The sequence below is a fragment of the Chelonia mydas genome, chromosome 8 (genome assembly GCF_015237465.2).
Source record: "Chelonia mydas isolate rCheMyd1 chromosome 8, rCheMyd1.pri.v2, whole genome shotgun sequence".
Lineage (NCBI taxonomy): Eukaryota > Metazoa > Chordata > Testudines > Cheloniidae > Chelonia > Chelonia mydas.
In genome coordinates, this window is record NC_057854.1 from 24,407,269 (window position 1) to 24,551,447 (window position 144,179).

General features: G+C 40.4%; 1 protein-coding gene across 2 annotated transcripts; it reads left to right on the forward strand.

Annotated features, from left to right (window-relative positions):
- Positions 1–20,294: 20,294 nt before the first annotated feature.
- Positions 20,295–119,295, forward strand: GABRG2 (gamma-aminobutyric acid type A receptor subunit gamma2). Of its 2 annotated transcripts, XM_007071445.3 has the most exons (10): positions 20,295–20,966; positions 60,434–60,582; positions 62,245–62,312; positions 63,957–64,177; positions 66,901–66,983; positions 67,644–67,781; positions 108,390–108,542; positions 113,334–113,539; positions 115,558–115,581; positions 117,088–119,295. In XM_007071445.3, exons 1-10 carry the CDS (start codon positions 20,869–20,871, stop codon positions 117,361–117,363), a joined length of 1,416 nt encoding a protein of 471 aa, XP_007071507.1. In that variant the 5' UTR covers positions 20,295–20,868; the 3' UTR covers positions 117,364–119,295. The 2 variants fall into 2 exon arrangements, with proteins under 2 accessions (XP_007071507.1, XP_037763658.1); XM_037907730.2 differs by lacking the exon at positions 115,558–115,581 and having other exon boundaries at positions 20,302–20,966.
- Positions 119,296–144,179: the final 24,884 nt, after the last annotated feature.

The window sequence follows — 144,179 nt, forward strand, 5'->3', positions numbered from 1 at the left end:
AATGAAAAAAGCAATCAGGTTCTTAAAAGAATAATTTTAATAGAAGAAAAAGTAAAAGAATCACCTCTGTAAAATCAGGATGGTAAATACCTTACAGGGTAATTAGATTCACAACATAGAGAATCCCTCTAGGCAAAACCTTAAGTTACAAAAAGACACAAAAACAGGAAAATCCATTCCATTCAGCACAGCTTATTTTCTCAGCCATTTAAAGAAAACAGAATCTAACCCATATCTAGCTAGATTACTTACTAAGTTCTAAGACTCCATTCCTGTTCTTTTCCCAGCAAAAGCATCACACAGACAGACAGAGAGAGACTTTGTTTTTCCCCTTTTTCCTCCAGCTTTTGAAAGTATCTTGTCTCCTTATTGGTCATTTTGGTCAGGTGCCAGCGAGGTTATCCTAGTTTCTTAACCCTTTACAGGTGAAACGGTTTTTCCTCTGGCCAGGAAGGATTTTAAAGGTGTTTACCCTTCCCTTTATATTTATGACAGCTACAGACTTTGATGGATGAATGGAACTTTTCTAAATGATTTCCTCTTCCCTCTGTCTCACCTTTTACTCTTTTCTCTTTCTTCATCTTATTTCTTATAGCCCTGATCCAGCAAAACACTTAAGCTCATGCTTGACTTTCGTTCCATGAGTAGCCCCATTGATTTCAGTTGCCTTCAAAGGATCTACTCACATGTTTAAGTGCTTTGCTGGATAGGGGACCATTATAGTTAGTTTGTTGCATAAAAACATTATACTATGCTGTTGCATTAATACTTTATCTGGCTACTACAGTAGAACATATAGCATGGGCTATAGCAACTGGAGCCTTTGAGGGGCTTTGGTTCGCCCCCCCCCCCAAAATTAGGGGCTCCATTTAGGGATTGCATTAATAAATAATGTGATTTCATTTTAGCACCTTGAAAATATATGTCTTGATTTTATACTCCATTCAGTCACTACTCACATAGGCAAAAAGGCGTAGGATTGCAGATTTAAAAACCACAAAATACTCTCTGGCAAATTGAAATATATAGCTGACCTGTTGGTTTTATGCAGTCACTGTATTCTTTATAAAACACTCTAAGTGTGGTAGAAGGAGGAAAAGGAACATCCTACAGTTGAGCTGTTGATTACACTGGAAAACAATTTATATTTTTCTTACATAACCACCTGGGTTCCTCTCTCACTGAGAGACTCTGATGAAGAAAAGACTACAAATAAAGTGTCAGTTGGAAGCTTTTGATCCTGAGGCATGATGGGACTGGGGTCAGAAGCTGCAAATGGACAGCTAAAGTATCATGAACCCCATGATGTCTGACCGCTCCCCTCCTTTTGTGAAAAGAGCACTTGGAGTGTGGGAAAGGTGGAGGGAAGAAAAGAGGAGGAAAGTCAATCAGGAGGTTCTGGGAGCCAGCCCCAGAAGAGTTCTTTGTGAGAGAATGAGGGAAAGCCATCCTGGTTGCAGAAATAGTGGAAGAAGCACAGAGAGGTGGGCCTCATCCTTGCACACACAGTTCCCCTTCACAAGAAGAGAGACCCTGTTTGCTGAGCCATTTCTCAGCCAGAAAATAAAGGAGCTAGAACCTGATGTAGAAGAGACCTTCAACCCAGCCCTATAACTTAAGATTGGACTGATAGACTCAGCAGGTAAAGCCCATCTTACTAAATATTTGTTCAGTATTGGTATATATAGTTTCCTGTGTGAGGGAACATGTCAAAGGAGGAAGGTAAGCCAAAGAGACACAGGAAGGGGGTCTGGGACATTTTGGGGGACAGGAGTTACAAAAAACGGAGTCCAGAAAAATCTAGATACAACACTTATTTTAATCCCTTTACTGGCTCCCCCTTCTTTATTGCATCAAACACAAGCTGCTTGAATTATTTTTCAAGAGCCTTCATAGTCAATCCCCGTCCTTCTTATTATCTCTTGTTCGCTATTGAGCTGACTGTGCTCACCTCCAATGAGCCCATGATGCTGACACTTCCCCTTATGAAATTTTCAAATAAGCACCTTTATACTTTCTCCCAAGCTGCCCCATATGCTTTGGAAGCATTCCCAGTGGCCATCTATACATCTACCTCATTACCCATCTTCAAATCCCTCCTTAAAACTGACCTATGCTGTAATGCTACACAAAACTTGACAACAGCAAGGCTGCTCGTGTGCAGAGACCAGTGCCTATCATGCTGACCAATATTGTTTCATTGTCTGACTATCCATCTGTTCTCTCTTCTCTTACACATGAATTGCGAGCCACTTTGGGCAGGTACACCCTTTTTGTTCTGTATTTTACAGTGCCTAGCACTGGTCATGATTAGGGCTGGTAATAATAAATAGTACTAATAACCTATTGCAAGGCTTTAGCAATAATGTAAGTCATGCCCAAAGTCACTCTAGTTTGGGAAAATGGATTATACTGAAATTACTTGCACACATGTTCATTTTGAACCGGGTTGACTGTAATTGCAGACTAAACCAGCAAATATCATAGAAGAGGAAAGAAACACTGAAATAGTTAGTTCCAGCTGTAGTCCAATTACACACAATAGTTTGTGTGTGTCCACAGAGAATATTGATAATTACCTATCACTCTAAACTCACTCACAATTTATTGGTACAAATCTCCTTCCTCTAGAGTTTGAACACAAATTTTCACATATCTGGTGAGGAGTTCAGGTCTATAACTTTTAAAATGTTATACTTACAAATAGAAACACCAAGATCTCCAACAGACAATATAGATCAACAGTGCAAAGGACATTCTTCTAAATTCATCCATTTTACTTCAGATATCTTTGAAATCCTAAATCCCAAAACCAACATGTCAAAACCTGAGTTTGAAACAATGCTCAGAGCAGGATACTTTTTTGGCCTGAGCCTGTTTAATCTGGATATATTTTCTCATTAGAATTAGAGAGAACCATTATTTTTTTATTACTGTTCTTCTTATATCTCCTATTTTTCTTCTATATGGCTGGATACCTACAGTTCCCAATCAGTTCTACTAGAACTATGGGAGCTCAGCAATTCTGCACTGAAGTGACTTAGTGTTTAATTAGCCTACACATTTCCTACCCTATTACTGTTAACAGGAAATCACATGTACGGTACATATGTGTCTAATCCTGCAGCACTGAAGCCAAGTGGAGTTTTGCCATGGATATCAATAAGAGCAGGAACAGGCCGTAGGTGATGGAAGCTCTTCTCCTACTTCCTGCAATCTGCACATTGTACATTGTTGTTGCATCACGAGTAAAGCTGAAGTAAAGCTTCATGGAGTTCAATAGGAGTAGAGTTAGGCCAATGCTGATTGATTTTGACTGTCTCTCCCTGAATTAGGTTAATTAGGTTTTCAGGAAAGGGCCTGGTTATTTGATTTTTTTTAAAAAAAACTTTGTATTACCTCTCTTCTGCAGGCTTTGTTTTTTTAGTTTGTTTGTGTTTCTTTCCTGATGAAAATGTTCAATAACCATAATGTTCATAACATCATAATGTTCAATAATCATAATGTGTTACTCCAGTTTTACACTGCTTCAGCTCCACTGATTATTTTATATATATTATAAATATAAAAATAATCCAGGGTCAGGGCAAACAAGTTCAAATGGGTTAAGTTAAATCAAATACTACACTAGTCTGATTTCAGAGCACCCTGAATTACCTTTGTCACTCCTTACCTACCTCTAGGATAAACTAAATAGATTGAATTTCGTAAGTCTCTCACCATAAATCATGTTATTCTGACCTCAACGTTTTTCTGTAGCTCTTTTCTGAACCTTTTCCAAGTTTTCAACGTCCTTTTTGAAGTGTGGACACCAGAACTGCTTACAGTATTACAGTAATTGTGCCACTAATGTCATATACAAAGGTAATATCTCCTCCTTACTCCTACTTGATATTCCCCTGCTTATATGTCCAAGGATCACATTCATCCTCTTAGCTACAACATTGCACTAGAAGCTCATGTTCACTTGGGTTCCTAACATTACTCCTAAGTTTCTTTCAGGGTCATTGCATTCCAGGATACTCTCTCCCATCTTGTAAATGTGACCTACATTCTTAATTACTAAATGCATAAATTTGCATTTGGCTGTAGTAAAACACATGATGTCAATAGACATAAGACCATTTATTCCAGCTGAAGATCTGATCCATTTCCACAATACCTCTAATCATTATCATCACTTTTGTTTACATTTCATAGTTTGCAAAGTATAGAGTCTATTTTGTTTTCCTTTCCACTCAATATAGTAAGAACTGTTACCTGTATCCAACATATAGATCTGTGACAGTACTGCAGAAGTCAGTGTCATAACAGTGCTCCTAAATCAAAGCAAGAGGTATGATAGTGAGAGCTTACTGCCAAAAATCATGGTAGGTGCTCTTTTGTCTGGAAAGACCCCTCGGTGATGATGGATATTATTGTGACTGTATCAGACTCATAATTCATGAATTAAGAGCAATGTGCCCTATGTAAAATAATTAGGCAGTCAATAAATTCTCTCTCAAATTAATTCAAACAAAAGGAGAAATGGACTGAAGACCCACAATGAATAGAATTACTGCTGGTGTCCCTGTGAATTAGATCTTAAACTTAAATACCTGTTTAATATTGAAAACACTTTATTTAGTAGTAAGATTTTCAGTTTTCACACATGTATAAGGACAGAGAATAACTACTGCATATTAAGGCTTCAGAGCATACCTATTGGCTTCCACACTATAACTGAGCTTTGGTTATCAGAGCATCTGCTGAATATTTCTATTACTTAAGAGGTAAATAGCAACTTTGTTATAAAAAAAAAGCCTCCTACCACCTTATGTAATATAATCTCTAAAGAGCTAACTTGTACCATCTGCTCTTATTCCTATTTCCAGCCTGCCTATTTTTTTTCTAAGAATAATGTTACATTTCCTCAGTTTTCACTCAGTGGCTAAAGAAATCTAAAACCATATTTGTTATCATACATTTTAACAGACCAATCAAACAGTGAATGAGGAAGCTCTGGAAATGTTGAGACTTTTTTAAAAGCTCTCCTGAGCAGTGACACTCAGATCATATGCAGTAACCAATCTATCTCTCTCATAGAGCTAGAAGGGACCTCGAAAGGTCATCGAGTCCAGTCCCCTGCCTTCACAGCAGGACCAAGTACCATCCCTTATTTTTGCCCCCGATCCCTAAATGGCCCCCTCAAGGATTAAACTCACAACCCTGGGTTTAGCAGGCCAATGCTCAAACCACTGGGTGATCCCTCCCCCCATAATACTCAAACCACTGAGCTATCTCTCCCCCAAGACACTACATGCTATGGACAAATTTCTATGTAAGGCTATGTCCAGCTCAGAAAACAGAATGCTAATAACATGATTTAATATTACCAGAAAACAAAAGATTCCAGGATGCTCATGAGGAACTGCACTTGAGGTAGAAGGGAGACTATGCATAGGTGGTTTCCTGTCTCTTTTCTATTCCCCCAATCAGGGGTATTGACTGGGTCTGGTCAGACCCTGGAACAGAATAAAGCAGCCATAGCTCTTGTGTCAGCCTGTAACAGCCCCCCTAGCATTTAGTGGATGCCAGTCTAATATTCTTATTCTGGTGCTCTGTGTACAACCATCCCATCAGCAGAATATAGCAAATTACTATAAACCATGGCCAAGGTTTTCACACTTGGATGCCTGAACTTAAGCATCACACAAGTCTATGAGCGCTCAATCTCTCTGAAACCCTGGCTACTTTTTAATTTTGTTCTTAGTTAGCAGCTTGAATAGGGAAGTAGATAACTGACATTCACCTTTATTCCTAGATACATCCTGACATCATTGTTTACTACAGGTGGCTGGGAAATTGTATAGTTGGGGATTGGTCCTGCTTTGAGCAGGGGGTTGGACTAGATGACTTCCTGAGGTCCCTTCCAACCCTGATATTCTATGATTCTATGAAACCAAATTTTAGTTCTGCCCAAATTTGTAAGTTTTCAGAAATATTTTTCATCCTGAATCAGGATCAAAAGTCCTAACTTGAAAATGTATGGTAATATTTCATTTGGAAACACTGAAAAATGGTGTTTCTGAAAAGAAATATGCTGCCCTGGATCTCAAGCTGTAAACCTCGGAAACTGCTGTGGATCTGGGAACGCTGGACATCCTGGCAGCTGCTGACTGAAACTGACAGGATTCTTGTTGTTTCATTGATGCCCACTACAAAATAGTAGGGCTGTAACTGAGCAGGTGCTTGGTGTTAACAAGTCCTATTACGCTTATTATGCACTACTACTACTACTAATCACATGTCATAAAATAATGTAAAATAAACAACAAAGGAGAAATATAAAAATTAAAATGAAATTTCAATATTGTGAAACAAAATTTCTACATTTTCAAAAAATGAGAGGTTTCCAAAATGATTGTTTTATTTCAAAATATTTCTTTCTGCGGGGATGTTATTTGAAATCTAAGTGATTTCATGAAAACACTCTGTGTAATTGAAAAACTGTTTCAATGAAAATTCTGACCAGCTCCCATAATGACACTTCTGACAAAAATGAAAAGGCACAATACAGTAGTGTCTTGTCTTGTTTTCCTTAATAACCATAGAGAAAATAAACCAATATCTGACAAATGAAAAAGGTAAAAAATGTCAGCTCTTCTTCAGCTTGGGAAAGGTAATCTGAATGTCACAGCTAACTAAAAGGTGGAACAGATTGTTAGGCATAAAGAATTGACTACATGTTGTAAGAAACGATTCAAAATGAAGTGGGCAATAGACAGCTCTGCAGTCATGGGACAAAGGAAAATTAGTGGGTTACTGATTGTTGTAATGAGACATTAAACCAGTTTCTCCATCGACTCCAGGATTTTTGATGTCTATAGCAGTTATGAGTTTAACCTCCCAGGCTCGTCTTTTGAAGGTGTTGTACAGGTTTACTTTGAGAATGAGGATTGAAAGGTCAGAGATGGAATGGCTGTTTTGTGAAAAGTGTTTATAAATGGGCGATAGGATATTTTTGTCATTTATCATTTATTTGTGTCAAGAGTGTAGTGATTATCTAGTTTCACCCACATAGTTGCTAGTGGGGCATTTGATATTTGAATGAGGTACACCACAAATTGTGATAGGCATGCATCTTGAAAAGTGTGGGGTAGTGGTCACCATAGCAGTAGACATTTGGCTGCAGGTTTTGCATCTGTTGTTATGGTGCCTGGTGCCGCTTTGAGTTGATGTGTCCTGGTCTGTGGGGAGCTTTCTTCTGGTGATGAGCTTTGCAAGGTTGAGGGGTTCTTTCAGGATGTGGTACCCCATCAAGTATGGGTTTTGTTTGATGGGTTCCAGTGTAAGGTGGTAGGTGATAACTAGGAGTGTGCAGTCTTGGTTTTCCCCCCTGTATTGCAGTAGGTTGTCTTGGGAAATTAGGATGGTCCACTCCATCATGTGATCTACTTCTCTAGTGGAGTGGTTTTTTTTGTATGAATGCAGCATTAAGTATGTTAAGGTGTCTATCCTGGACTTATTATGGATGAGAAATACCTGGCATAATTTGAACAAATAATATTGTTGAGAAGATCTCCTTTGCATTTCATTATTTTATGGTCCACATGAACTTGTTTTACTCATTCAGAGGCATAAAGGTGGATTGGAATTGAGGAAGATGCTTCTGTTGTTTAAAATAGAAAAAAAAAAGAAAAGAAAATGGAATAGGAATAGAAACATAAATAGCATTACAGGACTGTGAATCCTGCAATGTTGTCTGTTTGAAGAGATTCCAAAAAACACCCACAGGTCTGAAGCATATTGTATGTGGTACAGGACCAAAAATAATGAAATATAACAAGATGCAGATTTATGTTTGGAACATTTTGCTAAAAATAGTTTGTTAACTATGGACTTTAAAGCTAGACAACTGAAAGAGACTTTCAGAGATACAGATGAAAAGAAGTCATAGACTTTTCGTAACGTCCTTGGTAATCACTTCTTTCTGTCCATTTTCTTTTGATCTGTTAAGCAATACTCCTAATTTCCCTTTGCCTCTAATATTTGCTGCTCACCCCATTATTTTTTCCCCTAAGATGGTCTATAAAAATTTAATCAGGCCTCTGAGTGTTTTTTAAGCAAACATCTAAATTTTCATCAATTATTTTCACTACCCTTTGATTTATTAAATGTGTGAGTATACATTTTTGTCAGTCCTTTGAGATAACTAATGGGGAATGGGAAGGTTTTTCTTAATGTTATTCCAAAAATTGTTTGATCACTATTTCATGTTATCCCAACATTGAAAGCAAGGTCTTAACTAATGCATACTAGAATATTTCAGAATGACCATGATTCAGGACACTTCATCATTGATCTCAGCTCTGTTTACATGCCTTACACAGAATATGATCCTGCAAAATGCTGGAGGTTCTTTTTTGAGGTGTTGAACATCAGAGCAGTCATTGAAGGGGAGGTGTGGTTCAGTAGCTAGGCACAGGACTGGGATTTTGGACTATATCTTTATCACTCATCCGCTTTTTGTTTAGAAATGTAAGCGAATTTTACTAAATACATTAAAAATGTAAAAACACAGTTTTCAAAATTATCAAACTGAAATATTTTCATTAACCTGAATCTATTAGAATTTTTGATCTTTTGTCCCAATATGGGACAGGAATTTTTTTGAAAATCCTGAACATTTTCCCGGAAGAAAACAATTCAGCTCTATGAATTACCAACAAAATAACCCAATTCTGCAATTTCTTGCACATCTCACTACTAGAGGGAGAGATGCCTGACAGACTCTGCTTGCAGCCTATACATCCCATTACACACTATTTTAATCAGAACAGGTTGATTTTTTTTTGCATTTCAGTGAAAATTTTTGTCAACATTTCAAATTTCACTGAAAATTGCAATATTTTTTTTTACAGAATTACCAAAAAATTCTATTCATCCCATTTAACTGTTCTAATTTGGAATTAGCTTGATATCTGAAGATTTGCAACAGATATTAAGCATTATAAATGATTGATTTCAATTAACAATAATGAACTTCAATTTATTTTTAATTTAATAGAATTACAAGTAATTGCTCATTTAATTTAATTGTATTTTATGCAGAAATTCATTATCTTTGTAAACTTCTATTTAAGTTAACTTTAAATGAACATATCTGAAGGCAACTGGTTCTCAGATAAATGTAAAACAATAAGTGTGAATCTCAGTGGTTATGCCTACAGTATTATACTCGTAGACACTAGAGGGCAGATTCTCAGTCAGTGTAAATTGTCATAGCTCCATTAATGGCCTCACGCCCCAATCCTGCAAACACACGTGCTTCATTTTACTACTGTTCATAGGCCTACTGATAGCAAAAGTAAAGTACATGTTTTCAGGATCAGGGCACAATTTGTTTAACTCTGGAATATAATATTATGTGAGAAAGAGATGGAAAAAGAGGAGTTAGCAATACATAAAATAATTATTGTATTAGAAAATGTCTAGCTAAATAGGAAAGATTTTTCACAGTGAATCACTTTTAATTCATTTCTGTTATAAACATTTTTCATTTATACAACAGAGACAGGAAGACAAGTAAAATATGCATATATCATGCAGAGGACAGAAGTGTACAAACATGTGCTGAATAGAAATTAATACAATTTAAATATCTTATTAAAGTTTTATATAAAGAAGAAAAATGAACACAAATAAACAAAGCCTACAGGTTCATCAGTGAACACGAGTTTAGCCAAAATGCTCTGGATGCTCATCCTTCAAATAACAGAACAAGTTGGATCTATCAAATTAATTCATAATGGTCTTGCTTTCAAAAGTATTGAATTTTGCTGACTGAGTCCTGGGAATACAGATGAAAGGGACCCTGGAATTTACCTCCTTGGGGTGGAAAATATATGCAGACCAGATAATTGTCATCCTTTTTGTTTGTTTCAAGGCAGTATTCAAATAAGGTGAATTAAGTATACTACTGCCTGTAAACCCATTGGCTTTTCAGAGCAACCTCCTAAAAAGCTAATGAGAAACAGGCAATGAACGTATACTGTATGAGTGTTCTATGTAGCAAGATGGACCAGTGTTACAGAGTGATTATCTGCACAAACTTCAGTTAGGATTAGCATTGGCAGACCCTACTTTGTTATATTTTGTACGTTGTTCCTGGGCGGGGTTGAAAGGTGGTAGATGCTCATAGCTGCAAATTCACTAGCCACACATTTGTCCCACCCTGGCTCTGTCCTGCCTTAATCCTGCAAGGCTACCCCAAATGGGGCACCCACAGAGAAGAGTTCCATGGTGCATAGCAGGCATAGACCCTTGGCATTATAATCCTTCCCTTTGACTCAAAAAGTGAAATCATATTTATTTTTCCTGGTGCAAGTGCTGGAGGAACCAACTAAGGGCCATACTCCTCTTGACCTGCTGCTCACAAACAAGGAAGAATTGGTAGGGGAAGTAGAAGTAGGTGGCAACCTGGGCAGCAGTGACCATGAGATGGTCGAGTTCAGGATCCTTACAAAAGGAAGAAAGGAGAGCAGCAGAATACAGACCCTGGACTTGAGAAAAGCGGAGTTTGACTCCCTCAGGGAACTGATGGGCAGGATCCCCTGGGAGGCTAATATGAAGGGGAAAGGAGTCCAGGAGAGCTGGGTTTATTTTAAAGAAGACTTATTGAGGGCGCAGGAACAAACCATCCTGATGTGCAGAAAGAATGGCAAATATAGCAGGCGACCAGGTTAGCTTAACAGAGAAATCTTCCATGATCTTAAACACAAAAAGGAAACTTACAAGAAGTGGAAACTTGGACAGATGACTGGGGAGGAGTATACAAATATTGCTTGAGCATGCAGGGGTGTAATGTGGAAGGCCAAAGCACAGTTGGAGTTGCAGCTAGCAAGGCATGTGAAGAGTAACAAGAAGGATTTCTACAGGTATGTTAGCAACAAGAAGAAAGTCAGGGAAAGTGTGGGACCCTTACTGAATGGGGGTCAAGCTCTTCATGGACAAGGTCAGCTATCAGACTCCTGCACTGGGCAGCACAGTGTGGGGAGGAGGTGAGTAGCCCTCAGTGGTGAAACAACAGGTTAAGGACTATTTAGAAAAGCTGGATATGCACAAGTCCCTGGGGCTGGGTGCAATGCATCCAAGGCTGCTGAGGGAGTTGGCTGATGTCACTGCAGAGCCATTGGCCATTATCTTTGAAAACTTGTGGTGATTGGGGGAGGTCCCGGACAGTTGGACAAAAGCAAATATAATGCCCATCTTTAAAAAATGGAAGAAGGAGAATCCGGGGAACTACAGGCTGGTCAGTCTCACCTCCGTCCCTGGAAAAATCTTGGAACAGGTCCTCAAGGAATCCATTTTGAAGCACTGGAAGGAGAGGAAGGTGATCAGGAACAGTCAACATAGATTCACCAAGGGCAAGTCATGCCTGACCAACCTGATTGCCTTCTATGATGAGATAACTGGCTCTGTGAATATGGACCAGGACCCCATTGTGCTAGGCATAGTACAAACAGAGCACAAAAATATGACCCTTGCCCCAGGATGCTTGGTGCGTTAACTGGGCCTATATATGGTGAAAGTTGATCCACACTCACCCTATAATTATGGAAATAATCTCTAAGGACTCAGTGCGCTTAGAAATATCAGGAGAAAAAGTATCAAAAACCTTGTCCCTTAGTCTGTAGTGGTGATAAAATTCTTTAGGATTAGATAACTACTTTTTAACCATAGGACAGAGCCTCAGCAGGTGTAATTGGTATAGCGCATTAGTTTTAATGGTGCTATGTCAGTGGTGTTCAGGATCTGATCCCACGTGTATTTCATTGACTGCTGAGGCATTCAACCCATACATCACAAATAAAAGTTCTATTACTGTTAGTTATAATTGTTTTAAATATTTGCATCTAATTATGCTGTTTTATCTGCTTCATGTAGCTTTACAGACATGTGTAACACTGATAAAGTTCAAACTTTTGAAAGAAAAAGAGATGTTGATTTGCATACTCATGATCTGTTTGCATGGTCGAGTGTACTCAAAACACTACATATCTAACTGGAACCCTTTACCAACATGTTATACCAGTTTTTCTTCTCCCTTAAAAGAAATCAATGTAACTCTTTTGTATTGCAGAATTTTACTCTTATTTATAATCTTTAATCAACTGCATAAAACACTATCATTGTCCTTTTATTATCATTATACAATCATTAACTAATAATAAACAAGTATTTATTTAAAGATATAATGGGCCATCTTCAATGTTTATACAGAACAAACATTAAATTGGATTAGAACTTAAGTTTACCAGAAAGACTTGCCAAACAACAAACTACATAGAACTCAGCAGGTCAAGATCCAGTCTTGATAGATGTGGTCTGGCTCTCAGGTAAGCAAAAACTCATTAAAATACATGCATTTTTGTGCCCATTTACAACTTACACTAACAGTTGAATTTTGTCCCATACATCTACCAGAGAAGAACAAAGTGCTGAGCTGACCTGACATCTTTTGAACATGTGTTGCAAGGAAGTGTAGCTACTTCAAAATAATATGCTTAGACCTCCTAAACCATCTCCTTTAGTCTAGCATAGATGAGCAGAGCTTTCCACTTGGAATTTTTCCTTACACTAGAGCAGGGATCGGCAAACTTTGGCACATGGCCCATCAGGGAAAGCCGCTGGTGGGCCAGGATGGTTTATTTACCTACAGCATCTGCGCGTTCGACCGATCGCAGCTCCCACTGGCTGTGGTTTGCCGTTCCAGGTCAGTGGGGGCTGCGGGAAGCGGCGAGGGTAGGCCACCTCTTCCCACAACTCCCATTGGCCTGGAATCCCAGTGGGAGCTGCGATCTGCCGAACCTGTGGATACTGCAGGTAAACAAACTGGCCCAGCCCACCAGTGCCTTTTCCCTGATGGGCCGAGTGCCAAAAATTGCTGATCCCTGCACTAGAGAGTCTCAAGCAACTACACTGTGTCCCAAAGGAAACTTCGAATTCTGGTGCGATGTATACTACAGAATGAATTGATGGGTAGCGTAGTGGGGTGGTCACCCTGCTCCTGCTCGGAAAGGGTTAAAGCCAGCCCTCGGAGACTGGGGCTGAGAGAAAAGGCTAGGCTGATTGGGAAGGCAGCCACACCTGGGGCCACGACCCAATCAGGCCACAGCAGGCACTCTTAAAGGGCTGTGAGCCAGGAGCTCAGGCAGAGAGAGTATCTCTCTAGCTGTAGAAAGAGAGGGACCTGGCTGCCTGGGAGCTGAGCAGGGTACCTAGAGTGGAGCAGGGCAGGAGGAAGGCCAGAGGAGCTGGGGAGCTTCAGCCTGGAAAACCCCTAGGCTACAGACCTTGCTAAAGGCCAGGAAAGGTACTGGGGGTACAGAGGGGTAGCCTGGAAATAGGCAGAGGCAGCTGGTCCAACCTCCTTGCCGATGATGAATGGTTTACAGACTGCAGTTTGTCCCATTGAGCAGGGGCTAGATGGTCACTGGCAGTAGCCACTGAGGCAAGGAGGGGATAGAAGGTTGGGGATTCCCCTAGGAGGGGAGACCCAGACTGTGGGTGCACTGCCAGGGGCAGCACCCCGAGGTAAAGGGGCACTGGGGTCCGGGAGGGACACGTGGGCCAGCAGCAGCCGAGACACTGGCCTGTAGAGGGTGCTCCAGGCTGGAAGAACTAATTCCTGAGACAACCAGCAGGAGACATCACACCAGTGAGTCCTCGCACTGCTGCAGGTAGTTTTTCCCAGATCATATTTTCATTAATAGCTGTTACTGGGCTGACTCTCTTACAACCTTATCCCAAGAGTAGAAGACTTAGCAACGAAATCCTTATGCTTTACAAAGGGCATTTTTTTCTGTAAAATGTTTATACTGTTGGACTTTGCTTTATGCTGAGAGTAAGCCACAGTCCCTGAAGGGTCTACACAAGGTGACTTCTCAGATCTTGCTCTGTGGTGACTTTCTCTGTGTGGAAGCTTGCGGGGGAATTAAGGAGTCTGCTAAGAGATAGGATGTAGTCACTGGGTGCATGATAAAATATATGGATGCAATAGCTATAATTGTCTATGAAGGGGATATATAGGAGCTGAAGCCTTGACAACAGTCTTTGGGCTGTAGTAACACCTGTGAGGCAGCCAGCAGGTCTGTTAGTAAGAGTCCATACATTCATTCCCTTTAAATAGAGAAATGTTGAACTAATCTTACAGTTCTAGGAAAGGAGCCCAAATAGTTTGAAGGTTTCTAAATTATCTCTGTTAACCAGATAGGGAAGTGCAAGACCAAGGATCAGTTCCTGATGGCAGGGAGCTACGACTGCTGCAGAGTCCTGCAACATTTCAGTCAATAGCAGTTTTGCAATTGAATTAATGGGAACATGACTGGATCCAATGTGCTCAATTCTTTGTGATGTTTCTTGAATCACACTTAAGTGACTCTTCTGGTCTACTTGATGCTCAACATAGGCTGATAGGGTTTGAAAGGAGTTGCACTGGGGTTTTTTCTGCACCAGAAAGATGATGACCACAAGAGTCCACAAATAGTTGGTTTTCAGATATAAGAGGGTGTGTCATAGGGATGTTCAATATGTTACAGAGGTGAGAAACAGGAATATTAGGGGACCCATGAAAGAACAAAAGTAGTTATTTCCTAGTGCTGCTAGATTTGAGTTTAGAGTGCTATGAGATAAATCCATATATGTGGCATCGAAGCAACTTAATAACATATGGCTTGTTCTCACTAGGAAAATAATGGTAGCTCAACGCTAAACACTGACATTTTGGGTTGAGTAATTTTACTATGAACACTAGCCTTTGTTTCACCATCTTAATCTACATGAGTCTGCATCCTTGTCTGCTAATTAAGGTCCTGATTTAGAAGAGCATCCCTACTCAAGACACCACTCATGCACATGCTTAAATCACATTAAAGTCCACTGAAGTTAAACGTGGTTTTAAATGTAAGTGTATACCTAAATGTTTTCCTGAATTGCAGTCTAAATTGGAAAATTATAAATTTTACTTTCTCTGGAAAGAAACAATGTTGTCTTTAAAGATGGTGAAAAGGATAATAAAATAATGCCTTCTTTCTGAATTAAATAACAGCTTTCCGGATATTTGAGGCCATAACATTTTTCTTGCATTTCTGCAGAAACTAAATATCGGGTGATGCTACCTTGCTTGCTGTCTGATAGAATAGAGAAGCAGGATAGAGAAGGTAATGACTAGAAAGTTTTCTTGGTTAATGTGAACTTGCATTTTTATTCTTCATTTGGGAACAAGACTAATATTACAGAAGTGTAGAATGGGCATTTTACCATCCTCAAAGGCCCCATTTTTGTTATAGTAAGCCATGAAAGTCCTTACATATTTAATTTTCCAAAAGCATAAAAAGATTAAACACCACAATTCCGCAAAGTAAATGAAAAAAATGAACTGAAAAAGTGAAAAAATAATGCATGAGTCTGTCCTCCACCTCCTAGCCAGCCTGACCTTTAATGTACACTACAGCAAAAGTGAGTGGACTTAATACAGTAACAAACTGACCATTAGCTGGGTTAAATAACTGACTGGAGAGATTGCACTGTTATATACACGGTGCTTTAAAACATTACTAAATAATTTGAAGTCCAAATTGACAGTGCTCACTTTGAGCATCTGGGAGGTGTAGAATGTGTTGGCAGACATATCACTCCATTAGGAAGTGCTGATTCCTAAATTACTTCACGAATGATTAAATAATCTATTGGGTTCATTGTAAACATCAAATACCATAAAATAATTATTTAAAACAGTATTTCAAAGACAAAAAATGTCCATGGAAGGCTCTAAGAATTCAAGTCTTATAATTCATTTTTAATTTCCTGAATTTGTTACTTGGTGTTACCTTTACACAATGTTTTATTTCCCTGTTATTAACAATGTGCAGCTTAGTTCATGATGAGCTAAACTGTGATAAAATCATGTGTGGGAGGTGGGGTGTCCAAGGGAGTGTGCACGGAGCCTCAACCAGGGGCTGGTGATACTTTCGGGGCAAGGACTGAACTAAGCTAGTTTAAGTAGAGACACTAGCTACTCCAGATAAGACAGGGAAGAGCTGGAACTACTCCATCAGCCAACAGAACCTTCCAGATATAGAGATGGATGTACAGTACCATCCCACCCTTTAACAGAGTGCAATGTAGTTGTTAGTAGTGTCTAATATGTAGACACCATGCCTTTTAGAGCTCCCCCTGAGGTGGGGCAAATCATATTGATACACTTGCAGTCCTTAGGAGTAGGTGAAATTGGTTTCAAAACCACCCCATTATTTATAGGCTGGAGCTGACTGTTGCTGGTAGGGCATTCTGTGTGATGACCCCACCACTTTAGAATGTGCTTCTTCCCTTAGTCCCATACAACCAGACCTTCCAGACATGTTGCAAAGCCTATCTTTTCTCCCAGTTATTAGGAAGGTCTCTCAAGAGTCTTTATCCAGAGAGTTTGGGGATGGGGAGATGTTAGATGTTAATGGTAAAATCAGCAATTTTGGATAAGAGTATGTTTTTGTTAGGAGATTGCAACATTAAATACTTGAGCACTCCAAGGATGGTAGGGGAATTTAGTCAACAATTAACATTTTTTTTAATTTACATCAAAATCAAAGTAAATAAATTAATGCAATATTTTGTGTGTTTGTTTCAGTGTTCACTTAATTTATATATAAAATGTAGTAATTTGCAACACATGACCCAGCAATTGGTATGAATATAAATGTATAAATCCTGACAGTTGCAGTGGTGTTCAGGAAGAATTGATCTAATGAGCTTTTTGCAAGACCTAGAAATCCTGTCCATTAAGAAGTGGATAATCATCTCAGAACTGAGATTTTAATCTCACTCTACTGGATATATTTTCTATTCAGTTCACATGTGTACTATAGCTCCTCTGAAAGCTAATCAGTGTTTTGAAGATGGACTGAAAGGAGACTAGACCCATAGATCTGATTGTGGGATCCTCTTTCCAGTCTCTTTTTCTGACAAGTCCAATTCAGAAGTTTCTTCATGGTCAAACTCATCAGAGCACATACATACACACAAACAACCAACTATCAATATTTTGAAACCCTCTTCTTTGCTTTGAATTTGTTTTTATAAAATATCATATGATTTTAAGATAAGTTAGAAGTTTAATTTCAATTATGCTGTTTCTGTATTTTGATATTAGTTTATCCCACTCAGGAGCAGTGAATAGTTATCTAGGGGGAAACAAAAGACATGGATTCTATTCCCAATTTGCACACTGCGATATGCTCTGTATCATTTGTAAAGTCATTTAACCCCTCACTAAGGCACTTTAAAAATTGTACTTCTGGTCTAACTCTGAATGAATTTTTTTATCATAATTACCCACCTGTGTAATTATTACATCTTCATTTTCAGAAGATATACATAAATACAGTCATAAAAATTGTGCAGTCATCATATGTTCAATTGAAAATTCAGTGCCATGTTCATATGGGGTGGGAGGGCGGCGTTAATTTCTCACACATACTGGAGCTTGGGGAAAAAAAACCACACACACACACACACACACAATTAGACTAAATCACAGCCTGGCTGTGAATTTGGTCCTTCATGTTAATTTAATAAGATCTTATTAAAACTTCACAGTTTAATTCCAGCACATCTGCCAGCAAAACTAGAAGGCCACATTTCCTTTGGCAATATGTATATAAATGGCAAATAGCCTCCTAGATTTAGCTAGCAGCAGATGCTACATTACTTGTTACCGGGAACAAATAAACAACCTGTTTGCAGAAAAAGTTGTCTATATAACCAGAAACTAGAACACTAAAACATCTGAAAGGCCAGGTACTCAATAGCTAGCGTCTCCTTAATTGCAGGAACAGTTTTTCATTCATAATTATGTGCCCCCACATTTCCTACTGCTTTGATACCCAAATATTGATTAATGGTTGTGGTCAAGTACTTTCATGTCTGAGTGATCTCACCTGGGGACTACAGGAATGGGGAAGAGGGGGGAATTTGCTGCTAATTAGTTGTGCCCTCATGGATGCCCAGGCACAAAACCGGGTGGAGCTGGGGTAAAAAATTGTCCCTAAAATCACTCAAAGTATATAGCCACCCCAAAGTTACAAATTTATTTTAAAAAATAGACTTGATACATTTGAATGCATGTTATGCTATTAGAGCCATCAAAAGTACTGTAATATTGTGCCACAATATGGATGAAATGTAAAACTAATGTACTAGCCATTGGGGTAATAGCCATTGAAGGGTAAGTTTCATTCATGCACTAGAGGTTTGCTTGGGCAGGATAGAAGGTGGGGGAGGTGTCAGGGACACAGTTATACTTCCCTGATTCTAAGGGCCAGTTCTGTCTCTGACAAGACAGCTGCTGCCAGGCTGCTCTAAATTGTGCCACTTACATAGGATCCTTAATGGACTGTAAGCCAGTGGAGGATTAGTGTAGCACCCATCCTCAATTGCCAAACATGCCCCCTCCTCTGGAAAGGTGAGGCAGAGTTGCAGCAGTTTATTTACACCAGCTGGGGTTTTCTCCTCCAATAGGGGAATTCTCCGCTGGCCTCACTGTTGTCCATTGAACAGTCTGTTAATTGACACTGGGGGAAAAAAAGGTGAAGGGTGCCTTATAAATGTGATGGGCCGCATTCATAGGTGTGGCTGAGCTCTATTCAGCGTAGCAGCCAATGGATAGGACAGTGATGGCTGAACAACACCTTTATATCCCCTGGTTTCCTAGGACAACCAGAGGCCAGTTTGGCTCTCAGCCTAAGGGCTGCTCTAAATTACTCTCAAAGGCAGAACTCCCAAAAGGCTGTACTGACAGCTGAGTAGATGGAATGCAGCTGTGCTCTGGCCCAGGGTCTAGTATACCAGAGGTCAATTGCAGCAGTTCAACAGCAGTCTGGGAACGCTTTAATGCTGGGGATATTCCCCATGGGCCAGATCTGGCCAGTTTACAATCCTTTATTCTACCAGAGAGGAACAAGGGCACTGTGAATTGGGTTTCAAATATAAATATGTATAATATATACGTATTGAGATACTGACAGATTTGGTAGCATAATTTGCAGCATTTATCTCAGAACTGGCTGCAGGACACTGGTGGGTGAAATGATTCTTATATGTGTAGGGCCTAAACGTGATCTCACTTATTTTAGTATAAATCAGGAGTATTTCCACTGAAGTCATCAAGTTACAGTGGTTTTAGGAATCATAACCATAATTTGTAAATCAATGATAAACATAGGATCTAGGTGTTAAATATAAGTTTTTGAGGCACCATAGCCTGAGGCTACATCGGAGTCAGGATAGTTTTATGCACTCAGAGTGGCTAAACTTGTTCTTTATTTATGCAGTCATATTTGGGGGAGTTAGAAGCAAAATTGGCTTCCAGGGGTTGGATCTGGGTTTTTGAGGCTTTGTTGCACCAAAATATGTCAATATCTGTAATTTTAGGTACACTTGGATTAGCTAGATTTATTCTCTATTTAGTAGTGGGAGTTGGGGGGGGGGGCGCTAGAAATTGGCATTTTCCAGAAGGATCCAGATGCCAGATCTAAGTATCTTGGCTGGTGGTAAGATCCAGAAGTTTTTGCTTCATGAGGAACATCTCAACTTGTTCTCCATTTAAGAAATGGAATTATCCTGATTTTTGTTCTTGTTCTGTATCCAATAAGGGCATCAAGACTTGTTCTCTATTTAGGCAGTGGAATCTGGGGCCAAAACTTGGTAGGATCTGGCAGAATCCAGGTGCTAGATTGGGATTTTTATGGCATTCTTGCACTGGGATATGTTGTGGTCTCAATTTGTGTGTGTGGCAAAAAAGTATCTAGACTTATTGTCTCTTTGGCCAGTGGAATTTGGGAGGTTGGGGACACAAATTGGCAGGATCTGGCAAGGTCCAGCTTTTACACACACTCATTGTTCTTCACCCTATCCATTTAGCCTTTTTTTAGGGCATTTCCTGCATCTGTCTAGTCTGATTTTATTAGGGGGAGGGGAGATCAGATCCTTGCGAATTCTCCCTAATCCTATCACACACTAAACCACCTCATTCATAGCAACTCTACCAATGCTGCCTTCCCCATTTCCTGAGTTACTTAGCAACAACCATCCCTCCCTTCTTTCACTCCCCCCACCGTCCATCCTTTCTATTTTTTACCCTTTCCAATAATGATTTCCAGGCTGTTAAAAGCAATGAGGATGCTCTGCATCATAGGGGAAGCTTTTTCTTTCAACCTTCCTTTCTGTACTTGCCAGATCTTTCTTGCCTCCAGAATGAAAACCCGGGCTGCCTGCATATGTGTAATCAAAGGTTAAAAAGCACCTCGGCTGACACCACGCATGTGTTAATCTGTGCTGCAGCAGCGTGCATCATTTCCACTTTGACCTCAGAGTTAATCTGCATTCAGGCAGAAGCTCCATTGCTTTATTCTTTCCCCCCCTCTTTTGCCCCCCCTCCTTTCCCTTTCTCCTGTGCTGATGGATTGTGTTGTCTGTGTACCGGTGTCTGTGTGAGTATGTGCTTGTGTGTGAGTGTGCTTCTCCTTACCTTGCCTGCTTGTGTTGTGTGTGTTCTCCCTCTCTCCCATCCTTTTCCTCCCAGTTATATTATTTCTCTAGATTTGGAAGCTGTCTAAACTGACTTTTTTATATTGTAGCTGCAAAAGGCTTGGGCAGGTCTAATTTCTGCCCCCTTTGAATATTAATTCCTGCAGCTGGGTGCAATGTATCATCCCACTGACGGGACCTCGTAGGGGGGGGTGGGGTGGAAACCACCAACAAAATAAAAATAAAGAAGGAAAGGGAAGGATCCATCTGCAACCAAGAGGAAAGGGGGGGAGAAAAAGAGAGATGTGTCCTCCAAATCCAACAAGCCGGGGGAGCTCGAATCCTGCATTTTCGCTCAAAATGATGGTGTGGGCACTTGTGCTTCTCTCCCTCATCCAGTGGTAAGATGTGCTTTTCTGCTTGTTTGCTGAGGATTGTGTGTGTGTTTGTGTGTGTGTGGGGGGGGGACGAAGATACTGTTTTCAAATGCACAGAGCTGTTGTGTGAATGCTGAAGGTTTAGAGAGTAGCATTGACTCCATCGATCTCCTTTGCTGCTAGGATCTTGCTGTGTTTTATTGGCTTTACAATTCTTGCATTGAGGGGAATGGGGAGGCTAAGTGAAGGGTGGTACATGCCTGATTTTTCTGTGGAATTTGATGCCACATTCAGGAAGCCTTTTCTCTTTGGTTTAAGGTTTGCTACAGTGCATGGAGTTATAATATAGCCGTGTTTTGTGGGCAGATTGTCACTGTATTCATCCTTGCTTCCTCCTAAGCTGTCACATCATGGCTGTGCTTGGGCTTGTATGTCTCCAAGACCCTGTATTTACATTTCTTCAGTACCAAGGTAACAAAACCAGTGCAAGGAATCAGGACCAAGGACAGAGATCCACTTTCGTATGCAAATCTCGCTGGCTTGAGGAAGCCAGGACAGATCTGCATTTCTGTTATTGATGGTGTTTGAAGCCGAGGCAGTCAGCAGTGGGATGTAGTATCAGGGTGTATGTTATCCATATAGTCACTCATGTTAGGCAAATGTTTACACTGGCATGATAACGGGTGTATTCCTCACACATAGATACTGACGTGTACAGTACAGAAGTCCCATGCTTGCTGTGTGTGTCTGTTGCATACATAAATGGAAATAGAAAACAAATATCTTAGTAATAGAGGGAAAAAGAGGGAGTGTGTGTATAGAGAGGATATAAGGGGGGGGGGGGTTCAGTATTGCTGCATTGCAAAGCATTATGCTGAACCAGGCATTCTTGTCAAAACTGTGGACTGTGCATTTAACAGGTTAGGTGACAAAGTATCATTGCATTGCAAAGTACATTGCCATTCATGGCCTGATAGAATATTCCCACAGTCACATAAGGGCTCCTTTCTTTCGTGTATTAATGCAGGTAGTATCCCTTCCCCTTTATATTTTTAATAATATTGAAAAACAGATGGGCTCCTGTTTCACATGTACTTTCTCTTTTTAACCCCCACCCCCCATGTACTGCCATATTGAAAGCAGGCTATCATGATTTTAAATAGAAATCAGACTGAGCAGTTCCAATGGTTGGGTTTTTCTTTCTAGGCAGAAAAGCCATTGGTTTTCTCTGTGTAGGAAAACAAACAAACAAAAAATCTTTGCTGTAAAACTGAGCTTCACACAATCCCAGATGGAAAGTAAAATAACTAGAAATAGAGCAAAAGTGTAATAGTGATGTGAAGCATCATGAGCCCATGAGGAAAAGCATTTTGTTTATTTGTAAGGATGTGTAATGTCTCTTTGATTTCTTAAGGAATGTTTTACTATTACCATGAATAAAGCAATGAAAATGAACCTTTACTGCATTTAAAATTAAGAAACACCCTGAATAAATGTTGAAGCCTTCTTTTGAGGTGACCATGTCTCTGTTTATATCCTTCCATGTGTGTCTTTCTTCTTCTTTACTGGAAAATGTGCACAGTTTACATACACACAGGGTTCCAGACTATGTTATCTTTCTTCAAGTAAAGTAAAACCAGAAAATTTGTTTTAACTCCCTTTTCCCCATTCCTTTGCTCTTGCTGGTGGATTTTCTGAATCCATATTCTCGGAGATGAATTTCCTAATGAACTTTTAAAAGACTAAATAAAACTCTTTGAGATGTGAATTCATGATTTAAAATTACATCTGAAGACCCATCAAAAAGTGCTGTGTTTTGCTAATAACCAGTTGGTATTCAATAGTCCCTTCCCCTCCCTGATCTCATATTCTAGAGAGTAAATAACAGAGTCATCTTAACTTTGATATTTTATTACATTAGTATTTGAAAAATAAAGGTACTAATCACTTCATTAAAATCTGTCAGTATAAAAGAGTAACTTTAATTCTAAATAAAATTTAAGAAAGTTCTTTACTTCTATTGTGGAGACAATGTTCATATTAAAACATTAGTCTTGAAAGTACGTGGAGACATAGTCCTGAGTACCAGTTATTCATAATAAGATGTGTCTAAGTATTTGTATGACACTCTAGTGACATTAATAACTCATGGGACTTTTTTTTGTCTGTCATTGCTTTATGTAGCTGTTGTTCTGAACCACTTGGAGATTATATCTCAGTTCAGCTAAGAATTTAAATAAGTTCTGAATGTAAAGCACATGACTTCAGTGGAAATGTAAAGTTAAATAAGTAAGTATTTGCAGGATCTGGCCCAAAATAATTAAGTACACAGAAAATATAGCTAAAAAATTTCTCATGAGGGTATTTCTTACTATGAATGCAAATAGCTGCATAAAACAACTTGTGTGAATTGAAATTTCACTTGTTGCACTTTGTGGGCATTTGAAAGGTTTAAGAGAGACTTTTAGAATAATAAAGTAAGTTAAAGTTATTGGATGAAATTCCAGTCCCATTGACTTCAGTGGGACTAGGAGTTCATTCATTGTCTCAAAACAATGGTTATGTTACAACACTGGACTACTTTACCACTACAGTTTCACAACATTTATTAGTTTAGATTTTTTTTTGCACTTCTACAAAGCACATTCTTATGACCCTACACACTAATGTGTTAAGATATGCTTGTATACAGTTTCATGACATTCATAATTGTATTTCATATTCAGTTTGTCCTCCCATGTACACCTGTTTCACAGGAGTGGAACGCCATTGACTTAAGTAGAGTTACTTTCACTGCTGGAAAGTGAGACAAGAATCAGGCTCAGTGTTCATATTTCATATCAAATTTGTGCATTAAAATATTTGTTTTTGTAAATTTTTAAAAATGCCGATGCTTGATGCCAAATAGAACTGCTATGGTCACCAAATTAACTGACTGTAGCTCTAAAAAGTTAAATGGATTAACAAATGATGACATATTTGATGTTCCTCCAATAATTACATATTTGTTCCAGAGAGACACCATAGTGATGAGCACAAACGTTTAATTAAACTCCTTGCACATGCAACTACAAGCCAATGTATATCGAATTACTGCAGCTATTGTCTGTGAATAAGTTTGCTCACTAATTTAGACCCTATTCTGTTTGCATATTGTTCATGAGCAGCTTTTGAATTTTCACTATTCTTAGTTGTTATAGAAATTGTTCATGTGAACAAATCTCAGAGTATTGGTCGTTTGTGAAATGCTGGACTTTGACTAGTCACTTTTTTTTTTATTTGTGGTGTCAGATTGCTCGCCTCATTACATGGTAATATTTCTGCTCTGTATCTGGATGGCTAAAGCAGGAAAATAACAAATGCTTAGTGGCAAATAATGAACAACAAATATTCATCATGCGTTGGTACAGAAATACTCTTGTTCACATGTGAATATGGATATTCATATGAACATGTTTCTCAAACATTAATATAAACAAAAACACATGAAATGTGAGTATATAGCAAGTAAAAATGGGTGTGACTATTGTGGAACTGAACAGTCGTTCAGAAACTGAGTAAATATTGCTGAACTTTGGTTTTGCAGTATTCACAGAGCTGTTCTGATTATGTGTTAGATTCTGATACTCTCACAAATACCAATGACCACTTTATTAATTAAAGGTCCTACTGAAGTCAATGGGACCATTCATGGAGTAAGGTGCTACTCAGCAGGAGCGGGATATCCAGCTATGGCCCCATGACAAGGCACAGGATGAATCTTACTAACATAGAAAACTGCAGTGTAAGAAATTTCATGTTGTAAATGGCTACAGGAAAATTGAATTGATTTTTTTTTGTTAAACAATGTAGCTTTTTTAGTATTATAATTGTTTAGATTATTGTGAACTTAGGGTTCTGACTGTCCAGAGTTGGTACAGCACAGGGAGAGTAAGTGTGAGCTTCCCCATCCAACAAGTATTCTAGAGTTCGGGGACAGTGAGAGAGCATGCCTGAGTTCAAGTGTTGTTTAGCTCTTCATGCCCATTCTTCCTTGGCCCTTCTGCTGAGGCTTCTGGCAAGGGTTGTAGTTTGTGTCAATTATGGTGATAGTTTGTGATGGGGTTACCAGACCCATAGGAACTGGAAATAGGAACAGCCTCTATTTATCAAACTTAGACCACCAAACAGCCTGACATGAGCTGGATTTGAAACATTAATAGGGAGGTGAAAGTCCCACCAGGATCCCATTATCAGTAACTTCATATCTTAAAAGATTATAGATGGCCCATGGAAAGACTGTAGTTTCCTGTTGGCAAGTGTATAAGGGATTTGAGAAACCAGATAAGCCCTTTTAGTAACTTCCACTTTAGCAACTACATTACTTGTCCATAACTTTCAAGCTAAATTGTTTTAGTGTACTCCAAATTACATTGGTTAAAATGTAAAATGATGCCAGAAAGTCTTTCAGAGAGCCTTAATCTCTCAAACTCTGAGAGGGAAGAAGTGTTAATAAAAAAAGAAAAGTGTGATCTTTGATTTTTACACAGCAACAAACAGAATTTCCAGGATAGTAGAATATAAACAAATCTACCCTTTTTATTGTTCTTATTAGGTGATGTTTCTTATATGGTTCATATTACATCTGTGAGCCACAGGCTCCACAACCTTCCAGCTTGTTTCTGGATTCATTTTTAGCTGTTGATTCTGGTGTAGAGGGATCTGTGTTACTTTGGTCCCTTTTTTGCTTATACTCCATCCCAGCAGTTAAGACATACAGAGATATTCTTCCACACAATTCTCAGACTTGCATTCAGTGGATAGAAGAGGGTTCTCAATGGAGTGGATAGAGGTAGGAATTCACTTACTTCTGGGCATAGAAAGCTTATCCCAAATGTGTGAGTCCCACAGCAATTAAATGTTAGACAACCCCCCGCTTATGCCTCCGTGTCCAGCAAACAAGGGCTGGTGGCCTCCAGAGCTGATACAGCTTAAGCTAAAGATAGGGCTGTAACAAACTCATATCTTCTGCAGATTGGTCACAGAGGAGGACATGTAGCACATCAACTAGAGTACTATATATGCACTCCTTGGGCTTTATTTCTTTGCTTTTGTTTCATATTGCTACCATTTCATATCTCTACCTATGTGCATAGGTATTATGGCGATAGACAGCGTATTGTGCTCTGTATTAAAGCAATAAGAGTTTGTATTTAACTGTCCAATTATTCCTTTAGTAAACATTATTTAACACATTAACTAGAGTCTACTGCAATCTGAATTTCTCTGCTCTGTCCCTGTAGTAAGAACCACTGTCTCACAAAATAGAGAGTGATCATAGGTCTCTGGAGATGCCCCCAGAATTCTTACGCAACAGCTGCTCCAGACAGACCAACAGTCCATGGTCAAAAGTGAGAGTGGCAGTAGCGAGTGCCTGAGTAGCCATTCCTAGCAGGATGGACAATGAAGGAGTGTGGAGTTGCGATTTGAAAATAAATATATAAAATTGTTCACCTGGGCATTATTTAAGATCATTCAATTTTCATGTCAGGTAGACTAGACAGTGCAGCATATTTTATGGACATTTATTACATTACCAGTTCCTTTGAACACAGATAGTGGGAACTGCTTGCTCAGTTCCCATTAATTTCTAACAAGAACTGGACATCCTTATCCACTGGGTGACTGAAAATCTGCAATGGATACCATGGACCCAGTTCTCTCCTCACACTGGTGCTATATCCATTGAAGTCAGTGGGATATCACAGGTATAACAGAAGAGAATTTGGACAATATAGCATAATTTCTTTTAGCTAGAGATGTTTTCATAAATGGGAACATGGAAATAACATTAAGATACACTATAGATGGATGAAAATATGTAATCATAATACATTACATTGGACAAAGCATTTTCCTCAAGCTTTTTTTTTAACTTATACTTAAATCTTCCTTTCTTTCTTTCACTCATTGTAGAAAGTTCTCAGTTTCTAGGTCAGGGAAATGATTTGACACATTCACTCTGGACAGAAGGCCAGCCTAGTGCCTATCATCTACTTAAATTCCACTTTTGCTAACAAAGTAGGTCTTAAATGGGACTTAAGCAATGCATATGTCTTGTTTTGCCTCTGGAGATGAGAGAATTTCTCCACTAAAGTGCAGAACTTGCATTCTCTGAGTGAAAGTTGCAAATATGCATCTGAAGTGAGCTGTAGCTCACGAAAGCTTATGCTCAAATTTGTTAGTCTCTAAGGTGCCACAAGTCCTCCTTTTTGCGAATACAGACTAACACGGCTGCTACTCTGAAACCTGTGAAATATGGACTGTGAACAATATGTGATGTTAATAAAGAAAGATATTCAAACAGGTCCAGTCTTATCCCCAAAGAAATTAATGGGAAACCTCCCAGTGACTTTCCAGGGAACAGGATTTGTGCTCATGGGCTCAAATTCAGAAGTGATTTGTAAAGTAGTATAAAATTGCTCTGTCATAAATATAAAGGGAAGGGTAAACCCCTGTAAAATCCCTCCTGGCCAGAGGAAATCTCCTCTCACCTGTAAAGGGTTAAGAAGCTAAAGGTAACCTCGCTGGCACCTGACCAAAATGACCAATGAGGAGACAAGATAATTTCAAAAGCTGGGAGGAGGGAGAGAAACAAAGGGTATGTGTGTCTGTCTATATTTTGTCTTTGCCGGGGACAGACCAGGAATGAAGCCTTAGAACTTTTAGTAAGTAATCTAGCTAGGTACGTGTTAGATTATGATTTCTTTAAATGGCTGAGAAAAGAATTGTGCTGAATAGAATAACTATTTCTGTCTGTGTATCTTTTTTGTAACTTAAGGTTTTGCCTAGAGGGGTTCTCTATGTTTTGAATCTAATTACCCTGTAAAGTATTTACCATCCTGATTTTACAGGGGGGATTTTTTTTTTATTTCTATTTACTTCTATTTCTATTAAAAGTCTTCTTGTAAGAAAACTGAATGCTTTTTCATTGTTCTCAGATCCAAGGGTTTGGGTCTGTGGTCACCTATGCAAATTGGTGAGGCTTTTTATCCAACATTTCCCTGGAAAGGGGGGGTGCAAGTGTTGGGAGGATTGTTCATTGTTCTTAAGATCCAAGGGTCTGGGTCTGTAGTCACCTAGGCAAATTGGTGAGGCTTTTTACCAAACCTTGTCCAGGAAGTGGGGTGCAAGGTTTTGGGAAGTATTTTGGGGGGAAAGACGTGTCCAAACAGCTCTTCCCCAGTAACCAGTATTTGTTTGGTGGTGGTAGCGGCCAATCCAAGGACAAAGGGTGGAATATTTTGTACCTTGGGGAAGTTTTGACCTAAGCTGGTAAAGATAAGCTTAGGAGGTTTTTTTTTCATGCAGGTCCCCACATCTGTACCCTAGAGTTCAGAGTGGGGGAGGAACCTTGACATGGTGGCAGAGTGGTGGGATTAACCTGAAATCATTTTGAGATCCAGTTGAGATTTTGTTGAACTAGAAATACAGATTTTTAAAAAGGAAGTCCAGAAGCAGCTGAAACTGAAAGCAGCTTGTTTTTTTTTCTCTGCTTTGTGGCCAAGCAGAGACAAAAGGGGATTATCTTTGTGAATTGCAGGTTTTCTTTGCCTGGAGGCAGGGTACTTAACTCCTGCAGGGAAATTCACAGTCTTCCAACCCAGAGTTTTTTTTTTCCCTAAAAGTAAGTAGAAGGGGGGGTGTTCTACCCATTTGCCTGGAGACAAAAGTGGCAAGGGTTTTTTTTTTGGATTTTGATTTTTTACAAGGAGCACAAGTTTAAAAAGGAAACTTGGTTTTTCTTTGGGCTGGGTAAACAGGTTTCAAAGTAGCTGGAAGTTTTTGCTTTGATTTGGGCCCAGAGCAGAGACAAGGGAATTGTTTTTTTTTTTTTCTGTAGGCTGACAATCACTATCAGAGAATAGGTATTCTATTCCAGCACAGCAAAATTTTACAGCCAAGTTTTTTTTTGTTTATTTCTAAACCTCGGGTGTAAAGTTAGTTAAAAACAGAGAGGTTAGAATGACAAAATCTGCGGCTCGACTACGGCTGGAATTAGCCAGATTTCAGGCTGAGGAAAGACAAAGGGAACATGAAAGACAGATAGAACTCATGCGGCTGAAGAAGGAGGAGAAGGAACAAGAAAGGGAGGCAGCGAAAGAGGCAGCGAAAGAGGCAGAACAACACCAAGCGGCTGCTCACAGGAGAGCTATGGAAGCAAGGGACAAAGAACTGGAGGAGAAGGAAAAAGAGAGGAAGTATGTGGAGGAGATAGAGAAGATAAAGGCTCAGGAGAATATCCCAACAAACCCTAGTTATCCTTCTCCAAGTACCACTTCCCATCCCAGAAAGTTCCCCACCTACAAAGCAGGCGATGATACTGAGGCCTTCCTAGAAAACTTCGAAAGGGCCTGCCTTGGGTACAACATCTCTACTGACCAATACATGGTAGAGCTGAGGCCGCAGCTCAGTGGACCCTTAGCTGAGGTGGCAGCTGAAATGCCTAAAGAACACATGAACAAGTATGAACTGTTTAAATCCAAGGCGAGAGTCAGAATGGGGATAACACCCGAGCAGTCTCGTCGGAGGTTCAGAGCCCTAAGGTGGAAACCAGATGTGTCATTTACCCGACATGCCTACCACATTGTGAAGCATTGGGAGGCCTGGATATCCGGAGCAAGTGTTGAATCTCCAGTAAATTTGCCCTTCCTAATGCAAATGGAACAATTCTTAGAGGGTGTTCCTGAAGAAATAGAAAGGTACATCCTAGATGGGAAGCCCAAAACTGTAATCGAGGCAGGAGAGATTGGAGCCAGATGGGTGGAGGTGGCAGAGAAGAAAAAAACTGGTCGCAGTTGGAGCGGAGACCAGAAGGGACAACCCCAGACCACACCCTATTACCGGGGGCCGCCCAAAGCCCCACCTACCTCCCAAAGAACCCTCCAGACCCCTTATCGTCCCACCACCCCGTTCTCCAGCAACCCTCCTCGCCCCAGTGACCAGTCAGCTGGACGATGTTTTAAATGTAACGAGCTGGGGCATGTAAAGGCCAACTGCCCCAAGAACCCCAACAGATTACAGTTCATTGCACCGGAATCGCACCAGAGGTCCACAGGCCCAGATACCTCCCAGATACCCTTGGAGCGGAGGGAAACTGTGAGTGTGGGCGGGAAGAAGGTCACCGCGTGGAGGGACACCGGAGCACAAGTGTCAGCTATCCATGCTTCCTTAGTGGACCCCAATTTAATCAACCCAGAGATCCAAGTGACGATTCAACCCTTCAAGTCCAACTCTTTCGATTTGCCTACAGCCAAGTTGCCTGTCCAGTACAAGGGCTGGTCCGGAACGTGGACTTTTGCAGTCTATGATGATTATCCCATCCCCATGCTGTTGGGGGAAGACTTGGCCAATCATGTGAAGCAGGCCAAGAGGGTGGGAACGGTCACCCGCAGCCAGGCTAACCAAGCCGTGAAGCCTAGCTCTGTTCCGGAAACTTCTATCAGGACCCGGTCAGAGGTGATGGATCCGGACCCCAGACCAATGTCTGCAACAGCAGTAGTGGATCCAGTCCCAGAGACCCAGACGGAACCAGTCCCAGAACCGGAACCAGCCGAACAACCAACACCAGACCCATTGCCAGCACTGAATCCAGTACTTGCAACCTCAACACCAGAGGGCCCCACCGACCCTGAACCGACAGCAGCCGATAACCCGACACAAGAGGCTCAGCCGGAGCCTGAATCCCAACATAGTTCACCAGCGGAGAGCGGTTCACAGTCAACAGAAACAGCCCCATCCCCTATATCGCTTCCAGAGGGACCAAGCCTAGGTCCACAATCCAATAAGGAACTGATGTCTCCAGCCTCAAGGGAACAGTTCCAGACCGAACAGGAAGCAGATGAAAGCCTCCAGAGAGCTTGGACGGCGGCACAGAGCCACCCACCGCCTCTCAGCTCTTCTAATCGATCCAGGTTTGTTGTAGAAAGAGGACTTTTATACAAGGAAACTCTTTCTGGTGGACACCAGGAAGACTGGCATCCGCAGAGACAGTTGGTAGTTCCAACTAAATACCGGGCCAAGCTCTTGAGCTTAGCCCATGATCACCCTAGTGGCCATGCTGGGGTGAACAGGACCAAAGACCGTTTGGGGGGGTCATTCCACTGGGAGGGAATGGGCAAGGATGTTTCTACCTATGTCCAGTCTTGTGAGGTGTGCCAAAGAGTGGGAAAGCCCCAAGACCAGGTCAAAGCCCCTCTCCAGCCACTCCCCATCATTGAAGTTCCATTTCAGCGAGTAGCTGTGGATATTCTGGGTCCTTTTCCGAAAAAGACACCCAGAGGAAAGCAGTACATACTGACTTTCATGGATTTTGCCACCCGATGGCCGGAAGCAGTAGCTCTAAGCAACACCAGGGCTAAAAGTGTGTGCCAGGCACTAGCAGACATTTTTGCCAGGGTAGGTTGGCCCTCCGACATCCTCACAGATGCAGGGACTAATTTCCTGGCAGGAACTATGAAAAACCTTTGGGAAGCTCATGGGGTAAATCACTTGGTTGCCACTCCTTACCACCATCAAACAAATGGCATGGTGGAGAAGTTTAATGGAACTTTGGGGGCCATGATACGTAAATTCGTAAATGAGCACTCCAATGATTGGGACCTAGTGTTGCAGCAGTTGCTCTTTGCCTACAGAGCTGTACCACACCCCAGTTTAGGGTTTTCCCCATTTGAACTTGTATATGGCCGTGAGGTTAAGGGGCCATTGCAGTTGGTGAAGCAGCAATGGGAGGGATTTACACCTTCTCCAGGAACTAACATTCTGGACTTTGTAACCAACCTACAAAACACCCTCCGAACCTCTTTAGCCCTTGCTAAAGAAAACTTACAGGATGCTCAAAAAGAGCAAAAAGCCTGGTATGATAAACATGCCAGAGAGCGTTCCTTCAAAGTAGGGGACCAGGTCATGGTCTTAAAGGCGCTCCAGGCCCATAAAATGGAAGCATCGTGGGAAGGGCCATTCACGGTCCAGGAGCGCCTGGGAGCTGTTAATTATCTCATAGCATTCCCCACCTCCAACCGAAAGCCTAAGGTGTACCATATTAATTCTCTAAAGCCCTTTTATTCCAGAGAATTAAAGGTTTGTCAGTTTACAGCCCAGGGAGGAGACGACGCTGAGTGGCCTGAAGGTGTCTACTACGAAGGGAAATGTGCTGGTGGTGTGGAAGAGGTGAACCTCTCCATGACCCTTGGGCGTATGCAGCGACAGCAGATCCAGGAGCTGTGCACTAGCTACGCGCCAACGTTCTCAGCCACCCCAGGACTGACTGAACGGGCATACCACTCCATTGACACAGGTAATGCTCGCCCAATTAGAGTCCAACCTTACCGGGTGTCTCCTCAAGCTAAAACTGCTATAGAACGGGAGATCCGGGATATGTTACAGATGGGTGTAATCCGCCCCTCTGAAAGTGCATGGGCATCTCCAGTGGTTCTAGTTCCCAAACCAGATGGGGAAATACGTTTTTGCGTGGACTACCGTAAGCTAAATGCTGTAACTCGCCCAGACAACTATCCAATGCCACGCACAGATGAACTATTAGAGAAACTGGGACGGGCCCAGTTCATCTCTACCTTGGACTTAACCAAGGGGTACTGGCAGGTACCGCTAGATGAATCTGCCAAGGAAAGGTCAGCCTTCACCACACATCTCGGGCTGTATGAATTTAATGTACTCCCTTTCGGGCTGCGAAATGCACCCGCCACCTTCCAAAGACTTGTAGATGGTCTCCTAGCAGGATTAGGAGAATATGCAGTCGCCTACCTTGACGATGTGGCCATATTTTCGGATTCCTGGGCAGACCACCTGGAACATCTACAAAAAGTCCTTGAGCGCATAAGGGAGGCAGGACTAACTGTTAAGGCTAAGAAGTGTCAAATAGGCCTAAACAGAGTGACTTACCTTGGACACCAGGTGGGTCAAGGAACTATCAGCCCCCTACAGGCCAAAGTGGATGCTATCCAAAAGTGGCCTGTCCCAAAGTCAAAGAAACAGGTTCAATCCTTCTTAGGCTTGGCCGGTTATTACAGACGATTTGTACCGCACTACAGCCAAATCGCCGCCCCACTGACAGACCTAACCAAAAAGAAACAGCCAAATGCGGTTCAGTGGACCGAAAAGTGTCAGAAGGCCTTTAACAAGCTTAAAGCGACACTCATGTCTGACCCTGTACTAAGGGCCCCAGACTTTGACAAACCGTTCCTAGTAACCACAGATGCGTCCGAGCGTGGTGTGGGAGCAGTTTTAATGCAAAAAGGACCTGATCAAGAATTCCACCCTGTAGTGTTTCTCAGCAAAAAACTGTCTGAGAGGGAAAGCCACTGGTCAGTCACTGAAAAAGAATGTTACGCCATTGTCTACGCTCTGGAAAAGCTACGCCCATATGTTTGGGGACGGCGTTTCCACCTGCAAACCGACCATGCTGCACTGAAGTGGCTTCACACGGTCAAAGAAAATAGCAAAAAAACTTCTTCGGTGGAGTTTAGCTCTCCAAGATTTTGATTTTGACATCCAACACATCTCAGGAGCTTCTAACAAAGTGGCTGATGCACTCTCCCGTGAAAGTTTCCCAGAATCAACTGGTTAAAATCGTCCTTGAGATGTAGAAAATATTGTTAGTCTTTATGTACTTGGTAGTATATTTAGAGATGCATGTGTCTTATTAACTCTGTTTTTCCTAGAGCTCCAGGAAGAAATCCCAGCCAGTGTTTCACCCTAGCTGAGATTTGGGGGGCGTGTCATAAATATAAAGGGAAGGGTAAACCCCTGTAAAATCCCTCCTGGCCAGAGGAAATCTCCTCTCACCTGTAAAGGGTTAAGAAGCTAAAGGTAACCTCGCTGGCACCTGACCAAAATGACCAATGAGGAGACAAGATAATTTCAAAAGCTGGGAGGAGGGAGAGAAACAAAGGGTATGTGTGTCTGTCTATATTTTGTCTTTGCCGGGGACAGACCAGGAATGAAGCCTTAGAACTTTTAGTAAGTAATCTAGCTAGGTACGTGTTAGATTATGATTTCTTTAAATGGCTGAGAAAAGAATTGTGCTGAATAGAATAACTATTTCTGTCTGTGTATCTTTTTTGTAACTTAAGGTTTTGCCTAGAGGGGTTCTCTATGTTTTGAATCTAATTACCCTGTAAAGTATTTACCATCCTGATTTTACAGGGGGGATTTTTTTTTTATTTCTATTTACTTCTATTTCTATTAAAAGTCTTCTTGTAAGAAAACTGAATGCTTTTTCATTGTTCTCAGATCCAAGGGTTTGGGTCTGTGGTCACCTATGCAAATTGGTGAGGCTTTTTATCCAACATTTCCCTGGAAAGGGGGGGTGCAAGTGTTGGGAGGATTGTTCATTGTTCTTAAGATCCAAGGGTCTGGGTCTGTAGTCACCTAGGCAAATTGGTGAGGCTTTTTACCAAACCTTGTCCAGGAAGTGGGGTGCAAGGTTTTGGGAAGTATTTTGGGGGGAAAGACGTGTCCAAACAGCTCTTCCCCAGTAACCAGTATTTGTTTGGTGGTGGTAGCGGCCAATCCAAGGACAAAGGGTGGAATATTTTGTACCTTGGGGAAGTTTTGACCTAAGCTGGTAAAGATAAGCTTAGGAGGTTTTTTTTTCATGCAGGTCCCCACATCTGTACCCTAGAGTTCAGAGTGGGGGAGGAACCTTGACATGCTCCCTTATACTTATTTATATTTCCTTAGATCTAATTACATCCACTTGCTGAGGGGAGGTGGGATATAAGAGTCTAAGTTCTTGTAATTTATATGCTGAAGACCCAGAAGAATGCACAAGAAGTTGTAACACTCTGTAACTTGTTTTTCTTACTGTGCTCCTTTGTTCTGGCCCCTTGGCACATGAGTTACAGCATGTCAGATTCACTGCGACAAATTCAGATGTGATATAAGGTGTGAACTGGAGCAATAAATTACAAGTTGTGCATGTGAATCTAAATGTAACTAAGAACCTGCTCCAGCAAAGCACTGGAACTCAGGAAACCTGGATTATATTCCTAGTTCTGCCACTGACCTGCTGGGTGCAATTGGGCCACTTTCCCCTCTCAGTAATTCAAGTTCCCCATATGTAAAATGGGGATAATGATACTGACTTCCTTTATAAAATTCTTTGAATATGACTATATAAGAGATAAATATTATGAATTGTTGTTTATTATTGTTGTTTATTATATTCTTAACTATAAGTCAATGAGACATAAAGTTAAGTGTATGCTTCCATGCTATAAGTGGATCAGTCCTTAGACACATTTAGAATCACACACACAATTTTAAAGTTAATGGGACAGATTTTGAAGTCAATGGGATTAATTACATGCTTAATGTTCAGCATGAGATTCCATTTTTTGCTGTATCATGACACAAGTAACAAACTAAATATAATGGAGTTTAAGTAAGTCCAGGGGGGGTCTAAATTGGGGGTAACATGTACATTGGTGGTGTCAGACAGTGTAAGTTACACCAATTTTAAAACCCTCTAAACTTAATTACTCATTTAGGTGAACTTCTGGCTCCACTGAAGTGAATAGGAACCTTGTCGGTAGGCCCAGGATTTCACCAATGATGTCCAAAAATAACTTGCCTCAGATTTATTGTTCAAATCAAAATACAATTAGCCAGAGGCTCTGTCTTCTTTGAAAATGAGAAAATAATATTGTTGACTTTTCAGAACACTATAGTAAGCAGTAAGATACTAAATCAGTAAGAAAAATATTTTCCTTTGAGGGGAGAGTGATTAGCTATATAAAGCCTACCATGCTTTTGACCAATTCTGAAAATATAGAAATATAAATAATACAGGAAAAAACATCATTTGGGGCCATTTTTAAAGATTTCTGCTCAAGGACACAAGCGTGTTCTAACTGGTGGAGAAAGTAAACAAAGAAAACGAGGTGGTGTTGGTAGGTTGTAAACCATTTGTCACTAGAGCCTATAACTTGGGAGTGTGGTAAAAATAGAAGATGGATCATCATGTATCAGTGATCATTTATTTATTCGTTTGTTTTTTTAGAAAGCATAAGAAGAGAGTATCTGGGCACCCTTGACTATCTTTTAAAAATGTACCAAATAAATAAACAGACTTGTCAATTTCTCAAGATCAAATCAAATAAGGCAGTGATGGGAGAAGCATAATAGAAATTAACCAACCTTACAAAAACATAGGTGATTATCACACTTACCTGAGGTTTTATAGGGGTCTCTGTTGGAATTGTTTCTGTTCTGTGATGTGTATTTTCAAAGAGATGGCAAAGGTGAATAGAACTTGAAATAGGAACCTTTTTATATCAAAATAAGTAAATTATATATATGAGTAAATAGCCAATGCTTTTATGCGCAAATTTGATATTTCCATATGTACATAGCCACTTAGGTGTTTTGAAGGCATATATACAGTGGCTATTGGGACATAAGTTAGGCATGTCCAAATGAAAGTACATGCCTAACTGTGAAAATCTGGCCTTTATCTAAGAAAAGTAAATATCACTTTTAAATAAGGCATTATAATTTGTTTTATATGTGGAAAATATGAAACTAAGGTCTTTATTCATACACATGGAAGGGAGAAGAAACCCCTTCAGAAAGACAAAGAGAACTGGGAACATTTGAAATGAATATTGGAGGGGGAAGATATATTTTTTTATGCTTACCTTAGGCCTGTTCGTATGAAATTGCTAATCTTGTACGAAGTTGTGATTTTTTTTTATTGGACCTCATCTTGGACTTCAGCACAAATCCTTGAGTTGAAAGGCTGGCAATTCACTGAGCCATTTATCATCTTAACCTTTATGAACTTTCGATGCTTTACAGAAGAAATATCTATGGTACTGTAAACCTATGTATAGAAACACATTTTAAAGGGTATCTCATGCTTACCCTAAATAACCTCTCTGAAATAGTGCAGTGTTTCTTAGGAATCAGTAGAAACTCAGAACATGAATTTTTTCCTCAATAATGATTCAATGTTATATTTTTGTAATATAAATAGCATGTTCTGGTCATATAAGGCTTTTGTTAATCTGCATCAGGATATCTTCAGAAATAAACGGATGTCTGTGCACCCTGGCAGATTGAGGATTAACTACTAAATTGCATTTCCAGTTGACTGATTCTTTAGCAAAATGTTCCTTATAAAATCTTGCAAACAATGAGAGAGAGCATAATTAATGGAGGGTTATATATATAAGAACACTTCATTAAGAAGTAAACAACATTTTATAATAAACACTGTTGTATTTTAGGGCCCTGATTCACTGTGCTGCACACATCTGACAAGAGATGTGTCAAAGTAAGTGTGTAAGTCAAAGTAAACATAAGTTGTTTCCATTTTTGTACTTCTGTGGGTTCCCATCATGAAAAGAGGGGTAATTCATTTTCAGGAGCTCTTTAGAAAAAAAGGTGCTATCTTCCAAAAAGAAAGAAATGATAAAGGTCCAAATCCATTCCTGTACATGGTAACTTGCAGAAGCAGTGCAACAAAAGGGAGGGGAAAAAAGGTATCTGGGTCTGGAGGAGATGTTGGTGCTGGTGGGATGCAATTGTTCATTCTCTTCTCACCTTCCTTTTCCTCTAATCTTCTCCTGCCTTTTCCCTTCCCTCCTTAGCTCTCACTCTCCCTTTGACACACTTATTACATCTCTCTGTTAAATGTACTCATAGTTCTATCTCTCCACCTTGTTCTCTTTTGTCCCTCTCCAACTCTGACACAACCTGGTGTTCCCCTGTTCTACAAAAATGGTGAGAAGTAGTATGGCCACCAGCTGGTAGTCAGTAGCCACCTGCATATGATGGTGATGGTGTTGGAGGTGTACCACTTATAGGCTCAGAACTTGCAGCAATGCCCAGTTGAATCTGATTCTGTGTGCAGGGAAAGGCTAGTTTGAGTGGTGAGAGGTATCCTGAAGGGCAGGGTGGCAGCACTATTGTAAGACTACACTGGGGTTGTGGGGAAAAGGGGGGCTTAGGTGCATGTCACACCACGTTGACTGTCAAGGTCAACAGCGCAGTTTACCAGTGGATCTTTCCAATGGCCACTGCTATTATTAATTATTATTATTTATTATTTATTTATAGAATGTGCTTTCCAAAGAGTTAAGAAGCTCCTGTTTTAAGGAGTCACAATCTAAAGACTAACAAGTAGGCAGAGGTCAGGGGAACAGGAAATACAACAGACAGTGTATATGCAAGTCAACTTGCAGACAGCAGTAGTGAGTTTTTAAGAGAGACTTAAATGTATACAAAGTAAGGGCTTTGTGGATAGGGTGACCAGATAGCAAGTGTGAAAAATTGGGATGCGGGTGAGGAGTAAGAGGAGCCCATATAAAAAAAGCTCCAAATATCGGGACTGTCCCTATATATATAAGTAGGGACATCTGGTCACCCTACTTGCGGATGAACCTGGGGAGACTGTGACGTGCATAGAAGGCTGCAAGGAAGAAGGAATGGAGGCTATTTGAGAAGGGAAGCATTACGCAGCGCTTTGTATTTGGTGACAAGAAGCCTACATTTTGATACTTTATTGAACAGGAACCCAATGAATGGATTCGGGGAGAATTACATGATCAGACCTATGGGCAAGGAACATGAGGTTAGCAACAGCATTTTGTATGGACTGAAGTGAGGAAATGTGTGTGTTTGTGAGGCCAGAGAGCAGGACATTGCAGCAGTCAAGGAGGATTATAACAATGCTTCAAATGAGAGATCTGCCTGTGGGGATGGAGGCAAAAGGATGTATCCTGGAGATGTTCAGAAGGAAGAAGTGGCAGGTTTGGAAATGACCTGGATCTCTGGGACTATGGAGAGGAAGGAATCAAAAATAAAACCCTAAGTTGTGGGTCTGAGTGATGGAGAGGATGGTGATGTTTTAAGAGTGACAGAAAAGGAGGGAAGAAGAGAATGTTTCGGACGAAAGATAACGTTTCTCCGCTGGGTTTATGAAAAACAGAACAAAACAATATTCTGTTTAAAAATCCAGACATGAACAGGTGAATACATGGCTACCATATTCATTTCTCTATGAACACCTGAACTGTGATTTTCATTCCCATTGACTGGGGCATTGTGGACCAGAATCAGGGTGGGTTTTTTGGGGGGGGGTTACTTTTTTGTGGGGGATGGAACAGAAATCACTATTTTTTGGAGGGGATGTGGTTGTAGGAAGGAGGAAGGTTGTCAGTAGTCAATGTTTTGCAGTTCTGGAGGAAAAAAAACATAATAAGGCTTCCATTGGGTAGTGCCAAAAGTGACTACACTCAACCTGCCCCATTGTGCTTTGTGCTGGACAAACACAGACATATGGTTCCTGCCTCAAAAAGTTTACAATGAACAGCACATTAACAAAGGTTTTTTTAATTTGCATTTCCCTTCTTTTTGAAGAAAAGGCTAAAATTCCTGATTAAGCTCTGTAAGGATTTTAGGCATTACTTGTGGCTAAAATGCTTTAAACCCCATCTTAATAAATAAACCTTCCTTTGTAAATCCTTACTGCAGCACATGAGATTAAATCACTTTAAATCCTTAGGGACAAATATTCCTGCTCCACACAAATCAAGACTAAATAGGCTCTATGCAGGATATCAAAAAAGGGTTGATGGGGCAGGGGGAAATCCTCCTCACAACCTGGTGGTTTGGCACGGAGAAGCTGTTCAGACACAATAGGACATTCCAATCATAGAACCACCAAAGTGCCTCATTTCTCACCCAGGGACCATCTTTAGAGGAGAAGACAGTGTTAAAGCCTGATCAATCAGTTGCTGAAGTCCTTGTAAAGACTTCCACTGACTTAATGCCCGTTCATTCCTTGGTCTCCCTGATGAGACTGTCAATGTGTTTGTCAGTTAACGAAGAATATGGTATTTTGTTATTTTTAATAGGAAAGCTTATGTTGAACTAATTCAAGATTGGCTAGTAGTGTCAGATGGTAACAACTCTTCATCACTACCTAGCCTAGATTTGAATCTCTGACCCTCCATGATTCAGGTGTGTGGTTGCCATTTGTGGTGCCCAAAATGGGGGCTCTCTGAGTTCTGTCATTAGCTGTATAACAGGGCCAGTCCCTCTGTGGCTGTCTTGGAAACCTGCCTTCTTCACGGTCACTGTGGATGATAGGTGAATATCTGTTCTGCATCTGAAGTGAATAAATAAAATTATGTCTGTCTGACCTAGTATTAGGTTTGCATTCACCTCTTCAATAATGGAGTGAGATCATTAGGAGAGTCTCCTTCAGGGCTGTAACTGTCATTAGGCCAAGAAGGGTAGTGTGAAGTCTTGGAAGCACTGCTTTCTACTCTACTTCTCGCTCCTTCCTTCCCTTGCCATGTTTCCCAGTAGGGAAAGACAGTTCAGCAGTGACTCAGATATCATATTAGGTACAACTACTGCAAGCTTTAAAGGGGAACATTCCAAATAGAACATTATTTGAAACAATATTTGAAAATGTAGAAAACATCCAGAAATATTTATAACAAATTTAACTTGGTATTATATTATTGTTTGACAGTGCAATTAAAACCATGATTAATTGTGACTTTTTAAAATCTAGTTAATTTGTTTTGTGTTAATCACTTGAGTTAATTGTGATTTATTGAGGGTCCTACAGGCTTGTAGAAAGGGTTTCTTACTATCAACCTTGATATCTCTATTACAAAGTGCTCTACGTGTAGGGAGGTCTACTAAATAGTATTTGTAAAGTTCAGTGAATAATTTTAAATGTGTCCGCTGTATAATTTATTTGAAAAATATAGTTCAACTGACCAAATACACAGGAAGTGGCACTGCAGATCTGCACCACCCCGAGGGGAACACTTGTCATTTGGAGGCAGAATGAGCATCCTGGAGCTCCCTCATTGCCCTGGTTTGTAGGAGGGAGCACAATCTGCTATACCGCTTTGAGCCATGCAGCTTTTTCTCAGCATGAGGATTCACTCTCAGAAAGGACGAAACCATTGCTCTGCCTAATCTCAGCCACTACCACTCTCCTTCGGGAAAGTTGCTCTCAGTGCAGAGCATCCAAGTAGCAGATCTAAGCTTGATAAGTTTATGGAGGGGATGGTATGATGGGATAGCCTAATTTTGGGAATTAATTGATCTTTGACTATGAGCAGTAAATATGCCCAATGGCCTGTAATGGGATGTTAGATGGGGTGAGATCTGAGTTACCACAGTGAATTCTTTTCTGGTTGTCTGGCTGGTGAGTCTTGCCCACATGCTCAAGGTTTAGCTGATCGCCATACTTGGGGTCAGGAAGGAATTTTCCTCCAGGGCACATTGGTAGAGGCCCTGGGGGTTTTCACCTTTCTCTGCAGTGTGGGGCACGGGTCACTTGCTGGAGGATTCTCTGCACCTTGAAGTCTTTAAACCATGATTTGAGGACTTCAGTAGTTCAGACATAGGTTAGGGGGTTGTAACAGGAGTGGGTGGGTGAGATTCTGTGGCCTGCATTGTGCAGGAAGTCTCACTAGGCGATCATAATGGTCCCTTCTGACCGCAAAGTCTATGATTCTATTATTCTGATGATCTTGAGCTCCCCACTTGCAGGCTGACCCTTATGCATGCCAGGCAAGGGAAAGGGGATGGAAAGATGGCTCCTTCCTTGTATAGCCTTTCAAACTATTTGCAGAATAAGGTGCTACTTTGTCGGAATACAGGTGGGGAGAACTGGGCCCTGAGTAATCATATCTGCATTTATGTAAAGTGCACTGATGGTCCTCATCGAGATGTCATAAAGGGCTTACTGCCCACACAGTCATTGTGAGATTAGTGACTGACATCCTTTTCTATTAGGTCATCATCGATACCAAGCAACCAAGTACATCAGAGATCCATGATAAGCACAACACAGGCAATGTTATTAGAGTAAACAAGAAACAAGTGTCTACACATGCATATATTTGTAAAGCGTATTTTCCCACTCATCAACACAAAGCCACTTAAATACCATTTGTCGTCTTAAAGTATCACACATCATCATTGTGATCAGGACTAAACTCCACATCCGCCTCTGCACATTCTGTTTCCTTAAACATGAGTGCAAACAAGGCCATGCCGTATATGATATAAATTGGTTTATAGGCACACATGAGTTACTACATACTGTGTATTCAAAATGTTGTGAAATCAAATGTATTTTAAAAAAGAATTCAAATAGCTCAGTCTTAGTTCATTTGGACTTTTGTGAATGAGTTATCATGATGACTTAATAAGCGCATCATGATGCACCAAACAGCCTTCTCTCTTCATTCAGATCCCTCCTCAAAACATCCTTCTTCAGAGAAGTATTTTAATCAAAATCCTCCCATGAGCTGAAAGGAACAAGAAATGAGACAAAAATAAACAAACAAGCCCCGTCTGCACTGCTTTTTAAATCATACCTCAGGATCCTTTCTCATCTGGAGCTTGCTTGAGCTTTTAGGCTCAGGCTTCAGTATGAGATGTCACGTAGGAGCAACACCCAAAGAGGAGCACTGGGATGGAATTGTGATTCATACTTACAGACAATTATTCCTGTGCTCTGAAGTAAGTTACTACTTCCCTTTTAAAGGTGCTTCCCTCCTTGTACATGGCCAGCTTCACTGTCCAGTGTATAAGGAGGCTGTAGTCTTGGTTCCATCCCGACCAGTTCACTTTCCCGTGGAGGGAGTGTTGGGTGTGCAGCCCCTGCTCTCTTCCCCTTGCACCCAAGCCACAATGGGAACACACAAATGCAACCATGTAAGGAGATGAGGAGACCTTGTCTCCTCTGACTGCTATGTGATCTTTGTGTAGGGCTAGCCCCTGGGTCCTATGTTTGCATTCTACTATCATTCCAGTTTGGACTGTGTTACCTGGTTCAGTCAACTATCATGATAGCACCCAAGAAATATAAATAATCCTCAGTTTATAAGAATTTTTTAAAGAACATTGCTTTACACAGAATATGCAGAAAGTCTTTTTTCCTCCTATGGAAAACTGTTTTTTGTTAACCTGCCAATAACTGAACCTCTTACCACATACCTCACAGGGTTCTTAGGCCTCAGGAGAGGGGGTGGAGTGGGAGTGGGGCCTCAGGGCAGACTGGGGATGGAGCACCCCAGGGGAAAAGAAAACCTCAGCACCTATGTATTTGGCTAATCAACCTGGGTAACTGATCCATTGTGAAATTAGCAGGACAAGGAAGATTTTTCCTTCTCAACTGTCCTTCCAATAATTTATAATAATTATCACAGTACTTGTCATCCACAGATCACAATGTGTTATAAAACAACAAATAAGTGGAAGAGCCAGGATAAGCACACAGGTCTCCTGAGTCCCATTTCAATAACCTATACTCTGGTCAATATTGCCAGCCCGTGAGGCATGGAAGATGAGAATGTATGAAATTCACACACAGAAGGCATTTACATTTTAATATTTAGATTACTTTTTTAATTTTACTCATTTTAAACATCACATTTATAGCCCCAAAATGAGATTCTAAACATGAAAGAATGTTTGATTAGAGTCTATGCAACAAGTAGTGATTATCCTAGGAAGGGTCATAGGCCAGGGCTTGGAATGAGGCATGTTTGAGTATGTCTACGCTGCAATAAAAAACCCATGCCACTGAGTGTTCCAGCCTGGGTTAATTGATAAGGGCTCATCGGACTTGGGCTATAGGGCTAAAAATTCCAATGTAGACATTTGGGCTTGGGCTGGAGCCTGGGCTTTGAGATCCCCATGGCCTGGTCAGATTTCCAAGCCTGGGCTCCAGCCCGAGCCCAAATGTGTGCACTGAAATTTTTAGCCTTGCTGGATCCCCCTATGGTTGGGGGTCCACTGGGAAATTGTTCAAAGGCGATAGGTAGTTTGTATTAGAAAAGGGATTTTATCTAATATGGAAATATAAAGCCTGAGGTTTCGTCATTATATTTATTTTCTGGGTAACTTGTATATGCTTGCTTTCCCTTACTAGTTCATATTTGAATCTGTGATTTTTCTATTAAATTTATTTTTACCCCAAGCAGGTCTCTTTTGTGCAAACTGTGTGGAGTTAGGGGACAGAGTAAGCTGGTATTTGGGTGACTGGTTTCACAACTTTGGCGATGATGAACCAGAGGAGAAAAGTCCAAGTGTCTGGTAGGGAAGAACTCAGGAAGGATGGATTTGGGGAGACTCAGGACCAGAAGGGCTGTTTGTGTCACCCTGCAAGGAATAACTAGGTTGGTGGAAGCCAGGATGATACCTTGTGCTTGTGGACAGGCAAGGGGTGTCAGGGATCTGAGCCACAGAAACACAGTATTAATGCACCCCAAGGTTACAGGGCAGGTGGTGACAGAACTGATCTGGATGATCCCCAAAATGTCACACCATGAAAGCTCAGCAATGGGAACTATGACAGTCAGGCTGAAGGTATCTTCAGTTTGGCACACAGAATTAGGGGCATTCAAAATTAAACACCACTTCTGAAAATGTTGAGCTCAAAAACTGGAAATACCCATTTGAGGATCATAATTTTCTTAGGGTCATGACTGTATGCTTAGGAATAGGCAAACAATTTGGAATAAAGTAAGAATTTAGGGTGAAAAGGTTACCAACGCTTATTTCTCCTCTTGTTCATTTCCTTACATACATACATTCCATACACTACCTCTATTTGGTTGTTGGGTTTAGTGTGCGGGTGAAGGGTGATAGTGGTGGCCAGTGATATCCAGGAGCTCAGACTAGATGATCTAGTGGCCCTGTCTGGCTTTAAACTCTATGACTCTATTCTTCCTTTTTCTGGCCAAATGGGAATCAAATCTGGTGACATATTGCAAAAGAGGCTGCTCTTGTGTTTTTGCCACTTAGATAAGCACATTAGAAAAACAAGACAAAAAAAAAAAACTGAGGAAGGTGGGTAGCTTATATAATTTCCAGGAAATAGAATATGAGAAAACTTTCTTATAAAATGTTCAGCTCAGTTTGAATACCTATGATAAGTTGAAATAATCATCTGATATTGTGGGTGCTTGTATGAATCACTTGTTCACTTTTACAAATCCATCAGATTCTGTAAAGGTACAACTGTTTTTGCAGCTCATTGAATATTTAAACCTCTCCTCGTAGTTACCCCATTCCCTACATGCTGTAAACATTTCTCACCTGCTAGCATAGCTTTTACTGAAGCAGCTCTGTCAGGGAGTCCTGCATTGCAAGATAATTCAACGTTGGCAACATCTATAAGTTCATCTTGACAGAACTGGAGATTAAAAGCCCTTTATTTATCACAGTCCTCAGCATCAACTCCCTCAACCAGTGCGCCTCAGCTTTCTGCTGCTGATACCTTTTTTGGGTGGGATGCTGCATTTCATGCTATGTTCCCATTTAACCTTTGACCTCTCTGCTGAGATTGCCAACAATGGTGTCCATTCCCAGTAATGTGGTGACAACTGAGGAACTGGCCAGAAGCCACCAGCACATTTCACTATCAGTCATTACTTTCAGTCACTACCAGTCTGGACTAGAGTTGAACCAATGGCATAGATATGAAAGGCACCAAAGCCCAGTGCAATCCTTTGAGCCATTCGTCTCTTTATGTCTCCTTTCCATCTCAATGAATACACAACAAACAACAGCTTACAATAAAATGCAATATGTATTGACACAGCACTTTTCACATGTATTCCCAAGGGGATTAATAAAAAGTAATCCCAGGAACTATTATAGAAAGCAAACAAAACTGAATTCTGCATTTTGAACCTCAGTTGAATCCACATATGTGGAGCATAGCTGGTTAAATCCCAGCTACTGAGGGACTTACATTTGTCATATGGTTAAGAAGAAGTTGCTTATCTGAGAGAATGTCTTGGGGGTGGACACAGAATGACTGAAAGATAAACCAGTCCTTTGTGAGTAACAGCTTTATAGTGACTAATAAAGTCTTGAATGTCATGCAATATTTTAGCAGGAGTCACTGAAGAGATTTAACAGTGGTGTTAGGCTAGAGATCGCTGATTAGTGCCAGTGAGGCTGAATGACTGTCAAGACATGTAGAACCCAAAGCATGATCTATCTTTATAGTTGTGAGTTGACAGACATTGCCATATTCAGGAGAAAACCATAGGGATACTCACTGTAACCAAGCAAAGCTGTCTTAATCATGACCCTTGTATATTTGAAATCCAGGACCCATCTCTGAAGAGGCTTCCAGGCTCCTTCCTTGATTTAAGTGTCTTCTGCTATGAATACCCCTCTGGATTCCTCTACCTCTCTTTAGTTTCAGGAAGATTATTCAGTGATTTTTGTGGGTTTGAGCCCCATTTAATTGTAAATAATGTTGCTGTTCTCAGACTGGAAATAAGGTATACATTTTTAACAGAGAGTAATTAACCACTGGAACAATTTACTATGGGTGGTGGTGGATTCTCCATCACTGATCATTTTTAAATCAAGATAGGGTTTAAAAGGAAAAAAAAATATTCTCAAGGAATTATTTAGGGGAAGTTCTATGGCCTGTGTTATATAAGACTTCAGGCTAGATGATCACAATGGCACCTTCTGGTCTTAGAATATATATATCTATTATTAAATTGTGAGTCTTGCAATATTTGTTGTTGTTTTCTATTTAAAGCTCCAGTGCCTCAAGCCATAGGATGACATAAATCATGAGTCATAAGTGAGTTTATAATCTTCATGGTAATGAAAAGCTATAATCTTCATGATAGAGAAAAGCTTGACAATGTGTGCCTCAAAAGCTTGAAAACTGGAAGGTAAATTAAAAAAACCCACCAAATATATTTTGGAAGTCTCATGCATTTTAAGTCAATCTTATGAGTTTTTGAGGGCACACTTTATAATTTTTGAACACCTCAGGTTATCAATACTGTCTTAATCCAGAAGAGTCACATTATTTACTAGTTCAGTGATTTGACAAAAAGCTCCTTCTGTCTTTTAACATTAGGAGATAAATCATATTTAGGAGCCAAATAAAATCCATATCTAACAGAACAACCCCAGTTATATGTGTAACTCTGAAGTTTAATTTCTTACTCTTGAACGTGATTTTCTTAAAAATCTGAATTTATTAATTCAGATGAGGACAAGCAATATCAAGGAAATACAGTGTGGCTGCTTAAAGATCCCTGCAGACTATGGTAAAATTGCAATGTTAAATGTAATAAATCTTGTAGTAGTCAACACAATTAAATCAAGGATTGCTTCATATGCTATAATCATATAAATGTTTAAATGAAGTGAAACAGTTTGAGGCTTGTTGTGAATATCCATATCTGAAGAAAGAGCAATGACAGGACCAGCTAACAGCTGGTGAGCACAATTAGACAGACAAGATATATAGACAGACAAATAAGACAGAAATTCCCCAATCGTTTGTTTCCCTTAGCATTTTCTTCTGACAATTGTTCATAGTTCTTTGCATTGAATTAAAATTGGGGGACCTCTAGTAATTTATCTTTTGTCTGTTTCAACAGCATTTACTACTGTTGGACATCTTGAGTTTCAATCTGATTATTTAATTATAAATCTGCAAAGTTCAATAATATTTTTGTTGGATATTGAAATGATTTGAATGGTTCAGACTATGACATGTTGCTCACTGGGTGTCATATCCCTGGAAAATATACCATCGAGAACAGTTGTACTTTGGCAGAGATGTTGAACTATATGCACCATCTTTTCCCTCTTAAATTTTTATGATTTTAGGATTCTATGAACCAATTTGCTCATCACCCTTTTATCTTGGTAGCAGTAAAGGAACAGACATTAACTTCTTTCCCAATAATCAGTTGTTAGATTTAAAAGATTTGTGAGAACATTTTTCTTCCGCCGAGACAGTAATGGCTTGTTTGTTTTTAAGTTCATATCCTGCTTTTCCGAGAAGAAACAATGCGGGTGTCATATGAATGTGTGTTACCTTGGGAATTAGCTAGTTGCTTCTGGAAAGATTAATCGATTTCTATGCTAGCATGACTGATTGGAGTATGTAACTGTGTTGGTTAAAAATTCATGGAATAAAGAAACGACAGTGTTTGCTGTGTGTAGTGTAATGTGTTGTAATTGCAGGATGTCACATGCTTATGTGGTAAATGTGATCACAGACCAAACAATAATAAAAAAGCCATTCACAGATTCATAGTTATTCTTCTAAAGGGGGCAGAATTAGAAAAAATACATATACTGTGTTTTGGGGGATCTGATTTTTATTTCAAGAGAATTATACCACGGTAAAACTGGAGTACTCGAGTTGTAAATCAGATCAGCCACTTCAATATACCCTTCCATGTTGCTGCCTAAATAGGTTTTATTTGCAGACAGACTATGATACCTTTACTGACAATCATTAGTACCTAAATCCTATAGAGTTTTACCAGCAAACTCTTCTTATATGGACACAGCTTGTACCAGGAGGAAAAAGTGCTTCTGCTAGTATAGCTCATACCAGTTCCCGGAATAAAACAAGCTATGCTGGTGAAAGCACTTTTTTTGCAGGTTTAACTGCTTCTACCTTGTGGCTTTTGCCAGAATAAAAATGCTGTAAAAAAAATCACACCCAAGACTAACATTACTACACCTTCAAAAGTTTTGACCATTGGCCTGTCTGTATTCTGCAAGTAGTTCCATTGATTTCGATGGAGCTACATACTGAGTTAGCCCTTTGGGACAGGGATCATCTTTTTGTTACATGACTGTATAGTTTCAAACGACAACTGGGTTGGAGCCTCAAGACAGGACTGTAGAAATAGTGTTGGCAATAATAATAAAGAATTAGGGTAGTGCAGGAAACATTGTCCCGTGGTTAAAGCACTAGCCTAAGACTTAAAGATTGCGGAGGACTCAATGGGGCAGTGGTGGCTATCTATGTACCTAAGATAGAAAGATAGAATTTTTTGACCCATGATTTTATGTAAACATATATTTCATTTTAATTGAGTTAGATTTACATAGAATATGATCTGCAATCAACCAGAAATGATACAAATGTGGCTATATCTCCAGAGATACTGTAAACTCTTGCAAATACTCCAGTCTCCACAGTGTCTCATGCCTTACTGTATCTGCAATGGGAACTTGGAAAATGTCCTTCCCTCTGAATGAGCACATTATCATTATGAATAATATATGACAGACAGATTGGGATAATTTTTTTTAACATATTAGAGAATGAGTTTAGCTTGATTGTGTTTACTTGCATTTATTAAGTTAAACAGTATTGTGAAGGAAGACAGCAATCCTTCAGTGTGAGAGAGAAAACAGCAGTGCTTTTAGTGGAAGATTTACTATATGTGTGAGTAGATTAACTGCCTGCTTCAGGTTCTATGGCTTTTATGGCCTCTTTGGTATAAAAGATTAGATTGTGAACAAACAACAGCCACCACCAACCAAACAAAATATATTCTAGTAGATTTGAACTAATTAGTTGGTGACTGTCCAGGACTGATTCTGTTTTTTTGTTCAGGCACAACATGACCACTCAGATTTCTGTTTGCAAAAAGTAATGCATGTAGCTGACAGTTTCCTCAAGGGGAGATCAACTCCTGTTTGAAGTTTATTTTAATGGAAAACTTTGACATGGCCAAAGAATCAAGGGACAGATCTACAGCTGGTCTAAATCATTATATCTCAGCTGAAGACAGGCAGGAGTGGAGTGCAGAGATCTCCTCCCCACCCTCACTCCCCTCCCAGGGGCCACAGGGACATGCTGGCAGATTTCAGGAGCGGTGCATGGCCGGGGCAGGCAGGGAGCCTGCCTTAGCCCCACTGTGCCACTGGATTTTTAGTGGCCAGAGATTACGATCGACTGTCAGAGGCTCCAGAATGGACCACTTGTTCTCTATATACTGGTTGGTGATTCCTGGTCTAGATAATACTTAGTCCTGCCATGAGTGCAGGGGACTGGACTAGATGACCTCTCGAGGTCTCTTCCAGTTCTATGATTGTGTGTGTGGAAGTTATGCAGATTTACACCAGCTGAGTATCTGGCCCCAGGTCTGAATGTTGAGGCTATGTGTGGGCCATTACAGCTGGAGAGAAGTGAGTGGCGTTCTATTCTACCTCCTGAAACACCAATCAACTTGTTTGCTAAATGCCAGATTGTGAACCTTTTACTCCCATCATTTAAGAGTTGCTTGCATAACTTCAGTGGGATTACCTGCGCGATTAATTGATTACCAGTAGAAGTATGTGGTTAACAATCTGTCCCTAGATTTAGATTCCAAAACTACTATTGTTGATCATGATAATATAGAAATCAGAGAGTGCAGCTTGATTTTCACATGCTAGGTGTAGCTGGCCAAAAAATTGTATGTCTGATTCATCTCTCAGTTACACTAATTTGTCTCTGATTTGGATAATTTTGACTTGATTAGAGTTACTCCAAATAAACTTCAAACAGGAGTTGATCTCCCCTTGAGGAAACTGCCAGCTACATACATTACTCTTTGCAAACAGAAACCTGAATGGTCATGGGTTAAGTGAGGGCTAGCAAAGAGGCAATCAAAAAGTGTAAAGTGTAAAGATGGGCACTATATAAGAAACTAAATAAATCATGATAGTATAGGAATAGATAATTAGGCCTGTTATGTTGAATTGTGAACCAAACAAACTCAACTCCAAAATCTCTAAGGGAGAATATATTTAAGACACTGAAATGTCATTTTTGAGGTCACTTCTTGTACCTTAACCTAATTTACGGTAGTGGGGAAATATCTAATGATTTCATTAGGAGCAGGAGCAGATACACAATGAAGATGAGCATTTCCATTCCTCATATTTAAAGAGTAGCATATGAGCACACTGGCCATGTCTTTTAGTAGTGGGTTGCACTATGAGTGTCTCCCTAGACAGCCCAGATAAGAGGAGGAGGAAAGTATCCTCTCCCAAGAGCTGTGGAGCTGCTCTGCACAGGCTGCATCAGCCCACTGACTAAATGAAGTAACTCCCCATAGCACCAACACAATTGCACCATGGGAGCAGGATACTTTGGAAGGGATGATCCTTTAACCCTGCTATTCTCTACTCTTATGCACTGAGGAAGAGAACATGTCAATGGAACTGGGCTTTGTTCTAGTTAAGGGCTGCAAACCTCATCTGCTTGCACAAGAGAACCATCTATACCATCAAAGGGCTTCCATAACTAGGAATATAGAGACTACATTTGCCCTCCCGAGAATAGTGATCACCAGATCACTGTGAACGGTTGGTATTGCAATAAATATAGAGGACTGGATCCTCAGCTGGTATTAAGCAGGACGCATAGGCGCAGGAACTAGGGGTGCCGGGAGCGCTGCAGCACCCCCAGGTTTTATGCAGGGTTGCTGGCCCCGTACCCAGGCCTCCACTCCCCAGACCGCAGCTTGGGTCCCAGCCACCGGCCCTGCTCCCCAGCTGCTGGTCTGTGCCTGGGGCCCTGCTCCTGGGACTCTGCTCCTGGCCCTGCACCTGGGCTTGGGTCCCAGCCGATGGACCTGCTTCCCAGCCACTGGCTGCACACCCAGGGCCCCAAGCCCATGGTCCTACTCCCAGGGCTCTGTTCCCAGGGTTCCGGCTGCTGGCCCCGCAGCTGCGGCTCTGCTGCTGGCTCTGTACATGGGCTTCTGGCTGCATGGCTCCACTTCTGACCCCGTGCCCATCCCCAGACTTTGCCCCAGTACCCCTGTCTGGCCCCAGCTGTGGGGGGGGGGCATGGACAGTGGTGAGGGAGCTGGCTTTCAGCACCCCCACTATTAAAAAGATTCCAGCGCCACTGGCAGGATGAACTGGATGTCATGGTATATGAAGAAATCTATGACTTAATTGACATTACAGAGACTTTGTGAGACAACTCCCCTGATTGGAATACCAACATGGAGGAATATAGCTTGTTCTGGAAGGATAGGTATGGGGAAAAAAGGAGGAGGTGTTGCGCTGTAAGTCAAGAATAATGCACTTGCTCTGAGGTCCAAGAGGAAGTGAGCAACAGACCTACTGAGAGTCTCTGGATGAGGATAAAAAGGGAAAAGAATAGTAGTGATTTTATGGTGGGAGTCTCTTGTAGACCACCAGAAGTGGATGAGTCTTTCTACAAGCAGATAACAAGATTAGCTAACATATGATGTAATATACCTACATAATATACCTGGACTTCAGCAAAGCTTTTGACACCGTCCCACATGACATTCCGATAAGTAAGCTGGAGAAATGCAGGCTCGGAGGAACTACCATTAAGTGGATACATAACTGGTTAAACCACCACAAAGAATAACTAATAATGGAATGACATCTCAAGTGGGGTTCCACAGAGATCTGTTCTCCATCCGGTGTTGTTTACCTTCTATAATGCGTTACCTGATGTAGACATAGAGAGCACACTGATCAAATTTGCAGATGAGACAAAGCTGAGGGGGGCCGGGGGGAGTTGCCAACACTTTGGAAGATAGAGCTAAAATTCAGAGGGACCCTGATAAATTGGAGAATTGGTCTATAGAAAACAAAATGAAATTAAACAAAGACAAATGTAAGATGCTACACTTATGGAAAAAAAAACAAATGCACAAATACAGAATGAGGGAAAACTGGCTTGGCAGCAGCACTGCTGAGAAGGATCTGGGAGTTGTGGTAGATCACAATGTCAACATGAGTCAGCAACGCAATGCTGTTGCAAAAGAAGGAAAAGCAATTTTAGGTTGCAGTAATAGAGGCATAGTAGGTGTCATAAATATAAAGGGAAGGGTAACAATCTTCCTGTATACAGTACTATAAAATCCCTCCTGGCCAGAGGCACAAAATCCTTTTACCTGTAAAGGGTTAAGAAGCTCAGGTAACCTGGCTGGCACCTGACCAAATAAGGGGACAAGATACTTTCAAATCTGGGGAGGGGGAGGTTTTGGTCTGTCTGTTCTGTGTGCTTGCCGGACACAGATCAAGCAAGCAAGCAATCCAACTCCATTAGAATTAGTAAGTACTATCAAGGGAATATGTGAGCTTATTTTTGTTTTGGTTTGTGATTTTTCTCTGTGCTGAGAGGAAGGTGTATTCCTGTTTTTCTTTTTGTAACTTTAAAGTTTGGCCCAGAGGGAAATCCTCTGTGTTTTTTAATCTGATTGCCCTGTAAGATTATCTGCCATTCTAATTTTACAGAGGTGCTTCTTTTACCTTTTTTCTTTATAATAAAGTTCTGTTTCTTTTAGAATCTGATTGGGGATTTTTTAGTGTCCTAAAAAAACCCGGAACTCCAAGTGGTCCTTTCCCTGAGTTTGTCTAAATCACTTGGTGGTCGCAGTGTTACCTAATCCAAGGTACAAGGGAGAATTTGTGCCTTGGGGAGTTTTTAACCTAAGCTGGTAGAAATAAGCTTAGGGGGTATTTCATGCAGGTCCCCACGTCTGTACCCTAGAGCTCAGAGTGGGGAGGGAACCCTGGCAGCATGCAAGTCATGGGACATGATAGTACCATGGTACTCAGCACTGGTTAGGGCTCAGCTGGAGTACTGTGACCAGTTTTGGTCAATGCATGTAGAGAAACTGGAAAGGATCCAGAGGCAAGCGACAAAGATGATCAAAGGGATAGAATACAAGCCACATGGGAAAAGTCTGAAGAAACTGGGTAAGTTTAAATTTGAAAAGAGGAGATTAAGGGGGGGAAATGATAGTGGTCTTCAAATACTTGAAGAGCTGCCATAAAAGAGATGGAGGAAAAGTTGTTCTCTTCCAACAGAGTGCAGGTCAAGAGGTAATGGATTCAAACTACATCATTTACAGCAGATTTAGATTAAATCTCAGGGAAAACTTCCTAACTGTCAGAACAGTAGGACAATGGACCAGACTTGGTAGGGAAGTTGTGGTAGCTCCTTCACTGGAGATTTTGAAAAGGAGGCTGGATAGCCACCCGTCTTGGATGGTTAGCCACAACAAATCCTGTATCTTGGCAGGGGGTTAGACTAGATGATCCTTGCAGTCTCGTCTATCCCTATGATTCTATGAAATCAGCATAGGGCCTAAGGATCTGGCCCATAATAGTTACAGCTTGAATAAGACTTGCACTTCTATAATGCCATCTGTCTGAAGAGCTTAATGAACATTACAAATTAAATACTAAGTCCACTCTGCGGGAGGGTTGGTATTACCATCCACATTTTAGAGTTGGGAAAGCTGAGACAAAAAAGGCTATGTTACCCAAAGTCCAAAATCTGCAACACTGGGAATTGATTCTTAATTTTGTATGTGTTTGTGGACTCATCCGTGTGTGCCTTGAGCTTTAGACAGACACATTTAAATACATCTAAATAAATACAATTAAAATCTCTTGATTCCCAGTCTTATGTTGTCACCCCCAGATGACGTGTCTTTGGATCTAAATTCATGCATTCTCTGATCTAATTCAATAAATAATTAGTGCTTAGCAATTTTCATCTTCAAAGTACTTTGCAAACATGCATGTCAGTAGCTTGAGTCAATGGAGGCGTTCCACTGAAATGCAAACAGGATCATGCAAACATGCACATAAGTAACTCTTCGAGCGTGGCAGGTTATATAGGAACATATGTGTTTTCAGGATCAGTTTCTAAGGGCCTGATTATAACTCCTTTAGTCACACTAAATAGTACTTTACTGCAGAAGTACTCCCATTGAAATTGAAGTTCTATTAAATATTAAGCTAGGAGATCAGAGTCTGACCTATGATGGATTTACTATTTGGATTTTTCAGATGGGAAAACCGAGGTAGAGAGATTAAGTGGCTTGTCCATTACTAGAGAAGGAGGTGTCTTACAGCAGGGATTAGAACTCAGGAAGTTCTACCTCAAAACAATAGAACAAATACCTCTAATAAAATGGCTTGAATTCATTTATTTTATTCTTCCAGGCTGTTAACAGGATAGGAGGGCATATCATTGTGTCAAAATGACTAAAATTAATTTCTTAAAGTATGCTTTAATGCACATTAGCAAGATAAGAATGTACATTTGCTTACTTGTTTGAATATTCCATCTGAAGTCCTCTAGTATTCATAAGGATAAAAAAGATAATTTCTTAAGTGTTTCCAAATAATCTCGATAGGAGAGTTTTACCAGTTTTGTTTCATGATGCTGAAAACACTTGGAAGATAGACCAATATGTTTCTGATAATATGGGCTCAGAGGGTTTTAAGAATATGAATGGGGCTTTAGGAACATAACTTTCATTAGGTATCAGACTGACTGTCCCTTCATTAATCACTTCTGAAGCCTTTGACTTCCTTTTAGGTTTGGGATTTCAAAATGGTCAGAAGTGGCAGCTGATGAAGGTTTAGTAGACACCATCTCCCTAGAGAGCAAACAGATCACAGTCCCACTCCTGCAATTCATCATCAAGGATGAGACGGAATCTTTAGTACTAGTGGGCTGCCAATCAAAGTTATCTGTAGACTTCTTAAAAAAAAATCTGAAAAGTCCTACACTCTCCCATCCTTTAATACTATTAGGCCTGATCCTGCCAGGTGCTGAATACTTGCAACTCCCCATGAAGTCAACGAGAGCTACGAGTGCTCATCACCACTCAGGAACTGTCAATTGGGAACAGAAAACATTGGTATTGTGGGGAGATGTTCTCTACTTAAATATTTTTTAAAAGAGCGTATCAGAATAGTTAACAATATAGTTGTATTACATTAGCACCTAGAGGCTCCAATCAAAATTGGGTCATTGTGCTAGGCTCTGTACAAACACAGACCAGAAGAGCTTCCAGCCTAATTAGATAAATAACTATGCATGATATTTCAAGAAGTCTTATTGCTCCTCTAGCTTTCTAACTCCTGTTGCATCCTCTACTGTGTTCCAGTTCTTCTCTTTGAAAGTTTTTATTTTCCTTATACATTTGGCTCTGCACTATATTTTCTTTTTCTATCAATGTAATAGACATGGTCTCATAAAATGCTATATATGTCCTTTATATCTAAATATAATTGAGAGATTAGCAGTATTGGGCATACTTTAATCTTAAACAGATTAAAGAATTCAAACCAATAGATTGTAAATATATAAAACACACGAGGAAAAAGAGTTTTAAACATTCTTTTTGCATGTACTGCCAAAGGGAATTTTTACAAATTTGTAATTTCTACTCAACATTGAATAAACAAGAGACAGCTGTTAAAATTGTTCTTTTTTCCCCTACAATGATCTTTAGAGATAGAAGTTGGAAGTCATACATTATTTAAATAAGACAGAAACACAATGAAGCAAACTCATTTTAGAGCTAGGAGAGAAATTCTCCTTGGCATGTACTTTAGATCTCTGAAATAAATACTCATATGATTGTGGAAATATTGCTATATGAGAATTTATTCAATTTAAAGCCAGGCTCTATTCTGAAAAGTCACTCTAAAAATAGCATCATGGGGTTCCCAGGTTTATTGTTCTTTGTAGGATTTTTATACCACATTTGCTTAATTTACAAGTAAAAAGACTGAACTCTTTTCTACATATTAGTCCTTAAAATGTATCTTGAGGTTTGAAACACTAACTTTTGGCTAGTGCATCATCACCAGTAATATCTGGTGGGCCAAACTGTATTATATCCATGAAATGGCATGGTTTTGATGAATGTTTCTCTGGTAGATGTATGAGCAGGATGCACTGTAGCTCACTATCTTATAACTGTGGACTCTGAAAAAATTAATGCTTCCTGTCTAAGGTAGCAAAAACTTGATTTTTGGCTCTCAGTGACACAGGATGCAGCTCTGTTGTATGAGGAGATGCCATTTTTACATAGCAAGTTTTCTGATCATAAAACTAATATCTACAGCGGGGGGCATTTTTGTCCCTGATTTGCATCCAGCATTGATCAGAGCATGACCAGCCCCATGCGTCAGGGTCATGATTTAATAGTTGCTCTCTTATATACCCAGAGCACACCCAATATTAAACTTTCATCACTGTTTGTCTAGTAAATGCATGTTTTAAAAAATCTGCTATTAAATCACAGACAACATTTACCAGGTTATATTTGCCTTTGTGTAAACCAGCTTTTATGTGGATATTTTAAAATATATCTATTGTGATGGGGCAAGGCCAGATGGCTATAGAAAAGTAGTGGGAGATAGATATGTTAGCTCCAGGCTAAACAAATCCCTGGTACCAGGATAAGTTAAATGGCAGCTGCTCCAGGTCAGTTAAGACACTTGGGGCCAATTAAAAACTTTCCAGCAGGCAGGGAGGACAGCTAGGTTGATTAGGACACTTGAAGCCAATCAAGGACTGGCTGAAACTAGTTAAAAGCCTCCAGTTAGTCAGGTGGGTGCGGATGTCAGGAGCTGTGGGAGGAAGTTGTGCTGTTGGAGAGACTGAGCAGTACACACCATATCAGGCACAAGGAAGGAGGCCCTGAGGTAAGGGTGAAGTGGAGCTTGAAGTGGGGGCCTCTGTGGGGAAGTAGCCCAGGGAATTGTACATGTCATGTTTCTAAAAGGTCAGCTACCATAGCTGATACTATTAGAGTCCCTGGGTTGGAGCCCGGAGTAGAGGGCGGGCCTGGGCTCCCCCCTTAGCACCTTCCACCCCCTGATTAATCACTGAGACTGGGAGACAACAGAGACTGTGCAAAGGAGGATAGCTTCTCCTTACCTCCCTCGCTGGCTTTATGATGAAAATGGCTCAGTAGACTGTGACCCTTGTCTCTAGAGAGAGAAGGGTTATGAGGAGGGTCACAGTGAGCCTCTAAGGCTAGCGAAATCTGCCAGGAAACGTGGGACCCATGGAGACAAGTACAGAGCTTTGTCACACTATATTCACTAAATCAAAAATATAAATTCTAAAAATGTAAAAGAAGGGCATCAAAGGGTAACATTAAAAATAAACAAGTTTAAACAAAAACTTTTACTTGTTCTAATCTTCTGCTTAGGTTTACCCATAAAAGAATGACTATTAGTTCAGACAAGAATACAGTTACTGAAGACTCATTGTCCACTGACAACCTGGAGCTAGATTCACCATCTCACTCTGACTGCCTTGCACTGATCTGATGATGCAACACAGCTGTAATAAACTTGGATTCACTGGTCAGTTAAATTGGGTTTATGGCAATTTTGTGTCACCAGAGCAATAAGAAGCAGACAATGTAAAACTGTGAATCCAGACTGTAAAGTCTTTCCCGGACTATGTCTTCAGTTTTATCCTTTTAGGTCAAACAAGAATGCTGATTCTCTCTGTCATTCTAACCATTGTAATCAACAGCTCAAGTTTTAAACCTTGTTCACCGCCTTTGTATTCAGGAATGTGTTTTGTGAGTGAAGAGATATTGTATTTAGAGTTTCTTTTTCATGTAGGAAATAGAAAATTCTGCTTCAGAAGGATCTCTGAAAAAACTTTTAATTGATAACATCAAAGACACATGGCTTTGATAAATTAATTTGGGTTTTCTATGCATTTCATACAGATTAAAAAACATATAATCCAATCCCGTGTTTGCAATATAGATTATATTGATTCTTGTGCCATACAAGAGGGTGTATATTGCCTGAGATTTGTTCCTTTAAATTGCAATTAAATGTTTGAAACTTCAGACAGTTGAATAAACCAGCTTCCCTCTCCAATTTAATTATCCATGCCGGTTTGTCTCTACATAGCAGAGTTATGCAGCAGAGTGCCAATTAAAAATTGTCCTTTTGATTGCCAATAAACATTAAAGGCTCAATTATGTGCATCTCCCTGAGGCTGGGTGGAGGAGGGTTATGCAGTATGTGACCGGTGGTGGCTGGTGGCACATGATGCCTAAGCATTACAGAGGGATACCTGGGGGAGTGCACACAGCAATGGTATTGCTAAACATGTTTAAAGGGTATAGCATGTACTACCTCCAGTATCAGCTTCCGAGTGCTAGGTTCTGTACAGGGAAGGCAGTGCTGACCTTGTCCCAGCCTTATCTCCTCTGGAATGTATGGTTCTGGTGGCATCACCAAATAGCCCTGTCTTCCACTCTGAGGTCCAGTCCTGCATTGCTTCCTGAGAGATGCCAAATGCCTTTAAATCCCATTTAAGGGCAGGGCATTCAGTTTCTCTCAGACATTAAGAACCTTGCATGACCTCGACCAGGAAAAGCAAGCAGCTTCATTAAGGCTTCTTCCCATGATATTGTACTGGGAAGGGAAGAGAAACTGAGCCAGATCTTCAGCCCTGTTTAAATCTCATTTGTGCTGCTGGAATCCCCCGGTGGCATAGAGTAAGCATAGTTGGCTTATTGCCACCCAGTCTTTCTTCCCTCTACAGAACGGTTTTCCAAAATGGGCCAGAGGCAGAGAGATGGTGACCTAAGGATGAAAGATTGGGCTCTTAGCTCACTGTAGTTCTGGACCAGTAGAGTAGTCACTGGGGATCCCGTGGCCACACTTATTTGCACCAGGGTTGCCTCTCCAAGAATGAGTTCAGCATAGCTGATGATCCAGCAGATAGAGTTCCTCTACCCCTCCCCCACTAGTGGCTCTTACAGGTGTGGCTATAATTTGCACATTATGGATATGAGACTGTGTTCTCAAGCAAAAAGTGTGATGACCTCCTTTTAGTTCCTATTTGTGAACACCCCAACCGCACCATATAATTTAGCACGTTTTCAGCACCAATAAAAGTCTCAAATCAAGAGCGATCTGAAGGATGGAATAGGAAGAATCTTGCAGCAGCTCAGGGTAGAGGAGCATTGGCAGAACTGTGTGAAAGAGTTCTGCATAGTATCTGCTAACATTGTGCCAGCGAAGTATAACTTTATTTGGTATTATAACCAGGCATTTTGAAGAAAGCATAAGCTGTGATTTACAGTTCTCAGCATCTGACTTGCCCTTTCTATAGTATGAGGGTTGGGTTACTGGATTTCCTTTGAGTCCTAGTTTGGTGATAGCCAATCTGCATTTTTTTTTCTATTTTATTTTTTGGTGGCCTCTGGTGAGCAAAAGTGAAAATGAAAACCAAGTCCCAAACTATTTGTGCTGAACTTTCCAGTTGTGCAACAAACTCAGGCTCATCATAGTGCAGTGAGGCTACATGACAGTTTGTCTGAATTCATGTAATTATTGGGTCCTGTCATTAATAGGATATGTCAAGTTTTCATCTCAAAGGGAAATAATCTAAGTACATGGTGTCCATACAAAGTGATATTCTACTGGAGTGTTGCATAAAGTAAGTGACGACAAGAGTTTTTTTTTATATGTTCTTGTGTTCTGTAATATGTCCCATCTGAGTCAAGAGGAGAAGAAACAGATGTCTCAAAGGACAGAAGCATTGATGTACCATAGAATCCGCAGGACATGATCTCTCTTATACCAAAGGAAAGTTCACTAAAGTGAGCTTTAACCTTAGGTAATACGCAACATCCTGACTACAATATCTCTGTCATAAAATGGGCAACATTTTGTAATATTTTGTGAAGTACTGCAGTGCTGTTAGAACAGGATTATTCATATAGCATGTTTTCAAAAGGGGCTGTATATGGATGTAATTCCAACATTCAGGTTTTTCAAGACTTTCTTGCTCTTCAATTTTCTTTCCCTCACAGTTCTAGCCAAAAGGGAGATGATGACTATGAAGATTATACATCCAACAAAACATGGGTTTTGACTCCCAAAGTCCACGAGAGTGATGTCACCCTGATTTTAAATGGATTGCTGGAGGGATATGACAACAAACTGAGACCTGACATAGGAGGTGTGTTTTCTAACCTATTTTTAATTGAAATGGGGGCTGGAGGAAGAGAATCCTCACATTGCAATATATGTATTGGAAACATAAGGTGTAAAAACAAAATATAATACAATATAACTTCATTTTTTATAATATTTATCATAAACACTTTGGCCAAGATGTGTAAGTGAGGCTTGTGTATAAGGATGGCCCGATAAATCCATATCAAGGCACCTAAATGGCCTGATTTGCAATAGTTCTGAGCACCCAAAAATTCCATCGAAATTGCTGAAGCCAGAAACTCAACTACTTTGAAAATCAGGCCACCTCTATTTTGTGCCTAAACATGGAGTTAGGAGTTTAGGTTTAAGCATTCAGTTTTGTAAATGTTGGTGAGTATCACTAAATGCTTTATATAGTTAAATTATACAGTCACAAAGTTACAAATAATACATAGCAGCAGATGGAGAGGGTAGAAAGGACTATAGAAAAAGGGAGATGATATGGATTAGAAGACCCTAAGATGAAGTAATGAGAATAGCATCATTGAAGGTTTATATCCATTTTCATCAACTGAGGCTCTCACTCATGAGTTTTCAGATGAACTTAGAACAGCAATGGAGTAGTTAAAGAAGTGAGGCAACATATGAAGCCTATCCCAGATCATAAAAACTACAGAAGTGAAGGGTCTTGTATAATAATAATGAGATTGTGGAAAGGAACAGAGAGAAGTCATGGACTAGAGAAACAAAAGGAAGTAGGGGGCAGGAAGCTCCATGAAATAGGCTAGCTCAAGCAAGTCTGAAGAAGTTTAAAACCAAGAACGACAATTTTTACCTATACTCCACAAAGAAAGTTAACATGAGTATTTATGTGGGTAACACCCACTGATAATACTTATGTACACATTGTAAAATTAGCAGAGGAATTCCCAATGAAACACACATAACCAGAGTACTTGTATGGCTTGTTCTCCCAATCCCAGACTTTAGGGAATAAAAGGAGTGGAACATCCATAAAAATAATCTGGGAAGATTGATTTTGTTTTTGTTAGGGGTGTCTGGAATTAATATGGTCAAAGTGGGAGAACAATATTTCAAACTAAACTAGTCTAACAATTGTTTTCCATTCCTGTTTTGCAAGCCCCAACTGTTGTTTTGGGCTCATGAAATGTTTGTTTATCTGCAGACATCACTTCAGGCTATGTCAGTCACGTTGCATTGAGTCCCATCATGTGAAATGAGTGCTGAAACACAGTGTAAGAGGACTCTGAAAAAAGTGTGTGTTTTCTCAAGGAGTTGCATTTGATAAAATTTGTTTTTGAGAAACAAAGTCCCCTACACAGACAACAATACATAGGCATAGCATCATTCTGATCTCACTCACATCAGTGTATTGCCTTTGAGTCCCATAATTATTCCTCATTTACACCAGTATATGTGTGATCAGAATCTGCTGCTGAAGTATCTTTGTCTATTGAGGAACCAGAAATATTGCTGTAAAATTTATTTTTTACTATATTTGCTGTTTGGAAATGTGTGTTTCTCTTTCTCACTCACACTCACACCTCCCACCCCCCAAACACACACAAAATAGACACTCCAAAATAATAACCTTATGTGTGATTTTTATGTAGTGGATTTTGACCTTGATTTGTATCAGCAATTCTTATTGTTTTCCTTGCAGTGAAACCAACGGTAATTCACACTGACATGTACGTAAATAGCATCGGTCCAGTGAATGCTATCAATATGGTAGGTAACTGTTTTTAACACTTTGCTACGCTTTTAATGATCAGTATATTCGGTTTGATGTGTGCAATAATTCCTTTATAGTTGCAGTGCAATTATGTTTCCATTATTTTTGACACTGCACTGTATGTATTTTATTTTAAAAGTCTTATTATATCAAACTCATGGAGAAGACTAGGGCATGGTTGTGGGTGGAAGTGAAGGTTTTCCGTACATCAGAAACCGGTATGAGCATGCTTAATAACATTATTACATGGTTACTAGCTCACACTTGTGCAACCATGTTGTGGTCCCTTATTTAATCATACAAGGGCTTGCAAGATCCAGTCCAGAACATGTTAATTTGGGTGAGGATGGACCAACACTTTAGTATTCTTGTCATCTCACAGCCAGAAACAGCCTGTGTAATATGTACGTCATAACACTTGTGTTAGAGGCATTGTTTCGTATAGAAATACAGACATTGATCATGACACACAGTAGAATGAAACAGAGGTGGAAGGATGGATCTGCAATTTAATTAACTTTTAATTTTTGGAGGGTGATAGGCCTTCCTCAAGAAATACCAGACATTTACTTTGATCCAGTATGGTTTTAAATGACCTGATGTCAAATATCCCATAGTTAGAGGTGGCACCCTTCAGCCTGATCCCTAGAATTCAGTACACCTCTGAATCCTCTTCCCCCTCTCCCCATGAGGTGGAATGAACGTGTACATGAAAAGTTAGATAGGGAAGACTTAAGGTCTGCACACTGATAGGGTCTGCCGGTTTTCTACTGGATCTCTTACGTTTACCTGTGATAGCTGGCCCCTTTGATCTTCACAGGGAGTGCAAATTGTAACAAAATTACAAATGTCACTATTAACATAAAGCTTTTAAATTTCTCTCCTAACTAACCTAGAATTGGACCTCCAGGATGCTTCAAGGAAGGAGCAAAACACCTTGCCAATCTTGCCATATGAAACAAATATTTTCCTCATGCCCCAAACTAGTGACTGGCCAGACCCACAGCCTCTTGGAAACACAGTTCAAACTATACCTCTAAGAGCTGCAGAATCGCTGCTGCACTCCCTAAGAGCTTCATATGGAGCAAGGGGACAAGCATAAGGGACAATCAAGTCTCCCTTCCTTCCACAGACTGGCCAACGGGAGGCATGAGGAGGCAGAGAAATCTCTCCCTTCCACTGACCCCACTCCCTGATCAGACATGATCTCCATGTGCATTCTGAGTGCCAGGGCAGGGAAAGAGAAAGAGGAGGTTCCAGCTTAGCTAAGCCTTCCCCTTCTTTCCATGCCTCCTCACAGGACCCTAGGGATTGTGTATCCCCTACCAAACTGATCAAACACACACCTCTCCCAACTAAGACTGGCTGGAGAGTGGGAGGGACACACTGACTTGAAAAAGATACAACCAGTAGCTATCAGTTAGCTTTGGGTGAATAATGGGAAAAAACAGCATCAAACCTTATTTTTGAAAATAAAAATCACAAAATTTATCAAAAAGTTTTTCAACCAGCTTTAGCATCAATCCCTCTCATAGTGACTGCAAATACTTTTTCAGGTTTTTCAGAGAAATGCTTTTAAAAGTGCAACTCTGACCCTACCATGCACAATGTTTTCACTACTATTTCTGGTTAATGAACAGGAATATACAATCGATATATTTTTTGCCCAAACCTGGTATGACAGACGTCTGAAATTCAACAGCACGATAAAAGTGCTCCGTTTGAACAGTAACATGGTTGGGAAGATCTGGATACCAGATACGTTTTTCCGAAACTCCAAGAAGGCTGATGCTCATTGGATAACAACGCCCAATAGGATGCTCAGGATCTGGAATGATGGCAGAGTGCTATATACACTAAGGTATTACACTTGAATTTAAATTTGGTTTCTCATGGAAAAGCAAAGAAGTACATTTTATGTAATTGTAATGTGAATAAAAAATACCTTATAAATTTCTAATCATAGGAGAGGTTTAAACATAACTGGAATGCATAACTTAACGTAACTTGCCTGATTGTAATTTTAAAATGTCCTGGAAAATGTGAAATGCATAGATCATTTGTACTTTGTCTATTTAGAAGGCTGGATATTGCCATAGTTTAAGTGTCTCATTTTCATCCAGATTTTAATATCCTATTCCACAAGGAATCTCACTAAAGTAAATAGAACTACATGAGGAGTAAGGAACTATTCAATATAAGGTAATACAATCTTCTCCCTGAAGAACATTGTGTTTACAATTTATTGCTTACCAGTTGTTTTGCCAGTCTTACAATTTTCTCTTCTAGCTATTAAATTAGAGGATTTTAAAATCACTGATTGAATTAATCAGTATTTATGACCAATTTGCATCAAAGTTTCCTGTTCTCATTCAAGTCCATTTCATGCTTCTTTTGACGTCAGTGGAGCTGGATAAAGCTCCCAGGTGAAAAATGTTTAATTTCTGGAAATCCTTGTGGAAATACAGACAAAATGGGTGAGGTAATATCAGTCATTTAGAGTCTGATCCAAAACCTATTGAGTTTATATTCATCAAAGTTTTATTAGGACAGTGTACATATCTATCCGTTCATATATCTCCCTTTTGGTTTCTTAGAGGTTACTAAAAATTTTCTTTCTTCTTTGCTTAAGAATCTTTTTTGATGTTGGAAGAAATGTCTGAATTACAAGAGTTATTTTGTAGTTATTTTACATTCATTATGCATCACACTTTGAAGAAGAGATAAGAAAATGATTGGAATTTAAATCCAGCGTGAATCAAAGTCAGTCTGATAAATCACATCCTACATCTGCTTTTGAAATGTTAAATAGGTCTTAATATCTCAAACCATGCTCTCTTCTCTCTTTCAGACCTCACTACTTTTCTCCTCAAAACACTCAGTTTCTCTCTTTAGTGATCTGACATTAACTTATAGTCAGTAGTTCTATTAAATATCATGATCAGTGCCAGTAACATTCAAATTCTAATAATAAACCTTGGCTTGAGCTAAATGTGATCATCTCATCCCAAATGTGCCTCAGAAATCGAGCATACAATTTGAGAGATCCCATATTACAAGAGTATTGGAAGTGACAAAAATATGGTATATTGGTAAAGGCTTGTGTGTTGAAGCTTGCCGGAATTATGCCGGGCTCTAGCCACTACTGGTGGTCACTCGCTTTCATGAGCACTATATTCCCTAACAAATCTTAAGTGATTTTCTAATGAAAATAGTGAGAATCTTGGCATTTGTATGACTATGTTCTAGCCAACCTTCCCCCTTGCGGCAAAATTACTAACACAGACTTAAGCTTTTCTGCAAGCCTGAAAGAGCCAACTGGACTCACGCTAGTGAATGATATTAAAACATCCCCACAACAGAAAACAAACCCAAACTGTCACTGAATTTATGGACCATGTGGTAAATTCAAACAGTTTTAAATAAGGACACCAGTGAAAAAATCATTTAGAGATAAGAATATCATTATCTGATGAGCAGATTGCTTTGCCTTCTTGGTATATATCCGGTGATCTTGAAGTCGGATTGTCGAGGGATGAAATGTGAGAGGAAGAAAAAGGCAGTAATCTCAGCAAATAATTACTAAATGCCCAACCCTGCTCCCATTTCAATCCCAGGCAAAACTCCCATTGATTTCAAGGGCATTGGTATAGGTTCCTCTATCATTGCTGTGGGGAGAGTGTGCATTTCTGATTCAGTTGCTCTGGAAGGCAGATGGCTCCTACATCTTCCATTCTGATCATCATCAAAGCATGAGATAGAGAAAGCATGACTGCAGGAGCCAGGGTGCAATATGGCTTTGGAGAGTGGTTCTTGGACATGCACCAGCCAACAGAGATGCCATCACCAGGGGTTTCATAAGGGTGGGATGGAAATTGCAGCTTTCACAGAAGAGTCTAGTGGTAGCACTATGTTCTGCTACTCTCTCCTTGCTCCCACCGCTTTTCAAAGACTTCTCTCCTTTCCTACTGAATAATTCCCTCCAATGCATGTACCTTGCAGCGCATGCCCTATAGTGGAGACATATGTACAACTGGCAATGCTGAAGAGGTTAAATGTGAAATAGAGATTTTTTTTTACTCTCTAGAGCATTTCTAAAATAGACTTTTTCTTATAAAATACATCTATATAAATATAATGACAAGCTATGATATAGAGGTTTTGCTGGCACCCATTTGAAATGACTTGCATAACTCACTCATGGCATTGCTACTCATAAATAATGTTGCCGTCTCAGACTCACTCCAATAAATCCTTTAAAACATGCCATATTTCACACTCTCTTTTTTGCAAGGGATGAATAGATGCATTGTGGGTAGGGAGTGTAATTAAAAAGAAAAACACAATATTCACTGCTCAGATACATGCAATAACCATTATATATTCCTACACTTTGAATAGGCAAATAAATACATCATCATGTTTTAATTATACCCCATTGTATACAGTGCTTATGTGTGTTGTATATTTTGTATGCTAGGGGCATGTTGATAAGAATCTTGGTTTGTGTGCTATAATAGTAGAAATTACTACGGCATGTGCTGTAAATTCTGATACTAAGTGTTTGTCATCTCTTCTCTTTAGGTTGACAATAGATGCTGAGTGTCAGTTGCAGTTGCACAACTTCCCAATGGATGAACATTCCTGTCCTCTGGAGTTTTCAAGCTGTAAGTAGTGTGCTAAATTACCTATTCCACCTTCATTTGCATTGACATACTCAGAGCCAGATTCTTAGCTAGGGTAAATCAGCATAATCTGTTGTCTTCAATTGGATTTGGATCAGGGAGGATCTGGAATTTATTTTGTAAAAGTGTACACATTGTATATGTTCACAGATATAGTATAATAATGATACTTGAGAACGTTATGTGCTCTGAGACACATAGCATAGAGGAGAATACACAGATATTCATAATGCTTAATTATGCTTGCCATGAGAGTTAGGTTTTATTAATAGATGTTGTGATCTGGATCTTTGTCACGCTTGTTGCATATGGGTGTCACTCCATTGACTATTGTTGGCATGTGGATTGACGTCTTTGAAATCAGGCTATAGATTTGACCATGACTTTAGAAGGGCCAGATTGTGTCCTAGATGTCTCAAGTTGGGGTGGGGGGGAGGAAGAAGAGGAGGCATTCAAAAATGCACTTTTGGAAAATAAATAAAATATTGAATTGAAAGGTAACTAACATACCCTCGCGCCCTTGACTATGTTGCTCCATATTTTTCTGGATAAATAGAAAATGAAGCTGTTTCTTACAAAGTAAATTTTTAAATTAAAATAAAAAAAAACAATTATGAAGCTGTATTTGGAATTGTCTTGAAGATGGCTACCCCAGGGAAGAAATTATTTACCAGTGGAAACGCAGTTCGGTGGAAGTAGGAGACACCAGATCTTGGAGGCTCTACCAGTTTTCTTTTATTGGACTGAGAAATTCTACTGAAGTGGTGAAGACAACCTCAGGTAAAATAAGCAATTTTTTTTATAATCTGTTTACATTCAAATTATTTTATGTTAAAAAAGGTAGATGATTGTATGGAGCTCAGCACTGGCAATTAGTAGAACAAATTGATTTTAACTCCTTAAGAGTCACCAGATCTTCATGTATCCTGCAAAATGAAATGCTGTCTCTTGCACAAGTTTGCCCTGCACCCTCAGCAGTACAGGAAGGAGAGAGCAGCTTTTGGGAGGCCACAGTCCCCCCTCCAATGCCAGTGGATGGGGAGCAGAGAATAAGTGGAGCCTTGACTGGACCCCCTAAGGACACTAGGCTGTGTAGCTGAGCTGCTGTGCAGAGGATAATAAACTACTATTGGGCCATACTTGATGATACCTGTCCCTCCTCCCCTCAAAACAAGGGGGTAGCCAGGGAGAGAATTGTCACACAAAGTTACAAGTCCCTGCTGCAGCAACATAGCTGCACACTGCCCCTTACTCAGGGCTAACTCTGAATTATTAAAAGCTACTATGAACTAGATACGGTGTGTCTCAGATAGTTCTGCTCCATATTTCTATCTGTGTTACCCTCCTTCAGTATGTGTAATAGACTTCAAAATGATAAAGTAAGAAGGTCACCGTTTTAAATATTATTCCATTAACTAGGCAGGAAAGTGCATGCCACTTAATAAGTCAGGTCAGAAACACACACACACTCTAGCATTGGTGGTGGAAAGAATTAGCCATTTGGAGACTGGTGGAAGTTATTAAGGGTCCAGAAGGGTATTGCATACTAATATTCTTGCACATACATTTCTTTTGTAATTTTTTCTTACTTTCAAAAGGAATGCTGAAATGAAAGAGGTTTCTTTTGATTATACCAAATTTTATTCCACAAGTTCAAAGAGATCTGTGGGCTTGTGACAATAATTAATGACAATTATTAATAAAAGGGTCGCATTGCCAGCATAATCAAAAGGAGGTATGCTAGTGCTGAAAGCTGCCTGCTTGTACATTATACACAGTTCAAACAATGCAGTTCAGGATTTGTCAGGTTCCTAGTTCCCAAGAAAGTGGATATTAACCACTGATGACATATTTAGTCTTCTGGGTAGGAAGAAAGGACTGATGCTTCTTAGCCTGTGGTCACATTTGTCTTAAAGCACTTTCTGCCATCCTTGCTGTAGAAAATATTTTGTCATCTTATTAAGGAAATGTTTGACCTTTCACCATTCCTGGCCGATGAAAGGTCAAAGAAGGGCAAGGGGAGAGTGGGGGAACATGGTTACTAATAACTTGCATTGTGTAAGGCATGGTTGAGTCACTCATGCCCAAAGCAAAAATATAATCAGCAAGCATCTCTCCTCAGTCATGCCCCTAAAACCGGCACATCCACAAAAGGCAACAATGAATAAGTGGATGGTTCTAGGGTCTGGTCTTGCTCCTATTAAAGTCTGCAGCAAATCTCACATTGACATCACTCAGACTTGACTTGCATTTCTTTTATTTGCTGTTTCCCTTTCCTTGTTTTTTCTATTCTCTAATGGAGAATATTTGGCTGGAAGGGAAAAGTAATACAATTTGAACATACTACAAGCTTCAGTTCCATTGTTCCACTGCTTTCTGCTTTGTGAATCAAGGCATTTGATGATGTATCTTGTAATGTTAAGAGAGTGCTCATTGAAAGAAATGATGCACTCTCACAAAACAAAAACCTCTTCCTGTGGGACCATTAATCCGGTTTGAGAAACCATGGTAGTGCTCTGAGAGAACCAATAAAATTTAAAGTTCATATTTTTTATTAATATGCTGATGCACATTGCCCTTTTTCATTTACTTAAACAAAGTAATCAATATTAATTGTGCATTTAAAGTCAGTAAAAACCTACTTTTGCCAGCACTAGATCAGTGACAAGAAATGCTTTCCAAAGCAACTTAGTCCTGCCGCGCTTCTCTTAAAGGCCTGCTGGGGCTGCAGAGACAACTTGAAAAAACATTGTGTTCATAGGCATCCCCTTCCTATAGTGTTTATCACATGTTCTCGCTATTTTCTTTTCTCCGTTTTTTTATTGCTAGAGCTATTTGCATGAAAACTAAGTCTAGCCTTGATTCAACCCAGTGCAGGTGTGCAGGGTTGCACGTATAAACAAAATTAGCATGGGAATCCTGCTCCTACATCAGTATGACTGCTACTGCATGAGCCAGAAGGCCAAAGATAATAGCATATAGCTAAGTGCCTTATTATCAGGCTGAGAATTGCCGTTACGACAAGGTGCATAAGATTCATTTCTACTCAGGGTATGTCTACGCTACCTGCCGGATCAGCGGGCAGCGATCGATCCAGTGGGGGTTGATTTATCACGTCTAGTCTAGACTCGATAAATCAACCCCCGAGCGCTCTCCCGTCGACTCCTGTACTCCACCTCCGCAAGAGGTGCAGGCAGAGTAGACGGGGGAGCGGCAGCAGTCAACTCACCACGGTGAAGACACCACGGTAAGTCGATCTAAGTACGTCGACTTCAGCTACGTTATTCACATTGCTGAAGTTGCATAACTTAGATCGATCTCCCTCTCCTTTCCCCCTCCAGTGTAGATAAGGCCTCAGTGTACTTACTCTTAAATGCATTCCATTTGTAGCCACGGTCCACACTTACACATCTGCAATGCAACCAAGCTATATTTCCTGCTGTTCTACCCAGGGTCCAAAATTCAATGCCGTTGTTCCCTATGTGTTTATTTCATGCTCCTTATTCCTCAACTGAGTTTAAAAGTCAGACTTGCAAGCATTCATGGATACATTTGCATATAGCTAACTTATATGAAGAAATCCCCAATGTGTGTGGACAAGTCAGGCATTTGGGCACACGCTTGGCCTGTTTGGTCCCTAGAACTCTATCCACCTCCACTAGTGGCAGTCCTAGTAGTGGATCCATAGCATAGATCAGTGGCACAATCATTGGGAATTTTTTTGCAAAAACTCCCTAAAGTAGTCAAGGCCTTACCATAGCTGCCAAATTTTGTGTAGCTCCATGTGTAACATTTCTCTGTACTGATAAACAGTCACTGATTACTATTTCATGGGCCCCTAGAGCAGTGGCAACTGGGAGCAACTTGGTGTGTTAGAGGAGCCAATAGGGTTCAGGTTATTGAGGAATAGCTATGGCCTGGAGGGAACGATACTCGGGGGGGCGGGGGGAGGAATCTGTTAATTGGATGTGGAGGGGAGAGAGCCTAGAGTGTTTTTGGGTGGCTGGAGGAACTGGCACAGCCTGAGAGTTGGATGTGGAAGACACCGAGGGAGTTGTTCTAGGGCAGTAGGAGTCTGGAGCAGCCTCCCCAAATCTGCTTTTCTTTCATTTTAGCACATTTCCTACTCTGTCCAACCCTGCCTCTTAGCCAAAACCACCACTGCCTCGTGCTTCCCAGCACTCCATGCTGGCCTGGCTCCATCAGTAGAAGTAGACTAAGCAGAAGCAGAAAGGTTCCCTAAAACTTGGTGCCAGGGCGGCCCCCTGTGACCCAGAGAAGATACCTCACTTCCTGCCAAGCCCAGCTGAATGTGCGAGCTCTTAGCTGGGCTGTGAGGAAGCACGGCACGGCAGATGAATCCATTACATAGATGAATGCAGATGATGCTCTAGGGTCCACCCAGGCCAGTAAGGGGTTCAGTCAACACCTGCTTTGCAGCTCTGGGTGCCTGAACAGCTACGCTATTGTGGCTCACAGCCCTGACACCAACAGCCAGAATACAAGCATGCAGGTTCATACACTGGCTTCCATTGCCCAGGTACTCTTTGCAGGGGAACCTTCTCTTCCAGCCCTGTTTTCTCTCCCAGAAACCTCTTTCTCTGCCATGCCAGACCCTCTTACTGTAGCACCTAGAAAACCTAGTCAAGTTTGCTGCTCCTTTGAAGAGACAGTACACAGCAGCTTATTAGCTGGAGTTGACAAATGCTCCACTTCAGTCAACCCCCCGTGTTAGTTTATGGTAAAAGTAAAACAAGTTTATTAACAAAAGGACATAGGTTTCAGTGATACCAAGCATAAACAATAAGGATAGAAATGGTTACAAACAAACACAAAGTAAAAATATGTTTCTAAGACGAAAATTCAACAAACAAGGGTATTTGTTCAAAGGAGTTTTTCTCACCATGGACTTTCTTCCAGCATGGCTGGTTAAACCTTTACCCAGGACACAACAGACAGAGCTCAAAGCACTTGGTTTCCTTGACTCCTTAGATCGGGGTGGTCAACCTGAGCCTGAGAAGGAGCCAGAATTTACTAATGTACATTGCCAAAGAGCCACAATAATACATCAGCAGCCCCACCCCCACATCAGCTCCCCCGCCCTGCTCCCACCACCTCTCGCCCACTGGCAGCCCCACTGATTAGTGCCTCCTCCCCCCCACCCTCACACTTCCCTATCAGCTGTTTTGTGGCGGCTCGGGGGGGGGGGGGGGGGGGGGGGGGGAGGGAGAGGAGCGAGGGCATGGCAGGCTCAGGGGAGGGAGTGGGAAGGGGTGGAGTAGAGTGGAGTGGGGTCAGGGCCTTTGGCTGAGCAGTGAGCACCCCCCCCCCCCCCCCCCCCGCACATTGGAAAGTTGGCGTCTGTAGCTCCAGCCCTGGAGTTGGTACCTATACAAGGAGCTGCATATTAACTTCTGAAGAGCCGCATGTGGCTCCAGAGCCACAGGTTGGCCACCCCTGCTTTAGGTGAAGGATAACTATAGGGTTCTCTCCCCTTCTTTTTATAGTTCAGCAAACATCTGAAATATATTGTTTGAAAAGTAAGCCCAGACAAAGTTTCTCTCTGCTGCTGTCTTCCCCACTGCTTGTTATCTTGATAGCTTTGTTACCTTATGCGTAAGTGTACTTCCATTATCTCTGCCTGATGAGATAAGCAAATTCACATTATTTTATCTATGACAGACTGGGCTTATGTATTGTTGCCCAACACATTTAAAGAACATAATTATAACTCTTTATACCCATGCCATACATACACCACACGATTTTCAGGACTAGTATGTTAAGGGTTTTGATATGATGTCTTACATGACAAGTTTTAAATACAGATTATGACAACAATGTGGTAGGTGTGGTGAGTGCGTCAGGCCTCACAGGAGCTGCTGACACAGAGTAGTGAACAACCCATGGGGCCTGGGTATCACAATAAGTGTCACATAAGATGTGTAAGACCTGACAGCCCTGCCTAAATGACTGCATGCATGTTAGGTAGCTGTGTGTGCATGCACACAACCAGCATGTTAGACACACCCCCACACCCCCACACACACACCCCCACGCACACACCTATCAGCACACAATTGGGAGAGCCCAAATTTGGAAATCTGGCCCTAGAATATTGCCCCTACAAAAAAAAAAAATTACTAGAATATCACAAGCCAATCTATCATCTCCTTTTAAATGCAACGAGTCATCCTGAGTTGTGAACCTGTTCCCATAAATAGTGAACTTTTCAAACCATCTCTAATTTACCTGGAAAGTCACATGGAACCAAAAAATCAAGTGATGACTGAGCAAATGGGTTCTAGCCTCCGATGACATCCAGGATTTGTTTCATGTAAAGAAGAAATATTAACTCTAAAGGTGCTAAGCTGCTGTTGCTGTTGTCTACGAATATGCCACTGACATGAATAGATCATTAGACTCTCAGTAGCACAGTAACAGTCAGAGACGCAGCCAGTGCATTCTGTGTGGATACACCTGGAACATTTGGAAGCTTTCAGGCAGTTAATTCATTTGCCAAATGATTTCACTGTGCAGCAGGAGACAGCTCTTCAGCATCAGATTCTTAACTGGAAATAATTGCATTCTGCCTGCAAATATTCCCCTGTAGTTTCAGTTGGATGCACTATTTTTTCCTCTACTGAAAAGCTATTGTGATGCTGGTACAGAGTGGCTGCCACCTATAGCACGACACCAGAGGTAACTATGTTTTAGCCATGGGTGAAGTGAGCTGTCTGTGCTGTGGAGTTGAGCAAAGGGGCAGAATGTCATTGAGAATCAAGTTTTTATTTCCTGAGATCTGTGTTGTTGGAACAGCAGTGATTTAGCTCACATTCTTTACAATAAAATACTTCACGTGTCCATAGGCCATTACCACGCAGCTGTATGAAATATTCATATTGAATTGAGCTTGGGCGTGAGATTTCATGCAGTCCATGAACCTCAGTCCATGAACCTCAGTCCATCTCACAAAATCTTGGTCAACCTGTATTGATGTTTTGTACTCAGGTAGGAAACTAACCTCTCTCCCCCACGCAGCCTTCTTTGCTTGCACGAGTAAATTTGGTCAGAGGTATTGTTCTGTTAAACAGAACATATTTACACACTCTTACATTTGATCTTGATGCACCATTGTAATGAAGTGAACAGCTGGCAGGCAGTCAATCCTCCTCGGTCCTGGAGAGCACCTAACAGCCATCAGTTTTCTCCCATGATTCTGCTTTAAGTTGAACTATGGTCTTGACACATATACTTTGTATGTCATATTTAGAGGTCTCTGTGGGAAATGGAGTTGTTCATGTAAACTCAGCAAACCATCACACAGTGCAGTGTTTCCCAAACTTGGAACGCCACTTGTCCAGGAAAAGCCCCTGGTGGGGTGGGCCGGTTTGTTTACCTGCTACGTCTGCAGGTACGGCCAATTGCGGCTGCGGGAAGCGGCGCGGGCCGAGGGATGTACCGGCCGCCGCTTCACAGAGATATTTCTTATCCACATGATAATCTTTTAAATCATATTTACCAGGGAGTAAACTGATGTCCTCCAGTTGCATCAGTGAATGAATGCTACGATTCCATAATTTTGTTGTCTGCAATTAACTGGACTATTGGAAAACAGCTCAATGCAAAGTGCTGGGAGGGAGCACAGAGCCAAGAAGGCTGAATTATAAAAGATACATTAGCCACATACGGCTGTTGTAACTGAATTGTAACTGAGTTTGAAGGGCTATCAGAGTTTCATTGTTAATGCATAAAATTATTCAGAGCAAAAAGACTTCCTAACTTTGTAACTATCTTTTTACAGTGGAAATTTAGACTTTGTGGACTAAAGGTCTGAACTGATGGGGAAAATCCTGTGTTCTTATGGAAATATATATTTTGAACTCCTATACTTTGAAAGATGTACTCTTCTATTCAAGATTGCATTGATAAAGATACTGACAACTTTACACTTCCATTTTCTGCCTCAAGTTTGCTTGCTGCTGACTGTGGCTATAAGGAGAGTTGAAAGGCTCTTTGATAAAGATTTTCTCTTTAGGGAAGGTTAAAGGTTTCAGTAATAACATGGGTGTTGAAATTTCAGTGACCAAAATTTAGCCATCTTATTCCTTGATCAGTCTTGCCTATTCATGGCTGTAATGCTGCCTGACTCACCCCAACAAAGTAAAAAGATGACTTCCCCTGGCGGGAAGTGTAGCTGAGTCATGAAAGCGCTCTTACCCTCAGATAGTATGAGTGCCCTATTGAGCAGTTGCTCTTTGGGCTCAAGTTTGCCTTTCTATGTATGTGCCCTGCAAGCATGGTTTACTACAGCTTTAGGAAGGACAGGTACGGATAAAAGAGATTAATATACAAGCAATCAGAGTGAAGGAGCTGCCAGATTTTATAAACATCTCAGTTGCTTCTCATGCAGAACTAATTAGAAAAGCACAGATGCTGAATGCAAGAATTGGTTTTGTAATAAATATAAATATAGGACTGTTTCTGATCTGAGAGAACAGTAACTTCAAGAAAAAGAATCACTCACCTATTTAAAATAGTAGGAAAAATAATTTGATCATATAAAGTATGATATTTAAACCTGTAAAAAAGAAAGAAAGAAAAAAGGTTTCTTGACTGTTTTCCTTTCTAAGGATAAAAACAGCAAATCCTGAGTCTGATCCCATCTTCAGAAGCATTTTCCACAAACTACTTATAGACATCACAAAAACAATCATGTTGTCCTTAGCACAGTTGTGAATATAGCTCTGTAAGTACTGATGAATCTTTGAGGCACATTATGCATATAAAATGAAAGTTCCCCTATACAGCCCAGTTCTTTTTTTCCCCTTCCTGTTTGCAGTAAAATCATAATATTCATATGAATGATTGATTGTCATGGAAACTGTTGTAGTATCACAAGAGAAAATCACTGTATTTTTATTGTTTGCAGTTGGAGATGGATCTAATTAAAATGAATTGTGATGGGAAATCAGTAGTTCAAAAAGATTATATGCAATGGCTTAGTGGCTAAAGAAAATGTAGATTCATAATTACTTTTGAGCTACTCTGAGTCTGTATATTAAGTTCTATTTTAGAAGATTTTTCTGTAGAATAGAAGGACACATTAAAAATTATATAGGAATAATTGCTATATTCTGGTGAGTTGCCTGAAATGCTATTTCGAATTTTCAGCACCTACCAACTTCCATGTCTAAACAACTTGATACATTAAACAATTCTGCAACAGAAGTAGGATGTAAATCTACTCTGATATCCTGAACTCTTGATATGAAGGCTATTATGCAGTTATGGAGTCATGAAGTAGGCGAGGTAAATGGCATGCTGATCCACATTGCACTGATTCTTGGATTTCTTCCCTACTCATGCTTTAGTTCTGGAAACTCCATGTGTCCAAACATAACAACCGACTCACTGTACAATTATTTCAGCCATGATTACTTCTCTCTTTTCCCCCCCTCCACTTCTTCCTTCCTCAACTACTTCCTGTTCCCCTTGCTGTGGGAGTAATATATTTGAATCAGGCTTTAACAAACCTAAATTGCTTGGTTAAAAATTAGCATTAGAAGGAATGTGTGAAGGCACTGATAGCTTGATGCGGATGGTGTGCATCATGGAGGATTGCTCATTTGAAATAAATTTGGATTTGCCTCTGGTGTATATGTGTCCTAAATAATAAACACATATGCCTCCAAGTTTGTTCTTGCCCAATTAAATCCGTTCACTCTGTAAGTGCAATTGCTAGCTTCTCAGCTTCATGTCATTACACAGCATTTTTGGTAACCTACTTAGCTAAGGTGCTGTGGGTTTTCCATCACTGAATTTGAGTGCATATAAGTGAAGAGACTGATTAAATGCATGACAGTGCAACAGACGTGTCAGAGTCACACAATGTCAATACGTGTTAACAACCAAATCAACTTAAATATTTCCATATGAAAAAACAGTCTGAAAAATAAATTTAAGACCATCAGGTTTTTAAGAGACCTGGTGATCAGCTGACATCAATTAGCATAGTTCCATTGGGTCTACAGGTTTACTTTTAATTCTGTTAGAAATAAAAAGAAAATAGAAATAGGAGGTTAAATGGAAATGGGCACACCATGTGCAGGCTTTTAGTAGAATTCCCTATAATATAGCTACCCGTAGGTAAATGCTGCACATGCTGTTATATTACATTTATTGGTAGATGTACTCTATAGTTCCACACATGAGATCATTTTGCTTTGGTAACATTTTTAGTATAACTTCTTAGGCTCAGTCGCCTAGGCAGGGAAATACAAGAGTGAAACAAATACAGTAATCTCTCCTTCTGAATGGGAAACAATATTTTATCCTTATGAAATCAAGCTTAATAAATGAATATGAACTGGCCTTCTTTCTGCTGGTAATATTAATTCTTTATTGCAAATACCATATGTCTTTATTTCCTTTTAAATAGGGCATAATTTCTTCATTTTGAGATATATGCCACTTATCTAAAAAGAAAATACAGTCCATTAAATTAGTTCCCTGCTGCCACTGAGCAGAGTGTACAATTATTAGAATAGTATAATAAATAAAATATAGCATTCTCTAAAGATCTGCAGGATAAAGTTATGCTATAATGCTTCCCACTTGTATCATGCCCTACATGAGGGAATCTCAAAACAGTTTACAAGCTAATGAATTATGCCACACAACACCCATTTTTAAGTGGACAGGTCTTACTGTGACATGAAGAACAAACTCCCTGGTTTGTGAGGGCTGAAAATGGTTGTGGTACTAGTCAGCAAATTTCTGTTCCTTAGAAGTCAATAATACGTATGGCTGGAAAAATGCTTATTTTCCAGATCACTTAGGTTGTAGCTCATCCAACAATTTTTCCTCACTCTGAGTTTCGAGCACCTGGAGAATGCTAGTTTGAACTATCGCTGATTTGTCATATAACCTGTGCCATAACTGGTCATATGCTATTTTTTTAATTTCCTGACTAAATAAGTTAAAAACCAATATAAATGAGAGCAGAAGCCTTTTTATTTTGAATAAATAATTATTATTTGTGGTCCTAGTATATATATATTAAATTATGCAAAAATTAAAGTTAGTAAAAACTGGGGGGAATTTTCTTGGAATATAATCTGCTGTTATCCACTCAAATTCTTAAAAACTGAATCCTTCCAAGCCTCCCTCACTGAAAGTCCATTTTCTCAGCTCACTGCACTAGACTACTAATCTGGAACAAAGCTATCAAGAATAACGAGGTAAAATCACAAAGAAGAAAGGTAATGTCTCGGACACTACGATGGCTCTTACTCGCACTGCAAGTGCAGGTTCAGTAGCAGTAACCAAAGGTAATTTATTAGAGCATCTTTCACTCCTGCTGCCTCTGCCGCTGTGCCAGAGCCAGGGGTCCTTTTTATCATGATTCCTTGAAAAACAACTTAGTAGCAGTGTTAAGTTGCCATCCAGAGAAAACCAAAGATATTACTGTCTCACACAAAAGGACCCAGTTACTTTCCCCCCACCATCTCTATCATTAAAAGACCCCAAAACTCTTATTAACAGGCATGTTATAGAAATAGAAAGAACTAATAAATGTTCAACTATGCATGGAAGCAGATGGTTTATTGGCACCTGTGGCTGCCCCTCAGTTCCCAGTGAAGACAAAATCTCATTGAATTGAGCAGAAGAGACAAGAACTTGGCAGTGAGAAAGTCACTGCTAATGAATGGTACAAACATTAAGGGTCCAACTATGGATTCTAAAAGCCTGAGCTGTGCTGGAGATGGGAAGGAGATGCACTGTCTGAGAACTGGTATGTAGAACTATTAACTCTTCGGAAGGCATAATGCTGTCTGGGCACTGAGGGAAGCCTGCTTGGGAAATGGTTCAAGTTACACCTTTGCAAAGTGTTCTGCGCGTCCCCCTTAGTGTATCTGTGTTGGCGCACAAAGGAGAGGGGTGATGCCCTTCTTTCTCATCCCACCCAACATAAGACTTCATTAGACAATTAGCTCATATTAAAACATGGTCTTGAGTGTCACTGTAATATTATTTTAAACACTCAGTGCAGACAAGGACTGTCACTCTTTAATGTCCTGTCCGCTGGCTAAGCTAAGGTAAACCCATCTGGTGTCACGTAAACCTGTTTATGCTGAGTGTTAAGTCATGATTAATATTGTGTTAGTTACCACAACTCCTCAAGATTGTAATGCTAAAACACCCTAGTGGTGACAAGCAGGCATTCCCCCTCTGGAGCTCTTAGCACACCTCACTAGTTTCAACCCATCCAACAGACACAAGCATGCTCCCAGGTGAGGTAGGTGAAAAGGGCTCCTTACCCTGTATTCCTCTCTGTAGTGCATTCACATTTGTCCATAAATGTTTGCAAGTTGATCAGAGGATTTGTGTCTCTCTGAGTTTAGATTTTTTTTTAAAGTAATACATGACTCAGAATTTCAACAAAAGCTCCAAAACAGAGCCATTTCTGAGTCTTGAGAAAGTTCAGTTCATTTTTGTTTTGAATCAATTTTCTCCAGACTCTGCAACTCCAACTTCCAGGCAGGATTCAAGCCAGAAAAACCAAAATACCTTACGTGTGTTCCCATGACATTTTTTGGATATACACTGAAAGCATGAAATATAGAACTCTTCTGCAATTTTCAGCCTAAATTTTCAATTCTAAGAGATGCATGTGATTTGGATATGGTTCAGATAAGCATCCAGGATTTTGGGTACCTAGTGAGCTCTGCATGCAAAATTAGGCAAAATATGTTGTTTGTCTAATAATCATTGATCCGTTCCAGTCCGGATGACGGTACATTAGAAGAGTTGAGACAAAAGCCTTCACAACAAATTCTCCCATATCTGTGCCTATCTCTTGCCTGTGCTGATTTCCCTCATTTTTAGAAATGCTAGAATTCATTTGCAGAGCCCAGTTGCAGAGTCCAGGCGACTGACTAGTTGAGCTAGGGCTCCCTGCAGTTGCTAAAGTCAACACTGGAACTCAAAAGGTAAATTTAGGGACTATCAGTATGAATATCTGAATGCAAAATTGGTGGTAATAATGTAGGCACCCAAGTTTGAAAACTGGGTGCACAGTATTTAAATAAATATAAAGGAACGACTCAGTAATGTTCCAGAATTAAGAAAAATCACAAGAAACAGAAATTTACTTTCTGAATTATAATATTACAAAGTTTCAGTGATAATTTACTTAGATTGTAAACTCTTTGGGACCAGGAACTGTCTTTTTGTTTTGTATCTATACAGCACCTAGCACAATGAGTCCTGCTCCAGGACTGGGGCTCCTCCGTTCTATGGCAATACAAATAAGTAATAGAGGTGAAAAAAAGAGCCCGATCTTGGAACCCTTGCTCAGAATTGTGAGAACCTGCTCATGCAAGCAGTCCCATTGGCTCCAATAGGATTACTCACATGAGTAAGTGCACATGAAGGGGTATAAGGGCTCCAAAATCTGGCCCACAAAGCTGAGCAGACACAAAGGCTTTCTCTTGAACAGAGATGAAATATTTAAGATTCATTGGCATCCCTTTGGGATGCAATTTAATAACACCATTACTGTGGTTTATCCAGTTAAAGCCTGTGGTCATTTTGAATTGTTTACTTGTCTTGTTTCGCTTTACTGTGGTGCTTTACATGAACTGCTGACTCTCTTGGCTCCTACTTCACTCTCCTGTATGCAGTGTGTGAATTAATGGTAAATGCTTCTTAGGGAATGGTGCCACTGGAGGCTAAAAAGAAACGTGCTGCTGGACAGACAGCTTGTTGAAGGAAGATTGCTTCCTTTGTCCTTATAGGAATGTCAACTTGTCTAAAGACACTGGCAGTCAGTAATAAAGAAGCATTTTCACATCCCTGCCAGGAAATTCCTGGGCTCCTGCTAAACAAATACCTCCATGTAGTGTACCATGAGCTATCAGTGGGGTTTTTATCGCTTCGTTTGTTTTTTATGTACTCTGCTCAGCTATAACAACTGACTCAACATCATGACTGATTTTGCCTCACTTAGAGGCTATGAGTAACGGACTCCCGCTGCAAGCGAATAGCCAGTGTATTATTCCTACATCCAACCAATCATCTCAACCTCAGGTCTATTATGATAGTGTCTTCCACAGAAAGATAAACATGAATGAGCTTGGGTGACTGTTTTATGCATCCTAATCTGTTTAGTCACATTGACAGCTTTATCTGTAGAAAATGAATAACATGAACACAGTGGCAGTTTAGCTCAATGCAACCTATGTGACTATACAGGACCCTGCACTTCCATAGATTCTGTATTACAATGCACATATCCAACTTGCCAGGACAAGCATCATCCCTGATTCCCTCTCTGTGTTTCTGCCTTACTCTACTGCTGCAAATTACAGCAAAAAGTGATTTTTGCAAGAATGCAGTTTGGCACCATCTCCATCTCCTAGCTTTCCAGTCCATTTAGGGGGTCACTAGGAGCGGCTGAACCACCATACTCGAAAGGTTTATAGCAGGAAGGAGGAGACAGGCTGAGTTTCATAGGTGTGTAGAATGAGAAGGGATGATGAGACCCATTTGCCTCATATAGGGTCCTGCAAAACATAGGTCCATCCCTTCTTGGAATTGGTAATGTATCTCCATATTCAGCATTGGGAAGTCAACATCTGGGGTACAAGTTTCCAAAATGTGAATTGTCCCTCATTCCCAACACCACTCCCATTTTGTTCATCAAACAAGGTAGAAATGTTAACGAAGACATGAAATAGCACCAGCTATTCTGTTTGCTATGCAAGACATCAACCACCACCAGTATGCATAGCAGGAACCAAAGGAGACAGGTGGCCTTACCCACAATTTTACAGAACCTCAAACAGGCTTCATAAGCACAGTTTTAAGAAATGGTTCCGAATTTTCAATTGAACATTTTAAACTGGTCCAGTTGGTGTAACTAACTTTTAATGGAAAACAACATGTCTATTATGGTACTGGTTCCAGGGACTTATGGTTTCTGAAGATACTGACACTCCAGTTGAAACCAAAAGAGGCCTCTTGGAGGTTATTGGAATTTCCCATAAGGCTCAGCTCATATTTTAGCTAAATCAGCTTTTTCTGCCCCCTTGCTGCTGATTCAGTAAGTTTAGAAGTAGCAGCCAATACTCCATTATGGTGTTCGCATACACCTGATGAATGAAACCATTTTCCAAGAGAATCTTCTCTATTATCCTTCATACCAATATTAGTCTCCATTTATGTGGTTATATGTCCCTCATCACTATAGTATCTGAGCTATGGGGATATGAAAAGTCTTTGTTGTCTGTCCTTAATGATGCCTAAGAAAGAAGGCAAGGCCTTGGAGACCTGTGGAAGACCTTATAAAATTATGTTTAGCAGCTCCTGTATTATTTGTGAGGAAAGGAAAAAACTCATCCTAAAATCCATAAGGACTTTACAGTGGAAAATACCATTAAATTTAATAAGTCAGAGACATATTTGGAAGTTAATTTTCATAGTTTGGAATTAGTGGATAAAATAAAAGGTGCTAGAGCTGACTGAATAATTTCAAATTTTTTTTGGAGGGGAAAAGGACAATTTTTTGTGAAAAATTTCATGAAAAATGGGTCCCCTTTTTTGACCAATCTCCAAAAGTTTCTACTATAGAATTCTTCAATGACAGGCAGACCTGACCTCTGCCCTCTTACTAAGGGCCAGATTGTCTCAGGCTGTACTTATCTGTGCCTAGGATAATAATGAGTAAGGCTCCTTCTTATTTCCCTGCACTGCTCTGCTCAGGTAGTCACTCTGGTTGAATTGAGAACATCGATGCTATTCACCTGATAGACCCTACTTGGAGGAAGTGGGTGCGGAGCAGTCAGAGAAGTCAAGAAGTGCATGGAGCTCTAGCTCTGTCCTGTCTTCTTGTTGGCTAAAATAACTGGCTGGGTGCACAGGGAGGAGTAGACTTTTCCAACAAAAGGGGTGGAGTAGTTTCCTCCTCATCCAGAAAAAAGTGAGCAGCTAGAGAGGCTGTCTCTCTCTCTGTGTGGTCTCTGGTGAAGCCCTGAACCAGATGAAATTCACCTCGGCCACAATCTGAATCTGTGTGGGTTAACCCCTGTGCCAATAATGAGCCCCACAGAAGACCCAAAGAGAAGAGCACTGCAAGTATCATTTTTGGCAAAGCTTGCCTAGGTTTGCATGGCTTTTGCAAAATTTTGTTTTAATAAGATAAAATTAAGTTAAAACTTACACTTTGAGCTTCAGATGAACCCAAAACTCACAGTGAAACTTGGGCACCAGAAATCATAGGCACTGAGCTCCCTAATAAGGTCTGCAAGGGCTCTAGTGAACTGAAACAATGAAAGGGGTTGCACTACCCTCACATTTATAAGCAGAGGGGATTCAGTGGATTTTCTGAATGTCATCTCTCAGTCCACAGCGTTGCCCTGAAGATATTCAGCAGGAGGAGAGAAAGAAGGAGAGAGTGAGCTGGCATTTCCACTCCAGTTCAGCAAACAGGAGACCGTAAGAGTTACTCTGTAGCAGGGTTTTCAGATCTTGCTGTCTTGGAGCAAGGCTGCTGGATTGACAAAAGTGCATTATGTTTATTCAGAGATGGCAGCTAGTCCCACCTTATTGGAAGGGACCCCCTCAGAAACAAAACACCTGAGAGTTCTATTTGAAAGTCAAAGTGTATTTGACTGAGAGTGGTTACAGAGCTGCTTCATTCGATAGGGAGTATTGAAACTGACATGCAGCTTCTCTCCACCATCCCAAATAAGAGCATCTGTACCTTATGGCTCCGCCCACCTCCTCTTGAAGGCACCATTAGTCCTTCCACTCATTCAAAGAGGAGTTGGGTCAGGCTCAGTGCAGATCTCTTCAACACACTATGCGATGCAGATAGCACCAGGCTGCTCATTATACTCTGTGATTGTAAAGTCCATGTGTCAAGATTCCTTCCCCACTCTGAACTCTAGGGCACAGATGTGGGGACCTGCATGAAAACCTCCTAAGCTTACTTTTACCAGCTTAGGTTAAAACTTCCCCAAGGTACAAACTATTTTACCCTTTACCCTTGGACTTCCACTGCCACCACCAAACGTTTATCTGGGTTTATTTTTATTAGGAAAGCATTGTTTGGAAACATCTTTCCCCCCAAAATCCTCCCAACCCTTGCACCCCACTTCCTGGGGAAGGTTTCGTAAAAATCCTCACCAATTTGCATAGGTGACCACAGACCCAAACCCTTGGATCTTAAGAACAATGAAAAAGAATTCAGTTTCTGAAAAGAAGGATTTTAATAGAAGTAAAAAGTAAAAAAGAATCACCTCTGTAAAATCAGGATGGTAACTACCTTACAAGGTAATTAGATTCAAAACGTAGAGAATCCCTCTAGGCAAAACCTTAAGTTACAAAAAGACACATAGACAGGAATATCCATTCTATTCAGCACAGCTTAATTTCTCAGCCATTTAAAGAAATCATAATCTAATGCATATCTAACTAGATTACTTACTAAGTTCTAAGACTCCATCCCTGTTCTGTCCCTGGCAAAAGCATCATACAGACAGACACAGACCCTTTGTTTTTCTCCCTCCTCTCAGCTTTTGAAAGTATCTTGTCTCCTCATTGGTCATTTTGGTCAGGTGCCAGCGAGGTTATCCTAGCTTCTTAACCCTTTACAGATGAAAGGATCTTTCCTCTGGCCAGGAGGGATTTTAAAGGTGTTTACACTTCCCTTTATATTTATGACACCATGTGATTGTATTTATGTTAGTAATGGAATGAAGAGAGAGAATTTACTTCTTAAAACAATTAATATTCTAGGAGGAAATATGTATTGATTTTAAACAGTCCTTCTCCCCATACTGTCAATACCTCCTCTTTTTATACTTTAAAAGGTACCGAAATACCCACTTCACTGTTGGAAGGGTTTTTAACTTGGGTTATGACAGCATAACAATACCCCTACTTTTTCTCTGCCACAAAAATACTGACATCTTGGTATAAAACATTGCAATGCAGATGTTCTAGTGACTTCATCTTTACATCGTACTATCTTTTCCACTGACTTTTAGGCCCTTAATTTTAGCTCCAGTGCTGACCTATGTTTGGTAGTTGAATAGTTAGTATCTGTATTGGAGCACAAATAACTGCATTCACAATTCTGTGCCCACATGTACCAGTGATTGCAAAATTGTGCCTCAAGTGTTACATTTTATGGGCTTTTTTGTTGGTTGGTTGGTTGATTTTTTTTAACTTTGTCTGAATGCATAACATCTTGGATAAGAAAGACATTGCACCTGATTCTCCACTGCATATACCTTTTGTTGCCATACAGAGCTGTGCAAAGTGTGTGTAAAACACTACTAAGTCAGGACTGAGCTCAATATGTAAATAAAAGTCTGATCCAAAGCTCAATGAAGTGAGTAAGAATCTTGCAACAGCTCTGTGAGCTCAGCTGCCACGAGCCCTAGGATCAATAGACCAAAATTGTGGTATGACCTACATGACATGGGGGGAGGCATAACCTTTGTGTTATCTGGCTAGACTTGGATTATATGACGCAGCATGATCCTGGCATTGACTATAATGCTTGTGCTGATAGTTGTACTTGTCTCTTTATCTTCTTCTTTTTGTCATGTTTGGGATTTATGTTGGATTTTCCTTCTGCCTCTCGCTTCATCTGTTCCAATTCAGTAAGGAAAATCTCAGCAATTTCTCAATGACTAAAGGGAGTTTTTCTCTGTTTAAGGCTTCCCAAAGTAAAACATTTTGAAGCTGTTTTTTTATTCCAGTCAGTATTCTCATTCACAATGGAATATTTCTTTTTAAGATATGCCTATGATTTTGGGTGCCCAAGTTTCACTTTGAGTTTTGGGTTCACATGAACCTCAAAATGTATGTTTCTTTTAGGACACAATCTGTGTCCTGAAAACAAATCTAATGCCATCATTTTCACATTGTAATGTAAGCCATAAGTTCCCGTATGACCACACTTTGCATGACTCTGAACATTCCCCTGGAATTTTTGAAGAGTCTTATTTTGAAGAGTGAATGCCTGTATTTGTTTGGAAGCTCTTAATTTTCTAATATAACTCTGAGTACTCAGAAACAGTAAGTCCAAGATGGTATCTGTAGTCTCATGGGGACTTTTCACATCCTAAACTGATCTATTCTGCCTTAAATGATAATACTGAATATAAAATCTTGATGTTTCTTCAGCTGGAAATTATCCCTGAGCAAAACACACTCTCTCTCCATTCTTTCCTTAGGATTTGCTGTGTCAAGGTCTCCGGTTTATCTCACTGTCTCTGGCTCAATCTGTCTCTACTACTTTGTACATTTTAGACCCTGTTCATACTTCCTTCCTTCCCCCAACCATCTCTTTCTGATTGTGTCCTTGCTATGTGCATCATCCCTTCTTGTTCTCCCATAGTAGGGCCCATTCTTCTTGCTCCAATTCTTTCCCCAAAAAACTTTATTATTTTATCTAAAATCTGTAGGGATTCTGGGTTTGACATGTCCTCTCTCTCTCTTTCCTTCAAAGCTTCACTCTCTATCTGGCATCTGTCGCTCTCTCTCTCTCTCTCTCTTCCAAATCTGCTCACTCTCCACCTGGCAACAATATCCTTCTAAAAATCTCAAGAAGGCTAAAAATATACTCAAGTACATTTATTGTCTCCTTTCCTGGCACATAAATAACTGTTCTGTTAAAGCTAAACTTGATAGTTTCCTCTATTCATTTTCCTCACCAAGCATACAGTGGACTGTTCTGCAGCACTTCCTTTTGACAGTTTTTGCTTGTGCTGTTAAATGTCGGTTGTGATTGTGAGCAAGATTAATTTGCACATTGCTAAAAGTTTGCACCTGGCTCCTGCAAGACAAAATGCTCAACAAACCATGATTACTTTGGAATCTACAGACGGAGGAGGCATCATCCTTAGGCAGATTGATGAGAGAATGAGAATGAGTAATGGCATTTATTTGTATCTCAGCTGGAGTCTGCAGTGGTATTTTCGAGGGAGAGTCCATCTTAGTGAGACATTTCACTTTAAAATACAAGTGTATTAGGTTTTTTTCTTTATTTGTAAACATGCGTAAATAATTGTAAAAGGTCAGAACTATGAGTTCAAGTGTTATTTCTTTAAAAGTGGTAGAAGTCTGAAAACACTAAATTCCAAGATCCCGGGGAGTCTGCTATAGTACCTTAATGTGCTTTGAGATCTACAGATGAAAAGGCATTATATAAACACCAGTTAATTACCATCCCCAGTTTACAAACACAATCTATAGTGTTTAAGTGACTATCCTGGAAACTATCGCAGTCTTATGGGTTATGTGTTGGCCTAAATTATTAGACTTGAGCTCTGATCTTAGTTTTGATGCTCATGAATGGTCTGACATAGGTTCACATAACTTTCCCTTACTAACCTTTTGTTTTCCCATCTATAAATGGGGAAGAAAGATATTTCCCTACATCATATATATTCTACAAGGCTCAGCTAACTAGAGAGCCCAATTTTTCTCTTGGACTTGCATAAGGTATTATGTAAGTGAAATGTATTACTGAGGCCATTCAGTGGAAGAGGTGAGAGTTCTAGGATTCAATCTCTATGCTCTTTCTTTTGTGTCTAATGTCCTCTAGGGAAACACATACTCCCTTTATTTTGCAGCGTATAATACACAAGGCTTCTTCAAATCTTAGTCAGGTTTTGAAGTTTGTGAAGTCTTTGCAGATTTAGTGTAAGCTATTTTTTTCACAGCATCCCCAACTTTTGAAGCTGCTTTTTAATGATCGGAAACAAAAAACAAAACCTCATCTTCAGTTGCACCCCAATGTTCTGAAGGTTATATTTAGCAAGTAAGCTAACAAAATCCTACTGCCCAGGGGTTTTACAAAAATCAGGGCTAGATTGTGCCTGGTAGGCACAGTCCTGCTTTCAGGCAAAATGTCTTCCAAATCAACTTGATGCATGGGACAGCATGCACGCTATTGTACCCTTTCAAGGGTGCAACCTGCTCTTCCTGCGTAGCTAACTAACTAACTAAATAGCATCATCTAATCTTGGCCCATCCATGCCCCATTTGGGCCCATGTGCCCCCAGGGGAGTCCCTCTGCTCCTCAGATGTGCAGAATGCAATACTTCCTAATCTGAACAACAGTGGTCTAACTGCTGTGGAGTTGGTTGTGCAAAATTAGTAATTAGAACTTATGTAACATATGTACATAAGCACACTATGAGAGGGTGGCCTGCCTTTTTAAGGGCTGGAGTCCTAGAGCTGGCCAGCACCCTTCAATTAGCCCTTCTTGCCACACCTGGGATGAGGTGTGGGGTTAATTAGTAGAACTAGCTGGGCATGGTGGAGCTTCTACGAAAAGCAGCAGGAGGCTGTAAAGAGTAAGCAAGGCTTCTTCAGGGGAGACCCTGAGGCCACTCAGGAGGTAGCCAACCCAATGACAAGTGACCCATAATGGCCAAAGTTTTTTCTGCAGGTGGTCTGCCTTGGTTTCTCACCTTTCAAGAGGTGTTTTAAATAAATTCCACAGAGACTTTCGTAATAACAGCCCTCCTTAGGAGCTGTTGTATTAATTTAAAGTTCAAAATTAACACAACAGTCTTCCTCCCAACCTTAAGCTGGACACAGCCAAACTCCTCTGAAGTCTCTAGGCCCTTCCTACCCTAGCAGGCTGCACCCAGCCCTGCCTTGTTGTAGTAACTTCCCTGGTCCCACTGTCATCCCTACAGATATCTCTCCCTCTCGCTGCAGCTTCCTAGCATTGGCATTTGCACACCCTTCTCTTCAGGGTCCTGCTGCTCTTTAAAAGAGACTCAGCTCCTCCATACCCAGCTGGTTCTGCTAATTAATCCAAGACCTCATCCCAGGTGTGGCAGGCAGAGCTAACTGGATGGGGCTGTCATCTGCAGGCCTCTGACCTTTAAAGGGGCTAGCCACATTGTCACTCACACACACACACACAATGCCTGAACACATTTCACATTTTTCAGAATAATTCACCTCTGAGCAGAGACTAAACAGGGGACATTTCAGCCCCAAATGGTTTTATTTGAAAGAAAGAGTTAAGAGTAACTGAAAAATGGAGTTATAATGGAAGCTGAATTTAAGCTTTAACTGTAGGCAGTCAGATACTGCAGTGATGGGAATGATGCAAGTACACATTTAAGCACTTTACATAGCTTAGATGGACAAAAGAGACAGAGCAAAAGCTACCTCTACTACTATTATTCTTAAGGCCTTTGGGAGGGCGACTGTCTTTTTGCTTTTTGTTTGAAGAGTGCCTAGAAGGCCTCCTTTATGTAAGTTGTACATTTTAGAATTGGTTTTTGAAAATATTGTTTAAAATCTACCTCAATCAAAATAGTTCCAATCAAATTTTGACATGCCTGTTCCTTGATTTTTGCTTGTTAGCTTTTTCACTGAATTTTCAAACTTTCATGAGATTATAGTACATTTTACTGTGTGAAACATGCAATATCCTTTGCCAATGCCTGCAATGGTTTTACACCAGAGGAGGATTTGGCCTGATAGCTATATTAGGGATGGGCAAATAGCTTAATATTTATATTCAGTTGATATTTATATACAGAGGTTCTATTATTCAGGAAATATTTAGAAATATTGCAATAATAAAAATGCATAAAACTTGTATATCACTTTTCACCCATAAATTCCAAAGCACTTTACACAATGTGGGTGGGAATCATTATCTCCATTTTAGAGATTAAATGACTTGATCAGGTTCACACTGTGACCTGGGAGCAGAGCCCTTGCCTCCAAAAAGGCCAAATCCCCCCGCTCAGCCACTGAGCCACATTAGCTCCTCACCAGTATGCAAGACTATGTCAGTGACACTTTGCTGTGGTGGATTTGGGGTTCCAGTACAAAATGTTGCATAATTTTGCAGTAGAATGGGCATCAGAGGCAGACAAGCAGAATATCAGCAATTTGTTTTCCTAGCTCACTTTGGAAGCATCCTTATAGGGTCCATGGACACCTTATATAGCCAGTGTCAGCTGGAAACAGAAACCATGCACTGTTTCCTGATCGTCATTCTCCAGCAGCATCCATCTCTTGAAAATATTAAAGATTCCTTCCACCCTGTGGAGTACAACAGTCGCTCTAGGCAAAAGAGAGATAATGACAGTGTCCAGAAATAAGCAGTACCAGCACTGAGAATCTTGGACAGAAGCTGCATTTGGCCAGTAGTGCAAGTAGGGGGGTACTCTCCAGTACGCAGTACCGACAAGAGATTTTTAGGGGGTACGGGATACCAGAAAGACTTGGGGCTGCGCTCTGCTCCTTAAAGGAGCAGAACATGGCTAGGGAGGGCATTCATTCTTTATATGGCTTTATATGGCTCCTTAAAGGAGCAGAACATGGCTAGGGAGGGCTTTCATTCTTTTTATGGCTTTAACAGCAAAAATCCTTTGTTTCAGTTTGTTAGCATATGTATTGTGCTGTTAAATTGGTCAGGAGTCCTCAAGAGGAGAGAGGTGGAGAGGGGGGGATGGAAGGTGTTTAAACAGTGGTTTTTATTCTGTTTCTTCCCATTGGTCTGAATTATCCAGAACATTCATACTGCAACACATCAGGTCCAAATCAGTAGAGGAATGCCTCTGCTTGCAGTGACCAGAGGATGTTTGGATTCTGATGTCAGCCCAGTTCTGCAGCCTGACAGGTATCAGGTGTTGTCCCCAGGTGTTGTCCCCAGTGTACATAGAATTCTTCTTTGCAGCCAAACTAGTCTAACAGACTCCTGGAACTCTTAGTATTTGCATGTCTATGGACCACTTTTGTGGTAAGAATTTCAGGAGTCTGTTCTGTTCCTGTAAAGGAAGTTCAATCTCCCATTGAAATGCAATGCTTGGGTACAATACCATAATGCAGTTTAGATACAGTTCTACTTAAAATTTGTATTTTAATAAGTCATACATATGCTGAAATGGCCCCTCACCCAACTCCCCATATTCCATATAAACAGACTGAAATACTACATGTTCTGGGGAAAAGTGAGCAGGTAAGCATGTTGATGTTTGTGTATACAAACACCCATTTCATCACTGTACTGGAAAATATAGCTGAACTTAATTTTCTATGGAATTTGAAGAAAGTTTAACAGCCCCAATTGTTTTCTGTGTTAATCAGTGTGAACCTGAAAAAATTACATGCCTTCTGAGAGAAAAGAATCAGTCTGCACTTATTGAAAAAAAAAATGCCTTCAAACTGGTGTTCAGAAGAATGCTACAAGACACGTACATAACCTCATGAGCAGAGGGCGGAGAGGATACCCTCCCACATCATGACCACCAAATAATAATAATAATAATAATAATAATAACAATAATAAAAATCTCAAAGAGGCAGAGGTTCACAGATTTGCAAACCTAAAAACCTGTGTTATGCTTTAAACCACCTCAGCACATACCAGATTTATGAACATTAAAAAGTTAACTGCAAAGGAACACCGAAGCCCATTAACCTGAATGTGTGCCAGCAAATATGCCCTCACGGACTAAAGGTGCAGTCACACCTGAACAGCTAAAAATTAACCTTTCTCTTTTAAGCTAAATAGAATCATGTCACTGGCTCCATCTCTGTTGTTACATAACAGATAACAAAACTCCAGTGGGGCCTGGTGCTGGCACATAGGGTCTGAGGTACGTGGTGTGATTTTTTTCAGAATCTGTTTTGGGAATAGTTATGTAGGTGAAATAGCTGGTACTTGTGATTATGTACATTCATCTTGGTATCTGAAGTTATGAATATTAGCTATGTTTACTACATGTTTGCTCCTGTGGTAACGCCCACAAGGTATTTAGCCAGCACATGAAGGGACAAGTCAAGTTGAATGGCCCATTAAGGAACACTTAGCTCACAATGGACCCTGGAAAATGCCTGTCTGCACTTAATGGACTTTTTGTGAACATTCTAACTAGAATATGGGTGAGGTGATGGACATGTAACTTGCCCATGTGACTCCAAACACCATCTTTCACAGTAAGAACGGATTTCCCTTTACTTGGCACTTGGCAGAAGCCAAAAGGCCCTGGCCTGGAAACATCTCCATTTTGCCTCTTTCCTGCTCTGGCATCTTTCCTGCTCCGCCTCTGGACTATGAACATATACATTCTAACCAAAGGACTGAGGACTTTAAGGTAATCTGGAGCCGTCATATTTCCTTGATCCTTTGCAGATGGACTTATGAGTTGGATATGGTACAGAAACTGCTCTAGCCCCATTGATTGCTGATTTCTCCCTTGCAATAGACGAAGGTCAGATGTCTGATGACTTTCTCACATGAGGCAGCAGCCTTTGATACCTCTGGTATAAGCAACATAGCCCTTACTTGAGTGGTTTTGTTCTTTCCTCTCCAAATGTTAACGCCTGTTCCCATTGGACTCAATAGCAAAACTCCTTTTGATCTCAATGGGAACAGGATTTGGCCCCAAAAGATCAGAGAATGTGATTTTGATCAATTGCTTATCTGTCCGGAGACAGTTCTCATGCATGTTCTGCCAGGCTGATTTTGCTTGCCCCTCCTGTATGTCATGCTGAGAAAAATAATAAAACAATTTGGGCTGTAGTTCTATCAAGATGTACAAGGTGCACACAGTTCTATGCCTGTTTTCCATCAAACCAAGATGGCGCAGCCTCTTTGCTGTCCTAGTGCCTGATAGAGAGCAATTCTTGGATACAGGCAAGCTGGAAGAAGCTTAATTTGGACGTAAGGGAGGCACTGATAGTGTGTTAAGGGAAAGTGGGGTGATTGTCCTTCCTATCCTTCTTTCATTTAAGACTTTTTCAATTTGGGGTGCTGCTGGATACTCAATGACACCTGGAAGTACAGGTGGCACCAGAGGCCTAAAGCATCATTTTACAACTGCATCTGTTTGGGGGCCCCGGGCTGGAGGCGGGGCGGGGAGGAGTCACATGGAGGGTGACGTGGAGAGGTCAAGTGCCCTTCCTTGTGTCCATCCCATGAGTGCAGTACCGGCAAGAAATGATTTCTATTTGCACCACTGCCTTTGGCTAGACTGTAGGAAGGACACAGTGTGGAATTCAGTGATACATATTCTGCAGACTGCACTTGGCTGCATATCGGGAGTGAGAGTAAGAGCAGAGAACACCAGCACTGATATTATTCCATGAACATTGACAAATGCTCATTGCTGTACAAACAGATAAAAAGAACATGGTCCCCTTCTTCTCCCAACTCCAGCACACACACACGCACACACACCTTGCAATCATATACCAAGATAATTGACTGAGTGGAGCTCATAGACTGACACAGTGAACTGCCCAGGTGTGATCAACTCATGCCAATAGTCACAAACCGCTACAGACTGCCTCAGCGGCACTGTACTGAGTCACAGTGCAGCAGTAACACAGAAGTGAGCAGAGAGACATGGAGTATAACTGAGATTCGTAGGGGATTGGAGGAGGACATATTCTGAAAAGTTGTTTAAGGTGGTGTAAATTAGGCACAGCCCTCAGCAAGGAGTCACGTATAAGCTGCATCCACCCAGAAGTAGCCTTGAGAGATATTGTGTCTCGGAGATCCCCGTGTGAAGCACAGTCCCTGCTTCCCCCTGGCTGGACAGAGGTCATTCATGTTTAGCTGTCTTTGACAGCTCACTGGAGTAACTGATCCCTCGCGGGGGCTCCTGCTAGCTCTCTTGTTGCTCTTTACCCACCACTAAGTTCTCTGCTCAGTGACACCACCGGAACCAAGGCACCGTCCTGATTAATTTTGTCTGTTTTTTTTAAACAATGGTTTTTTTTTTTAATGCCAAGTCTGAATTTTAAATTACATTGTTTGCAGTACTGGATTTTGTTTCACGTTGTTATCTGTAATAGGATATTTAACAAGATCTTGGACATAATGGATACCTTTGGATCATTCAGGTGGGCCTGGACCAAATCCTTTTTGGGGTCATCTTTGATAAAGGTCATATCAGCTCTGTCTAACAGACTCCCACCTGCAGAAGTGAAAGCAGTGGCATCAGAGTAGCTTGTGCTTTCTTTCCCTGACCTCAAGTCAATGTTCCCACTTGGAATTTTACAGCAGATGCCTGGTCAGATCATGTAAATTCCTGTGGCACTCTGTTTAGTGCACCTTCCTTGGCAAGTAGATCAGCTTTATCATTGCCTAGAGTCACAGCACCAGAAATGTTGTATCGATAGTGCTCTTAAATGCCCAAGAGGAGAAAGAGTTTATAAACACCTTTACAATTGTAACTTTCAATGTATGTGTTCCCAATTAGTAATTTAAAAAATGAAGAGTAAAACCAAATTGAATTCTTTAAGGGTCGAGCCTCCAGGGCAGTTACAGATAATTTAATTTATTGGAGGACTGTGAATGACTCAATGAATTATAAATTTTTTAAAAACCCTTTAATATAAAATAGTTAGTGCAGTCTATGGTTATATTGTAATGCCCATTTGTTTAACTTGTACTTGCATGATAAAATAAAATAATGTATTGGGGGTAATCAATAACTGTATCAACATAGATAGGTAAATTGTTAATGTTTACGAAAATGCAAAAACATTTGTAAAAACCACTTAGTACCAGAACGTGTTTACAACATGACCTGGGGTTATATCCTAACATATCTCTAACTTGCCTCTGAGCTGTCTCACTTTACTGCACTAATTTTACCAGGCCTCATTTAACTATTGTCAAGCCTATTTTTAGGAAATAGATTTTTTGCGCCTACTTACATTGCAACACATTTCTATATAAACATATGCAAGCCCTATCTGCATGGGCTTCGCTGTCCAACATTAACCAGTGATAGTTTTATGTTTTGTTTGTTTATTTATTTATTTTTACAGAGATCTTGGATTTACTTGGTTATTTGGCCAACACACACAAACATTCATTCAAGTTGACAGTTGATTGATTAAACACACAGGAAAAAAAAAACCCAGGAAATTAAAACCAGCATTTATATTGAAACTGTGGTTGTGTGATTATGCAACACATGCTTTATTTGGACCCAGTTAAAGTTTTTATCCTTTTGGAATTAAAATATTAAAGTTTCCTATTTTCATTAATAACCTTTCTTTGATGAAAATGAGCATGTTCATTTTAGTCTCAGTCCTGATGTGTGGAGGGCATTCATTTATCCTGTTTTTAAGAAACAGACAGACAAAAGGTGAGACAGGATAAAAAAGATGGGTGAGATACAGCTTTTGCTGATGTTTTTGGAACATTGGGCTGCTAGTTAGTAATTAGGCTGCTCTGGAAATTTACTATGACACCTGCTGATTGGACCTTGTTTCACATTCTGGTCAAGGACATCATTTGGTTTGATTTAGACATGGGAGGTTTGGATGAATGCAGTATAGTTGATTTCAGGATTTGATGAAAAGCCAAGGGAATCAGAGATAGGATTAGTAGAAAAGATGGAACAAGGCGGAAAACAATAAAATGTGGGAAGGGAGGACAATACAGGATCTTATGTGTCTCTGCGATGCGGGCAACTAAATATTCTTACTGATGTGTTGAGAACTAGATGTAATGATACTGTGATGATGTTCATCACTCACAGGTGAAAACAAAGTCCTTAAACAAGAGCAAGGCCAGCTGGCCTTCCTCTTTGAAAGAAAAGCCCTTAGCCTGATCCGCTCCTTCTGACCTGAAGTCAAGGAAGCTGAGAAGAGTCAACGTGAGTTGCAATGCTGTCAGGTTGGGGGATGACATGGGGAAAGAAGATGATATTTTTAAAAGTCTCTTTTTAAGGACTAAAAGTGGGTGGCATATTTTATCCTCATTATTTTGTCCACCAAGTAAATCCATTTCCATAAGGCCAAACTTGGTATAGGTAACTTCATCCCCACATTTTCTTGTTTACTAAGAGTGCTCTCACCATAGTCCTTGACTTATATCAGTAGGCCATTTTTGTTTGAACTAATTCAGTTTTTCTCTCTAGCTCTCTTTAACCTGTTCACAACATTTATTTATTGAAAATAACTTGACCTATTCTCCAAGGTTAATTCTCAGGCAGACAAAAAGTCATAGGTTATTGTGACATGTTATGAACTTTCATATACTTTCACAGTTGCTAAGGGTAAAATTTTTGGTCAAAAAATCACAATATGATCACGTCAAAAAGGTGCACATTCCCTAGTACATATTGGACAACCTTTTGTATGTGGCTAGAATATGGAAAGTTTAGGCTATCTTCCTTGTTTCTAACAATGGGTCCAATAGCTGAAGTCACTTAATGTGTCACAGCTGGGATGTGGGTGGTCATACCTAGTGGTCACAGCAGAAGTCAGACCAGTCAGGTACTGGGAGGTCACAGTCTGAGACAGGCAAGAGAGCAAACCAAGGATCAGGTTATCAATAGATTGGAGTCAGGTGCCAGGTTACAGGCAGCCGTCAAATAGTGAAGTTGAGGACAAACCAGGGTCAAAAGCCAAAGCCTAGGATCTATCACAAGCATGGTCTGGAGCAGAGACAGGCAGGCAGTCTGTGTTGTTGCTCAGACAGTTCTACTTCATGGCTTCCTGGTTTAGTACTGGTATTGGCCAATCAGTAGGCTGTGAGGGGCTGCCACTCAGGTCCTGTTGGGTGCTACTTCCTGCTGAGCCCAGCCTCACAGGGTACACCTGTGAGATCCTAGCCTAAGCCTAGGTGATGCAGAGGTGTCAGTGGCCCACAACCTCCCGGGTTCAAGCCCTGTAGTTCTTACATAATGGTTCTGAAGGCCACTATATGATTAATTGCTTTGCTCACTCCTTCAGTCTTGTTGTCTCTGATATTACCCAGAAAACCACTAAATCATTGAGAGGGAAGTAGAAGTATTATCATTCCTTTCTCCCTGACCCTTCCACCATGTCTTTCTGTTACAAAGACATGCAATGCCCAGGAGATGAGGATCCACAAAAATCACTGTGGCCAATTTCTTTTTAGTGACTGCACCTTTATCATGCTTATCTGACACCTTTGTTCCGCATGCTCAAGTGAGACTCTATAGACAAAAATGCAGACATGGGTTAATAAAAATACCTGGTTTTGGCTGGAACAGGGAAAAGATTGTTGCATATGATATTCGAGCTTGCATCTGTACCTTAGTTGTTAGACATAACTGTGCTGAGGAAAGTTCTGACAGACGAAACTACTGGCCTCTAAGCTGTTTAGACTGTGATTTGTTATCTTTCTTTCCCTCATGGGAGCTTACTTCTATGTCTAATGAAGACTAATCTACACACTTAAAAGATGTCCTAGTGGGCGCTTCACAATTCTTCAGCACATACCACTAATGGATGTAATTCACTAATGAGTATTTCCCTAGAATGCTGACACAAAAGCAAATGCAGAAAGTACAGACAGCCTCCACCCTTGCCCTTAGTCCTGGCAGCCAGGAAAACAATCTCCTCCTCACGAGAGCTGGGCAAAATTTTGCAGTTGAAACTTTTTTCAGTGAAAAATACCATCTAATTTAGGGCCCCAATCTACCAGGCACTGTACAAGCACATAATAGAGATACTCATTCCTCCAAAGAGCTTATATTCTGAAGTAACAATGGGGCCAGTGAAGGAACAGAGTAATGAAGTGACTTGCTCAACGTCACAGAGCTGGTCAGTGGCAGCGATGGTATTAGCACTCAGCACTCTTGAACTCTGGTCCAGAGCCCTATTCATTAGTGCACGCTGCCTCCTTGCGGTATTTGTCCTGCATTTCTCCCTCTCCCCCCGCAAGAAACCAATCCACTTTTCACTCCCTCTAGCTTTGTTTCGTTCTTGTACTTGTGCTAAAATTCATCTCCTTTTATCGCTGATCTGTCCTGGCTCTCTGAAGTGCCTGACAGTTAGGAGCTGATCATGCTCAGCTTTGGAGAAAGTTGGTTTTGATCTGAAATACTTTTGCTCCTTGATGTTTTGCCCTCCAGGATCTCATACCCGGGTGAGTTTTAGTCTTTTCTTGGTAGCTTAGATTGGTTTCCTGGGGGTTTAAAACAAAAATTCCAGTGAAACACTGATGCAATCTTTTAAAATATTTAAAGGAAGCCAAAAATAAATGAAATTGAGGTTTTTTTTTAAAAAATGCAGGCACTCAAGCAATAAAGCATCTTATGTTCCTCCTTGCATCCCAGAATCTTTCTGGCTATTTGTTTATAAGATCATCATTCAAGTGATTTCTGTGTGCATTCTGTGGTAGCATGATGCTGGTGTTCTAGCGGTACTTCCTGCTAAGGGTTCAGACAGAATGAATATGTAAAATCTGTAGCTTCCCTATAGAACTTGACTTCCCTGCATTTCATGTACTCCACCCTGTTGAGGGAAAAACAGGGAAAAAAAATCCAGTTTTATTACGGCAGTGGGGGTTATATAATGCTGTTTCTTGGCTCTGAAAATAACGAGAAATATAAAAATGAAAAATTAATACCCAGTACCCTTGAATTTCTCTCCTCTCCCAGAATGAAAGGCTTTCAGGGGAATTTCAGACTGACCTTTGCCATATCACAGACAATCCACAAAGATTTTAAAGAGAATCCGCGAGGCAATATTATATGAACTATACCACTCACCAATGGTCACATCTGTGCTCATGGCATGCACAATATTCTGTTCATTCAACAGTAATGCTGGTTTTTGGGAGCTTTGCTGACACTAGATGCAAGTGGTTTGTTAGTTGGAGCAGAAGCTAATTTGATTTCTCCTATTGTGGAGATCAGCATTATATTTATTTTACAGCACTGTCTCCTGAGGTTTTGGGCAAGAATGAGGAAGGACGTGCATGGGGAAATTTATGTTTAAGAAGCCCATTTGCCATTCTCAGATGCAAGAACTAGACACAGCTGGACCCCTTCCTCTGTGGAAGTACCAAGTCTTCTCCTGCTCTGTTTGTTCCACTCCTACCTCCATGCCTTCTTCGAAGCATCCTGCTATACTTAGAATAACCTCCATACCCTTAGTGCAGTGGACTCCCTCCCTCTTGTCATTCAAATATTTCCTGAAAATACATTCTTGTCTAGGAAATCCATAAATGCAAAACTTCCCCCATAATACCATCTCTTAATAATTTGGCTTCATCCACCACCCTCCCAACCAATTTTTTAAAAAATCCACGATTTTAGGTTATTTCTTTCCTTGTCACTATCTATCCAAAGAAACAGTTATGTTTTTATCATGATAAATTAATAACATCTTTACAAATTCCATCCCATGCAGTTCCATAATCCTAGCATATTATCTAATCTAAACCACCAAGGACAGTAAATAAATTCATAAACATTGAAACATCCATACAGGACCACCACAATAATCCATCCAGCCACGTCACCTCCCTGTAACAGCAGCAAGGTTGGAACTCCACCTCAGAGCTTCTAACTATGCAAGATTATATCATCAGAGAATATTTCTTCCTTACGCACATTCACAATTGCGTTATCTCTTGGAGCGTTCACACTTATAGTGATAACTCTTTTGGTCCAAATGTCAAAAATAAATCAAGGCCAGATTTTAAAGTGTTTAGCACCCACCCTCAGGCCAGGTTTACAGAGCACAGCTTTCATTTAGGCATCTAAATAGGGGCCAGTTTTTCAAAAGTGCTGAGGACCCAATGTGACATGTATGTCCAGATTTGCAAAAGAACTCCACACTTTACATGCTGAGCTGTTTTGAAAATCTGTCCATATTATTTTTATTCTAGCTGCTGTAACTGCAGATGTTAGTCATATACAAGTGCATTTGTTTTAAATTTGCTAAGCTATTTGCTTCATTATTTAATTTATCACTCTGGGTCCCAGAAGTTATTGAGAAAAGAAATACTTTAACCAATCTGAACAGCTCAGAGGTGAAACACAGAGCTCTCATCCTACTTTGAAGCTTAGTGGGAAGGGGGAAGGCAGAGCAAGCAGAAGGTTCTTTAATTTGCAGATTATTTACACAGAATCGTTCTTTTAGAGTGGTTACAATCTATTACATCAATGCCACTGCCACACATGCACATTAATCCTGCACATGAAAAATCCTCCTGTTTTTGCTGGAAAGTGCTTGCTAATGCCAGCTCAGTTGCTTTGCTGCTTTTCAAAATAAAAGAGTTAGTTTGTTTTTAATTACGTCCCAAACAGGGAGGAAAAAGTACTCACAGAATTGCATTTGAAAATAGTTTGGACTATACAAAGCCACCCACCGTCAAGATTTCTTCAAACTTTTAGTGTTCAAATATGGACTATTTAAAACATGCACACAACCCACAATGAGAACCCCCACACACGCCAACATTTTCAGGCCACAGTGAATTCTTGTGGTTGCGTTTTTTTCCCATAGATTCAAAGTGGAGAAGGGAGAGTTCCACTAATGAAACTGATGGACATTTTAGCTACAGTCTGGCATCATTACAGTGGTCCCTCCTATAATTAGAAACTAAATGGCATTGGAACACCATCTGTGAAATGAAATGAGATGTCAAAATCCAAGATGAAATGAGTGGCCAAGGACTGAACAAACTCCATGAATTGTCAGACTGGTAGCCAGCAGTACAGTTATCTCATTTCTTTGGATAGCATATGATTCTTCTCATTTTGCAGTAGTTTCATCTGCTGGGGTTGTCATTACACACACAATCACAAACCAGTTTTTTCCCCATGATCAGAATGTGTTTGTTGTCAGACATACACACACACACACACACACAGAGAATTTGTTTTAAAACAACCCCCCCCCCCCCCCGCCGCCTATCTCTCTCTTCATGTTGTAGAAGGTAATTAGGATTCATTCATCTTTTGGAATGTAAATTGAAAACCAGGCTTGTGGATAGCTGAATCCCAGAGATAATCTTCTATAAATGGACTATACTGCAAACCTTAATGTTGTTTTACTTCATTACATAATCAAACTGTAATCATGGCTTTGAAATGGACAGGGATGGAACTCACTCAGTACAGATGCCATGCAGCATCAACGATAATCACGGGTTGCCTTGTCCCTTACATAACAGACAGACACACCAAATACTGAACATTCGGTTGTAGGATTTCAGAGGTTCTGAGGGATTTTATTTTGTTTTAAGCAACTATCTTCAGTGCTGCAGCAGATTTCCACCCCCCAAGATATTAATGTTCTCCAAAAACAGAAATCTGTTTGGTCTTTTATTGAAACTTGGCAGTAGTACAACTGTAAGGAAAGGGAATGTTATTTTTTTTTTCAGCAGATGAATGTTTTAATTCTTTTTTAAGCTGTTTAGTTCTTATGTGGTTGAAAAATGAATGAATGAACATATACAGTGAAGCCTGGAACTAGTAAGTAAAATAGTCATTTTTGACTGAGGGGCAGAATTAAAATTATTGTGAGGGACAGAAACAAAAGTAAGGGTAGGATGGGGCTATAAGGTTGACGGTAGGGCCTGCCACTTGGTGGTGGGGTGCAGATGGAACAGCTGGTGGGTTCTTTTTCCTGGGCTCTTTAAATCCTGGCAGTGGCCCTGGTTAAATGTCACCTTCACTGTAGCTTCATTGTCCCATCCATCCATCCATCCATCCTGTGCATTTATCATCAAATGCTTTGGCAGAAATGAAAAAAGTTATGGTGAAAAATGCAAACAAAACCATGCTGCATTAGACAAGATACTATCAATATCTCTTCATGTGGTAAATTTGACACTTCACCTCTTTAAAGGTATTAAACTAAGAACTTTATAAAACTTATAAAAATCAGAAATGGGTCATTTTGAACAGCTTCTAAACTTTAACTTATTCAGTGGAATCGTTTACATTTTTCACAGATATTAAATCTTCATCCCTTTCGTAAATTGTGTGAGTTTGGAAAATAACTATTTTATTTTTCTTGCAAAACCACCATATCTCTTTAACTGTATTTTTCAGGAGTACCTTAACTATGGAGTTCCCACCAGCTTCCCCATAAATATAGCAAACTCCTGCAAAAAAACCATATATAGGTCTTGGGAAATAAGTAGGAGAGTCTCTGGTTTTCAATTTTTTTTAAAAAAATGTAATAATTAATGATGAAGTGAAGAAACATCAGGGCAGATACATCAGATCTTACCAGATTTATGTCATTAGTAATAATGGGTTAGACTGGCACTTTGCAATCTAGCCCGTAACAAGGGGCAGCACATTGTTGCATTGACCCTGGAACAGCTTGGGAGAGAGTGGATATTATGACTTAAGGAGGCACAGCTTCCCTCCCAGTCTTCTTAGTGCTCTAGAGAAGGTACAAACTGCACTGAACCTGCATCTAGCACAGCAGACAGTCCCCCATGCACCAGTGTAGTTATGCTTCAAGGTCTGTTGGGATGGTGGAATCAAGGCTGCACCCCCACCCCATCTGCTCCTGTGAGAAGGGAAATTGTAGCAGCTGTGATGATCCTTCTACTCCCCAATGAGTTGGAACTGGCAGTCTGGCATACTGACTCCATAGAGTAAGGGGGGAATTTGCATTCCCTCAACAATCTTTCCCAATAATTGTCAGTTATAATATTGAATATTTATATCACAATGGCACCAAACTTTTACAGTCAATACAATGGCACTAATATAAGATTGTCAAGAACCTATGGGAGATTTGCACCCAACTCGCATTGGAATTCAATGGGATTTGGGCAGCTAACTTTGAAAACCCCAGTCTGATAACATAAGGCACTGCACCAACACTGAGAAAAATTTAGGATCCATGTCCCAAAGAGTTTACACTCTAATTTCTCCACCTACTGAAGTCTACTCACATCTTTTACTTACCTTGTAAGCTCCTGGGGGCAGGAGCTCTCTTTTTGTTTGGTGTTTGTACAGCACCTAGCACAATGGGCTCCACGACTGGGGCTCCACAGCCTTTTAAATTGTGTCCCAAGCTCACCCTTAAGTGAACTTTGTAGTCACTTATCACTTGTTTCTTTACCTTGGCTAAAAGTTTTATTCAGAGTGACGTCCAGGGTTGCTTTGATTAAGGTAGTATAACTATCACTTCTAATTGAAAGGCTATATTCATGAAAGCCAACCCTTCAGATAGTGATGGATTTTTCATATAATATATCCTAAAAATAACAAAATATGCCTTTTCCATTAAACTGTAGTATTTTGCCTAATCAGTTAATTCTTTAAACCCTGTATGAAATGGAAACTTTGTATGCTGGAGGTAGACTTTTTTGGTAGTGGTAACAATAAAAGAGACAGATCAAGAATGTATCTATTAAGATCATAAGAATGGCCATACTGGGTCAGACCAATTGTCCATCTAGCCCAGAATCCTGTCTTCTGACAGTGGCCAATGCCAGATGCTTCAGAGGGAATGAACAGAACAGGGCAATTTTGAGTGATCAGTTCCCTGCTTCTGGCAACTGGAAGTTTAGGGACAACTGGAGTATGGGATTATGTCCCTGCTCATCTTGGCTAATAACTATTGATGGACCTATTGCCCATTAACTTAGTTATTTATGGGGAAAATGAAGGTAAGGTCTGCCACCACAGGACAACAATATTCCCATTTACAATTTGCATGGAGTTTATATTCAATTACTGATATTATGATAGGTTTCAGAGTAGCAGCCATGTTAGTCTGTATTCGCAAAAAGAAAAGGAGTACTTGTGGCACCTTAGAGACTAACCAATTTATTTGAGCATCATTACTTTAGTGACATTTCTATCACATAGGATTTGGGTTGTCTTAGAGCTGTAGTACATTCTTTTGGAGGAGCACCCGTGTCAATATACTTACAGAATGTGTCATACCATTGCTGTGTTTATGCAAATCATTTTAAGGAGTAGTCACTGATAACTTTAAGATTCTGTTTTCCATTGACAGATTTATGGTCTTTGCCTGTTTCCTTTCTGAGGTGACAGTGCCCTCCTGTGGTCAAAAACATGTATTCTTGCAGAAATATTTCCCAGTGATTAACTTTTAGCATTTATAGCCCATACTAATTGAAAAAGACGGGATTCTCCACACATTCTAAATCATTCATTCTTTTGTTCCTATTAATTTGAAATAAAATGTTATTCCTAACTATGTCTCCATGTTTCCATAACAAACATACATTTAAAAAGTTTAAATCATGTTTATTTTTTCCTTTGGTTTCAGTTTCAAGTAAAAGGAGTGTGGGGAGAGAAATATTAGAAATCTGGATAGCTGGAATATCTGCAAGTTGCGCAATTATTTTTCATGTCATACAGCTGTGCTCAGACAGAATCTTCCAGGTGTATTTTAGAAATCTAAAAATAAAGCCAAACATACGCTGGATGGAAAAAGAGACAATTGTGAAAGAGGAGTTTGCAGGTAGCATTTGAAGAATTTCTTCTGAAATGGGGATACAATGTATAGCTAACAGTGATGAAGGCTAATTAATAGCCCTTCTAGTGTCACAATAATATGGTACTCTGAAAGAAGCTGCATAAAAAGAATATTTTATTGTTACCTTTGACTACACTTTCAGCACAGGTATGTAATTAGCCTGCACTTTGGATCTAGGGTTGAACAAAAGGCAAGCATAATTTTATTGCCCAAAATATGAGAGCTACTTATTAAAATAATTGAAGTGAATTAGCATTTGGTATGTTTATAAGATATGTTGTCGAGTGTTCATACATGGGTGCAAATATGGTTGTGTTAGCAATATCCCAAATGACTGCATCCTGGCTTTTAACAACTACCAATAAATATCACTCAAGAAGCTGCTTATAAATATAAGTGAAGTGAACATTCTTGAAGTGAACAGTTATTTTCTTTTTCATGCTATGGGACCAATTATCCCAGAGTTTTCACTGAGAAATATTTTAGTTGCAATGTATATGTTTGCAAAGTTTGGGCTCTCTTTATCAGTATGTACAATTTCACTCCTTGTTCAAGATAAAATAGGCAAATATATATTTAATTTATGGAATTATATATGGAGTAGAATACTGGGCTGGGAGTCAGGTGGTACTTTGGATGAAGTGTTGACGTTATTTTTTATCGCGAAGATACCTTGCATTGTCCTCCTCTCACACTTTTACACATGTGGAAATAAAGAATAACTCCAGAGCAGTCAATAGAGTGATATATTAGTGTGAAAATGGTGTGAGAGGAGAAACAAGCCTATCGTCTCAAACTGAGGGCTTTAGCAGTGTGGGGTCACAGTGGCTGCTATTAAAAAGTGATCCTTGATACTACTGATATCTTTACAGTGTAAAGAACACTTTGTTGTCTATATGTCACAAAGCTTGGTCCTATAAATATACAGCAGAGGGTCTCCCTAACTAGCTACTCATATAAACCATCACCACCCACTGTAGTGTGTGATCATTAATAGATTGCATCCTCATAGCACCACTGTGAGATAGAGAAGTATTATCCTCATTTTACAAATAGACAACAGAGGCAAGATAGATTAGAATAAATGGGTTGCACTTAATGGGGCGGAATCCTGGCCCTATTGAAGCCAATGGCAAATTTTGATTTCAACAGGGCCAGCATTTTCTACAAGAAATCTGTAACTGAGCTGGAAATTGAACCCAGCTTTCCTGAATGCCAAGCTAGTGCCCTGGGTGGTAGAAAGTCCTTCATCATCAACTCCCCACAAACACCTCAAAGCAGCTGCACGGATATAAACACTCTTTACCATTGGAGATGTAGTCTGGCAGCACTTCCTCAGGTAGAATTCTCATTGACTTTAGCTCGCATTTTACCTTTATGAGCGCAGCTGCTTCGGCCCTTAAGGATTTTTTCCCCCAACCTCACCCAGAACTTGGCAGTGAGACCTGGGAACTATGCAGATGTTGCCACAAGCTGATGCATTCAGGGACCCTAATCAAGATCCTTAGTGCAGGAAAGAGAAAAAGCTGTTTGTGAAGGGAGAACAAAATCTAAAAGGGATTCAAGGGAACATGTTGACTGAAATGTGTCATTTACCAACATTTCCAGTTCAGGAATCCAGCAGCAGAAAAAGCACCAAAAACTCTTGATAAATTAAATACAAAACATTAGCCCCTGGAGAGTCCCCAGTGTGTATAGCAAGTGCCAGATGAAGGTGAACTCACATTTCCCTAGAAATAAATTGTTCATGTTGACATCAGAGTGATGTTTGAATGGTGCTCAGTGGGTTAAGACCTTTACTAGTTTATTAACTTCTTGAGTTTCCTTATATACTTTTTGTGGGAATGGGAGAGGAGGATGGAGGGATGACATAATTTTATTTATTTTTATTAAAGAAATAAGAAAATGTGTCCATTAAATACACTATTATAAAATAATAATAAAGTAATAATTGATATTTGCCTTAAGGGGCAAACAAAGCCCCATCCTTCTAGCTCCCAGATAGTAGTACCACAATAGAAGACTGGATGTGGATGGCTGTATAGGGTGGTTCTCACCACACAGGGTAGGACCTGGGCAAGCTGGGGAAATATAGGTAACCGTATATTCTCCTGTCATTCCTCCCTCCCCCACCCAGTAAGTTGGGGTAAGGGGTGGGAGTCGGGGGCATGTTGCATAAAGTCCTATTGAATATGCTTTGCACAGGGACTTCACAGCAGTTCTGCTACCTGGGTAGGTGAAGTTAATGTGCCCATCTTGTCAGGATGGATTTTGAGGTCTAGATTTTGTCCTAGAAGGTCTACAAAAAAAAGGGTGTTTGCATGAGTTAGCCATGCCATTTCCTATGCTTAAGAGTAAAAAGTGCTTGGAGCTGAGAGTTCTGCAGCTTCTGGAGCTCTGGGCCAAAAGAGATCAGTCCTAAACTAGGATAAAATGTGGGGTTAATAATTAGTGACATACCAGTCCATCCATTCCAACATACTGGCTCAAGACCAGCAATTTCAAAGAAAGAAACAAGAAACCATGCAGTGGACTGCTGTAATTTTATATAATATAAATACAATTTTCAGCATTCATAGGATCTATGATCTATGTATGTCCTTGGATATGTATCTTTGGACTCTAAGATTCTGATGCGTTATCTAGGCACATGGAAAACTGGTTTTCCGTTAGTTCTATCATGAACCCGTGTTGTGTATCTGTTCCTTGTCAGACTTTTTGGTCTTTGTTTTACCTCTCATTCCTCTTCTGATTTTAGCCTCATTTTAAAAAAATAATAACTTTAAACATGAAAAGAGCTTCCTCTTAAAGGATGTTTCCTTTGAAATACAGCAGCTAATGCATAGTGTAATCTCTACCATAGCATGGCAGGGAGATAGCCAATTTTAGAAATGCCAGGGCTGTTAGAAGCATATGTTAAAGTGAATAAATACAGAAATTCAAATTGACAAAAATAACCACCTTTCACAAAGTGGCCAATTAGACTCACAGGAGATAAGAATAATTAATATTACAATTGTATGGGTTTTGATTGTATAGCTCTCTTTAACCATGTATGTTTTAAATATTTAACTTTAGCCTGTCCATGAAATGATATGAGAATTAGGGTAAAGTAATAAAACAGATCCTTAGCATTTAGCCATGACTCGTCAGTATATACCAGATATATATTATATTAGTTTGTGAGTATTCTAGTGGTAGTAAGGAGGTTTCTGTTGCTTTAATTGATAAAGACTATAATAACAGTTATAGTCAATTTGGTTAATATGGGCAGTGAGGAATGACTAGGATGGTGACATTTCTATTGCAAAAAACACTGCTCCTGGAAAGGCTACCTCTAAACTCTTTCATGTTTAGAGTTTATTAGGGATTATTCTAGTGAAGATTAAGAACAGGTTTTTAATTTTAATATGCCTGTAAATTTAGTATTCAAAATGAACAACAAATTATGCTGACTTGAGCAAGAGTAAGTTTTGGTTGACCTTCCCTCCTACAGCTCTGCAAATGTACCTCAATATAGATTAACAATCCTCCCTGCTATTCTAGTCCTGGGCTTCTCTTTACATAGATTCCACAAATTGGAATGGAGCCTTTGTTGGGCCCAGGGCCATCTTCTCCCGCCAAATTTTTTTGCACCAGTATAGGTGTGAAAAGCACTCTAAAGCACAATTGAGAGCACAAACACTTGGCTCATTGGAATACAGTGATTGGAGACATGCTGGATCACTAGTGAGACAGGTGCTAGGATACATGAAGCACTATGCTAGGGATTTGCAGATTGGTCTATAAATCCAGCTGAAAGGAGAGTAGGTTGAGGGGAATAAAACGGTAGGGGAGGGAGCACCTTGTACTGTGTAGACAGTTGTTCCTCTTGAAGGTTGGAGTTCATCATACATGTGGGATCATGGGGGATGTTTCCTTCCATACCCCAGAAGCGAACAGGGTTCAGTTAATAAAGAACAGCAGGAAACCAAACTCACAGCTCTACAGAATGTGTGTGTGTACCTGTTTCTAGAACACCTATCCAAACATGCTGAACACAACTCACTATGTATATACCTAGGTAACAGATGGTAAATCTAAAGGGTTTTTAAATGCTATTCTATGTATATCTTTGTTTTACAGGGGACTACGTAGTCATGTCAGTTTACTTTGACCTGAGCAGAAGAATGGGTTATTTCACTATTCAGACCTATATCCCCTGCACACTCATTGTAGTGCTCTCCTGGGTCTCCTTCTGGATTAACAAGGATGCAGTTCCAGCCAGAACATCTCTGGGTGAGTTGCTGTGTCTTCCAGCATGTATGATATGATTTATGTATCTAGCAGAGCTCCAGTATAGAGGAGCATCTGGTTGCAAGTCTAGTACAGTTCTCTGTGCATCACATGTGAAAGAATTGCATTTGTCACTTAGGGCTTGTCTATACTACCCGCTGGATTTGCGGGCAGCGATCGATCCAGCGGGGGTCGATTTATCGTGTCTAGTCTAGACACGATAAATTGATCGCCGAGTGCTCTCCTGTCAACTCTGGTACTCCACTGGAGCGAGAGGCACAGGCGGAGTCGATAGGAGAGCATCAGCAGTCGACTCACCACAGTGAAGACACCGCAGTGAGTAGATCGAAGTACGTCGACTTCAGCTATGTTATTCATGTAGCTGAAGTTGCGTAACTTAGATCAATTTCCCCCCTCCCCAGTGTAGACCAGGCCTTAGATGGCAACTGGAATGTATGTCTCTTGTCAAGATATAATGTGAGTCAAGCAACATTTGCATCTCTTCCCCTTTCCCCTTTTACTATATTGGGTCCTGCAAAGGGACTGCATACTTCAAATAATTGCAGTGGAAGCCTGCACAGCAGTGAGTTTCAAGAGCACCTGGATTCCATTTTATACTCAAGATCTTGCATATTTTGAATAGCTAGTTGGAAATTCATCCTTTTTTGCCATAACAATGTTGGGGAACATTTTTTCTGATATTTGAGCAGCTTGGCTTTTACACAAAAACATCCAATGCTGTCAATATAGTCAATGCCAAGGAAGAGTTAATCTGGCCAGTTATCCATGTAATACCATGAACAAAGGTGAACAAAGGTACATGCATGGCAGAGGTGTATGTATCATGTGTGAAGACCTGAGCTTTCTCTGCTGAGGTGTCTCATCAGGGTGCTGCGAGATCTCCCCTGTCACATCTGTACTGGCCATTGTAGTGCATGTAGAAAGAAAAGGAGTACTTGTGGCACCTTAGAGACTAACCACTTTATTTGAGCATAAGTTTTCGTGAACTACAGCTCACTTCATCGGATGTGACACATTCTAAGGTGCCACAAGTACTCCTTTTCTTTTTGCGAATACAGACTAACACGGCTGTTACTCTGAAACCTGTAGTGCATGTGTATTCATGAAGAAAATGGATATTTACCCTCCTTTCCCTGCTTAATAAGAATGGTAGCAGAAACAATGGATTATTGCAAAAAGATGTGACGTTCCCTCTAGAAAAATGGATTCCATCCTTTTTCGTTTGATAAATGCACAATAGCCTAACCCCCAGTTTCCTTGTATGAACATCTGGTTCAGTAAAGGCCATACATGCATGACAGAAATTTATTGCCCTAAAGGATAAACCTATTTTTATTATCTTGCTATCTGGACATTCTTTCTTTTTACCAAATCTCATATGTATGTCTCAAAAGCACCAAAAATCAGCTGTTCTTTTACCTCTATTAAGAAGTTGATGTTAGTTATAAGGTTTGTTTTTGTCTGTATCTAAAGAGTTATTGTTCACCATGTTTTGGCATCTCAGTTGTTTGTATTTTAATTCCATACTTACTTCTGTATGATTATGTGTTTTAATACCTGACTGTTTGCTTATGTGACCTCTCCTGGCCCCCCTGCTCCCACAAAAAATATTCAGCTGTTGTCAAAGTTATTGTCTCTGAACATCACCCATCTTCAGACAGCCCTTTGCAGAAGGCACACACAAGGCCTATACACCATATAAGACCTATTTTAAGGTCTTAAATTAAACTGTGATCCTGCAATTTACAATGCACAGCCAGCCTGCTCCATTGATTTCAGCAGGGTTCGGTGTACTTCCAGCAGTCTGTCTAGCAGCTTTGTAAGTTTCCCTCAGGGATAAACTTCATCCCTGGCGTTTACTTCACCTGCAGAACGGGACATATCACCTTTGAAGGCAGGCATGTGAATATGTGCATTTCTGAAATGTACCTGGAATATTTCATGGCAGTTTTTATCACATGATTTTATACTAGTGATGGGCAAACTTCTAAAGCCCCAAGTTTGGGTTTCTTTCAAGTAAACCCCCCAAAAATTAGACCAGCCTTCTAAGAATCTCTAAACCTCTGGGTCTGGCAAAAGTAGGAGGGAAACTTCACAGGAACAGAGTCCTCTCAACTATAAATCAAATGAATTTTAAGTTGTCATCAGAGTTCTTATCATATGTTGTCCCAAAAGTCTCTCATGCAATTAGTTACAATTAGCAATTTCTACATGAATTGGCCCATTAATAAGCTAAGAGATGGATAAATATAACTTGTTTCTAAGAAACAGTTGATGGCACTAAAAATGCAAGGTAAAATTATGTGGTTAGATGATAAAATTGTGGCCACCCACTTTTCACTTTCAGAGACCTGGATTTGAGTCCTGATAAGTGAAAATGACTTTAGATTTGCCAACCTAATTTTCAGTTCAGCGCAAAAACACAATACAGGTTAGCCAAACACGACTGTAAAGTTTTTTCCAATGGAGACTCAGAACTGGATTATCAAGGATTTGCAGGACAGAAGGTTTTAAAATAATGTTGTATGTGTGCACAATCAGTAAATGAATTCAATTATTTTTGAGATGTACAACATGGACCAGATTCTCTATTGAGAACTGGCCTGTTTACACTATTCAGGAGGCTTAAAGGGACCAGAAATTGACCACGAATGGGCAGCAGAGAATTCCCCTGTTAAAAGGAAACTCCCTGTTGCAAATGTGCTGGATCTTGGCTTTGTGCCAGTCATTCCCTACCAAAGGGTGTGATGGGGTTCAAGGGTGGGAGTGGGACAATCCAGACCAGTGAGGGATTGTATCACCACTTGCCCTGCAACCCTGGGTGCTTTACAGTGCTTTGCTGCTGGAGCTCCCAGCTTGGGATTTGCTTAGCCTACCTACCAACATTCAGATCACATCCTGAGTGTCCATATGCTAGACAGGCCTGGTTCAGCAGCTCTGACTACAGCAGCCTGTCTACAGCCCCAATCTGGCTTCCACCCACTTTGGTTACAACCAGAAAGGTGACCCCAACACACTCCCAGTCCTAAATGTTCACAGAACTGTGTTTTCTGAAATGTCCAGCATTCTCTGGGACAGTTTAGAGAAATAATAAGGTTCATTTCTTTCCTCTAAAGACCCAAAAGCACATCACAATTTATTAATTTACCTGGGATAAGTACACCCTTCCAATTAAACACAGCACAGAGTTATGTTTTGTTTTTACAAAACAAAACAAATTTATTAACAATGGGACATAGATCTGTTTAACAACTCCCCCTCACCTTCCAGGATTACACACTTTAGTCATAATTCTAGCATACATACATCCAGAACTCTTAATACCCCACCGCATACATACATCACAGAAGAACATTAATGATCGGTGTGTTGTTAGTTTTTTAATGATACCTCACAAGACATATTTTGTACAAAGATTATTTCAATTGTGTGAACACAGAGGTTCAGGGTGTGAACACAGAGGTTCTTAATGTCATATAAAGATCAGCAGAGATTCTGTCATTTTGTATGTGGGTTTCAACCATGGGAAACCATCATTGATGTTCACCTTCAACATTATACAGAAGAAGTCACTTCACATACATACAAGTTCAGTCTCTATTTGATGATCAGTGTTGGCTTTCAATTCTTGTGTGTGGATGAGCAGTTTTCTGTACTCAAAATATATAGGTATTCATAAGGTAAACTCAAAATATAAGAATGTAGGCAGGTGTGAAGGCTCAAGCTGACAATTATTTATTATAATTTGAGGTTTTGTAATTAGGGGAAAATGTTAATTTCCCTTATCTCTCCTATTTTTTTTTTTTTTTTTTGTATTTTCAATCCATAAAAGCACAAATGGGGATTAAATTGTGGGGTTTGTTTTTCTGTTAAGTCTTTATGGGCCTGATCCAAAACCCATCATAGCCTTTGGGAGTCTGTGCACTGATTTCAGTGGCTCTGAATTAGGCCCTATAGAAATTCTGATTTTGCATCAAAAACTTTAAAATTATAAAATAGTCCCACAGACGATAGATTAGTTACAATTAAGGTGAATTGTCAGAATTACAGTGGATACTGAGGTGCAAGTTTCCCTACATATTTGATTGTGGTCAGTTGGTCATTGCTATGAAGAACAGATACAAACCCCAATGAAAAGAGTGGGAGTTTTGGATTGCATCCTTAATCCCTCATTTAATGAACATCAAACTCATTCATATAAGATATTCATCTGAGACGTTAAATAGAGGTCTTGGCTTTTTGTTGACATTTAAGATTCTAGCCCCCCTTTTTTTCCACTTTTTTTTTCATAATACTTTCTTGAGAGATTTTAGGCATTTCCACTTCTTGTAATAGCTTCTAATACTTTTCTTTGGGTATTTCAGCACTGCCCAGAAACTGAAAATGAAGGAAACTTATTTCAACATAAAGAACCTTCCAAAAGTTCAGTTCTAAGGATGGACAAAGTTGTTGAGGATGATCTTTTTTTCCCCCAGTTGAGTTTGGCTACCTCTGCTGAAAAGTTATATTTTTTCCTAATATTCTTCAGGTGCTACAGCATGGGAGTCCCTTTGTAGGAAACAATGCATTGTAATTCGTATTTCCTGTGACTGCCTGGAGTCTCTCACTGAATACACAAGTCCCTCCTGCTTAGCATGCTGCTTTTTAACACTCTCACTGTATGCCAGGACTCCAGGGCATCCTTCAAAGCCAGTCAGCATGTGGCAAGTGACAGAATTACTTTGTCACCTTAAATAGTAACATTTTTTTGGTTCAATTCTGTCTCCTTACCAGGTATTACAACTGTTCTGACAATGACCACCCTCAGTACAATTGCTCGTAAATCTCTTCCCAAGGTCTCTTATGTGACAGCAATGGATCTTTTTGTGTCAGTTTGTTTTATTTTTGTTTTTTCTGCACTGGTGGAGTATGGGACCCTGCACTACTTTGTCAGCAACAGAAAACCAAGCAAGGATAAAGACAAAAAGAAGAAAAACCCAGTATGTATTGTTTTACTGTCAAGACTGAAAACTTCCCTATATAAATCTCAGTTATGTTTTCTGAGAGAGCATTTAAATCCTACTTTGTGTTTGTCTTTTCGTTATACTGTGCTATAGCTGTAAACCATTCAGAGACAAAAATGGGAATACAAACTCAGTCAACCATGGGGAATGAATAGTTGATATATTACAGTTGTCTGGGAGCCTAGAGATTGATTTCTTAGTGGCAGGCTCCATCTAACCAAAGTGTTCTGGAAGTTACAACTATTACCCAAACCAGGCCTTCATGTTATGGTAAATAGAGTCACTGATATGAGAATCAATTTCTCTGTCTTAGCTCTGCCAGTATCTTGTGACCTTATACAGTGACTTCCTGTTTGTACGCTGAAATGATTATCTTTTCTTTACTGCACAAGGCAGATTTAAAAATTAAGCTATTCTATTTTTTATTGCTGTCCCTATCTTGTTGCATGATTATCAAAACTTCTTGGTCACAATGGGAATTTTCTCCGTTAGATTCATTTATGTAGGGAAAAATACCTGTTTATGTACCATTACTTCATGGGGAATGACAAAGGCAATGTAAAGAATACAGAGCACTTGAGTGTTTAATTTTTATTTTCAAAGCACAAAATGTATATTTTGCAAATCCCTGTCTCTCTTTCCTTTCTATTCTTTCCTTGTTTTATTTTCCTTACTGTACTCTCTCTCCTGAATCCCTTTTTTATTTCTTACCTCAGAATGTGATTCTATTAACACGTATAGCGTTACCTGCTAACAGGAACAAGTATATGATAACAGCCTTTATAACAGCTGCAGTGAAGGCCACTGGAAATCCCCTGTTGTCAGTGCAGTATTTGCAGACTATTTGGTTTCAGTGAGGTTGGTACCTTACCCTTCCATGCTGAAGCAAAACTCTGTTCTTCTAGAGCAACAGAATCTAAGTGTGTGTGGGAGGGAGGGAACTAAAAGAGACAAAATACAAAAAGGAAGAAAATGCATTTGAAGTTTCTCCTCTGCATTCCCTCTACACACACTCATGGTACGTGGAGTACACCAATAGAAATTTTCAAATGTACCTAAATCAATTGGACTTGAGCACCTAAATCCTTTAGAAAAAAGAAAAGGAGTACTTGTGGCACCTTAGAGACTAACAAATTTATTTGAGCATAAGCTTTCGTGAGCTACAAAATAAATTTGTTAGTCTCTAAGGTGCCACAAGTACTCCTGTTCTTTTTGCGGATACAGAATAACACGGTTGCTACTTTAAATCCTTTAGGCACTTATGCATAGGAGAGCAAATACACAGGAGAGCAAATAAAGATTAACATTTTTGTCATTGTAATGCACAGTTTTATCTTATTGTAAATAATTTTGTTACATTAATTAAAAGCTTGTCACTAATCTGCTGATTTACCAAAAAGAACAAAACAAAACATGAATTTGTTTGTCCTGGATAAATAACCAAACAGAAGTCATGTAAACAGTAAGGCTTGTGGGCACTTGGGGACATTTACAACTGTTTTCTTCAGTCCAACAGAAGATTATGTTTTCTTTCCTCAAATCAGAAGTAGGGATGGGCCTGATACTAAATCAAGGCTCAAAGAAACCCTGAACATTAGGGTGGAGAGTTGAAGGGCCAATTTCCAGTAGCAGAGACTTTGATCCTGAATGTAAATCCAAACTTTGCAGATAGCCCTTAATTTTAAATGGAATGACCCAAATGACAGCTCTTAATTCCCCTGAACAATGAAAAGATTGAAACCAGGTTCCCTATTTTCTGGCTTTGTCCACTTTAATTACGTCACTGAGATGAGAGAAATATTTTCTTGTCCGTAGTATAACAGAGTTTCTTATTTAAAAGGCTGTCCCCCTTTCCTGTTTATAATTTACTTCTTTTTTTACCTGCTATATTTTTAAAAAGTATCTTTAATTTATATTATTTTTTCTCTTTCTTCCTCTTCTTTCTTTCTTTATTTTAAAAATTCTGATTCTCTTTTCTGTCTGCAAAACAAAAGCTTCTTCGGATGTTTTCCTTCAAGGTATAAAGTTTTTGGAATGGAAATTTACTGCATGCGACTGCTGAATTTAACTATTAGAGCTTAAATGAGATTATTTCTTTTTAATTAGACATTTAAGCATTCTACTCAGGACAATATCCTAAATAAGTAGAATGGCTACAGATTTCTAAACAAATTTGTAGAGTTGATTCAGCAGCCCGAACCCTGACTCACTCACGGTTTTGAACTTGAAGTTCAAGAGAGCCCAACATTTTTGGATCGCATGAGTTAAGAGAGCCTAATGTGTTTAAAGCATCTGTATTTCTCTCTTTATCAATTACCCATGGATCCAATACCACCAGCCACACTAAGCACCAGTAATGTACCCTTTTAGAACTCAACTCTGACCCCCTTTAATCTTTGTGGTCTAATTTAAATAAGCAAAACCAAAATCTCTTCTAATGATGAGCTGTTCAAAATTCACTGTCATCATTAATTACCTGTATGGTGTTCTTATGTCTAATGTCAGAGTTTTGAAAGGGTTTTAAATGCATACATTTTCTAATACTGTCACTGGATCCACATGCTGTTGTTATCCAAAATGGCAAATATAGATAGCTGTATACTACATCTGACTCTGATCTTCATTCAGAAATGCAGAGATTGAGTTTGAAGGGGGAAAAAAAGAAGAATATTTAAGCTGAAGCGAATAGAATTGACATATTCTGTGGAAACTGACATGTCGTAATTTTCCAGAATCATAAAAAAAATTGGCCAGGTGTCAGCCAAAAGTTTGGATGGCATGCATTATGCAATGCTATGTTCACCAATTGCTCGAGATAGTTGAAAATGCCTAATTAATTCAACTTATAGCAAATGTACATACATGTACAGCTACTGTATACAGTGTTGGACATGTAGAGGCTTCCAGATGGTGAACAATGGTAGATGCCGAGCTGTATGGATTAATAAAAGCAAACTACTGGAGACTATTACATAGACTGTTCAAACCCCTTGATTCAGATCAACCAGTTAACATTCTCTTCGCTCTTTTCAGCAAATTACAGTTATTTGCCAGTGCCGAAGCATGGACACACTTTTATTAAAGAAAATCCTGCATTTCCAGTTGATTACCGCAATTCCTTTCATGTGCAACATCAATAATTGTCTTCATATATCATGCAAATACTATATAAAAGGCAAAAGCAATCCAAATTGCCATTAACTTGCATTCCTGAATGTTTCCTTTACCCTCTAAATTTTAATTTATTTGGCATTAAACCTACCTACTCATATTTATTAATATGTAATGTTAATCTGCATTGCTTATCTCAGAATTTAAGCTATATATATATGAAAATGTTCTTTTAATAGTTTAAAAATAAGGATTTACTATTAGAGCTCCTTATTCTTTAGCAGGTCCCTATTTACCCCTAAGTAGAACCATCCTTTGCATAGACTGACCATTAGTCTAAATCAAGTTTTGTTATGAAGATTGTAACAATCTCTTTCTTCCTGCTCCCATATTTTGTCCCTCATTCATCACAGGCACCTACAATTGATATCCGACCAAGATCAGCTACTATTCAAATGAACAATGCCACACACCTCCAAGAAAGGGATGAAGAGTATGGGTATGAGTGTCTTGATGGAAAGGACTGTGCCAGCTTTTTCTGCTGCTTTGAGGATTGCCGAACAGGGGCGTGGCGGCATGGAAGAATACACATCCGTGTTGCCAAAATGGACTCCTATGCCCGCATCTTCTTTCCAACTGCCTTCTGTTTGTTTAACCTGGTGTACTGGGTATCCTACCTTTACCTTTAAAATCAGAAAGGAAATAGGTGATATGAGCCTTACTCACTGAATTTCTTAGAGAGATGGTTTCCTTTTGAAGTCCACTTAAAGTATTTATGACACGCTTTATAGTGGTCTGAATTCTCTAGTGCCATAACCCAGTAAATATCAATCATATCATATTGTTCGTCTAAAACTATCATATAATTATTGTGATTTAAACAATTCCATTCAATATGTTTAAGTGATTTGAAACAAAAAATAAAGCAGGTAACATGCAACTCGACCAGCTGGAATAGAAACAAATAGAGCATTATTGGGGGAAAGGGAGGGAAACATGCCAACTTTAATTAATAATTGGATATTGTCATTTCAATCATGAGTGACTGAGGCTAGAATTTCAAAGTAGAGTACTGTACAGTTTGTTAGCATCTACTATAAATATGCTATATCTTTGTCCTCTGTGGGCTTTTCTTTTTGGAAGAGTCATCTTTCACCTTTCACTTCAAATAAATGTTAGTAGGCTAGCAAAGTAACTTTCCCTCTCAAATAAAAATAGACATTTCACTATGCCTTCCCTTTAAGAACACATGTACAATGCTGTAAATATTTCAATACCTTGTAGTACTTAAAGTCTCTAGTGCATGCATCTCTTTTGACCAAAATAAATGAAGCAAAGGTACCATAAATTATTGTCTTTTATTTTGTGTCTCTGGCTGTGCTATTGTAACTGAAATGTGGATAATTTTTTTTCCCCTGGAAAAATTGCCCCGCTCCCTCATGCATGGAAGATTCAAGCAGACAACAACACTTTCATGTAAGACATTAGAGAAGCGTTAAGGATTGAAACAAATAACATGTAGACAGAACAATCTGTATGACCAATATAATACTTAGTTTATAAAGTAACTGTATGTGTTTGCTGCTGTTTTAGCTCTCATTTTCCAGTGACAACATTGTTATGTCTCAGCTGAATTTGCAATTATTATACAGTGCAAGATCATCTGTGGTCTTTTAATACATATGTTTTAAATGAATCTTTTCCCATATTGAGCCTGAACTTTGATTATTCTTCTCATGCAGGGTGTTTTGGGGAAATAGATTGTAAGCCCCTTGGAGCAGACACCATCTTTTTGTTGTGTGTTTGAACAGCACCTAGCACACTGGGGTCCTGGCCCATGAGTAGAGCACCTAAGTGCTACAGTAATACAAATACACTAATAAATAAATAATAATAATAATACACAATCAATTTGAATTAATCAGAAGGATTAGAAACAGCTTTGATTCTTAGCAACCACAACAAATATTTATTCTCTAGGTAAACTTCAGGTTCATTTTGGTTCATTATATTTGCACTATGTAGACACCTATCATTCCCCACCCATTCATGTTTCTGAACAGCAATATTAGTCAGCACTGCTTTTTGTTCTGTGTGTACCTTTCCAAAAATACAGACTCTAACCCCGGCTAGCACACAATTTACAGGTAACCTTGAAACAATAAAAGGAAATGAAGAGTGTCTTTGCTAATAAATCATATGTGCATAGCTTATGTGTATTAAAAACTATTTAACCCACCTGGGTGAATCTTGAAACTCATTTAGCCAGTGGTTTTCAGAACCTGTATGATGCTCAATTATGCAATGTTAAGCACATGTAAATATTACTGACATTTTTTTTTTATTGTCAAAGATGTAAAATGTCAACTCTAGGAAAATGGGTTTGGAGTTTGCAATGAGAGCTGTATATGTATGTTATTACACAATTACTAATAGATTATATGGAGACATAAAGACAGTTTTCCACTGTTTGTATAGTTTTGGAAATAAACATGTATAGAAAGATATAACTAATTCTTGATCATCAATTGTTCCTTGTCCAATGTATTTGACAACCTTTTAATAAAGGAACTGCACACACTAGTGGACTTTTTCAATAAAATTGCTGCACTCCACTCTCCAGTATCCTTGTGGTTACTTTGTTAAAAGTAGCTTAAAGCATATTAGAACAGTATTACGGTTTGCTCTCGAGAAGGCTTTATTTTTAAACTGCCTAGATTGTGAAATAATAATGATTTAGCCCCCAATCCAGAAAGCATTTATACATGTGCTTAACTTTAAGTATGTGAATAGGCTCTTTGACTTCAAAATGAGAAAATGGGCTCTTGAAGAAGTGTTTGCAGGATCAAGGCCTTAAAGTAGATCACCACTTTAGGTTCACCCCACTCTTGAGAACCAGTGGAATGGATGTATTGGTCTAAGAAAGGATATTAGTTTGATACTCCATCTGAAAGTATGACTACACAAGGTACATGGCAGGAGCAAATCAGGCCAAATATTGACCAAAATAAAATTATTATGATTTAGGATTTACTATACTAGAACAGATCACTCACCATCATCAAGCCTGACATCCTTTATCCAGTAGTAGACAATAAATATTTTAAATAAAAGCTAATACATTCCCATTTCAATAATGCATCAAGCCTTCAAGTGTGTACAGTGATACAAGTGAAGAAAATATCCCTTTCGGGACCTTGTGGTAACCATATTACACCTGAAGCATGAGATTTGAGTATCCTTATCTCAGCATGTATAGCTACAGGAAGGGGGGAAAAAAACAACCAACCATCTCAAACACTGCCTAACAGCCCGGATCCTAGTAGCCTTAATTGGGCTGAGTACTAACTTACTCCTCAAGGAACCTGATTAGTTTCACTAGGACTATTCACAGAGTAAGATACTAGTCAGCAGTAGTAAGGGAAATAGAATCTGCCCCAGAGTGAGCAGGAATAGACCCGTTCCTCTGAACATGTGCTCTGCTGCTTATTCAATACAGACTCAAAGGTAACCTTTGTATTGTAATGTTAGGCTACCAAAGCAAACATGAAGCAACAAGCAAAGTGACATTTCAATGGACTCAGTGAAGGTTTTTCTGCTCTCCACAGAGATCAGCTGCAACAGAAAATAGCCAGCTGTCTTCCAGGGAAGTGCTTTGTCTGTTGACTGAATACACTTGCTAAAATACATTCAAGCCCAATATGGCACAGGCTGCCACTGTTGCACTGGGACACCTCTAAGGATGTCCATATGGTAGGTAAGAGCATGGCCAAGAATAATTATTTCTTTGTTATTTGTATTCCGATAATGCCTAGAGCCCCCAGCCAAGATAAGGCCCTATTGTGCCAGTTGCTTACAGATGAATAGCATGAGAACTTGTCCTAAAAAAACTTGAAATTATGTAGAAAAGGCAGACAAAGGAGCATTATTCTTATCCCCATTTTACAGATGGGAAGCTGACCACAGACAGACAGAGTGACTGAACTTACGTTTTTACCATTATTAATGATAAATGAAAATTCAGTTCAAAATTGTCCTTGCTTTGGGCTCACTCATCCCACCTGCCTCTCTGATCTCATTACCCACCATCTTTACCACCCGCTCACATTAATTCTCCCTCAGCAGCATCCTGAATAGGCTGGAGAGGAACAAGGTAGCAATAGTTGAGGACAGGAACGTGGAGGTGGCAGTAGTTAAGATGTGAAATGATGAAAGCATGGGCAAGGATTTAAGCTATGTGGCCATGGAAGAAAGGCCAGATTTAGAAGCAATATGTAAAAAAAAAAATCAGCAACATTTATAAGTGGCCTGAATATGCTGGTCTAGTGATAGGACCAAGTGAAAAATGAAACCAAGTTACGGGCCGGTGGTGGTGTCATCCATGGTAAATAAATAACGGATGTTGACAAACCATTTCATGAAGAATCCTCACCCAGAGAGGGCAGAATCCAACTATACAGATGCATTTGTAATGAGAATAAAGCAAATGCAAGAAGCACAAACCAAACCAGACCAGTCCTAACCAAAGCCTAGGAGAAACAATAATATTTTAAAATGTCTGTGTGATCCTTAATACAAGATTTCAAACTGCTTTTCAAACAATGATTAATTAAATCTCATGGAAGCCTTCACAGATTAATAAGTATCATTATGTCAGTTATTGGCCTGATCCTCCTCCCACAAAAGTCAAAAGCAACGTTCCCAATGATAACCACTTTGGGTGCTCACATTCAGCATATACAGAGAATTCCATGCATGAAAAGCTCTGAATTCCCAGCTGACACATCATTGAGGGTTGCTGGGTTTTTTTAATTTTAATGGCAGTGATTTCTCTTGTAGAAGAGAAAGTTCATGTGCTTTCGGGCATCTTGAGTACTAATGTGTGAACACTGCGCTACAGTTCTGCTTACAAGTTAACGCCCTTTTGAATAATTCACTCCCAAGTGTGAATTTCTTCAGAAAAGTAAATAAGATTGCCTCTTTTATAGAAAAAAAAATCTGAGGACAGCAAGAGTGCAAAAGCATCTCTCATTTTGCCTTATATAAAATTAATATCTATTATCAAAGAAAGAAAGTTAATTAACAAAGCTTTAATTCACTCAGTATCAAAGCACATTAAAAGTATTCATCTTCACACCAGGCACGTGCTTTGTGCTGCTAGCATAATGAAATCTATATCTGATAAGACCTAGTTTTATCTTACTACCACTCTGTTTTTCCTTACAGTTTAGAGATGAGAGCTGTAAGATGAACGATCAATGCCAATCTTTTCTTTGGAGGATGAGGTAGAGCTTCAGAAAACAAATCACCTTAATTGATTCACAGGGAAAAAGGCTGATCCTTTGTCATTTCATTCCTAACATTCATATGACGAACATACATGAAATAATCCATCTATCTGGTTACTGGTTACTAATTGCAGGTTTCCCCATAAAAATATTAACTTAGATGGGTTATAAACTGGCTTCTTGGAATGCAGTTTTGTTCAATAAGGGCTCCTTTACAGTGTGAAAAGAAGTCTTGCAAAGTCAGCACTCTTCACATTATGTCAGGATGTCTCTTTTATATGAGAAACAACCTGCAAGCTTGTACTGAAAAGAACACTCCACAAGGTCCCTTAGGTTTTTATATTATTTTCAGTGCATCTCTACACACTTAAAGCCATGGAGGGCTAAGGCTAGAATGGAAAGAGTTTAACAAATCCACCAGCCTTTTCCATTTTGTTAATCTCAAAAGTCTATCAGAGGCCTTACTAGTTCTCAGTTTCCTATTGGCTATTCTATTAAAAGCTGTACTTCTTTAATCTGCTGCCAGAATGAGGTTTCTTGTGGCAATGATATATTCATATGACAACGGCAATGACATATGCATTTTATTGGGTCCACTTTCCCTCCCCCAACAGTCACACACAACCAATACAACTCCAGTGGCAACTCTTGTTGTTCCTTACAGCTATACTGAATCTTCTGCACTTAACAACAATTATAATAATAACTTAATTTTATCCCTTGAAACAATACTATGAAATAAGTTTTGAGAAATAATAGGTGAACTTTTAGGAGCTAGTGGACTAGATCCTAGGGCAGTGATAGGAAACCTGAGGCCCATGGGCCACACGCGGCCGATCAGGGCAAGCCGCTGTGGGGCCCCAGACTGTTTATTTACATTTGCATGGCCGCCTGCAGCTCCCATCGGCCAAGAACGGTGAACCACAGCCACTGGGAGTTGCGGGTGGCCATGCAAATGTAAACAAACGGTCTGGAGGCCCACCAGCAGCTTGCCCTAATGGGCCGCATGTGGCCCATGGCCCGCAGGTTGCCCACCACTGTCCTAGACTATCATTGATGGAGCTATAGCATAGGTCGGGGCACATATGTGCACAAGTGGCTTTGTAGTCTTTTGATCCTGGTGTCAGCTCTGAGCAAGGCAGGCTATTTCCGCACTGTGTTAGGGCAGATATGAGGCTGTCCTAACTTATACCAGCTGTAAACATCCTAGATTGGCCTGATGTAGTGCCAAATAAAGTCCCATCTTTCTTTATGGCCACCCCTCCTTTTCCCTGCTACAGTAGTAATCCTCAGTGGGTTTGGAGCCTGACATTTCCTTTCCATGAATGCTCATACCACCTGAATGTTTACAGAAAGCAAAAACAAAGGAGTTTGCATGTGGACACAGTGAATTTATTTTAAACTTTGTGAACCAATCTGTGAATATTTTTCCCCTCCATGTTCTCTAGTTTCAATAATTTTTCAGAGTTTCTCATGCAGCTTCAACTATTTGTTAGGGAATATACACACATAAGCAGAATGTACCCTGCAGGGTTCTTAAGGGGCTTCAGAATGTCAGGGAATCTTGGATGCAGACTAGCTAGGCACAAGCTTACCTTACAAATGATAGAAATATAGGATCTTGACAACTGGTAGTGAGGAGTACTAATCATTTTGTTAAAAATGTATGGAACAGTAACACAACATTATTCCCACACTCTGATTATATTAATGGAAGAAGTTGAGAGGATGGGATCTGACAGTCCCCTCAGGGTATTAAAGAAATATCAGCTCTGCAGTTATTTCTGAATAAGTATGCAGAACAATATAACCCAGATATCTGCTTAGGAAATGGATATGGGCAATAAAATGTCCCTCGCCCCCATTCTCTATAAATAATTGTGAATGTATATGCTTGCATAAATTTGGTCCCTGAATTCCTCTTAAACAAAGGAAAATATCAATTATACCCTGAATCCTGCATAAAGAAACAAACACAAAGCCAAAACATTGATCCAAGAATATGATTGAATGAAGACCCAAAGGAAATTTCTAATATTATTGAGAATCACTAAATGGCACCATCACGGGTAGTTTTATGAGTTCTTTTTAACTGACTGTGAAGGCATTTAGATCCTGGAGAAATGCTTCTTCCTAACTGTGATGCAATTCTTTTTAGAAGCCATGCTCACCACCAGAAGGACCTGTTCACTGTCTTACTGAATTATTTCTTAGGTGCTACACATACTGACTTACTGGCACCCGAGCTATCTAAGACACTTAGATCCAATGGCGGTAAGACACTGAGCAGAACAGAACAATATACCCAAGCAAATAAATAAATAATGTCCAAACATTCTAGAGCTGGGGAAAAGTAATTGAATTATTTATTGCTAACAAATAATCCAGCAATTTATCGGTATTATAATTTTATTATTATTTGTGGATCATTTGTGAAATGATCCTGGTTTCTAGGAATATTTCCAATATTCATAAATATTTGCTGAATACTCTGGACCAGGGATTGGCAACCTTTGGCACATGGCCTGCCAGGGTAAACCCCCTGGCGGGTCAAGCTGGTTTGTTTACCTGTTGCATCCGCAGATTCGGCCAATCACAGCTTCCACTGGCCATAGTGGAAGTTCGCCGTCCCAGGCCAATGGGGGCTGCAGGAAGCGGAGGCCAGCACATCCCTTGGCCCGCGCTGCTTCCTGCAGCCCGCATTAGCCTGGAGCGGTGAATCACGGCCAATGGGAGCTGTGATCAGCCGAACCTGCAGACACAGCAGGTAAACAAACCAGCCCAGCCCACCAGGGGGCTTATCCCGGCAGGCTGTGTGCCAAAGGTTGCCGATCCCTGCTCTGGATCAATGTTCAGACTGTGGCTTGCTTGCAGACTGTTGACTTCAACTATTTGCTCTTGGAGACGGTCTATCCTTTGCGCTGGGAGTAGCTGCCTTGGAGAGAAACTCCTGCCCCAGTGCAGCCATGGCCCAGGTTCACACCACCTCTCACAGATTTTATGATGGGTAGTGTTTACAGCATGAAAATATATAGTGGTGGCACAACAGAAATTGATCCTGCTTCTACCAATCTGCCTCTCATAGTAATACCTGTAGGAAGGGACATGTAGAGGGGGAGGGTTTAGGAGCAGGCGCAGTAGAAAAAACCAACAGCAGCACAGCCATTCTCTTATGTGACAGAGGAGTCCCAAGAAACAGCGATCGAATAGCTCTGCCCAAACATGTCAGTAGTTGTGAGTCTGGTGCTTTATATTCTTGCATTGTCTCATCCACCAGGGAGTGTATGGGGTATGTGACAGACTGAGCTATTTCCTGCAATGTCCTTGAAAAACCTTATTAAATTATGTTTTATGAGCTTTGGAGTCCATTGTATTAAAAATACAAAATTTATCTATCACTGTAGGATTGTATGGAACTTCTCTAGAGGGAAGATGTGACCAATGTAAATCCTGGGAAGTGTTATGAACTTGAAAAGACTATTTGAAACAACATGTTAGACAAGAATGACCTTTTGCAAACAAAGTTAAGTGGGTTTTCTAGGAAATGCCTGGGGAGAGGTGAATACAAAATTCCACCTCAGTAATTCAAATATCCAACCTTTTGAAGCTATGCCCTGAAGAGAGAACCATTGTCTGCTGACTACCTAGCCCCAGACTCTGAAGATCAAACACTCAAGCCATATAAAGGAGAGATTGATATATCCGTGGCAGTGATTGTTCTGAGAAAAAGCTTTATGAACTTGTAACCACAGAAGAACTCCTTGGCAGGGGTTTGACGAACTGACTCCTTCTGAAGTTGGCGGGAGCAGGGGTGATCTCTGATAAGATTATTAGCATGCATGTAGGTTCCTTTATTGTTTTTAGTACATTTTCTCTATAATGCTTCCACTTTAAGAGTACATGTGCTTGCTTAGAAATGGCAGTGTGGTAATGTATAACTGTGGGCAATTACTCTGTTTATAGCCTCTGAGGAGAAAGCAAAGCACAAAGAAAAGGAGTACTTGTGGCACCTTAGAGACTAACAAATTTATTTGAGCATAAGCTTTCGTGAGCTACAGCTCACTTCATCGGATGCATTCAGTGGACAAAGCACAAAGACGCTGGCCTGTCTAGGCAGTCTGGCTTGCTGGGATTACACAGTGTAGGCAGGGAACTGTGCAGCCTGGAGAAATCCCAGTTATGAGGAGAGCGATGCAGGTCTCTGCCCAAGAGTGATGCTGGCTGGGGCCACGACCCTAAAAGGGGGGTGTCCTTGCAGGACCAAAAGGGGGGGGGGTTTACAGGTGCAGTTGCCCCTCTGAAAGTTCTCAAAATTCACCCCAACCCTACAAGATGCATATTTGGGAGCTCCTGTGATGGAGCATTCTGAGGAAGGAACACATGGGAGGAATGAGCTAGAAGTGATGAAGTTCTCACTCACTATGTGACCTTGGGCTTAACCTTTCCTATCTATCAGTTTTCCTATCTTTAAAAATGGGAATAACAACAATATATGTTTACTTCACAGGGCTGTTGTAGGGATTAGGTAGTTAAGATATACCAGGGTGTTGTCTGCATAAAGCACATTGATTTGCCAATTCAATGACTATTAGAGTCAGTGGCAAAACTCTGTACAAGGATTTAGCCCTATATGTTCTAAGTAATATTATTTAGTTAAGAGATTGTCTTTCCTATAGAAAGAATGTATTCAGGCTTTAGTCTTCTGAAATTCATGGAAGATTCCTCTTGTCACTTCATCAGTTACAAAAGAGCAATATAATGTGACATGGTTAATTTTTCACAGATGCCTACATTTTATCCAGTGTTAAAATATCAGAAAGAATGATGACACATAAAACTAGGAAGCAGTATGTTAGAAATTATTAAAAAAGAAGAACTTAAATTAAATCGGTAATCAAAATTGCTATTTGAGACACAGAATATCTAAAAGCCATGTTCTTAAATATCCTTCACCAACTCAGAGTGTCACCTGTCCTTAAAGAACAGAAGTTACCTACATCTTTTCTAGTGGTAGTACAATTAAGTAATTCTACTATGTGTAAATTATTTATTACAGTTCCATTGAATGGGCTGACACAGTCCTGTTGCCCAGCAAATATTTGTGTTCCCTAAACACTTCAAAAATAAAAATGGACTGAACTGATTCTCTAGTTATATCAATAAAAAACTCGTTAACATGTATAGGGCTATTTAATCCATATGTAAATGAAACAATACCGCTAACCACTCAAAAGCCATCCAATTTATAACATAAAAAGAGAATTCATACATAATATATTTTGTTATAGGTACAGTAGGGACCAGTTTTCTAGAGATACTCAGTAATTTTTCAAAATATACTTAAAAACAAATGGAAACCTTCCTTCTTGTTATTCCAAAGCTGTATCCCTGAGGAAAACAATAATTGTGTATTAGATAAGGAAGAGTAATTAGAAGAGCAGGTGAAAGAAACATGTTTATAAAAGATGCAGTCCTAAGGGATAAGTAAAGTAATGGAGTACAAGATTTTACAAACTACTTTTTTAGGATTAGCAAACTAGTTCCAGTTCCTGAACCCCTTTTTCCTATGATTAGAAAATAATTTTATTTTTTAAATCTAAATTAACAGAATCCCATGACATATACTGAGAGATTCCCAGGCCTCAGTTCTAGAAGCTAGTTTAAACAAGTGAGTAGCTTTTATCTCTAACTTTTATTTGTTCAGTTTTATCACACATATACAATCTCTCTGAGGCAGAATGTGAACCAACCCTCAAAATGTCATTGGGAATTTCATAATATTTGGTCTTTTTTTTCCAGGTCTCAGCTCTTGTCTTGCAGTCATGTTATCGCATCAGAATCTCAACATTCATATTCTAAAAAAGCAAGTTTGTAGCTCTCTTGATCAGTCTGTGATAAGGTGCCTCCTTTAGGGGCTACTTGGGGAGCACTCACGTGTGATTCTGATTACTCACACTCTAGCAGGTGCTGCAGGAGGGGGGGTGTCTTTCTAGCAGCCGGGCACTTAGCCCCTTGGCCAAGACCTCTTGGCTATTTCTTGCCTTCTTGTGGCTCCACGGGTAACAACACATAGCACACAGCAAATGAAATGAAATAAGGGTATAAGGGAAAGGAAAGGAAAGCGGGTGGGGGTGGGGAGGGCAAGAATCTGCAGGCAGCTCCGGCCAGCATATGGGGCTCTGGCTTCAGTATCACTGTCCACTTCAGCTTTCACTGGGTCTCCAGTGCAAGTCTCAGTCTCTTTTTCCCTCTTAGGGGAACTGCACCCTTCTTCTGAGAGAGCAGGAGCTCTGCAGGCTGTCAGCCCTGTCTTCAGGCTGGAAAAGCTCAATAGCCTGTTCCCTTACGAGGACTCCCTCCTTTTAACTCCCCCTCCAGTCCTGGCCTGATATACAGGTGCAGAGAGGCAGGATCACGCCAGCCCAGAGTAGCTCCTTAACCCCTTCCAGGCTAGTGCAGGGTTTATAGACCTGTTACTCTAGACAACAAGGCTATGGAGAAAAACTAGAAACATGAATCCCAAAGCTTTGAAAACCAGAAGACACATTTTTTTAAAAATAACTATTTTTTTTCTGGTTTTTAAGACAATTTCATGATTTTTAGGGGCCTGACTCATGATTTTGGAATTCACGAGGGTGGAGATGGAGCGGAGAGCACAGTGCTGATGCTCAGGGCACTGAGTGTGTTCTCCTGGATATCTCCTTCTCTACAGTATCTCTACAGACACTAGTTAGACATCTTGCTACTTCTAGGAATCCTGCTGAAGTGGCAATGCTACTTACCGACTGAAGAGAGCCCCCTGTGCAGGTGTTCTGCTCATAGCCCCCTCACCCAGAGGGAGCAATGAAGGATTAAATAAGGCAGAGGGGCTTGTGCAGTCTTCCACAGCTAAGTGAATAAACTCTATGCAGAGCGCAAATGCCTGATCCCCTGACGTCAGTGGTCAGATCCACAAAGTGAAAAAGTGACCCAGTTCAAAGAGAACAGTGAACATAGAATTTTCATACAAAAAGCACACTTTTTGCCAGTGTGAAACTGAGCTAAAATGAAGTGAGACATTATACCTCTTTGCTGAGAACAAAATCAGTTTTACAATAAATTATTTACCTTGAAATGTACAAGGAACGCAGGAGATAACATCAAGTCTTCAAACAAAAATGTGAACATTATTATCTGTATGTCAGGTAGCCCTTGAGTCATAATAACAGGTTCTGGTGGGAATTTTTGAACCATGTTGATGAAAGGAATTGCAAACTATTGAAACTATCTCCAGAACAGCAGCATATGTCCATGCAACATCAAAAAGGTAAAGTTCATTTGTGTTTAAAGTTTGGGGCTGGCAACACAAAATAAATATAAACAAATGAAAATATCCTTGTTCTCACCTCATCTTCAGCTCTACCTTAATTTGGAGACAAATCTAGTGTATACATTTTGCTATGGACATTTCATATTCTTATTATGTCATCTCTACCACACTGTTTTATTTGTATGTGTTATACTCCCCTGTAAGGTATTTAATGCCCTGCAATCTTGGGCACTGATTCAGGAAAGCATCCTTATTCAGTAATGGTAATTTAGTCTCATTGATGTCAATGGGATTTAAGCACTTGATTAAACTTAAGCATATGCTTAAGTGCTTTGCTGAATTTGGGATGTTATTATAACAACTTAAGGCACATGTTGTAATAGTTGGATGATATCAGGCCGATATTTCTTCTTTTGCTGTGCAGGTATTGTTAGAGAGCAAAAATCAAAATAGACAAGAGAGACAAAGGAAGTATTAATCTTCTCATTTTACAGATGAGAAACAGAGACACAGAGAATGTCTATGATGTGCCTCAGGACACACATGAAGCCCGTGCCAGAGAAAGGAACCTAGATCTACTCAATCCCAATCCTGGACCTTATCTACACAGCGATCCTGCCTACACCATAAAATGAAAAGTCTCTCCAACTGCCTTTCCGCTAGTGACAGGGCTCCAAGAGGATTAGAGATGAAAGAATTTACAGAGTGTTTTACATTACCAATTGTACAGATACTCTGCTTTCTCTCTCATGAAGATTTTATATTTGTTCTCACTTTGTATTGCTGTTTTCCCTAATCTAAAATGAAAGTAATCTAGACTGAAGTGCTTGTTTTTCTCTTTGTGCACAGAAAATAGAGTCAAGAAAACTGTCAGGGAGGATCAGACTGTGGAGAACAACAAATTGCTCAGAGACAGTAAAGAGAAGCCGTGCAGGTTTCCTGGCTAAGAATAAGAACTCATTAAACCTGTTAAAAAGAATAGGCAAAATAGAAAGGAAAAAAAAAACATGTTATGCAAACATGGAAGTCTTTCAGTTTAATTAAAAATATATGAAGAATTTCATCCTTATTCAAAGGAAGTTAATGTTTCATACAAATGCCATTGAACAAATGATCAGTTGGTAATTAAGGGAGAGAATCTGCTACCCGTGCTGAATACTACAAATGTTCCTGTCAGTTCATTGGGACTACACACCAAATAAAGTATCACTCAAAGTGATCAAGGCCCTAAAGCTTTTTAGAGTGATATTAAATCAAGCAACATCAGTTAATTTTATTCTCTTGATGTTAAAGCTACTATAGCAGGAGATGGGGGGGTGGGGGGGGAAGAGAGAAGAGGAGAAAACAGGTAGACCCAATTGTGGATAGAAACGTAATAGGATCTCAAACATTGTGACAATTATCCGAGATAGGAGAATGGCTGAGTAAAGGATAACAGCATATGGAACATTCTGCCTCTGGGTCACAGATGCAAATTGAAACTAACAGTAGCTCTCAAAACTGTTAGATCTGTTTGGTGGCCCACAGCATGTGAAAATGTGTGGATGTTATCAGTCCTATTCTCCCCAAGTCTGCTCTCACATTTACACAAATTGACACCCTTGATGGAAGTTTCAGGGAGGACGAGGATTGAATGGGACGGAGACTGAGCTACCCTGGTCACTGCTAACATGGTATTCTCTTTAGGTGAGGTGGAAACACATTAGTGGCACTGATGGTCATGTGGAGAAACTGCCAGAGCTGCCTCCATGATTTCTCTGTTCAAATAAAAGCAAATAAAATAAACCTGGAACATTTCAACAAGCACTCAATGCACTGGGGAAAGAGCATACAGGTTTTTCCTCTTCCAATACAATAAGAAATCTTTTTTTTCCCCACCAAGAACATTAAAAACTATGTAAATAACTGGTCTAAGTGGAGGGTTAGTATTCAACAACTGGAATAATATTTCTGGCTAATGCAAAGATATTCTGTTCATCACAGAGGCAGTGCCTTGAAGTTGTGGAAATGATAACAATCACCAGTACAAGGAAGTAGCTTTCAGTTTCTGGGTGGATATTAACTTGATACATTAATTAGCAAGTGCGGAGAATATTGGTTTCTAAAAAGTGCTGCCTTTTGTGTATAAATCTCAAGCAGAGCAGCTAAAATGTTGGTCATGCTGAATGGGATACCAAAGACACTAAGTGAAGGTTAAAAGTGCACCTCAATAGGCTACATTTTTGCTTCATTTACATGAAACGTGGGATCTTTGGTATGCCAATTGAAGGCAACTCAGTTTAGTTTTTAGAGACTAACATTTTTTTATAAAAAACCTATTTGTGTTAGTTTAAAAATATATAGATTCTATTCTCTATATACTGGACTTCTGTCTGAACTCACAGTGTATATCCTTTTATAACACCATATGCTGGATTTGTTTTTTAAGAAATGTTTTCTTGAACAAATCCCATTGGTGATGTGGTAAGGAACTGTATTGGGAGGGCAGGAGTGAGATAAGGAACACTGAGGGAAATCCAGCAAGTTGTATTTTGCTTAAGTAATTTGGAGGTGAACAGGTGATGTCACTCTGGTTTCTTGAGACTGCTGGTATTTGAGCAACTCAGAGCTGAAAGAGGCCACATTAGTACTTGGCTCAGTTTCATCTCAGGCTTACTCTTTGCTGGCACTGATGAAGAAAGATAAAGCTATGAGTTGGAAATTATTCAGATTTCCTTTAGGATTGCCCAGCAGCACTCAAGATGATGCTTCTTTTCAATGGAGATGGGATGTTATAAATGTACTGACTCTGCTGGCACTCCTTGACTTTTACATTTTACAAAGCATTTCAATATGAGCTTAGTGAATTACTTAATTGGTTGCAACAGCCAAGTTACCCATTCCAGGTTCTTGCTGGCATTCATTTTCATGGCTCCGCTGTCATACCCCATGCCAAAATTCAATAGCTATGAAAGGTTGGCTGAGTTAAACTGTTTTTTTTTCCCCCTTGCATTTTGCCAAGTGGTCCTTTAGTGAAAAACTAGGAGAGGTCACGGACATGCCATATGTCCCCTAGCCAGAATTGTTTGTTCCCCATATGCTCAATCTTAAAGTGACCTTCAAGTTTGTAAGACACAATGCAATATTATCTGTTGTGAGTCGACATATTAGTGCAGCCACACTAGTAGGAGAATGGTGTTGGGAAGATTAGCTTTCTCAATCCTGCATTTTTCTCTTTTCTCCTTTTAAATGTTCATTTTCCAAATAAAATATATGTTTTATTGTTACTCCATTTTACAGTATGCTTCTGTGGGGCCCTGTGGATACCCAGAAGCATCAGCTAAAAGCAGAGCAAGTTTTGAATCAATTGCTTGTTGTTTCTCTGGAGCAAAGATCTTAATGGGTTATCAATAGGGCTGTGTTGTCTCAGAAATTTCTGCAAACACTCACGGATGAATCCTGGCAAATGCTGAAATCATGGGTTTGTGACTCATCCTTAATTTCTAGCACAGGTTTTTGTCATGCCCCTTATCTACAGACAGTACAGGGGTTCAGGCAATTAAAGGAAGCCACAAAGTCTATAAATAGCTTGTGGAATAAACAAATATTAGTTAGTGTACAACCTTGCAGCATATGTTATACCAATAAAATAAAACCCAGCAGGATATTATTAAAGGGGAAAAGGCAAAATGCCACATTTATTGTGAATAACGAAAGAATCATAGCAAGCAGTTAGTTATAGCTATAACATTCCATTCAATCTCATATTTATTCACACATTCATTCGCACACGCACAAGTTCTGCAAGGTTGTTATCATAGTTACCAGACTTAGAGTTGCTCATGCCAAGCCACTGGCCAGGTGGCCTGGACACGAGGAGGGAGCAGGGCCTTGTCAGATGCTCATCTGATGCTCCTGGAAGTTGGTTTGCAGAATCAGACCCCAAAGTTCTCACTTTCTAGAGTCCATTTTTATAGGAATTTCTTCCTATGCCAGTCTATGGGAATTGCTTCATCATGCTGTTGCTGAATCAATCAGCAGATGGCACATTTCTGACAGCTCTGTTCTGCCAGATGTTATCTTGTTCTTCGATTCTCCCATTCTTGAGGCTGTTGGGTGGATTCCAGTCTGCGCTCCGGAATTCCTCTGGTTGTTTCCACTTGACGCCTTCTTCAGCCGATGGACACTGGATTCTTAGCCTGGCACCTCCCTGATCATTCATTTATTATCCACACCAAGCATCCATCCACATACATCCTCCATCTCTATTTTAATCACAATTGTTAACAAAGCGAGATAAATATAACAAAAGGGCAGGGAGTCTCTGTGTGCTGTTTCTGTTACAAAGTATTGCTTTGAGAACAGACTCTGTCTTAGGATGTACTAACACAATTAGCAGCTTGCAAGTTTCACACAGAGAGGGAGAGAAACAGTACCAAAAACCAAGAGACCTCTTAATTAGTAATACCTTGGAATTTAAACTATGGGGAATCAAACTCTTTTGTGATTTTAATACAGAACTTCTTTAATATGATCCAGCACATAAAGGCAGGTGTTCCGAGCACTGCAGCTACATTTCTCCTGTTTTCATTTCTGTGACCTGCTGCTTCTTTTCTCTGCCATTTAGAACAACCTCCCTAGAGCTACCTCTTCTTTTAACTTGCCCTGTAATTATTATATTGCATCCATAAATGTGCTCTGTGTTTCACAGGAAACACTAAAAGACAGGGTTGGTCCTGCTTTGAGCAGGGGGTTGGACTAGAAGACCTCCTAATCTTTTATGATTCTATGACTTCTGGTATGTATCTTGCAATGCGCTGGGAGAAAAGTCCCAGAATGCACTCTGCCCAAAAGCAAGGCAAAGGACCATGGGATACACACCCAGAATGCTGCATGTTTATTCCACACAAAGTCCCTGTCATGTGTACACAATTATATGGATTGAAACAGAAGTGAAACAGGGAGTAGTGCGTGTGCATGCTCTTACTGCAGGTTACCTACTACACACCAGCCCGTATGTTCAAACTCGGTGTGAAATAACACCCCCCTCTATATAACCATCCCTTAATGTGTCAATCCTGCAATAAGCTTGTCATGGGGAGACTCCTGCTCATATACAGAACTCCAGGGAAGTCAATGGTGCTGTGTGCAGGGTCCACCTGCATGGAGCAAGTTACATGATCAGGATATAAAAAATTAACTTGACAGAAAAGTAAAGGGTAGAACATACAAGCGAAAAGGGGTGGGGGGGTTGAAGGAGAAAAGGGGCACATATGGATAAAAGGCCTGATCCAAAGCTCATTGAAGCCAATGGGAATCTTTGAATGAGGCTCAGAGTATAAATGTATTTTGGGAATGATTTGAACAAAGTGTGGGTGGAATCTGAGATGATTTTTATGTCCCCAACAACAACTCATGGTGGAGATTTGACATAGTACAGCATTCGTCCCACTGATAAGTAGGATTATTGCCCTATTTTACAGATGAAGAACACATTCCATTTGGGCATTTGTTTATAAATAAATAATAACAGAGCCAATAGGGGACAAAAAAGAATATCTAGAAATCACCTTTTAGAAATATTTCCACCTTACGGATTTACTTGAAAAAAGAAAGATTCCCTAGAAAGGCCTCAGACTACAACTTCCAAATAATTTTCAAATAAGAGTCAAAGAGCACAGACAATACAGGGTCAAAGGGAGCCCATTTCTTGTTTTATGTATTTGTCGTCTGCCGCATTCCTCTTCTTTCCTGGATTTTGCTTTGCATGTTCCACTCTCCTCGAAAGTTGCCTTTCCCTCCCTGATGCATGCAATTATTTAGGATGAGCTTTGGAACTGGAGAGATTTCAGGGTTTTCTCCTCATGCACTGGCACTGATACAACGGATAGAAAATAAGAAGGGAGAGTAATTGCAGCTGCTACTCACCCAAACATACATGCCTTCTCATTAGGTCAAGGGGCCTCTGAACTGAGCTGCTGCCCTTTTGCATTGACATCTGGTGTCACAGTTGCTCAGTGTGCCATTTCCCAAATTCCATCAGCTTGTATTGATCAGGACTTAAATATACCACTGAATAACAAAAAGCTGATGTGCTGATGTCTCTTAACCATCCAGCAAAGTGTTACAGGTTTACTTTCACCCCTCCCTCAATCACATCTGAGGACTTAAAGTGACTTTAAAGTGATTCTTTAAATCAGAATTACTGGTTAAGGAGCTCAGTCCTTTGGTTGCAATAGCCATTCACTGTTGCTGTGTGTATCCCCCGGTGATGGTTCGAGTTGGTGAAGGAAAAGCTTGAGGAAGGAAACCAAAATATAACTTTAATTTGGTTTGCTGGATATAGTTTAATCTACTTTTACTACCTTGCTTTTAATCTTGTTTTCATACCAATATACATTTTGGAAGTGAGGTTAACATAATTTGAAGCCTATATTCAGGGCCGGAATCACTTTTTGTATATCCGGCGCCAAACATATTGTGAACTCCCATGGGGGCAATGGGGCATGGTGCGGGGGAGGGTCAGTCCCCAGAGTGAGGGGCTGGCTGGGGACATGAGGCAGGATATGGCACGGCTAGGAGTGGCCCCACTCCATGCAGCCCAGCATGAGGGCACCATTTACAAACCCACAGCTGCCAGACGCACATGGCCCACCCAGCCCTGCGATGCCAGCATGCCCCTTCCCCTCTGGGGTGGGCCCGCACCACACTGCCCCCTCTACCCAGTACCCCGCCCTTATGTTCAGCACTCCCTTGCCCAAAGACCTCTACCACAGATTCCTATGCCCAGCACCCCCTCACTGACACCTCCCCCATCCTCTATGCTCAGAACCCCCCTGGACCCGCTATGCTCAGGGTCCCCCACCCAGAGACCTCCCACACTGGCCTCCAATCACAACTGCCCAGCGCCCTCAACACCACACTCCCCGCCCACAGGCCCCTCACTGTCCAGCACCCCCCTCATAGCTGCACAGTACCTCATGAGGGAATTCTGCATCAAAAAATTAAAAATTCTGTGCACAATATTTTAAAATTCCATGCATTTTATTTGCCAATAAATGTGGAAGCTCCAGCATGACAGTGGGGAGCACAGGCCACTGGTTGCATAAAGGTGGGAGATCACCCTACAGTCTCCCTCCACCCCCACCCCAGGACAGGGACTCGGCAGTGAGACTGCACCCGACCCTGACAGTGAAAGGGCCAGGCCTGCTCCAGAAACACCCTGGAGCCCTGCCCCTCTGCACCAGGCACAGGAGATGTGGGCAGACACACTCAGTCCGGCAGCAGGATCCAAGTGCGGAGAGACTTAGTGTGGGGGGATCCAGGTGGGAGTAAGAGGTTTCTGTGTGGGGCAATCTGGGTGCCAGCAGCTCAGTGGGGGATCTGGATGCACTGGGGATCATTGGGGGGTTCAAAGTGCAGAGGCAATGGGAGTCTGCAGGGACTTCCAAGTGAAGGTGGGTGGGGTGAAACAGGGGGTGTCTAAGTGTGGGGAGCTCAGCGGGCGGGGGTCTGGGAGCAGGGGTGGTGGGGTTCATTTGGATCCAGGTGCAGCAGGTTGGGGCTCAGTGAGGAGGGTTTCTGGAGGGCCTCATCAGGGTGGTCCAGGTGCAGGGGAGGTGGGGCTTGTGAGGGTGGGGGTGTGATGGGCCTGCTTAACAGGGGAGCCTCAACTGCTGCCAAGGGGATGCCACATGCCCGGCTCCCACTTCCTCTAACTCCACTGGTCTATCCCCTCCCCAGCCCACCCACTTCCTTCCCCACTGCCTCTTCCCCTGCCCCACCCTGGTCACTCGCTGTTATACAAAAACCAGGATGGCTCCCAGCACACAGAATGGGAACTCAACCAGCAAGAGGACAGAAGGTGGCATCCAGCTGCAAAGTCAGCAGAGCTGAGCAGCACCCTCTTTTCTGTGAGTGCAGAGCTGCCCCACTGAAAAAGGAGGGGCAGTGGCATGTGACCCTGTGGACCCCCCGTGCTTCACATCTGTTTGGGGGCAATGCCCCCCAAACTAAGCCCATGGGCATTCCCAGCCACACACACCCACCCATCCACCCCTGGACGCTTCCCTTTGCTTTTCCCTCACTTTTTAAACAGAAGCAAAGAAATCTGCAGTGGGATCTGTTTTCATTCCCCCAGGAGTACACCACACAGACCCACCAATGGAGGCTGGTGGTAGGTAGGCAAAACTGAAATATAATGGTGTGCACGGAGCCTGAGTGCCATGAGAAAAGTTCATACTGTAAGTGGAAGAGATGGCTGGAGGATTGTCTACTCAGAATATTTTACTATTTCTTCATAAAAATTTGGTAGACAAAAGAAAATTCAGAAACTAACGATTTTGGTATGTAGACTGAAAAATTACATGCATGTTCCATTGTGAGACAAATTCCCCTTTAATTATAGAATCCCCAGTAGCATTGTAGTAATAGTATATTGTGCAGTCATGCCTGAAACAAAGAACACATTTACAGACATGCACTTACACAGGGAACAGACCTGAATCAATGGCTATATAATTGAAGAATAACATTATTATTAAAAAGAAAAGGAGTACTTGTGGCACCTTAGAGACTAAAGCTGTCCATTCCTATCGTTTTCTTTTTAACTAATTGCAGAACACTAAAGAGTGAAACAATATTGTTAAAATAAAACAAAGAAGAAACATATGTTTCGTGTAATCCAGAGAATCCATGAGAGCTTCAATCTACCATGAGATTAGCCTTTATTTAGGAGAAGCTGGTAGCGTAATGCCGACAGACCCCGATCGTTGGTGGGTGGGATCGAATCTGGAACTTCGGGAGCTTAGTACATGAGCTTCTACAGCATGAACTGAAAGCCAACTGGCTGTTAGCTAAGGCTGTAGAGCAGATTCATTTTTTTTCTCTCTCTCTTTAAGTGGTCTCGGTGCCACTAGATGGGACAGAACACTACACCCAGGAGGTGTGTGGGTTACAGTAGCAAACCTTGTATAGATTTAGGTGAATCTAGGGTTCTAGAGCAGGGATCGGCAACCTTTGGCACGCGGCTCACCAGTGTAAGGCCCCTGGTGAGCCGGGCCGGTTTGTTTACCTGCTGTGTCTGTAGGTTCAGCCAATTGCAGCTCCCACTGGACACAGTTCGCTGCAGGGAGAATCCCTCAGCCTGTGCCGCTTCCCACAGCCCCCATTGGCCTGGAGATCGGCTGAATCTGCGGACGCAGCAGGTAAACAAACCGGCCTGGCCTGCCAGGGGGCTTACCCTGCCGGGTCATGTGCCAAAGGTTGCTGATCCCTGTTCTAGAGCCTGAGTTGATTACAACCATCTACCACAATGTTGCTGGCACCCAGTGCCGAGAGGCTAAACAACAGCTGGAGTTGGTTCGCTACCCGGTGTGCTACACCCAATAATCACAATGGGGTGGAGAAGCAGAAAAGTTTATTTGCAGCTGCAAAAAGGTACAGGGAGAATAAGATCTCAAATCCTGCACACAGAGCAGGAAGTTACACAGGCTTTTATACATCCTTTTTCCCAGCATACTTATCCAATAGCAAGCTGCCTTAAGTATCCATATAGCCAGCCAATCCAGTTCCCAGCTAGTGCCCTTGTGCTCTGTATCATTTCTTAAACCATACATAAAGCTGCTTTATTCAGCATTGTTCTTCCATATCTGCCCTGTTTGGCCTTGCTTAGTTTCAGGCAGTCTGACTCCGCAGCATATTGTTGCAGATTCTCAGCATAACTGCTGTGTGTGCCTCCAGGCGGGGGGGGCCAAGGACACTTGGGCCTAGTATGCAGAGCTGCTGCGAGTGCCTCCAGGCGGGAGGGGGGGCCAAGGACACCTGGGCCTAGTGCGAGGGGGCTTCATCGACACTCGTGGTCTTCCATCCCCTCGAGTTACAACAACAACATTATTAGCAATAGGAAAGGGCCAAGAAGCCTCAACAGAAATCCAGACTCCATTGTGCTAGAGGCACAGAGGTCCAGAGAGGCCAGTGCAACTTCCAGCTTTTGAGGTCCCTAGCCTTAATAAACATAAAAAATGACAACACATGGTCTAATCTTGTGCCATCAGAACCGATATATTTTTATTATTATTTATGAACATTTTAAACTCTTTAATATGACAAAATCTATATCGGTCAACAAAAAAAGTATGTCTTTTACCAAATCATATCTCTTATTTGCTTAAATTTGCAGCTGTAAGCTGAGAGAGTATGTCACATTTTGGCCCAATAGGGATGCACATAAAAGCAAGTTGCGAAACTTCTTATATGCCCAAAAATTAACAAGTGTCTAAATTTGAGGCCCCCTTTGAGCTTGAGGCCCAGGCCTAATGGCTCTCCTGGCCCCCCCCCTCTGACTGGCTCTGCTAGATGCTGTAGTGTACAAAGTCTGAGGCAACAGAGGGAATTGAACTCAATTCACCTTATCCCCAGCCTCAGTGCCACCTCAGGAGAACCCTTCCTCTCAGAGTTAATGGGGTTTCATAGCTTTCACCACAGGGACAACAGGTCTTGGCTCGCTCTGTTCCACCAAATATGGAAGTTGAAAGCTTTGAAATGTTGCATCTTAAAAATCACATGACAAAGAATAAGGGATTTCTCTTAAGTAGTTTGAGCCACAACAACCTCTCATCCACTTTGGCCTTCTGAAACTTCTGCTGCTTATACATGGCTGGTTTTCTTAATAGATATGCCCATCCTATTGCAGTTGCTCCATTTTCTACCCAAGCATTTGTAGTTGACAGGATAAAGAACTCAAATGCAATTGCATTACTTATAGATAAAAGCTAAGAGCCTGGAAGTTTTCAAAATATACCCAAGCCCTTATTGAACAAGGCACTTAAGCATGTGCTTAATTTTAAACACATGAGCAATCCCATTGATTTCAATGCTGGATCTGGGCTCTGGTTAGTAAAAGAGGATAACTCACAATTCTTCCTCTCCTTCTTCAATTATACTAGATCATACTCTTCTTTATATTATATATTGCTATAAAGAAAATGTCTAGTATAGCATGCTGGATTAGCCCCTTACTTATATTATACCAGCCTGATGTTGAAACTGAATTGTATCTGTTGTCACTGTGCATGAATAGTAACACAACTATTTTAACAAACTGTTTGCTTTCAGTCTGAATATCCAGTACCAACACTAAGTTGTTTGGTGTACTGTCAGTATAAACAGAGTAATACTACAATATCCATATTGCCTATTCATGTATCAGGGAATGTCCTGTTCGCTATATTATTTCACTAAACTCTCTTAGTTAACTTGACATACTGTATATTTTGTGTACTCACTGGATATTCTTTACAATTGTTCACTTGATAACTTTAAGTATGCTATTAATGTAGTGAACATGGCTTAGTTCACTTTACTTTAACGTCCTTACTTGATGTAGCCAACATTAGCTAGACATGTTAAAAGGGAAAAAAAAGGCTCTGCTAATTTAACTGTTACATGCAAATAGACTACAGTGATATTAAGGAATGGAACTGTGCAAACAATTTGCAATGAATACTTTATTTGGTTAATTTAGCTGTTTTTCTGTTCACAACCTGCCATCAAACAAACTGTTATTTTTTGTTAATTCATTCACCCATTAATTCATTTGGACAAGCACATTGCATCCTATAGAGAGCACAAAATTTACACATTGTAGAGCCCTGCACAGACACAACATGTATTTCTACAGATGTGGGTATCCATGCATGTAAAGTGGATATCTGTGGAGTTGAAGGGCTCTACCAGGAACTGCAATGGTGAAAGCAACAGCATGTTGGGCCACAGCTCACAGGAGCCAACACCCAACCTGGTCATCTTCTCCAGTGTGACTGTACCCTCCCTTGTCCTGCCCACTGGGGTGGGCATCAGATTCACCAGCAGCTATCCCTGGTAATGCTAATGTGTGCAAGTGGCTGCTGGTTGGCCTGTTACTCACTCCAGCGGACCAGGCTGGCAGTCCTACAGCCATGCTGGAGGAGCTGCCCGGGCTGGACGCTGGCTCCTCTGAGTAGAGGCCTGCCATGCTGCTGCTTTTGTCACTACAGTTCCTGGTAGAGCCGGACTCTACACATTTTGACTATTCAAGTATTCAGTACTTGCATTATGACCATGTAACTCACATGGTATTGTTTCTTTCCCTGACTGGGTGACCTAAACTTTGTAAGCTACTTCCACTTCCAACTGAAATTATTTCAAGTTTTTCATTAAGCAAATCTTGGCTACAGGGCTAAAATTTTCTTTTGATCAGCATGCATGTAAACAAAATAGCATTCGCCCAAATGTTCATGAAGAACAAAGAAGAAAAGGGGGAAGCAAAATTTTATTTAGAAGTCCTCAAAACGTTCACAAATAATTTTTCTCACTATGTATCTTGCTCTACTACAGAGACACAGAGATTCTATTTGTTGAAAATGATGTCTACCATACAGCCTCATTATTTTACTGCTACCAGCCTGTACTGCTGTATCAGTGCAGTGGCTATTATCCCAGAGAAAGAGGACAGTCACTCTCACACTCTTAATAAATCAAACAGCTGAGTACAGTTCAGGGAGAATGCCCCTTTTTATACTGTCAAAATGATTTAAAAAGGCATGTTGGATGCCCATGAATTAATTCGACTAGCCTGAGAAAGGACGATTAGCCTATTAAGACCAGAGTGCAGTGTATGGGGGAGGAGGGAGGAAAGGAGCCTCGAAAATAGGTTAAGTTATATACAATTATCATTGTATTACAGTTTCCATTTCAGTACAATGCTATTTCCTTTTCCTAACATCAGTGCTTGATAAAGGAATAAACCCAGATTCTACTTTGCATACACGCCCCTTTTCTACATGTTGTCAGTGCAAAGCTTCCCTCCCCCAAAACCAGGGTAGCCAGACACAGGAATTCTACTTTCCACTGGCACATACATAATGGCTTCTATGCCACCTCCTTCCCTTCAGCTGGCATGATGAGATGAGGCCAGGGGAAAGGGAATGTAGGTAGAGATTACTTGTGTTCCAGCAATCCCTGGCTGCTAAAACAGCCTGGCTTGGCCATTAACAGCTAATGTAATGTAGACTATTAAGGCCCTGATCTACAAAAGCATTTAAATATGTGTTTAGTTTTAAGCCTGCGAGTAGTCCCATTGGTTTTGTGCTAAGGGAGAAGCCTGGTGTATAGCCAGCCTAGGATCAGACAAGTGTAAAGAAGAGTTAAAGTCACCTTTCTCTCACCTCCACCTCAGCTGTGCTGTGCATTCCTTGGCCACAGCTGGGAATCTGGGGCACAATGAAAGAGGGGGAAAAATACAAGATTCTTCTTCAATTCCTTACCAGTGATACATAACTTCTATGAATAATTTCTAATATTTCTGCAAAAAGATGAAGTACAAAAATATGTAAATATGTACATCTCAAAATAATACTAACTTGAGGCTTTTTGTGATACTTCCCAAATTATTTAACTCAATGGCTAAAATGGCCAGTTATTGCTGGGGAGCCTGGAAAAATCAGGTAAGCTTAAAACACTGAACTCAGATAGGAAATATTGTAGTATCTACTATATCATTTGGCCCCAATACTTTTGTTTCTCACAGCCATAGAGAATCTTTATATTAGCAATTAACTAGGCAAATTATGTTGGTAAATAATAACTGTCTTTAACCTTTATCCTTAAATCTTGAAATAAACCAAACTCAAACCTTTCTTGGCTTTTTGGTTAAAAGATTAGGAATATACAGAGTCCTTCCTATCATCCAGCAAAAAGGTTCTTACACGTTTTGTTACCAGCTTTGCCCGTTACTTCGTGGTATGCTCATTTATTAGGGTTACTCTTCTGGGAGAGAGGGGTCTGTACTTCTATCAATGTACTGCTTGTGTTCTCATACGGAGCTCTACTTCTCCCTTCTGCAAGTTCCCTCCCAATGGAGCTATCCTGCAGGACCTAGGTTCCCCAGAGCTGGGTTCTTCCAGCCCCAGAATCAGACTAACACACACACACGCATATCCAAGAGGACTGGGTTAATCAGCACGCCCAAGCTGACCCCTTATATGTCCTTGGCCTCCGTAGGCTGGGTTGAGTGGCACTTCCAAGCTGTCGCCCTCATATGCCCTTTGGACTCAACAAACTGGGTCGAACAGCACCTCCAAACTGTCACCCTCATCTGCCATCGGTACTGCACCGGAATAGAGCATGCCGGAGCAGACTGGGTCGAGCAGCACTTCCAAGCTGCCACCCTCATATGTCCCAGGTTCAGCACGTCTCTATCCCCACTTTCATGTTACAATTGTTCTGGTAGTAACCCACTTGATGAGCAAACCCCACAGGATTTTTGGGTGCTGCAGGGATCTTTTAGCTTAGCTACGAGGAGTGTTACTGAAGAGTGAATGAGGAAACCAAAAAAACCACCCACGAGGGGGAGAGAGAGAGAAGCAACCAGCTTAAACGTGAAAGTTATTTATTGCCAGGAAATAACCATAGGGAAGCCAAACAAACAAAAGTGTTATAATATTAAATTTAACTTAAATTCGATTATAAAAGTCAGGTTTAGGAAACTATAACTGATCACACAAGTCAGGGTCTGAAGGCTATACTTAGAAAGAGAGTGAAAGAGAGCAAGAGCTGGGTTTTCACCACTCTGTGAAGCTTGAATAGATTGGGGGTCCCAGGTAGTGGTGGTAGCTGGGGGTCCGGAGTGCTGGAGACAGGCAGAGCCCCCAGAATGATCAGTCAGGAGAAGATGAAGTCCCAATGAAACTGCTGCAGATTTTGCATCCAGGCATCAGAACACTTACTTGAGCATGGGTAGGAGTTTTTGTAGAGAAACAACAATGGTTCAAGGGAGAACATTAGATTTGTTTATGTGTAAACAAGGGAGAACACCAAAGTTGTTTTGTTCAGGCTAGACATGGGAGCTGATCATTCCTGGCTCTGGGCTGTGTTCCTTGGAGGGAGCTCA

What these genes read in the sequence shown, in the direction of transcription:
- GABRG2 (XM_007071445.3), top strand. Translation starts at nt 20,869, where the DNA reads ATGTGTCCTCCAAATCCAACAAGCCGGGGGAGCTCGAATCCTGCATTT. An exon ending in CAGTGAATGCTATCAATATG is followed by an intron (nt 62,313 to 63,956) that starts GTAGGTAACTGT and finishes GTTAATGAACAG; the next exon opens with GAATATACAATCGATATATT. An exon ending in TTCGGATGTTTTCCTTCAAG is followed by an intron (nt 115,582 to 117,087) that starts GTATAAAGTTTT and finishes CATTCATCACAG; the next exon opens with GCACCTACAATTGATATCCG.